Source organism: Carica papaya, chromosome 6 (genome assembly GCF_054855325.1).
Source record: "Carica papaya isolate Zhongbai chromosome 6, ASM5485532v1, whole genome shotgun sequence".
Lineage (NCBI taxonomy): Eukaryota > Viridiplantae > Streptophyta > Magnoliopsida > Brassicales > Caricaceae > Carica > Carica papaya.
The window spans coordinates 31,454,729-31,581,690 of NC_142314.1; the positions used below are offsets into that span (position 1 = coordinate 31,454,729).

At 34.2% G+C, this 126,962-nt stretch overlaps 8 protein-coding genes and 1 pseudogene across 31 annotated transcripts; 4 read left to right on the top strand and 5 right to left on the bottom strand.

The window, feature by feature from the left end:
* The first annotated feature begins 10,634 nt into the window (after positions 1-10,634).
* On the top strand, positions 10,635-17,281 carry LOC148253527 (8-hydroxygeraniol oxidoreductase-like). The gene is made up of 7 exons (XM_088222751.1): positions 10,635-10,729; positions 10,821-10,981; positions 11,109-11,149; positions 15,388-15,790; positions 16,293-16,529; positions 16,707-16,865; positions 16,982-17,281. The coding sequence occupies exons 1-7, from the start codon at positions 10,684-10,686 to the stop codon at positions 17,090-17,092; spliced, it is 1,158 nt and encodes a 385-aa protein (XP_088078877.1). The 5' UTR covers positions 10,635-10,683; the 3' UTR covers positions 17,093-17,281.
* Positions 17,282-19,341: 2,060 nt separating this feature from the next.
* Positions 19,342-25,310, top strand: LOC110816055 (VAMP-like protein YKT61). The gene is made up of 7 exons (XM_088222876.1): positions 19,342-19,662; positions 21,187-21,555; positions 21,849-21,946; positions 23,220-23,324; positions 23,506-23,571; positions 24,405-24,491; positions 25,042-25,310. The coding sequence occupies exons 2-7, from the start codon at positions 21,363-21,365 to the stop codon at positions 25,090-25,092; spliced, it is 600 nt and encodes a 199-aa protein (XP_088079002.1). The 5' UTR covers positions 19,342-19,662; positions 21,187-21,362; the 3' UTR covers positions 25,093-25,310.
* Positions 25,311-26,165: 855 nt separating this feature from the next.
* On the bottom strand, positions 26,166-27,135 carry TIL (temperature-induced lipocalin). Its single transcript, XM_022044019.2, has 2 exons — positions 26,677-27,135; positions 26,166-26,575 (listed from the first exon to the last, which is right to left on the bottom strand). The coding sequence occupies exons 1-2, from the start codon at positions 27,046-27,048 to the stop codon at positions 26,390-26,392; spliced, it is 558 nt and encodes a 185-aa protein (XP_021899711.2). The 5' UTR covers positions 27,049-27,135; the 3' UTR covers positions 26,166-26,389.
* A 1,629-nt stretch (positions 27,136-28,764) lies between these two features.
* LOC110816004 (protein PARALOG OF AIPP2-like) lies at positions 28,765-30,220 on the top strand. Its single transcript, XM_088222065.1, has 3 exons — positions 28,765-29,123; positions 29,200-29,623; positions 29,784-30,220. Exons 2-3 carry the CDS (start codon positions 29,220-29,222, stop codon positions 30,016-30,018), a joined length of 639 nt encoding a protein of 212 aa, XP_088078191.1. The 5' UTR covers positions 28,765-29,123; positions 29,200-29,219; the 3' UTR covers positions 30,019-30,220.
* A 170-nt stretch (positions 30,221-30,390) lies between these two features.
* Positions 30,391-35,167, bottom strand: LOC110816003 (Low-density receptor-like protein). The gene is made up of 5 exons (XM_022044002.2): positions 35,014-35,167; positions 33,884-34,019; positions 31,588-31,681; positions 30,845-30,925; positions 30,391-30,724 (listed from the first exon to the last, which is right to left on the bottom strand). Exons 1-5 carry the CDS (start codon positions 35,045-35,047, stop codon positions 30,584-30,586), a joined length of 486 nt encoding a protein of 161 aa, XP_021899694.1. The 5' UTR covers positions 35,048-35,167; the 3' UTR covers positions 30,391-30,583.
* Positions 35,168-37,310: 2,143 nt separating this feature from the next.
* On the bottom strand, positions 37,311-52,171 carry LOC110815951 (RING/FYVE/PHD zinc finger superfamily protein). 6 transcript variants are annotated; one of them, XR_015821361.1, is made up of 15 exons: positions 51,965-52,170; positions 51,530-51,757; positions 51,031-51,152; positions 46,393-47,346; positions 45,197-45,282; positions 44,982-45,076; positions 44,576-44,884; positions 43,973-44,458; positions 43,086-43,821; positions 42,696-42,926; positions 42,026-42,150; positions 39,498-39,817; positions 38,425-39,041; positions 37,532-37,645; positions 37,311-37,459 (listed from the first exon to the last, which is right to left on the bottom strand). XR_015821361.1 is itself a non-coding variant. In XM_088222029.1 (15 exons), exons 3-14 carry the CDS (start codon positions 51,076-51,078, stop codon positions 37,594-37,596), a joined length of 4,059 nt encoding a protein of 1,352 aa, XP_088078155.1. In that variant the 5' UTR covers positions 51,079-51,152; positions 51,530-51,757; positions 51,965-52,170; the 3' UTR covers positions 37,311-37,459; positions 37,579-37,593. The 6 variants fall into 6 exon arrangements, 5 of the variants coding, with proteins under 5 accessions (XP_088078155.1, XP_088078154.1, XP_088078152.1 ...); XM_088222029.1 differs by having other exon boundaries at positions 37,579-37,645; XM_088222028.1 differs by having other exon boundaries at positions 37,311-37,645.
* A 3,892-nt stretch (positions 52,172-56,063) lies between these two features.
* Positions 56,064-59,846, top strand: LOC110816021 (F-box/kelch-repeat protein At5g60570 pseudogene; annotated as a pseudogene). The gene is made up of 2 exons (XR_015821565.1): positions 56,064-56,502; positions 58,250-59,846. The product of XR_015821565.1 is annotated as an F-box/kelch-repeat protein At5g60570 pseudogene (transcript).
* Positions 59,847-60,869: 1,023 nt separating this feature from the next.
* On the bottom strand, positions 60,870-109,620 carry GTG1 (GPCR-type G protein 1). Of its 18 annotated transcripts, XR_015821557.1 has the most exons (17): positions 109,159-109,620; positions 106,604-106,704; positions 96,127-96,234; positions 94,761-94,881; positions 93,755-93,884; positions 84,923-85,001; positions 81,430-81,518; positions 75,535-75,627; positions 74,689-74,715; positions 74,471-74,557; positions 67,525-67,596; positions 66,741-66,871; positions 66,200-66,364; positions 63,608-63,665; positions 62,772-62,864; positions 62,455-62,499; positions 61,544-61,652 (listed from the first exon to the last, which is right to left on the bottom strand). XR_015821557.1 is itself a non-coding variant. In XM_088222660.1 (14 exons), exons 1-14 carry the CDS (start codon positions 109,371-109,373, stop codon positions 61,382-61,384), a joined length of 1,374 nt encoding a protein of 457 aa, XP_088078786.1. In that variant the 5' UTR covers positions 109,374-109,620; the 3' UTR covers positions 60,870-61,381. The 18 variants fall into 18 exon arrangements, 4 of the variants coding, with proteins under 4 accessions (XP_088078786.1, XP_088078784.1, XP_088078787.1 ...); XR_015821561.1 differs by lacking the exons at positions 61,544-61,652; positions 62,772-62,864 and adding an exon at positions 60,870-61,457 and having other exon boundaries at positions 66,200-66,341; XR_015821554.1 differs by lacking the exons at positions 61,544-61,652; positions 62,772-62,864 and adding an exon at positions 60,870-61,457.
* Positions 109,621-111,949: 2,329 nt separating this feature from the next.
* Positions 111,950-117,005, bottom strand: LOC110816064 (growth-regulating factor 4-like). The gene is made up of 4 exons (XM_022044089.2): positions 116,609-117,005; positions 115,274-115,628; positions 112,291-112,697; positions 111,950-112,217 (listed from the first exon to the last, which is right to left on the bottom strand). Exons 1-4 carry the CDS (start codon positions 116,826-116,828, stop codon positions 112,210-112,212), a joined length of 990 nt encoding a protein of 329 aa, XP_021899781.2. The 5' UTR covers positions 116,829-117,005; the 3' UTR covers positions 111,950-112,209.
* Between the last annotated feature and the right edge of the window lie 9,957 nt (positions 117,006-126,962).

The window sequence follows — 126,962 nt, forward strand, 5'->3', positions numbered from 1 at the left end:
ATTTTCATCCATTTTTCTCAAAATTATTTTTAATTTTGTCATCAAACTATTTTTCTATAATTTCACATTAAATTAAATTTTATTAATTTCAAAATTAGATTTTTTTTCTTTTTTTAATTTTAAAATTAATCTATGGCCAAATTCCGGATCCAAGTATTATAATTTGATAGTAGTACTACTGAAACTTGTTATTTTCTTATTTATTTAAATTTTACTTTACCAAAAATGCTAAAATAATTATTTTCATGAACAAAAAAAGAGTAATTTGTTACAAAATCATGGTACATGGTGCACGTTGCTACAATTATAAATATCAAGTGTAATTTAACATAAATGTAAAAGCTGCAGAGGTTTTTTTATATTATCATTTCATTTTCTCCTTTTTTTTTTTTTATTTACTTTGTCAAGATTCATTACCTAATATATAAAAGACAGTGGAACTGATAAAAGTTCTAGAAATTAATGTACAGTTTGCAATTACAGTTAATACAAGGGACCAAACCAACTGAATCAGATAAGTCCATTTCAAATTCAGTTAAGGAATTAACTGGTGGACTTGGTGTTGATTATAGCTTCCAATGCTTTGGTCACTTAAGCACTCGAGGCTACTAAGCCTGTAGGTGTTTTAAATATTTGTTACATATATATATATATATATCAAATATTCATAAAATATGTATAGTTGTTGAAAATAATAACGAAACTATTTATCGTAAATTTGAAAATGTTTATACATTTATATTTTTTTTATGAAATTGAGATATTTACAACGATTTAATTTGGTATGATTGTGATCAGGGAGTAGACAAGACAATATTAATAGGAACAAGAACAGGAACAGATACAAATATGAATATAAATTCTGGATCCCTTGTCTCTGGTAAAACTTTAAAAGGGTCTCTTTTTGGAGAACTCGTCATCAAATCTGACTTTCATTTTTTATTCGATAAATGCATAAATGAAGTTTGTTTATATAAATGCAAGTTAATTTAAAGCTTTAGCTTCGTTAATTTTTTCTTTCTTTACATTTTGTCAATATACTTCATGACTATATTAAAGAATGATATTTTATAAGAAATATCATTGGATGAACTCTTGAGCCATGAGATTTTGTCGGAAGATATAGCCAAAGGGTTTGAGTTATTGAAGCATCCTACATGTGTTAAGATCATTGTCAAGATTTGATTTTATTTAATTAATGTTAGCCACAAGTTAATGACTCTCCTATAGTATTTACTCTCATTTCTCTAAAATATTATGTCCATTCGAAAATAAAGAAAGGTAATTATATGTTGTTTCTTGTCAAATTTTTCTAGTTAAGACAAATGAAATATAATCTCGTCGAGAAAGAGGTTGGCATAAAAACCCTTTCCTGTGTCTTTTAGTCAACATTTCTCGAACACGTTGTTTTACTCTATATTATTAATTCCCTCTATTTGGTTATTCTTTTATGCACCAATATCATTTATGATAACTAATTGGTATTTTTATTCTCATCTTTATCCATTGTGTTACCTCTTTTTGCCTAAAAACAAAATTATATTTAGGCCTCATTTGAGGTAACTTTTGTCTTTATTTTTACGTTTTAAAAATATTTCTGTAACAAAATAGATAAAATAGGAAGTGTTTCTAGTAAAACTTAAAGACAAAATTTGCTCTTCGTATGCTTAGGATAAAAGTTAAAATTTATAATTTTTAAAAAATAACTTTGGCTTTTAATATAAATTTATATTTGAATTCTCAAAAATTGTTTTCACCAAACATATAATTTTTTATTTTTAAAAAAATAATTGTTCTTGTTACAGTTATTTTTATGAAATACCGAATAATTTTTTTTTTTTTAATTTAATAATATTTTTAAAATTCGTAGCACAAACTACAACCACCCAAGCGTCCGCTTAGATTTTAGGTAGGCTTCCAAGAATTTGAGGGAAAGTAGAATTTTTCCTTTAAAAGCTTTTTGGATTCCCACTAGTGTCACAAAGATTTTATTATCTTTAAAATACATCCGAAAAGTATCTTTCCATATATTCGCTCGTTTATTGAAGATTTTAATCCTATGGGAAGCATGTTTTTCTTTTCCACCGGAGGAACATCCTTTATGGGAGAGAGTTTAATACTTTCTTTAATATCTTGAGTAACCAAAATAATGTGTTTATCATTAGACTGTATTTAATCTTGATATCTTAATGCTTTTCACCCTAAATTTATTCAAACTTGATGAAATTCCTCTCTTATTTTCAAGTTTTTATAAATTAAACTCGAATAAAAAATTAAGTTAGATTCATATAAGTCAAGCCAAAATATTCATGTATCTAACTTCATACATTATATTTTTATCATATTCCATGCTAATCTAGAATTAATTTAAAAATTATGTGATTTTATATGATATGCTTATTTGAATTTCTACTAAATTGTAAAATTTTCATTGTTTGAGACAAAATCATAATTTATGTAAATTTCATTTATAAAATCCACACTTATTATAATTGATATATAATATAATATTATTGTGATAAAAATATAATTCACGTGAAATTCTATGTAGAATGTATAATTTCAATTCTATATATACTCAATTCTCTTATCACCACAATACAATTTACACATTCTCTTGATTAAGTTTAATGCATGAATTTGTAAATAAATTTTACGTTATTTCTAATTTAATTTGAATAATAACAATGTGGTTTTTGGATTTAAATTATTATTTGTTTGAAGCAGAGGTAGGACTCAAATTTGAGTTATCAACTCTTCTGTGAAAATCTCACGTTATTTGAGTTGGATGTATTAAATTAGTTAATTATAAGCAAATCATGTTTTATTTACCTAACTAACTTAATCTAGATACTAGATGTAAATGTATCACTGACAATTATAACTATATATATTTATATATGTGAAGCTTGTAATGTTTGACTCTTTCAGTTAATGAAATCTAGAGTATTTTTTCTCTCCAACTTTTTTCTCTCTCTTTTCTTGGTTATTTCATTTTTGTCATTTTCTTCTTGTTCGATTACTTTTAGCTTAAGCATTTATACTTTTGCAAAGCTCCTTATTCATATTTCTGATCATAAAATCATATTAAATTCTTTTTTTTTTTTGTCATTCCATCATGAACACACAAAAATTTGACAAATCCATCATCGATGATCCTCTAAGTCCCTACTTTTTTATTTGTTACATGGAAAAAACAAGCACAAAGAGATAAAAATACCACACTTAGGTGTTACACAGTCTAGGCCAGAGACCCTGATGATGTCCTTTCTAAAGATGTGTAGAAGTCCCATGGGAGGTTGCGATAGAGAGTGTAGTCCCTTGGCCAGTCAAAAGGTAGGTTAGCCAGATAGTCTGCACCTCTATTTATTTTCGATAACATGTTGTACCTTGACAGTTCAATCTTTCATGAGTCAAATCTTGATTGCCAAAATAAGGTTAAAATTTGCATTAACTGGAACCACTTTGTTTTTTATCACCTTATTCAGAGTCTGAACGGCAGAGGCATTATCCATCTCAAGGTTGACATGGTGCAAGCTCAAGACCATCTAGGGCCCCCCATAACTCAGCCTGGAGAATAGAGCAAACCCCAATCTTTCTAAGCTGTCTACTACTATCCCTACCCAGCACACCAGCATAGGCAATGTTACTGCTCTCACGGTGGGCCCTATTTGTGTTGATCTTGATCTAATTATGGGGGGGGGGCAGAACCCAACTAATAAGTTTCTCCTGCTTCTGAGTATAGCGGCCGAAGAAGGTAGAGTCGAGGCTAGATGCCTGAAGTATGTACTCAATCATTCTGAACACTTCATGTCTTAACTCGTCCACACTACGAGGACTCCCATCGAAGACAAATGCATTATGTTGCTTCCAAAGTAACCAGCGGGTCATACCAAACATAGTCCTCCAATCTTGAAAATAGGAGCACTAACTAGGTTGATTATGTAAATTAGTGCAATCCCAGTCATCGTATGGATAGCCATCTGTAGAATAATCTTCTACCAGAGAGCCTTCGCCTGATCACACTTCCTCAAAACATGATTAATATCCTCAATGCCAAGCCCACAAACAGTACATCCTGGATCATCCGCCATATACTTGCGGATCTTCTCCACGCTGGTAAGTAAACCTCTCCACAGGATCAGCCATAGAAAATGGCGAATACGTTGTGCGTCTAGCCACATCCACACTAAGTTCAACTTATTATATTCAAAAAGAGAAGATATATCAGTAATCATGTTATAAGCAGATTTAACAGAAAACTCACCATTCGACGAAAAACCCCAATATAGACATCTGCTTCCATACCCTCCTGAGGGACACTAACTGCAGCTAACTACATAAGAACCCTAACAGAGAGCATGATCCAATCCCACTGATCATGTAAAGTCACCAGAATCCTAACATGTTGAGGCTCGCTAGTATTATCGATAAGTTAGAAGATAAGGAACTTAAGGAGACCGCATCCCCTCAACCAATTATCCTTCCAAAATCACACCGCAGTGCCATCCCCTATGTGCCAAACCTAACCGCATCTCCTTCAAAAGACCATTCAGCTTCGTCCACAAATGAGAGCAAGAGCCTAAGCCTTTGTTAGCCTTATACTGGAAATTCCACCTGTACTTGTGACATAGAATCTTGACCCAAAGGAGATGCAACTTGGTGATAATATTAAAGTCCACTTTCATGAAAAAAGTTTTGTTGAGATTCTTAATGCTCATAATACCACCTCCTCCATGGGTGGTCAACTGGCATATATCATGCCAACTGACGAGATTCGTCTTTCTTACGTTGCTCAACGAGAACCAAATGAAGTCTTGCAAAAGTCGATCAATCTGATCACAGAGTGAACAAGGGAGAGCGGCAGTCTGCATAGCATAGGCGGGGATAGCCATAAGCACTGACTTGCCTAAAATGAAGCGGCCAGGCATAGACAGACCTGTAGCCTTCCAACCAGTCAATTTCTGCCGCACATTATCCAAAATATACCTATAGGTGTCCTTGGTTACCTTATCGTGAAGAAGGGGAACACCAAAGTACGTGCCCAGGTTCTTGCATACCTAAACCCAAAAACGGAGCTAATATGGGTAGTGTCCCTGCTCGCGACATTGTGAGAAGAGAAAATATGTGTCTTGGACCTGTTCATTTTGTGCCCAGAACTCTCACATAACTCAGCGAGCACTCTTTTAATGAGTTGCCCCTGATTATTGGAAGTCTCACTAAAAAAGGATCAAATCATCCACAGAGTAAAGGTGCGAAAGCTTAGAGCCCCCTAAACTCAGGGTGATCGGATGCTAAACCTCACTGCAGACCAACTAATCAATACACTGGGATAGACGCTCCATGCACAATACAAAGATATATGGAGAGAGAGGATTACCTTACCGAACACCTCTTGAGGAAGCAAACTCTTCCATGGCCTCCCCATTCCATAGGAGCTGCATGAAACCAGAGTTAGTGCAATACATGATAACCCGAGTCATATCTTGTGGGAGGCCAACATCCTGGAGAGTATCCTCAATGAACTCCCAACTGAGTCTATCGTAGGCTTTCTCAAGATCTACTTTAATAGTCATCCAACCCACCTTGCATTTCTTTTGCCTCATCGAGTGGATAACCTCCTGGATCATAATGATATTGTTTGATATGCTTTTGCCTTCAACAAAACTCACTTGAGTCTCACTGATCAGATCAGACATGATATTATTAAGTTTGTTAACAATGACTTTCGTGATAATTTTATACGAGATATTGAGGACTTATAGGATAAAAATCTTTGATAGACGTAGGCCTTGTCACTTTAGGAATTAGAGTAATTAAAGTTCTGTTAAGACCTTTCTCCAACTCCCCTCCTTAAAATATTCTCGTCACCATGGCGCGCATCGAATCCCCAACCACATCCCATTAGTGCTAGTAAAAAGCCACATGCAGACCATCTAAGTCTGGCCTCTTGAGAGGTTTTATGTCAAACAAGCATGAATATCCTCTTTGGTGATCGAACTACTCAAGGTATTAATAGAATCCATACTGAGAACCAAAAATCTACCATGGACAGTGAAAGCGTGACCACTAGATGTGTCATTGCAATATAGTGCTCTAAAGAAATCAATGGCCATATACTTAAATCGACCCTTATCAGAAATCCAATTGCTTGTACTATCCTAAGAAATCTAATATAGTGCTTAACTCCCTACTTCTTGCATCAATTTGATAGCTTTGGTTTAATGTTGGGCGTGCAATAATTAATCGGTGCCAATTATATTTCCTGGAGTCATGAGATGTTGATTACATTATGGATGAAGAATAAATAGGTTATATAAATGATACAATTGTAAAACCTAATAAAGATCATATAATCTTTTCAACGCATGGATTTGAAATATAAACACAGTAATCTCATGGATATTCTGTAACACCCAGACCCGAAAATTAGGCTCGAGATAATTTATTAATAATAATAAAATAAATTAAAATAATTTGATTTTAAATTTTTTTATGAATTTTTGAAGAAAATTTTGTTTTGGATGCATTTGAAAATATTTTCGAAAATCAATAGCAAAACAGAAATAAGGGATGACTTATTTGAAAATAAATCTGAAAAATTTGGGTAAAAGTAAAAATAATGAAACTTTGGCCACGTGGACCGCCATGTCAGCAGTGCGGCCGGTTATCGTGCAACGTGTGGCAAACACATGGGCACGCGTCCACGTGGCGATTTGCGTGCCAGCAGATCCAACAGTCCAGATCCCCTCCCACGCGCACGGACGATCCAGATTTGTTTCATCTTCAAGTACGATCGAACGGTCAGATTCAATCTGTTCGTGTGACCTAGATTTATTCTCTGAATAAGAGAGATATAACATACGGGAGAATGCCACGTATCTTTGCATGGATGGCCCAGATCGATTCGGGGAGAGTATTTAAACTTTGGATTCCAAAAAACTCTAATCCTAGCCACACTATTCCTCGCCGGAGAAGAAAATAAAGGGCGGTTGAAAAGAAACTGATCGTCATCACCGCCGCACTGGAGCCACTGCTAACGCCGGAAAGGTATTTTTTCTCACTTCTCGTTCAGAATTTGATTATAATCCTACCCATATCCATATCAAAGCCAAAAGACTAGAGGGTAAGGCAGAAAATATGAGCAGAGCTCAACCGAGCTGCCATAGTCATGACCCAAAACCCCCCTCAAATGAGCCCTTTCTCATTTTCTGTTTCCTTTGATTCTTTGACCTTTGTGTTCCTCATCTCTTTCTGGTGCAGGTTAGCTGAAGAGAAGCCCCAACCGCGAGAGATGAATGGTGGAGCCGTCGCATTGAAAAACTCCTCTACCAATAAGGCCACAATTTTTCCCTTTTCCAGCCGACAGAGGTTGTCTAACCCTTTTTTTGCAGGTTTTCATGAAAAACTGGCCAAAACTAGCTAAAATCGGCCAAAAATGGTCAGGTCGAGAGGAGACACCATCGTGGATGCTAGAGCCAGCACCAGAGCACGGCAGCAACACCATGCTAGAACCTTAAAGCGGCCAGAAAATTATAAAAATGCTCATTTTGGCCTTTTAGGGTATTTTAGAATACATAACGCTTGTTTTTTATTTCTGCAGAAAAAATTCAAGAAATTCGAGAACCGCAAGGAAGCGTAGTGAAAAAGATAATGTTTCGAACACCGACCCGGGGTAAGAATTTCTCGCTCTTTTCTCCCATTATAGTAAATTAAAGTTTAATAATTAATGATGGTGTTGTTTGTAAAAAAATTAGAGATCCCTAAATTAATTATATGTCACCAATAAAGCCAGAACGGGTCAATCTACAATTGTCCTAACTTATCTGTATTGCTTTTTTATTCCTATGTTGCCTGAATTGCTTATTGCTTACAATCGTATGCTTTAGTTGATTGATTTTAATTGCTTTTGCGTTTATTGGTTCATCTACCTGTTTTGTACCTAATTGCCAATTGGTTTGCAATGAATGCCTTGATCATGTCTCCCTTAGTTGTTAATATATTAATTCATATTATCTATGTGATTATCACTCTATTGTACTGTAAATATGGAATGAGTTGGTTGTGTGTGAACGGTGACTAGCAAATGATGTGAATCTATTTGCTAAAGGGCTTACTGGGTATCATAGGAAAGGGTGTACGGACCCGGTGCATAGGGTAACCCTACTGTAAACATTATCTCAGTCGAACATAGTTGAGAAGTCCTATACTGGAAAAGGTTGGGATGTATTAGTTCACCCTCATACCGGAAAGGGTATTGAGGCGGTGGTACATTTGACGCCCATTACCGGATGGGGTATGGGGACGACAAATTTAATTAATCAAATTGGATATCGGGTCCACAAGTAGGGGGAACCTCTATGGACCTTCAAAGGTACCGGTAGGTAGGTGAAAAGTAATGTTGACGATTATTGTTACTTAAAATGCATGACGAATTGTTATATTGATTGTTATCTTTACAAGTCAAAGTTGAGAACTTTAAAAGTGAGTATGAAACTTATATTTTTAAATTAAATGAATTTACTTAAAAAAAAATGACTCTATTAGTTATTTTATGATTTTTACCAATCTTTGATTTTCCGTATCGGTGTTAAAAGTTGACATTTTTACTAAATTAGTGTAACTCATCCCCATTATTTAACAATTTTATATTAAGAAAATCAAGATTCATATTCTAAATGGCAAGAAAGTTGCGAATAAAAGCTGTATCCCGCATTCCATTAGAGTTGTCCAGCGGATATTAACCCTATAAGTTTTTAGTTATATTTTTATTTATTCCATTATTTGAACTTCCTTAAAGGGACATTCTCATAACTCTATTGGACAACTTGATTTACTATGCAAGGAATATAAACCCTCAACCAATAACTCCTTTTACTATTGTTTTATCAATTCAATAATTTTTTTTTTATTGAGTATTGGGCCTTTACATATCCAATTCGACACCAAAGGATATCTCAACAAGTATTCTTTTTCTGAATTGGCAATTGATATATGAAGTGATCTTAAAGATCATTTCTCATAGAGTAATATTCATCGCATCTACTAATTAAGGCAAAAATTGCTAAATCATGTCCAGAGGCAAAGCACTATAAGTGCATACCTCACAAAATTAAAAGTATTATGGGAATAAATGAATAATTTCAAGCAGTCTATAATTATGGAGACATAATTGTCGGAGAGTAAATGAAATTAATATCTATGCTTAGGTGGAGTAAATCATGTCATTTTTTTATGGGAATATATTTGAGGATAGCTATCACTCCTAGACCATCTACCTTTAATTAACAAGATATTTTTTTTAGTCTTTCAAGAGGAGAGACAAAGAAATATTGCTATTAAACCTGTGAGCTTAGTGTTGGTTTCATATAGAGATATAGAAAAAAATAGATAGGTGAAGGGGGGAAGAGGGGTGGAATAAATACCAAAGAAAAGGTAAGTCGTAATAGTATCTATTGCCATTTCATAAGCGTACAATGGACAAGTTTAGAAACTTCATGTTTTTCCTCCAAGCTATAAACAGAAACAAAAAGTTCAAAACATTGTTTATGTTAATCAAGTTAATTAGTTCGATAATGTTTCTTCGAGTATGCCTAATAAACAAATAAGTCAAAGTAGTCCATTGTGAGTTGTGTGCATCGTAGTATTAGCAATATGACTTCTTCTATGAAGGTTGCTGATGAATCTAAACTTAGATTTCCCACGGAGGTACTTTGTGAAGGTTGATCATATGATTTCTTCGGTTGGGACTTTAGTTATTACTTTCTATGAGTTTTGAAATATTCAATAGTGCCTTATATATGTCCCTAAAAGTTTTAAAACTCTTTTTAATGTCATTTTCACATGAATGCATTGTTTACTGCGTAACCATAATATTACTAGTGTTAATTTTTAAGAGCTAATGTAAATTAACTTTTAAATTTCAAGTGCGTATTTCAATGAAAAAATATATATGCGAGAGCTAATGTAAAATATTTTGATTATCAGGTAAGTTCGTCAAAGTGAATTTCAAAAAAAAAAATTTGTCAATTTTAAATTCTGAATTTATAGCATGTTTTATTTATTGTTAACACAGTCTCACATTATTATGTTTAAATAAATTAATAACAAAAAACTATATAAAAATAAATAATATTATTATTATATCCCTTAAAAAAAACGCATCACATTAGCAGATGGATCAAGATCCTATGCAGTATCACATGGACAAACCAGATGGTTGATGAGTCAACTCATATCCAGTTTATTTATTACGTGAGCTTCATATCACAAAACCTATTTTTTCTGCTAAGTTCTCTTCTTCTATTTTATATATATATATATATATATATATATTTGTCAAGTGAAAAAAAATTTGTAATGATGTAGAGGATATCAATATCATAAACAGGTAGCAAATAGTATAAGGGTCAAAAAATTGAATTAATTTTTATTAATTTTAAGTGTTTATTTAGAAATATTTTAAAAATACAAAAATTTGTATATATAAAAAAATTAAGAGCTTAAATACAAATAGTATAAGGGTCATTTTATTATTTAAGCCTCTATACATATATAGCAATTCCGTTTACTGTTATTACGTAAGTAGTTGGGTTCTGAGGCTATATGGATATATACACGTAGCAAATTCATCATTCTATATCTATACATAACTAGTTGGATCTTGCGAAGCGCCTAGTTAAGATGTTGAAGAGCAGCAGTACGACTTCAGAGGTGATCACATGCAAAGGTAATCTCCATTGTATCTCATCATGGATACGTGTAATATATGTATATGTTTTGTGTGTGTGTGTGTATGATATCTTGTTTGTTTTGGGCAGCGGTGGTATGTTGGGGAAGAAGAGGGGGAGATTTAATAAAGGTAGAAGAAATAAAAGTGGAGCCACCAAAATCCAAGGAAGTTCGAGTTAAGATGCTGTATGCAAGTATCTGTCATACTGATCTTTTATTCATCGAAGGATTTCCAGATGTGAGTACACATGTATATATATGCATATGAGTATATCTATATCTATATATATATATATATATATATTAATTTAACAGTATTGATTGTATATATTTGATTAACTAATTTGTTGTTTATATATATGTAATTAATTAACCAGCCTGATCTGTTTCCTCGAGTTCTCGGGCACGAAGGTGTCGGGTAAGCTCCATTGATCTCTTCTATCTCCAGCTGCTTAATTCATTTTTATGTATCACCTGCAAAAATTAATATTTGTTAATTAAGTTTATTTTTTATAATAATAATATATAAAACTTCTAAATATTTTGTTTAATTTTTAAACAACAATCAAACTATTCGAATTTTTTTAAATCACTAACCCCGTTAAATTCTTTTTCAAAAAAAAAATCAATTTATTCCTTAATACTTTCTCCTTCTTTTCCTTCCATATTCTTGACTTTCTATCTCCTTTCCCTATCTCACTCTCCTATGAAATAGTTTATTATCTAAAAATATTTTTCTCTCTTTTTTTTTAATAAAAAAAAAGCTCGTTAGTCTCATTGTTGTCCTTTAAAGAGTCTCATTGTTATCCTTTAAAGACATTGATTCTTCTCTCACGAGTGATTTCCTTTATTCCCAAAGACCTTGATTATATCTATCACTCATTCGCTTACAGGGTAAGTGAAAGGTCCTTCACAAATATAAAGGCTACGAATGTCCACGAAATTCAAACCATCTTGGTCTCATCTCGTCTTGTTCACCCATGAGTCCTTTCAATTAAGATTTTAACTTTCTAGAGAAAGTATCCCCGTCCATCTAGTTCATTTTATAAATACAACATAGTGCTTTTTTACATTTGGCATGATGGTTCTCTTTTGTTCTATACGTCTCATCTACAAAGAAAAAATGATTAATAGTCTTATGCACTTATTTTTTTAAATGAAACAATTTATTATTTTTCTCTTCTCCAAAATAAAAAGAATCACAAACCCAAAATGATACCCTAAATTCTTTAGGATTAAAGAAACACATAGAGAAATATTTAGTAATAACCAAAACCCTAACTATAGTTCTATTAAATTATAGAACATAAAAGAAACAAACATCAAATTTTTTCTTCTTCATATTATAGAATTTTCTACGAAAAGTCAAAGATGGTTGAGTTCCAACTAATATATATCAACTATCTTAACTACTTGTACTTAAAATTTTCAAAATTTTATTAGAAGTGGTATTATATAATGCATATTTCACAATTCAATTATAAATAAATTAAAATAATGTATTTTTGACAATGAGAACAAATTTTTATAAAAATTAGCATCCAAAAAGCTAGTCTTGAATTCTCTCTTTTAAATTTTATAATAGATAAACATATTCAAAACAAATATTGAAAAGAAGTAAATTAACCATAATTACATTTAGTTCACGACTTATAAATTCGAGAATAATGGTCCTTCTCTTAACACTTCTTTACTCCAATAAGTTCTTAAGCTAGATCATATTTTACTGGGCTAACATCCAAGCATGGAAAAGGCCCTTTCAAGAGATTAACTAGCCAAATTATGGTGCGTGTATTTTTGACATATTAGGAAAACAAGATCATCGTAACTTAAATATCACGAAATACATCTTAACCGAGCAAGGAGGGCAAATAGTCATATGACTACCACACATCATGCGCAAATAAAGCTTCTCAAATGAAAATATATGCTACTTAATTATAGCATTTAGGACTCCAAATGAAAGAAAACTTAGAAACTAATGCATTACAATTGAACATCATCAACCAATAGCCAAATTTAAAATTAGGAGTAGTTTTAGAAAAAAAAAAAATTGAAAACGTCTCAGAGTTATCTTATGCAAAGAATAATGATATTTTCAATCCATGAAACACTCAACACAAAGATATGTAACTACCTTAATCATTTTAATTTACATGAAAAAAATAAAATTAATCATAAAATATAGTTATTTACATCTATATGTATATTTGTATGTATATATATAGTTAGGATGTTTATTTTCTTGTCTTGATTTGAAAACTAAGTTAGACCAGATTTCTTCTTCAAAACCTACCCATGTCACCATCCTCCTCTCTTTTCTATAAGCCCGACGAAGCCATTGCCATTACTGGTTGGCTTCGCCCTCTAGGTGGAAAGAAGCAAGTTGCACCTTTTATTCATTGGAAATGTCTTGGTGGTTGAAGAATTGTTCGACATGGCTAAGCCATTCGGTCGGTTCATCACCTGAAAATGTGGGGAATTCCAACTTCGAGAATTTAGAGAAGAAGGGCTGGCGGCCCCCGTCATTCCTTTTAGTTCTCTCATCGCGGTTGGGTCGTGGTATATCGATTTGACTTAGAGTGTTACTGTTAAACCCCTCACTGTTTGCTAACAGAGTATATGTTATCCGTTTAAGGGTATCCTCCATTTGACGAAGTTTGTCAACAATCCCCAGCTCCATTCGGCTGAAGCTATCCTAGAGTCCTCCTACACTGGCTTCTAAGTTTTCAATTCTTTCTTTGTTGGATATGCCTCTGTTATCAAATGTTACGGTTCCAGTTAGAACCAAAAAGAATTGAGAAGTAAGTTTCTATTTTTTTAGCTAGAATGACCTATTATTTCAATAAATTGATATATCTTTTATTTCTTAACTGCGGAGACTTTAAATAGAAATTTTACAGTAGCTGTTCCTACTATTCAGGAAGCTCAACGACTAATGGCATGAAAATAACTATTCTAAAGATAAAATAATTCAAAATCAAGGATAACATAAAGATAAAATTAGTCCTAGTCTTATGGGAGTGCAACAGACTTTTATTTCTCACCTTTTTCATACTGCCAACTTAGAGATACTTGGGGTTTTTAGTTGAAATTCGGGCTGGTCTTCTTGATGTAACAATAACCACAAAGTCGCACACAACTATACAACTGCATGTTGTCATGTTGCACCAATGCATGCTTCCTTTTTCCATGGCCTACAACAACTCTCTCTTCGTGATGGAGATCAAGACACGAAATATATAAAACATGTGTGCAAAGAGATGAGCATAATATAAACCCAAAACATAGTGTGAACAAAATGCATAGTGTTAACATAAGTCACGATGTGAACACAACTCAAGATGCACATGGGCTACATGGGTCAAATGTCATTATGCAAATTAGACCACTCACTAGATCATGAGTTAAGAGACTCGAACAAGCCTTTCAAGCTGATGTTTAAGAATGGATCAACGAAGAAGAAAGGTTTATGTCAGATTTGGAGAGTCATAAAAGAAGTGAATCGAATTCATTAAGCCACATGGAGAAACAACTCACTAATCTTCTACAAATCATTAAGCCGAATTTCCAAGCTCAAATTCATGAAGAATGAAGTCCAATTAGATAATGATGTAGTCATGTGCCATGCATGTGCTTCATTAATGTGTTGGCACATTTTTATTAGTTAAGAATTAAGTTAGATTTATTTATTATTTTTCTTATGTGTAATTAGAGACCTTATGCCACATAGGATTATTTTTAATTAGGTCTCAACATTTGATTAATTAGGCTGAATGGAATTTAGTGCTATATAGGATTTATTAATCCACATAGATTAATTATTTTTTTTCTATTATGATTGAAGTTTAGCCTTAAGATTAGATTAGATGTAAGAAATTATTATTTTATATTCTTTTAGAGTTTGGAATTAGTGTGACATCCCCTACGTAAGACTCTATTATGTTTACTTTTCTTTGTTATACTATTGACAAATAATTCCAATCAGAGGGTCACTTTATAATTTGTGAGATCATTTAATCTTCTTATTGCATCAAGAATTAGTTTTAATTTATCAAAGTTTTCATGTGGTGTCTTAATCAATTCATTTTTCTTTTCTTCCATCCGATCATTTTATTTTCAATTATAAATTAATTATGAGTTAAATAGAGAAGATTTGTTTAAATTTAAGTTTTAATACTAATTGGATACTTGGGGGTTCTGCGTCACTTCTTCACCTCTCTTTCTCCCTCTATAGCCATAAAAACTTTCTATCTATTCTCACTTCTCTTTCTCTTTTTTCTTTATTTCATAAGCTTTTGCTTCTCACTTTCCCCTCTTTTTCTTCTCTCTCTTTTCGTTATCTGACCTTTCTTTATATATAAGTCTTGCAGTGGTCTAATGGAGGAAAGAGAAAATATAGTTTACCTATATGTATATATATATATATATATATAATATATTATTTGATTAAAACATGTGTAAAAAAGTTTCAGTCTATTTCTGATACGCGTATAATATGGAGAATGCTCCATTCTTCAATCTATATATATATATTTTTTTTTTTTTACTTTTATTTTCAATCAGACATAGCCCGTTTACAAACTAATAAAACCTCATATGTGGTATAACTAATCAATAATTATAATTATGAAAAAAAAAAAACAAAAATTACAGGGTAGTAGAGAGCGTCGGGGAAGATGTGACAGAACTAAAAGAAGGAGACTTAGTGATTCCATCATATATTGGAGAATGCCAAAAGTGTGAGAATTGCAGTTCAAGAAAATCCAACTTTTGCCTACAGTATCCAACACCCTTAACCGGTTTAATGCTCGATGGAACTTCAAGAATGTCGATTGAAGGCCAAAATTTATTCCATTCATTTTCATGCTCCACATGGACTGAGTATATGCTTATAAATGTCAACTATGCCATCAAGATCAGTCCAGATATTCCTCTTTCTCATGCTAGTTTTCTCTCCTGTGGATTTTCAACTGGGTATGGTGCAGCTTGGAAGGATGGTAACATTGAAAGAGGTTCAAGCATAGTTGTAATAGGCCTTGGTGCTGTTGGATTAGGGGTATATATAAGCAATCTTTTTTTTTTTAAATTCTTATAAAGATAATTTGGGTATAGTTATAGCTAGATCTAAAGTATTTCTATTATTATTAAAAAAAATTCTTACACTTCACGTATTATTAAATTGCATCATGCACCTTGTATAAAACTACTCATTGTTTTTTAAAATATTTAGTTTAACTTTCTTGGAAATTTACCATTATAGGAAAATAAGGGAAGAACGAAGTTTTTAAGAGCATTTGTTAAAATATATATATTATAAATTTATTCTATTAGATTCTTTCTATTTTATAAAATATTTCATAATATTTTTTTGATAATAATAATACTATTTGATTTATTCAAATTTCATGTTGCTTAGAATGTTAAAACTATAAATAGAAAAGTCGAAGAGGTTTTTCTATATTATCCTTTGTCTTTTTCTTTTTCGTTGTCAAAGATATGAAAGATATTGAAACTAATACAAGTTCTAGAAATTAATGTTGCAGAGTTTGCAATTGCAGGAAATACAAGGGGCTAAAATGCAAGGTGCAACTACAATAATTGGTGTAGACAAGAATCCTATGAAGAAAGAGAAGGGACAAGTTTTTGGAATGACACACTTCATTAACCCAGATGAATCAGGTAAATCAATTTCAGATTTAGTTAAGGAATTAACTGGTGGAATTGGTGTTGACTGTAGCTTCCAATGCACTGGGGTTGCCTCTTTGGTCACTCAAGCAATAGAGGCTACAAAACCTGTAAGTATTTTAAATGTTCATTATATATATATTTATATCACATATTCATAAATGTACGTATGGTTCTTGAAAATAATAATGGAACCATATATCACGAATTTGAAAATATTTATATACTTATAATTTTATGAAATTGAGATGCTTGTAACATATTTAACTTTGTATGATTGTGATCAGGGAGTAGGAAGAACAATATTAATAGGAACAGGAATTGATACAAATATGAATATAAGCTTCGAATCCTTTGTATCTGGTAAAACTTTAAAAGGGTCTCTTTTTGGAGGACTCGGCATCAAATCTGATCTTCCCATTTTACTTGATAAATGCATAAATAAGGTTTGTTTATATAAATGGAAGTTAATTTAAAGTTTTAATTTTATTAATTTTATATGTCTTTGCATATCGTCAATACATTTCATTACTATTACTTATTAAATAATGATATTTTACAGGAAATACCATTAGATGAACTTTTGAGTCATGAGATCTTACTGGAGGATATAACCAAAGGATTTGAGTTATTGAAGCTTTCCAACTGTGTTAAGGTTCTTATTAAAATTTGATTTTATTTAATTGATATTGTCCACAAGTTAGACGACTCTTTGTATTTACTCTTACTTCTTCAAAACATTATGCTCATTCGAGTATAAAGAAATGCAATTGTATGTTGTTCATTGTCAAATTTGCTCGAGCAAGACAAATGAAATATGATCTCATCTTGAAAGAGATTGGTAGAAAATTCCTTTCCCAAATCTTTTAGCCAGTACCTCTCAAACACGTAGTTATTCTTTGTATCATTGATTCCCTCTACATGGTTGTTTTTTTTTTATGCACCATTATCATTTATGATAATTACTTTGTATTTTTATCTCCATTTTTTGCCTAAGAACAAAATTAAATTTACCCTCCATTTTGTCTTTATTTTTCCATTTGAAAAATATTTTGTAACAAAATAGATAAAATAAAAAGTGTTTTTACTAAAATCTAAAGACAAAATTTTCTTTTGATAGGTTTAAACATAAAGTTATAATTGGCAATTTTTAAGAAATGATTTTGGCTTTTAATACGAATTTGTACTTGAAATCTCAAAAGTTATTTTCACCAAACAAACATCTACTTTTTTTAAAATGATAATACTTTTTACGGCTATTTCTACCAAATACCAACGAATTTTTGACTAAAATCATTTTAACTTAATAAATTTTTTGAAATTCATAGCATAGTCTATAACTACCTCAAATGCCCACTTATTTAGCTGCCTTCCAAGAATTTGAGAAAAGTAAAATTTTTTCTCCTAAAGGTTTTTTGAATTCCCATTAGTTTTATAAAGAAGATATTATTATGTTTGAAATATATCCAAAAACCTTCTTTTTATATATTCACAAACACATGTTTTCGTGGTAGGATATATTTGAAACTCTATTAGAGTGTAATACTTTATCAAATAGCTTGAATAAGCCAAGTAATGTTTTTATCATCAAACTAGATTCTGGTAAGAGATGGAATCTTGATTCCTTAAATGTCTTCCAACCAAGTTCGTTTCAAGCTTATTCAAACTTGACGAAGTCCTCTTTTTGTCAAGTTTTTTTAGCCATCTACATAGTATCTCTTTTAATAAACCAAACTCAAATCGAAAAGTAAGTTACATTCAAGTTTTGAGTCGAAATCAATCCTGACAATGCTCATATAAATTGAGCCAAAATATTCATGTATCTGACTCCGTACAATTCATTGTTACCCTATTTGTCATACTCCATTTTCAACTAGAATTAATTTAAAAATTTTACGATTTGTATTATTTTTAATGCTTATGTGAATTTCTATTGAATTAAAATTTTCATGGTTTGAAACAAATCACAATTTATGTAAACTTCATTTATAAAATTCATACCTTATTATTATTTATGTATAGAATGTATAATATAATTCTGATAAAAGTATAATTCACATGATTCTAAAAAAAATTATTACTTTAATTCTTTTATTATCTTAATACAATTTAGATATTCTCCTAATTACGTAAGGATTTGTATAAATTTTACGTTATTTTAATTTATTTGAATTATAGTAACATAGTTTGTGATTTTTTTTTTTTTTTTTTTGAGACAGAGATAAATATAGAACTCGAATTAGAGTTATTAACTCTCTTATAAAAGTATTATGGTATTTAAGTTGATTGTATTTTATTAGTCAATTATAAACATATCATATATATATATATATATGTAAGGCTTGCAATGTTCAACTCTTTCAATGAAATCTAGTGTCTTTTTCCTCTCCAGCTTTCTTCTCTCTCTTTTCCTCATTCTTTTCTTTATCATTTCCTGTTTGTTTGATTACTTTTGGATCATAAATCATATTTGATTCTTGCTTTTTTCGTAATTCCACCGTCAATAATCCTCTAAGTCTCTACTTCTAGCATTATTCTGATAGTCTTGGTTTGATGTTTGTCTTGTAATGATTAACGGGCAACGATTATTTTTCTTAGAGTTGTGCAATGTTGATTGCATTGTAACACGATTATATTCCGATAGTCTTGATTTGATGTTTGTCTTATAACGATTAACGGGCAACGATTATTTTTCTTAGAGTTGTGCGATGTTGATTGCATTATAACACGATTATAAAATTTAACGAAGATGATATAAATCGTTTGAAAGCATGGATTAGAATAATAACGTAGTAATCTTGTAAATATTTATTTAAATATTTTAAATGTAAAAATATAATCTAGTAATTTACTTGTATATATTTTTGGTTTATATAAACTAATCCTTATTATTATATAAAGTAGTATATATACATCTGCTTATTATTTACTAAGTTGGTGTTTGGTCAAAAAGAGAAATCTAGCCTTTCTTTTACGCTTATAACATCATCCTCCTCCCTTCCTCCGCTTCCGCTTCCGCTTCCCTCCCTCTCTCCGCCGAGGATTTCTGTCTCCTTCATCTCGCATCCACTGCTTCCCGTCTCCACGCTCTGATTCAAACGCTCAGCTTCCGTAGCGCATTTCTTATCTGCAGAGACCTTCATCGCTTCTATTGACACCCCAACCGATTTCAACTAATATAATCTGAAGGTCAATTCTATTTTTCTTCCTTACTTCAAATGTTCTTCATCAACTCTTGTCAAGGTAGAATTATGCTTTCCTCTTCGCTTTCTACTCCCTTCAATTCCGAAGAAGTTTAATTATTGGTGTTGTTGTGGTGGTTATGTTTATCCATTTGAACGAAATCCGTATATATTTAAGGTTTCCATACGTTTAATTGTTGAATATCTGTTTAGCATCTTTGGATTAGTCTCTCTTTTGCTTGATCTGTTTCTATATTAGACCGCTGGTTTTGCTTGATGCCGTTGGGGCCTAATTTGTCGACTTCTCGATTCTGCTGTATTTGGAGATGGTCTAAAAGTAAATAGTTTTCTTTTTGAAAGCGTCTAAGTGATTCCTGTTTGAATGTGTTACTAATTTTGGTTTTTTTTTTTTAAATGTGGATATTTAACTTTATTATTTTCCTTGCTGATTATATTTATTTCTTAGCTAATTAAAAAGATCAATCATGTTTATCATTAGTCTGACTTGGTTTCTTGGCAGTAGTTTGTATTCGTCTTGTATATCTTTAAGGTAGTCCAATTTGCTCTTAGCAAGGGTTTGAAACATTCTTGAGCTCTTTGATAAATATATTCCGATTAGAATTGTGGGGTTCGCTTTCTGTTTGCTGATACTAACTGAATAAGCCTGTGCTGCAAGAAAATCTATAAGCTACCTTTAATGTGGTTTATAATAACTTGGGCTGGTTAGTTTGAATTGGTAAGTTAATTTTCACATAGATTTTGAGGTTTGATATGATTTGTTCTATACTCTGCAACTTACATGTGAGTAATATAATATCTATTCATGACCCTTTTGATAATAGCTTGTTTGCATGTCTATGCGAGTGTTTGACTTGACAGTGAAGTCCTGGTATCTTGATTTTAGTTGTAAAATCTTATTTAAGAGGTTTGCTACTCTAGGTCATTTTGTGATTGACTAAGGAAGAGTCTTTTAACACAGTTTTCCATATACTGGTTGCATATGGATACAAGTTGGTTGGATCCTAGCCATACAAATGGATTTCATGTGAAGTCGTACGTAACACCTGTCGAGAAGATTGGTTCATGGGCATATCTATGGATTTTTTCAATTAAGTTTGAGTCTTTTGTTTTTCTCCTGTTAATTATTTGTTACATATTTGTGAATTGGTTTTCTAACGCATACCTTCGCTCATCTTCAATAATAAAAGTATTGTTATAACTGTATTCAAAGTTGGAGGCATTAGCAGTATTTCTCCATTAGATTTCTCATTCCTTTTTTTTTCATTTGGATGTAGTTAATATTTCCAAAATTATTTGCCTGTAAACATTAATTTTCTTTCTTTTGATAGTACTTTTCTTATTTTCTTCATGGATTTCAACCCAATTAATGATGAGTGTACACAAAACACAAGCAAAGTAGTTACAGTATTTGAATGTCCTATTCAGTTAGCTATCATGTGTTTAATTTCCTTTACCCAAAATTCTAATTGAACTGCTATAAACTGGTATTCTAGAGTCACCGTGAACCAGGTTAGTGGTAACTTTGTGTTTTTGTTAATTGTTTTTTTTTTTTTTCAAATTACAGATAAATACATAGCTATCTCACTGTGGATGCTACAACACCAACAAAGACTGTTGACAGTAAATAGCCAGGAGAGGGATTAGAGAATTCATCAGAGAGAAAAAGAAATCAAAAGAACTTTTTAATTTTTTTTATTGTAATATATAATTTTATAGACAGAGAGAGAGAGGGAGAGAGAAATGAAGATAACAGCATTGCTGGTGTTGAAGTCCAACCAGGATGGATCAGATTCAATAATCCTGGCAAATGCATCAGATGTCTCACATTATGGGTACTTCCAGCGCTCCACTGTCAAGGAATTCATTGTCTTCGTGGGTCGAACTGTTGCCAAGCGGACCCCACCCAGCCAGCGTCAATCTGTCCAGCACGAAGGTTCAACATTTTCTCATATCTGATCTCTTGTTAGTATTTTTTTTTTCCAGATTATATGCTACGCCCATAAGGTAGTTGTTTTTTGATGTCTTGCACAAATTATTATGTCCTGAGTTTGATTGAATGTTTATTTATGTTTTTCTTATTGGGATTTGCATTTTGTTTATAATATATATATATATATATTATTTTCAAGCTATATTCCTTTTCTCTGGGTTTTGTGGTCTTGGTAATGATAATTGTGCTGTTCTATTGAAATAAAGAATTGAGTCTGGTATTTTTGGGTTGTGTAGAGTATAAGGTGCATTCTTATAATAGGAATGGCCTTTGTGCCGTGGGATTTATGGATGATCATTACCCAGTTCGAAGTGCATTTTCTCTTCTTAACCAGGTATTATTGAAACTTTTTTTTTGCCTTATTTCTTTGTGATGAAATGTTGCACAAAGAAACTTTCACATGATATACAGTGTTTTAATTCTTCCATTGATATCAGTATCTTCTTTCACCTGTTGAGAGGACATACATAGTGATTGGTTGCTAATACTTTTGATTTCTCTTTACATATCCTCGAACTTTCTCACTCATTATAGTATGGCATTCTTCATGTGTGAATAAATTGTAGTAGTTTTAGTAAAAAGGTATTTGTTGCAAGCATCATAAAAATGTCTATTTTTATTGGATGTCTGTGATGTGCACTTCTGTTAATAAATCTTTTAATATAACCTCTCTTAATAATTTACTGTAGAAAGAGTACATACCGACTCAAAATGCAGGCACATTGTCAATCTTTCCTATGTCATATAGGACATGCAGTTAAAACAGAAATCACCTTTTTAAGTTGTCATGCAATCTTGATTGTCAAGAGGACATTTTTAACAACTAGTAAATTGTTTCCATGTCAAACAGTAGATATTGTTTCCTTTAAAAAATAATAATAAAATAAATAACAATAGATATAGTTTTACACAAAAGAAATAACAGACCTCACTCCAAGCACTCAGATTTTCTCACCAATAACGTGATAGTCAAGTGATATGCAACCAATATTTCAAGTAGGAGGTTTTGGGTTCGACAATCAAGACATTGACTATGGGCCTTTCTTGAAGTCGGATCCTGCTTGGAGTGTTTCTAGACCACTTGCAATTTGCTGCAATGTTGATGGGCTCAATCTAAAAGAAAACTTTGTGGTACGAACTGAATATTTTGCTGCATAGTTGCATTCATCCATGGGAAGAAACCATGCTAGTAGCTCCTGCCCTTACCTCTATTAATGAAAAGGAGAAGCATTCAGATATGCACATTAAAATGAAGAGCTTAGATGAGAAGTTCAGCTTGTGTTTAGGTGTTTTATTGTTATTATTTTTTTGTCATCCTAGCATCAATATATGTTTTTTTCTCGAAATACTCATATCTGCATGCTGCAATACTACAAGCTGGCCTGTGTGGGGTAATCTTTCATGGTAACTTCCCAATTATTGCAATTATTCTGTTGGTTAATGCACGAAATGTTTGCTTTAGGAGTTTCATGGGCTTTTAGGGGCTTATCATTTTCATGTTTTTATTTCAAAACAAAATTCATTTTTCATGTGGACGTGCTCAAATTATCTCATATCTCTATGTGTATTGCTTTCATGGATAAATTTTGAGGTCTAATGCTTGGCAGGTGCTAGATGAGTATCAGAAGAATTTTGGTGATTCATGGAAAGCTGCTCGAGCAGATAGCACTCAACAATGGCCATATTTGAATGAAGCTCTGGTCAAATTTCAGGTTTATATATTGTCTTCCTGGTTGGGTAGTTTTAATTCTAAACAATAGTTCATACCGTCATGAAAAAATGAGTACAATTGCTTAATCACTTGTTTGGATAAGTCTTTTAGTAATTTCTTTTAGTGTTTGAACTCTCTAACATGGTAAACTTAAAGTTTTTGTTCATTTTTCAAATATTCAGGACCCTGCAGAGGCGGACAAGCTACTGAAAATTCAAAGAGAATTGGATGAAACAAAAATCATTCTTGTACGTGTGTAGCTACAGTGATTTTTTTTTCCTTTATCTTCAAAGCATTTAAATTTTTCTGCATTGATGGTTCACTTTGTTGACTATACTAGTTTTTCCCTTTATGCTATCAAAGAACACTATCCTTTCCCTTTGCTTGTTTATGCATGGACATCCTATGAGTGATTTAACAGAAGACAGAATTTCATGAAAATAAGAACTTGTCTTTTCTGATATTTTAGTATATCAATTTGAATATAAAAGTATTTGGAACTGGAGACAAAGTAAAGAAGGTCTTTGGAAGAATAGAGCAAGATTAATGAAGGTATCTGTTGTTGGCGGACGAATAATAAAGATTCACTGCTGTGAGCTGAATAAAAATGGGTGATGAGTTGGTGATGTCTGGTCCTTAGCTTTCTAGAATTTTTGTAATATTGGATAGAGGTATCCGTCAAGCTCAACTGCAGGACAATTATCTGATATGTACTTACATAGAGTTTACTCCAGATCTTAATGATTATCGTTTACACTTTATAGCAGTAGTATGGTGATTATGTTGTAAAAATTAAGGATGTGAAAAGCTGGTTCTCCCTTTTTAATCATCACAATGGAGATGGCTGAAATGTGCCGAAGTGATTATGGTCTTGTATTGCAACGTGTTCAGTGTTAAGTTTTAGTTAGCTGTAATGTAAAGTGCGCATCTTCTTTTTGCTCTTGTTTTTCTTTCCTTGCCATACTTTGTTATATTGCTCATAGCCTCTGAGGTTAACCTTTTTGATGAGCCACTCAAAGATGAATTGTGGGATGAACTTTTGCATTTGAGTGCTTTATTATATGTGGTTCTTTTGGTGCAGCATAAAACTATTGATAGTGTTCTCGCTCGAGGTGAGAAGCTGGATAGTCTAGTTGAGAAGAGTTCGGATTTGAGTGCAGCATCACAGGTAAATGAACTGTTAACAGGTTCTGTACCATTTTTTCATTATATATGCTCAGATCTGTAAGTAAATCCCATACTTCCAAATCTCAAACAATGCCTGCCTCTCATCACATCTCAAGTATTTTCTCTAGATATTATTCTTGTTCCTGAACTTTTGTTGTTGGTCAATAAATGCTGTATATCATCAATTCATAATTTCCCTTACGCTTCACAATATATGGAAACTGCTGCTGAGGATATCTCATCAATTAATTTGTGGGACTTGTTGGATTCTTATTTGTCACTGATTTTGGTTATTTGTTACTGTAAATGGAATTATATAATTCCCAAGTGATTTTCTGGTGTCTTCACTTAGTTCCTGCTCTGTCTATGTTAATGGCATGCTCTTCTAAGATTTCCACAATGTCCTTTTTATGCTCTTTTTACTGAAAGTGCACAATTTTTGTATTGCATTATGTTTTTAAGAAATTGGTATCAGATAATTGGGTGACCTCTTATAAACTGTGGCATACCTAGTGGAATGAGTAATGATCTATTTTTGGTGGTTGAAGCAGATGTTCTACAAGCAGGCCAAGAAAACCAACCAGTGCTGTGCCATACTGTAAGCTTTGCTTACCTATATTCAATTGTTTGTTCGGAATGAGTTTTCTGATTTAAAAGAGAGAACATTAGATGTTGGGAAAATAATTTATTATCATAATCAATCTACGTAATACTTCTGGCCAGTTTAGTTTCGTGTCTTTAAATATATATGTAAGTATTGTTTGTTTAACATATATTTGTATATACTCTTTTAAATATATTTAAGTTAATTTTGATTTGAGATATGATCGAATTACACGATTTAGTGGATTTGTAATCATTACGATTAGTAACCAAATAGTTTATATATTTGGTGCAAAAAATATTATATAATTTATGTTTCTAAATATTATGGTAATTTTCAAGTAATCAGATCAGAACTAATACATCATGGTGGAAAGCCTGATTTCCCCCACAGAGGATGATACATATTTTGTTTGCACAGAATACCTAGCAGCTAAAGCAAGTTATTTCACTATACTTATATTTATATTTATATTAAAATTTTAAAAATATATTTATTAATATCATATACTAATTCTTTTTAATAATATAAATATAAATATATTTATAAATAAAAAATTAAAATTTTATACATATATAGTGTCTCAGATTCTAACCCACATTTTAACTAGAGAAAAAAGGAAACAGTATCGGATAATGTTCCGAGTATATAATTTTAATGTTTTCGCGAATTTAAAATTTCATACTGCTCTAATTTAGACCTGATTAACCTCGTTAATTAGTATTTAACATCACTTACAATTTTAATTACGAGTCTGTTCAACTATCCAAAAGCTTAGCAAAAATTTAATTGCTTAATGTGTATGACCGACCAATTAGGTTCAATCCTTTAGTTAATAACAATCTTTTTGAAATCGATTTGGAACAGAAACAAATTAATTCAATTCAATCTTCCATCGAAACGCTTAAAAATTTCAAACCCAAATTAATTTTCCTATTTTTTTTTTAAGCGATGAACACCGTCTTTACCTCTACGATTCTAACAGAGCCTTACTATTTTTCAGAAGAAATATTTACAAGTGAGTGAACTACTTAAATTCAAGTATGGAGTTGGAAACCAATAACAACAAAATCGAATTAAACCAGCTTCTGCTTACCCAGAAATATTATTAAAAGAAGAAGAACAAAAAAAAATAAAGAAGACGAGAAGAAATTCCCATTAGAAAGACCCATAAGCCTTTCTGTTGATGATCACAATAATAACACATTCAAATATACCGAAAACATAATACAGTACCAACTATATATATATATATATATATGTATATATATACCAAAAATCATGAGCACTGGTTTTTATTTACCAAAAATCGATTTAATCCACCAAATACCCTTGGTGTCCTTCGGCCCTTCATCTCCCTCCGGTGGCGGATCACTCTGTGGTGTCTTGTGAAGTTTGCTCACATCATATCCCTCATCTGTCGCCCTCTGCACCAGCTGATTATATATCTCCTCATCCATATGCGTCTCCCTGCACAATATCTACACCAAACAATATATATATATATATATATAATACACACACGTTTATAAGCAATCATTGCATCAATTAATCAAATCATCATCTGAAAAGTTCACATTACCCAGAGATACTTTCTCGCGGGCTGGCCAATCAGAGCGTACCGATAATCATCATCAATATACAACACCCAATAATCTCCAGTAACAGGAATGATCGGCAAGAAAGGCGGAATATAAAACCTAACTTTAAGCTTGGCTTCATCGCTGTTAGGATCAGCCTTATACGCAGTCCCTTCTATATACCCTCTCTTGCCGCCACTCCATGTCTCGTTCAAAACATGCACCGTTCCATCGTCGTTCAAGGTGTATGTAGCTCTGGTATTGACTCCATCTTTGGGCTGAAACCTCGACGGAAACGAAGCTATTTCGTACCACCGTCCCATGTATCTTTTGATATCTAACCCCTTCACCACCTTCATTTCCTTCTTCGCCATGTTAATTCCTGACTTAATTTTGATTTGCACAGAGGTTACAGTCACCGAGAGGAAAAGAGATTTGGGGGGGAATTAACTTATGGAGGTTTAGGGTTGTTGATAAATAGATGCATGGAGGAGAGACGTGGAGGGCTGATAGCCAAACACAAATTCAGAACGTGAAATGTCTAAAATCCCCTCAAGAAGATTCTAGGTTTTTCAGTTTGTCAAGTATCAAGCAGACAACCTTGGGGAGGAAGCAAACGGGAAAGTTTGCAAGAAAGCAGCAGTTTCTAGTAATTGAGTTTTGTCTGTATATTTTACTTTTTGAAGTTAGTTTAATTTTTTAAAAAAATATATATTTTCTGATACTTTTTAATTAATTTAAATAATAATTCATATGTTATTCAATTATTAATAATGCTTTTAAACAATTAGTAAAAGAGAAGCATATGAAATCTTCATTAATTAAATGATTATTATTTTCTCTTTACAAGGCATAAAGTTCACTTATATGCCAATATTATCATAATATTAATTATGTTTTCTTCTCATTATGAGATTTGATTATGTTATGATCAAGACGCGAAAACAAAAGCCTATGGGGTCGCTTCTGCAAATGGATAACCAGCACTGAAAACCGTCTTTACATTGGATGGTTTGGTGTTTGATGATCCCTACTTTATTGACCGCAACTTCTGTATTTACTATCGCATTCATTGTTGTTCCTCCAGTAGATATTGATGGTATTCGTGAACCTATTTCTGAATCTCTACTTTATGAAAGCGGCATCCGTTGATGAATAGTTATACAATAACGGTCCTTATGAACTAATTGCTCTACACTTCTTACTTGGTGTAGCTTGTTACATGGGTCGTGGTGAAAATTTAGTTTCTGTTTAGGTATGTGTCCGCAGATTGCTATTGCATATTCAGCTCCTGTTACAACCGTTACCGCTGTATGTATAAATAATTATGAATTTTTAAAAGCATGCAGATTTAGAAAAAGAATAACTTAAAGTATTAGCTTGACTCATTATTTTCTATTCACCCATCAAACAAAGCATGCAATGATAGATAGAAAAATTATGGCATACACTTTCATTTACCAACTAAAATGTTATAGAAAGTAAACCTAATTGATGATATACAACTCACACTTCATGTGTGTGTGTGTGTGTATATATATATATTTGAGATTCGAAAGATGTGTTTTGTAAGAATAGAGGAGAACTTAAATCTTTTTCTCTTAATCCAAACAACCTCCTCTCTTTTAAACAAATGTCATATCTTTTTGTCCCATAGAGAAACAGGACTATGTATGTAGAGAGAGAAATTTGAGGGAAAATAAACTTAAAAGTTAAGTTTAGAATATTAACAAAAATCAAGTTTAAGTATACTAATAGTTATAAATAGTTGTTAGATAATTAATTGTTACGGAAATATGTAATTAATGAAAAATAAACTTCATAAGAAAGAAACACAAATACGAATAATATAATTTAAACTCATAATATCTTGTAAAGAAAGAAAAATATCAACATTCTACCTAAAGAAATTATGAAAATATAAGTATATATCAAATACAACTTTGAAAATGTCAAAACCAGTTGTTAGTACAATGAATCAACAAACACAATTGGAATGATTAATGAAAAAAAAGGGAGTAGCAATTATAAAGTTGTATTAAATCATATTCATATAGCCCTTTGATTGAAGTAATCTATGTGGAAAATTTATCCTTCCATATTATGAAGAATAGTGAGCATTAGCATTGTAGAAGACGACTCAATAGGAAAAAAAAAAAAAAGGATATTCTTTTTCCAATACATGTGGTTTGGTCTTCAAGAAGCTGATAAAACTGTTTTCTTTGCAGTTGGTGCTACCGATGGGTCCGAGAAAAAGTTCAACCAGATTAGCCCTAGCGACGAACCTTCTTTGGCTTCCTCTTGGACTGTTATGAGACCTTCCAGCAATTTTAATGGAAACCCAGATGATGGGTTACCTCGGCTGCAGGAGTCAACAAATCAGGCTGAAAAAACTAGGGATGGGGCTACCACAGTCACTTAAGGCATCCTATTATTTCTGGATCAAAAGGTTTACCTTGTCAAAAATGTAAAGAAGTAGGTCATACTGTAGATAATTGCCCAACTGACAGTGTACATATCTGCAGCAAGAAATTCTAGAGAGGAGATGAACAAAGGTAATAAGGTGAAAGCTGCAATGAAGGTGGTGCGCAATATACCTGGATTTGGAAAGAACGGACTTGATCGGTCAGATGGTTTTTCTGTACCTGGCATGGATGCTCAAGGTCATTTACCAGTTTCAAATAAACTGAAAAATTCGAGTCCTGCTGAAGGAGCACACGAAGTACAGGGGAGTTTTAGTTCTGATTCATACAAACAAGCTACAAATAATGAGAAGCAGCTTGCTGCTCCTTCCAGTGAGACAGGGTTTGCTCCCACATTAGGGGACTCGGATAGTAATGTTCCCTCTGTTGCAAAACAGACTATAAGGGACTGGTCCAGTAATTCTTTGGCAGCCATACTTCTTATTTTAAATATCTCAGCCATACCAGAGCATGAATTCATCTGGCAGTAAGATTCCTTTCATTCTTCTTGTAAATCTGTTTTCTGTTAATGGAGCATATTGCATTTTTTGTTTTCCTGATCCTTTTCTGGTTCTTTTCTGCTTGATAGCTGGCTGTATGCCACATGTTCAAAAGCATTTCACTTAAGCTTCTATTGTTTGCATCAGGGGACTTTTTGAGGTGCATAGAGGTGGCAAACCCCCGGATTTATATGGTGGAATTCAAGCATATCTATCAACTTTAGCATCACCTAGAGTTCCTGAAGCGGTTAACAAATTTCCTGGAAGAGTTCCCTTGAATGAGGTACCTCGCTTGAGCACATGGCCGGCACAGTTTCATGAAAGTGGTGCGAATGAAGATCACATTGCTCTTTACTTTTTTGCCAAGGATCTCAATAGGTAAATAGAAGATGTGCCAGCAAGTAGAATTAGGAACTGCATTTTCATAGAAATAGGACTTCTTCACTATTCTATCCTTAGGACTGCTTTTACTCTGGATCTATTCTTTCCTATTTAATTGTATTTCTTATTTTGATCCTGTTGACTGTTTGGTACCATGATTCTTAACGTAATAAAATTTTATCAATAAAATTTATAGTAGACAATATATAGACTAGCCTATGAATAAAATTTTTAGACGAGAATATGAAAAACGAAAAAAAGAGATTATGGAAGTATGAAACTCCTGAACCTAAACTCCTAATCTCCAAAAAAGAAAAATAAAAACAACAAAGATGAAGCATGAAAAGAAAAAATAAATGAGGTTGAGAAAACAGAGATAAAATAGTCCTGATCTATTGCCAAACATCTACTTATTATCCAATATTCAAAAGCTTCAAACTAGGCTATGTATTATAGTGAAAACTTGGGGGATTAACCAACCAAAAAGCTCCAATAAAAAAAAATGATGAAGTATCCATCCACTTCTGAAAACAGTGCCTATAAAAACGAAGCAACTGAAACAAATCTCACATGGTAGCCTCCACTTCCGGGTCAGTTTCAACAGGTACAGTAGGTGCATTATTGCCTCCACCTCTCAAACGGGAAGATACATTGTCAATGGCTGAGTTGAGTTGGCTGATTTTTGCATTCAGGGTCTGCCTGGTTTTCTGCTTTCTCAGGAAACAGGAGATTTTCCAAATTAACACGCATAATTGAAAAACTAATAATAATTTCTATAAGTTAAAGGAGAGAATGTAGCATGCATTTTTTCCTCAAAATAAAATTACCTCTAACCCTTCATCATAATATATTGGACGCTTGGCCTTCCGAAATCCATATTCATCTTCATTTAACAAGGATCTTCTTATCTAAAATCCATCCACAACAATCAAAGATAAGCCAGGAACTACAATTTCTAACACAAAGTAGAGAGAGTAAAACAAGCAGAGATAGCATCCTCCATAATAGGTAATGTATACAAGTCATGAGTTTTGAAAAAAGCAAACCGGTATAAAATTATCCTAATAAAAAAACAAATGAATTGTTTTTAACAAAATGAAGCAACCATAAAGTCGTATAGTGAAAATTTTTATGTTTAAAAATTCTGCATAAATGGGTAGGATATTATCAAATGCAATAAAATTAAAACATGCTCTTTTGAGAAACTTATACATTTATTCACAGGAAGTTTGGGATAATCCAATGTCAGTAAATGGAATGTGATAGTTACTCCTGCTGCATAGCAAACAGATAATAGTTTATTGGAAAGCATAACAAAGTTGAATCTTCTCCCGGTACAACATAACAAGATAACACCTCAAGCAAAACAATCTATAATGAGCACTATAACAATATATAATTTCAGTAACTTTGCAGACATTCCACAGAACATATAACCTGCTTTCTTCATTAGTAAACCTGCTCTATTGGTTGGTCCTTAACCAGCCTGATTTTGTAAATAGCATCTAACCAGGCTTTCAGGTCTTTCAAGACCTTATGCATCAAAACAGGATATGAGATATAGAATCACCTGTGGAGCAAATATATAAGCCAGTGTCCCAAACACAGCACCACCAAGAAGGAAACCAGCAACAAAATCACTTCCTCCACCTCTATTCCCATCACTGGATTCATCAACAAGTGAAAAACAAAGGAGAGCCTCATCAGAGTATATCGTATGAAACAACAGCAATAGTATTAGCAATCTTGTTTGAAGACGGCTGATGGGAAAACAAAAACAAAAAAAGTAACGCTATTTAAACAAACAATGACAGTAAAAATAATAGCTTAACTTGATGGCATTCAATGCAGTATATAACCCTAAAGCTAATAGAGTTCTTTCTTGTATCAGAAGGGCCAAAGGAAGGAACAGATAGATTACAATGCTCTTATGAGCATTTACAGAAACAATTTGTTGATGTCATCCTGCATATTCAGAATAAACTTACATATGCTGCAATAGTCTTACACAAAAATCTTAAAATATTGCTGATTTCAATTCATAGACTTGTCATATCAAAATTCTCGACTTCTCATATATACTTTTGGGCCATCAAGCCATCTCAAACCATGCAATGTTTAATGCTATTTTAGAACTAAATAAACAATCTCCACGCAAAGATGTAGCTGATGATAACACAAAAATACTTTCAGCAGCTAGCGACATGCAAACATTCACCCCAAAGATAATGCTTCAAAAGAAATTCATCTTCCTAACCCCAATTTCTTGGAAAAAGACCAAGAAAACCAATTCTCCAGTTACATAATTTACAATTAAATCTTAAGCAGATAAGATCAATGTAAGAAAGTTACAATGCAACAACAGAGCTGGAAAAATCAACAGCGGAAAGAATGAAAGAATACTAAAGTAAGACAGTGTTCAACACAAACTTTTTCTACAACAATTATCATTCTTCTACGAACTTGTAATAGTAAATATTAGGATATGTGCAATGCAGGTGATCAATAAATTAAGCAAAAAAAAAAAAAAAGAGATTCCACTTACCAGGAACAGCAACAAAATAGATTTATGAGAATAAATTCAAATTGCTAAATACTTGGTGTTGCAGAAGATATCAATCAGTCAGTGAAGTTGCATAACAAAAATAAATGTAGCACATATGCTTTACGAAAATTTAATATCTTACTTCTATAAATGTTCATCATCAACAAAAAAAAGGATGTAGAACTTAAAATTTTGTCAAAGTCAGTAAATAGAGAAAATAAAGAGGATAATAACAAATGTGCTAAAAAAAAGTATAGAATCATTAACAATTGTTCAGTAAGAATATACATATACACACATATATATAAATTTTGCAATCCAACATGAAAGTAACTGTATGACCTTTTCCTTTTTGAGAAAAAAATAAATATAAGAACTTGCATATAATTTTTTTTGGACTAATGATGTTTTTGAAGAATTGAGGACCAATGGATTGTGGCTGAGCACATATGATGTCTCTTATGAAAACAAAAGACATTATTGTTTACAGAAATTCAATTACCATAAAAACAAAACTCAAGAATTTCAAGGAAAGAAGCTGAGAGTCTCTACTATTGATTAAACAATGTAATAGCTCTTCTAAGTAAAGTGTATAAAAGATTCCAATGGCAACCCCGAATTCTTTGTATGACCTGTATCTATCTCATATATTTATTGTATTTGTTTCTATTTCTTTCTTTCCAGATTTAGGGTAGCATAAACAAAGTTCCATATACACAGATTATTCCCCTCCCCCGCCACTCTCCCTAAAATACAACATAATAAATGAAGAGAAGTGTACAGACTTATACTAATAATGATATCTCACGAGAAATGCCAAAATCATATGCAAATGAGTAAAGTATCAACTAAATATCTACATAGTCACCTCGAGAATTTCTCATTCTTCCTTAATATGGATGAAAACCTTTTCGGTTTAAATTACTCGCAAGCCAAATAAACATTGTGAATCCTTCAAGACCATAAGCAAGTAAGTCTATTATTGAAGTATATAAATCCAAGAATGCAAACAGAAAAGATTTTACATGGCAGCAGGTGTATGGACCAACTTAAGAAAGTTCGCTACATAGTCAACATGCTCAGAATGCCAATAATGATAAATTAATACGAAGTGAAAAGTTATATCACTCAAATTATCCTGTGTTATTTTCTGAGGGCAAGAAAAGCAAAAATATATTGAGAATGGCTGAAAACGAGGAAGACTTAACAACTGATACCAATGTATCAGTTTGAGCATGATACATAGAAATCCTGAATGCAAGTGGACCAGTTACTAGTGACCATCATAATCACCAAAAAAAAGGAGACAGATGTAGTTTACCGGTACTCAGCAGAAACAGAAAATTTGCGGTTGATTGCCACTAGGTTTGATTTCCTTTGAACATTTAGCTGTTGTATCTTGCCAAGTGAAACAGACTTCTTAGAAGCAAGTTCATGTGGCTTTAGATGAGATCCACCTGCACTCAAAGGCTCGTAGGATATAGAATGAGGATACATATCTCGGCATAAGCTATTGAATGAAATAGGAAGACCTCAAGTATAAGAAACTGAAAAAGTAAAATGTAGAAGAGTCCAAACACATATATGATGCCAACCTCCAGTTTTCATTTATTAATAAGACCAGTAACAATTGAGTAAGCTACTAGCTTTCTAAGTGCACACACATAAACTAGATATCATCTTTCAATAAATTGATAGAGCTCACAAGATACGCATAGGAAAAAAAAAATACTTTCGCGATTATAATTATTGTACAAGGGAGGGCAGTAGCACGTGAGATATGGCTTTCTATAACCCCAGTAATTACAGAACCCTATTGTTTTTTTTTTTCTTTTGTAAGCTCATATTATATGTTATTAGATAGTCGCAAATAATCTTTCAAAAAAAAAAAAAAGCTGCCACCGCTGAGAATTTCCAGGAAAAAGAAAAAAGAAACTCGATAGGAAATTGCCGCCCCAGATAATTTGTTATCAATTAAGATATCTTCCACCCACAATCGATCCCATAAAGTCCAAGTCCAACTCAACTTCTGATCTCCGTCCTATATAGATTCTCATCAGAACGTTACATTTTAACATGAGAATATTGCAAAATATTTACATGAATCGTTCTTCAAAGATCCATTTCCAAGTAAAATTGAACATAAACTCATCTACATCCAACTATCCGCAAATAAATAACTCTACAAACTACAAAAAAGGGGGAAAAAGGTACGAATCTCCCATCTCAATAAGATTTTCATTCTTTTTCTTGTTTCCCCCTGGTTACGATGTTCAGGCGTCTACCGATATATCAAACAAGTCTCACAAGCACTTCAGAAATCTTAATTTGTAGAAAAATAGATACAGGTGTGAAACATGTATTCTAAATTTTGCAATATACGTTGAAGATAGTCGAACACAATCATATACGAATATATGCATACATACAACTGCATATGGCGACTCATACCTGAAATGGATGCATTAACATAACAGGAAGCCATAGGAGAGATCCAGAGAGAGAGAGAGAGAGAGAGAGAGAGAGAGAGAGAGTGAAGGGTAGAGCGCGAGAGAGCGAAGCCTGATACAGAGAGACAGAGCGTTAATGAAGTGAGAGGAAAGAAGAAATGGCAGTAAAGGGGCACACAGCTCTTCGTTTTTTTTTAATTCCGTAACTGCCCTCCATTTTTTTTATTTTCTGAATTTATACATACAATTTTTTTATTCTTGAAATTTATATATTTTATTAATTTAAATAAAGAAAACAAGAATAAATTCAATATAACTATTTTATGAATGTGTTATATGTATGAAATTTCATAAATAAATATATGCATAAAAATACTTATAAATTTAATAATTTTTTTAATAAAAAAGGGTAAATGCATAAAAATACACGGAAATAGCAGGACTTGATTGGTACTAAGAAAGTTAAGAGGGTTATAAATGGAAGAAATTATTCGCATCCAATCAAGTTGCGGCGACCCTTTTTAAGCCATTGTGCTTTGATTAATCCGCCTTGCAGTAAATGCCAATTATATACATACACACACACATTTTATGGAGATAGAAAAATATCAACTGACCCAATGGGCAAATGTATTAGTTTATTTTCTTACCCAGTCAAATTCATCACTCTTTGTAGTTAAAGAGAATATATTTTTTATATAACCAATTATATAATATCTTATGCTTAAGAATATATTTATCTATTTTCATCACATTCAAATTTTATGATAATTATGAACCAATTGATTTTTCATCTTTATCTTTATAATTATTCAAAATTTACAACATAAAATTTTCTACTATTTAAAAACCGAAAATATTAGTAAATAGGTTATCATATTTTTTCCTTATCTTTCCGAAGACAACAAGAATTATATATGTGGAAAATAATAATACAAGTAATATGACACTTAGTAGATATACGTTTTATAATTAAGTAGCCAATAGTTAACAATAAAATTAAAATACCTTACAATTAAATAGTCAATAATTCATAACAAAATCAAACAATAATTGACAGAGATAAAACTTATTTTATTATGTATTTTTTTTATAAGAGATATATATAGGTGACTACATATAAGTTATAAGTTTTTAATTCTCACTTACTTTTTCAACTCACCAACTCCGTTTCCTTATTGATTTCAACAACATTATAGTATTCCTCTTAAGATAAAACTTTAATACTATTTGTTCATTTTGCATGTTCAAATATGTAGATTTAATTTATAGAGTAACTATCAACCTCTTATAAAAGTGCATGCAAATAACTTTTAATTAAATATGATGAGAGAATATTTTAGTCATATATATATATATATAATTATACGTCTACTTTAACCTCATTATGATCAAACTAAATACAATAATGAGGTTATAATGAATTGATTTTAGTTATGAATCAAACGTAATGTAATTGCAATTCCATTATAATCTTATTTCATTCCCAACAAATAATTATTACATTATAATTTTATCATTTGACATCTCTTTTAAAAAAATACAATGCATATATTTATAAATTTGTCAAGCAGATAGTAAACTATTATTTTTCAAAAATGATAAATCTATTTGTAATCGTATCTGCGCACTATTTATAAGTGGGTTTTTATTCTATTCATAATTTTTTTTCTATCAATTTGAAAAAAAAAATAGAAGAAGAATTTCTGTCTTGCTCGATTTATATTTCAATGGAGTTTCCAAAAATGTAATATTTGCGACTAAATTTAATAAGAATCCTAAGTTTATTTTAAAACATATAGACCATAGGTAGAAAAGACATGAAATTGTGAACAAAGGACACATAAAGAACTTTCTTTTTGAATTTGTCTGAACTAATTATAAATAAAGTGACCCATAATTTAAATATGCACCTTGGTAGAGTTGCGGCAAGCTCACCCAAAGACGTGTGTGTGTGTGTGTGTGTATATATATATATATATTATATATATATATCATAAATCTCCTCCCTAATTTTGCTCAAGAAAAAGCAGTTCAATAGTGTTCAGAACCATCCACAACCAATGGAACTCTAAGCAATAAGGACAACATACAAATTTCTTTTCCAATATTGCAGTTTAAATCGTATACTTTTAATTTGACATTTTGGTGAATTGTTGTAATATTTTTTTTATCATTTTAAATAAAAATTTCAATTCTTTTCAGAAAAAAGATATCTCTACACGAACATGGTTGGCCAATAGAGTGAGGACCCCAAATCCTATAAATGAATCCCTAGGCAAGAAAGGAGACGGACGCTTACAAGTAAAACGGGAAGGCTAATAATATAAAGGCATTGCAAAAATATAGTCGGTATACAGCCATGTTCCCTCCGAGATTACCTGGTTAAATGGAGTGCTTTGAGCAAGCACCGCCTATTGACACAATCACATATTCACCTCCAGGTCCTGCAACTTACATATACATGAGATGCCATAACTCATTGAACAGAGATACAACACTTTTGACATTCATAATACCTTACAGAAAATAGAGAGATAAAAGCAACTCTAAACGCCTAACTCACATCCATTAAGAAACATCAAGAGATTGCCAGAACTGCCAGATCTGCAACGAGCAGTTCAATTTGAAAACTGCGCCAAGACCAATAAGAAAAATCAGACAGTAAAATAAGCAAAAAAAGATTAAAGGTTGAAGTAAGACAAAACTCTTAATGATCAACACATTTGTCTGCAAATTTCTACTGCTGTGCCGGCTTTTGGTTCTCTTTATATACAAACAGCCGTAACTATGCACCCCAAAAAAAAGGATAAAGACAAAAAAAAAAAAAAAAACTGAGAAGGGTAAAAAGAGAATTATTAGCAAAGTCCTGTATGGGTTATGCACAGATGGAGGGCCACTACTCCTATAAAGCCCATCAGAAGATCATCTAACATGACCTTGTTACACTTACTGACATTGGCATCCAGGAGGCACAATAATATTACATATTGTGACGATTGCATGGATCTATTTGTCTGGTAGGCTGCCAAAGAGGAGCAGCGAAGTATTCACAGAATGCCTTTCAGGCAGAAGCTGCTCTTTCTTTGAAACAGGTTTCATTGTCCGTTCCGTGTCCGGAAACGGGAAAGAAAGGGAAAGGGAAAGGGAAGCAGAGACTTCCTCCTCCTCTTCCTTAATCTTAACCTTATCTGGAGGCTTGCCCTCATTAGTAGGTTGTTCTGCCATTCCAACAAAGAAAGGCAGGATTCCTTTGTTTGGCAATTTTCTCTCAGCCCCTAAAGCAAGTTCGAGACTTGGCACCGCATCATTAATTTGATCCTCATCCTCTGATGAGAGCTCTTTCAACGGCATAGAGGTGTTCCCCAATTGAAAACCTTTTACATGTTGCGAACACACAGGAAAGAAGTACCTTTCAGCACCCCCGAAGTCTGTGGGGATATCTCTCTCATCACAAGCTTTCTTATATCTTTGTCCACTTGAAGAACCCGGTCTTAAATCACGCAAGTCTGATTCAAAACCATCGCTAAAAGAAGTTATATCTCTAGAGCTATTACATCCATATACTTCACTGAAACCTGTTTTCAGCTTCTTACTCACAGATTCTCCATCTATAAATGCATTCCCTATTTCGTTCCAAGAAGTTTCATGACTTGTGCCAGATGAAGTCTGCGGTTCTGTGAGATCCAGATGTGGCCGCTTCCGATCTCTGGTCTGCCAACAGTTTAGATCTCTCACTAGCGAATTTTCTGCATCTATCTGCCGGTCATCCTCCTCAGAGCTGCTTTCCAATTTAACCATGGTTCCATCATTACCCCTTCTCTCTATCGTATGCTCCTCATTGATATTCACATGCACAACAGCTACCTCTTGGTTACCAACAGGGGGAACCTTTTTAGACGTTCTTTCTAAAGCACTAAAATGAAATCGCGCCTTTTCACCTCCATCTGAACCAGAATTCGTTCCATTTGTCTGAGCAGATGGTCCAGACCCTACTTCCAGTCTAAATGTTGAACAATCATGTTCTTCCTGCCAAAGTTAGAATCATCAAATGTGGTAAATGGGAATCAATATAACATGTACAACCACTAAATCAATTAAACTTTGACTACAGGGGACAAAGTGGCAAAGGCCAATGTTCAGAAAGAACAGCATAGTAAAATCCATCTAATAGTTTATGAATAGATAGTATGCAATTCAATTTATACGGGAGTGGCAAGAGGAAAAAAGATTCCAACCAGATGAATTATGGGCAGAGGGGACAGAGGTGAGCTAGCCAATAACATATGAACTAACATGGCAAAATTGGGGAATGAATGTTTAAACTTTAACCTTTAGTGGAAGAAAAAAAGCAATTTAATTTTTAACTAAAGACCAAATACCAGCTTCTGATGGAGAAAGGGGGAAATAATATAACAAGGATTAATCTGACACTTTCAGCCACAGTGCAAGCAGAAAATAGTAGGAAAACAAAAAAGAAAGTACCAGAGAATGGCTGGTAAATTTCACTTCTGGTCGTGCTTCTGAACCAAGATAAGTCTGCTCAAGGGAAGACACTTGATTATTACCACTGCCATTTGCAGTTAGACCTGTTTTCTCAGGAGCTTTGGATGCCATGGCTTTTGTCGATGATTCTTTTACTCCTTGTTTAGAAGAACAGTGATTCTGAGACAAAACATCAGAGGAGATATCTTTTCCCGTTGACCCAACATCCATACCACGGATACATGGATTCTTGAATGAACTCGAAAAACTTTCTCTCCTTCCTCGGAATACTCCCCACAGGAAAAATAACGTATTCCAACCTGTCCATAGAATTCGGTAAGCTTTTAGAAAATATTGCATTTCACAGTTAAATTTTTAGCACTTAGATCTCAACATGAATTTCAGATAGCTGAGTTACTGAGATGTGGGATGTTGGATGCTCTACAGCACTTGCCCAAAATGTAAAAGCACGATTACAAGTCAACTAACTATCAGATCTTTATCATTAGAACCTGTAAAATATTTTATCCTAGAAAGAAGAGTGATCGCAACAACGGTCTATAAGAAAGGCCACATAACAAAAACATTTGTATCCCCATACAAATTATTTTTAAGTATTCCATAGCCATTATATGAAAAAGTATAAGAAAATTGTTGAACTATATTGATAGAAAGTTAGATTCATGAGAACAATAAATATGTGATCATAAATTAAACTTGTATCAAGAAGAATAAATAACTTACATCCTATTAATTCCCATCAAAGAAAGAGAAAACAGAAGCTACATATCATAATTCATATCAAACTTGTATCAATATCCTTATTCAAATAATTTAACTTTTTTCAAAAATTGCAAGAATTCAGCAACCAGTTCCTAATCATAACTATCTAATTGTTTTTATATTTTGTCTCTATCAAGGATTACTCGCTCCAGTATTTTGGTTCTATTGTACAGGGCCACAATCTTGATAATATAGATGACATTGGTTCTATTGTAGATATTTTCATAGATCTCTAAATTTTTTGTTCATGGATGTCATCCCTTTGGTGCTGACTTATCAATACATCTCATACTTTTATCTCAACATAAATAAATAAATATCTAATTGTTTTAAGACAAACTCAAATACTAATTTAATTAATTCTCAATTTTAAAAACACCCAACAGAATATTTAAAAGTATGTTCGGTTTTTTTTTGCTATCAAAGCACGAGCCTCCTGCTGCGAAGATGAAAATTCAAGTTTCAAAAATATAAAAATAGAACATAATATCATGCAAAAATCAAAGCACATCTTAGTGAGAAACAAACCAATTCAAGCTGATAAATTTACGAGAACCATGGCCCAAAACATACAACAATAGTAAGAAAGAATTTGGTAGCCTAATCCTAGTAATTTGGTGAAAACTTTGTAAAGCTGCACTGCTGTGCTTTATATTTCAAGATTATAAGATGAACTTACCGAAATCTGGAAAGATCATTGCAAGGCAACCATACATATTCTACATCTTGAAAAAGAAAAATGGCTATTCTAGCATGAGCATCAAGTTGTAAACCATTTAATCCTCACTTCTTTTTTTTTTTAATTTGACAGGAGAAAATTTCATTTCCTGCAAAACCGACCACATAGGCAACTCATAATATGCTAAATCTGCTGACTTTGTTGGAGCTATTCTATTTTTCTTGACAGCCATATTCTAGAATATGGACTTTGGACCGTTCTGAGATATGCACTTGTAAATCGATTTTTGATCACCTCCCCAAGACCCCACACGTTACCAACTCCCTTTTGCCAAGGTTGTTTGGAAAGCTCAAGTTCCTTCAAATGCAAAGATGTTTATATGGACTGCTATTCTTCAAAGACTTAATACTAATGAGATGAATCAAATCCACAGTTCTAATCATGCTTTTTCACCTGATATTTTTGTCATGTGCCACAAAAGTGGGCAGACACATTCCCATTTATTCATATCTTGTGAGACAGCATGGAAATTGCTCACAAAGTCTGGCTTATGTTGGATTAGTCCTCCTGCAGTGGAATACTCTATGAAAGTATTTATGGGCAGGGGGTTCAGAAAGAGGGAAAGGCCCTAGGGCAAGGGACTCTTTCTGCAAGATTGTGGAAAATGACTTGAACTGAGTAGGAGAATTTTTACAACTTCTTGTTGGATCAGGAGAGATGAGAAAGATTAACTTTTCTGACCAACTTATGGGCCAAAGCTCACAGGAAATTTCCCAATCTTGCTATAACCGAAATTTATCAGAATTGGGAGGGCTATAATCTTGTGATCCACAGGATGTTTGTTTTTGGCATATTCATCTTTTTTTTTTTTTTTTCGCATCCTCTATTTGACAATTTGAGGGGGATGTCTTATTCTACGACAGTGTATACGTTTCATAGTTTCTTAATAAAATCTTCTTTTTCTATCAAAAAGAAAAAAAAAGGCAGAAATCATATCATACGTATTTATTCCAATGTATTCAGCTCTTATAAAGTAATCGTAATAATAAATAATAACAATTCTTACGTTGGCAATTCTCAGGAAGTTGGTTGGATGCAAAGATCAATAGCTCGACATCATCAATATTTCCTTTCAGGGCTAAATCCTTCTTAATCATGCTATCCACCAGACCCTTGTAGCTCTTTTCGTAACTGCATCACAAACAAAAAATTTTTAAGAAAATACCTATTAGAAAATCAAGATGACAAATATACGAATTACAATGATCAGTTTCTTATTTCGAAAAAAAATCAAAACAATCAGTTTCAATTCTTTAGGAAAAAAAAGTAGCACATAATAATATCGATGTAGCACAACATAATAGAAAAGAAAATAGGAAAGAAATAGATAAAGGAAAATGTGCTCAACAACTATAGAATCAAACACAACCAAACCCACAGGGTTGGCAGCTACTCAAATCATTGAGTAGATGTCTATGGTTTTCTTCATAATCTCTTCTAAAAATTTTATTCATAGGCTAGTCTATATAGTCACTTACTATAAATTTTATTGATAAAAAATTATTACGGCAAGAATCATGGTACCAAACAGTCAACAGGATCAAAATAAGAAATACAATTAAATAGAAAAAAATAGATCCAGAGTAAAAGCAGTCCTAAGGATAGAATAGGAAAGAAGTCGTATTTCTATGAAAATGCAGTTCCTAATTCTACTTGCTGGCACATCATCTATTTACCTATTGAGATCCTTGGCAAAAAAGTAAAGAGCAATGTGATCTTCTTTCGCACCACTTCCATGAAACTGTGCTGGCCATGTGCTCAAGCGAGGTACCTCATTCAAGGGAACTCTTCCAGGAAATTTGTTAACCGCTTCAGGAACTCTAGGTGATGCTAAAGTTGATAGATGTGCTTGAATTCCACCATATAAATCTGGGGGTTTACCACCTCTATGCACCTCAAAAAGTCCCCTGATGCAAACAATAGAAGCTTAAGTGAAATGCTTTTGAACATGTGGCATACAGCCAGCTATCAAGCAGAAGAGAATCAGAAAAGGATCAGGAAAACAAAAATGCAATATGCTCCATTAACAGAAAACAGATTCACAAGGAGAATGAAAGGAATCTTACTGCCAGATAAATTCATGCTCTGGTATGGCTGAGATATTTAAAATAAGAGGTATGGCTGCCAAAGAATTACTGGACCAGTCCCTTATAGTCTGTTTTGCAACAGAGGGAACATTACTATCCGAGTCCCCTAATGTGGGAGCAAACCCTGTCTCACTGGAAGGAGCAGCAAGCTGCTTCTCATTATTTGTAGCTTGTTTGTATGAATCAGAACTAAAACTCCCCTGTACTTCGTGTGTTCCTTCAGCAGGACACGAATTTTTCAGTTTATTTGAAACTGGTAAATGACCTTGAGCATCCATGCCAGGTCCAGAAAAACCATCTGACTGATCAAGTCTGTTCTTCCCAAATCCAGGCATATTGCGAACCACCTTCATTGCAGCTTTCACCTTATTACCTTTGTTCATCTCCTCTCTAGGATTTCTTGTTGCAGATATATCAGAGCCAGAACCCCACACATTGTCAGTTGGGCAATTATCTACAGTATGACCTACTTCTTTACATTTTTGACAAGGTAAACCTTTTGATCCAGAAATAATAGGATGCCTTAAGTGACTGATAGACCCATCCCTAGTTTTTTCAGCCTGATTTGTTGACTCCTGCAGCCGAGGTAACCCATCATCTGGGTTTCCATTAAAATTGCCGGGAGGTCTCTCAACAGTCCAAGAAGAAGTCAAAGATGGTTCATCCTTAGGGCTAATCTGGTTGAACGTTTTCTCGGAACCATTGGTAGCACCAACTGCAAAGAAAACAGTTTTATCAACTTCTTAAAGACCAAACCACATGTATTGGAAAAAAAAAAGTGAAAATAAAAAATAAATAAATAAAATGATGAAAAAAGTGCAGTTAGAATTATGATGGTATATCCCAATAAAAACTAGTATCCATACCAGAAGGAAGTGGAACTTCCACACGGTTTCGAGCTAATTTGGTCGAGGTACTTAATTTCCCATCAGAGTGTAAACCCCTTGATTCACGGTTGCTAGGCACAGATGGCAAAGAAACAGCATCACCACCACGAGGTGTTAACTTTTGATCAACTTTAGGTGTTGTCAATGAACACACATGAGAACGATCCAATTTAGCCAAATTTTTCCTTTCAAATGTACTCTTCTCTTTCATTCCCTTGGACCCTTTTAATTCATGAGTATGAGAAAAATTAGATGAAAGCATTTTTACTTTTGAATCACTGCCATTTGGACGGCCTAAAGATTTAAATGACATAGATTTGCCCATCATTCTCGCAGGACCTTCCTTTGCATTAATGGAAGAATATTCCTTAGCCCCCTTCTGTTTTTGTGGAACAACTTCATCTACAAGTTTCACTTTAGGTTTGGTATTTATGGTACTGAACGAATTGGATTTTAACAAGGTACCTGTATAAATAACACAATGCATCCATCAGCAAAACCGTCAGTGCACAACACATCCAAGTACACAAAGATTATAAGAGAGAAAACGAAAGGTTTGGTAAACATTATCTGTATGCTTACCCTTGGGTGTTTGAAGTTGTGGACCAGTTCTAGGAGAGCGTGCAGTTTCCAGAATATCGTTATTAGATAGATTAGCATAAAATAGTTGATTAGCTGGCTTTGTTTTTCCCTTATCCATGCTCTTGAACGAAGATTCCCGAGATAGCATACCAGTTTTGGTGGGGCTGGATGACTTTTGCGACCCAGTGCTAGTTTCAATAACCTGCCTTTTCATAGATGAAGCAATCTCTATATTTTCTGCAAGCTTATTATCAGAGCTTTGCATGCTTGGATTGAGTTTCTTTGATTTTTTCCCCTCGCTATCTGAACCTTTAAAATTAAATTTTACTCGTAAATCAGTAAATATACATATTTGTCTACCAATATTTATTCTCAATTTTGTTTGCAATAGTTAAAATAACTTTACCTATCTTCTGGCTCTCATTTTCCTCCGCAAATTTGCATTCTTCACACAGCCATTCACCGTCAGGAAGTTTTTGAAGCATTTCTCTCATGCAGTATCTATTACCAGTAACAACGTGTTACGCTTTGTGCAGACACAATAATTACCGTCAAATACATAAATAACAAATCGAGAAAAAGAACAAAATTGATAAAAAGGTTTATAAAATATAAACTTACGTATGCTCTGCCCCATCACTGCACCTGCTACAGATAGCAAGCAAATCCTCACGGCCAGCATCCCCACAAATATCACATACTTTAACCTATTTAAGCGAAAGGAAAAGTCAACTTCTCTGTTTTCTAGATAAGTTAAAAAAAAAGAATAACAAATGAAAGACAATAAAATCGATAAAAGTGAAATTCTCCAACAAAAAATAGCAAAAAGTGAAAAAGAAAAAGATTTTTTAGTTACGGAAAAGAGAATCAAAAGTCAGAAACCAGACCATAAGAAAGAAAGAAAGATGGAAGACCCACAAGTAGAGAGAGGAAGAACAAGGAAACTGCAACCTCCAAACAATCAATTGAATATCTGACATCAACTTCTTTTCCCCAGGTTATTTTATAGTGCAAGACACTTTGATTTTTTTTTAAGAGAAGGCAAAGAACTCGAAGTTGTATTCAAATATTATATCATTCTGACAACCTTCTTCTGTTAAACAAGCTTCACATTTTTTGGGGAAACGTGAAGGGTGGGAGACCTGAGCTAGGTTTTTGACAGGTCAAGAGACACTTTTACTTACTATCGGTGCTGAGCAACCTCAATATCTATTCTTGGTTCATTTGATTGCATCAAACAAACCCTTTTGAAAAGAGAAATGGTTTTTGCAAAGGTACTATCTAACAAGAAACTATAGGGTCTGTTTTAATGCACATGCCATTGACAGTCTTGACAAAATGTAATTCACAGCAAACCACCATGGACTCAAAAAAGCAGATAAATAAAGTAATCCTAAGCCAAAGCACACTTATTCAGTCTCATAAACTAATTTGAATTCAGAATGCTACGCATGTCAATAAACAAAAGATAGTCAGCTTTATAAACCTTTAGTACTGACAACAAACTAGACAGGCTTCATCCTAAACTACTTTGGTACTTCGGTAGATTTTAGATATCAGAGGCTTTATACTCGACTACTTTGTTGGCACTCCTTAAAGACAGACCATTTGCTTTCCTACAAAATTGATTAAAGTACAGCTTGATAGTATTTTAAAGAGATACTCTAAAAGTCGTTCCAATATAGACGAAGTGTGAAACTAAAATTATGAACAAATAAACATCAAACACAATTATACAGATAAGCAACATCAGATGATTCTGAATTTCTTATATATATATTTTCTTTCTAAAAACAATTGAGAGCAGCCTTACTCACATCATGTTCCACCATCTCTGAGTCATCACTGTCATCTCCAGAGGAAACTTGAGAAGGGGGCTCCTGTACTTCATTTAACCGAACCATTTCAATGGGCCTCTCATTAGGTTCACCTTGGCCAGAGCGTTTAAAGGCTTTGTCTGATCTATCCCCACTATTCTTGTTATTCTCAGCTTCTGATTTCAAAACTCCAGAATTTCCTCCACTTGAGAAGTTGACACATTGAGGCTGGTACAATGCATTCTTTGGTGAACTGCCACCAGAACTGTCTCTTCTTAAGGGAGGACCCTCGGACAAGTCTAACTTCTGGGAAAGTAGCTCCCTGGCAGATCCATCTGAAATTAAACCAGTAACCGCAGCTGGACTCTGTAATGAATTCTTACTTCCTACATTCTCATTATAACCAACTTCTAGACTTGCATCATTTGCTCTACTAACAATTGATATGTTATCACCATGGCCTTCCACATTTTTTGAACCCTCACACTTATCTGAGAAGGCTCTCTGATCTACAACACTCTTTGGAACCAGAGGAAGTTGATTTTCAGCACCTGTTCCACCAGATGACAACTTGGGAAGCATGTCAACAACACCTTCCAAAGCATCACATGCATCAGAAGACCTGAAAATTGCTTTACTTTCAGCATTTTCAGAGAAAGAATCATGACTTGAATTGACACTGGCTAGGTTACTTGCTTCACTTGTAGCATTCTGTACGCTATCACATGTCGTAACCTTGAAAGAAGGCAAAACCTCATCCCCATTAACAGAAGACTGACTACCAACAGTTACACGACAGGTTTCATCAGAAACCTCATCAGACTTTAGCCCCATCAGACCTGCGTCAAGATGCATACAAGAAGAACAGGGAGCAGAGCAAACGTTACAGGTTCCAGACTCTGCTCTTGTACGACCTTTCCTATTCATGGAACGCTTACCAAATCTTCTCTCAGCCTGTAACATTACTCAATAAAAACAAGCAACATTAATGCTAGAAATCATCTTAATATACAACACAAAACAACCAAACTAAAGTTACAGGTATCTTTAAATTCCCAATATTCCAGAAAACCACCCAAGGAAAGATCACTTTTTTGCCCTCAAAAGCTAGTCACTAATTCAGTTTAAAATTAAACTAAAAGGAAAATGTTATAAAGCAAAATTGTATCGAGAAACAAGTTTAGGCAGTCATACAAAAGTGTCAATTACCCTTGTCTAAAGTCAATGCACATAAGTAAATTTCTAAATCAGTGGCTAGCAAGAAACATCCTCAGACATATCTCCTTCTCAAACAGATGGTGTGTTAACAACATCACTGCTTTGCCCTCACAAACAGTGATCCACCTACTTCTTCTGACATAAGAGTCTCAACAGCCTCTATAAATAGTAAGCAACATAACAAAATAGAGGATAATTTCCATACATATACCATGTATCAATGTCTCAAGCAAGACCTCCACTTGCAATAGCATTAGCATATGGTAAAAGTTGGTCTCCTGGGGAATTCTAGTCAAATTTAAATAATGCAATCAATAGTCCATCTATTTTTGCGGAACCTGGAAGCATCATTCCAATTTCACTTGGAATGCCCTATAAACTAATATTTTTATTGTGTTAAACAGAATTTAACTCTCCAAATTCAATTGTGACATAATTATTGATTGGTGACTTAATTATCTTAGATTAAACTAGATCAAATGAAGCTCTGAACCTAAGTAGAAAGAACGATCGGATCTATGCAGTTTTAGTTTTTATGGGGCGATACAAAGGAGTGTAGACGGTATCACCTCATGGCTTGGGACTCAATTAAACGTCTCAAGAACCTCGGGGAGGCTGGCTTGGTATTCAATCCTTGATGCTGATCAGCAAAGCTCTTCTGGCTAAGTGGCAATAGAGATTCTGATAGGGTCACGGGCTTTGGATCTGTTCAACAGGCCAAGCTGTTTGCTTCCCAGTTTTCCAGCCTTGCCGGCCTATGATGAGGCTCGTCTAAGAGAACCTCCAATCTTTTAGAAAGAAATTATTTGGATTTTATCACTTGAAGATTTTATTTATTATAATAATGTACTTATATTTTTTGAAATAACAAGATAAAAATATATTAAAAGGCACTGAGAAAAAGGTTCGGACCCATACACAAAATTATTTACATTTCGGTTAGACTATCTATTATATACCCAAAATCATCCTCTCCATATAAATCATGCCCAAGATAAATGGAACCAAATAGATAAAACCATCTATCTTTAATCTTTGTCCATTCGCTAACCACCTCATCAAACGCCCTGCAGTTTCTTTCCTTCCAAATAACCCAAAAAACAGTCAAAGGGATCATTTTAAATCTTTTCTTTTTATAAAGACCCTCCCACGCCCAAATCTCATCCCTCACGGAGCCCGACATCACCCAATTAACCCCCAAAAGGCTATAGACCATGGACCAAATAGCATAAGCTGTAGGGATACTAAAAGATGGTTACACGACTCTGCCTCCTGCAAACACATATAACAGCCATTCACCATCACCATGCCTCTCCTCATAAGGTTATCAATCGTTAAAATGCATTCTCTGTAAGCCTCCAAGCAAAAAAGGCAATTTTTGGTGGAACTGAGGTATTTATTGGGAAGCTAATTGAATCAGAACACTATTACAGTTCTAGAAATTATAGCCCTAGTTTTGTTTCAAGTCCTAATCTAAATCTAATTAAAATTATAGGATCATGATCCAAGTTTTATTCCAAATTCTTAATCTAAATCTAAATAGCTCTAACTTTAAATAATTCTAACTTTTATTAGCTCCTTAAAGTAACCAACTTCCTACTAGACTTGAACTCCTTTCTTTTGCTGCTTCTATGGTTCCCACACCCTATTATTTCTGTATTGTAACATTTCTTCCCTCCTCAAATTGAAGCTTGTTCCCAAGCGCCAAAATGGAACATTTCTCATCCCTTGCACCCTCCTCATCTCTTGCCTCATCATTTCAAATCCAACCTGAATAGCTTTTTTATACACATGTCCCAGAACAAATGATTCATCACAGTTGAAGTCCTCCTACCTTCTATCTCGTTCCAACTCGATTTCTTGATAAACAGCAAGTTGGACGCTCATTTCTTGCTATTGTCCTCTGGTTTCCTTTGATCACCACTTCTCTCATAGAGCCTTGCCAAACTCACAGCAGTAGTGGCATCAGGCAGTTTTTGCAGCTCAAGTTCAAACAGCAATATATTCTTGGAGATCACCGATGAAGATCTCAACTTCTTGCTCAAGGGTGAGGACGGATGCATGTGATAAAAGTTGCTCAAAACTTCGCTGGTACAGGGCAACTGTTCCCTCCTACTTTAATTTAACCAGTTCCCCCAATTTGCTCCTCCATACAGGGCGCCAAATCTAAGGTTATAGTGGGATTTTAAATTCTTACCAAGAGAGCTATGATCAGTCTCTCTCCAACTTTAGGAACCATAGGTGGGTATCTTCAAGGTGGAAAGAGGCTCAGCCCACCTTGTCTTCTCCACCTGTCCTTTGATGTTGGAAGAAGTGTCATCACCTGTTAATCCACCGCAATGGATCAGTTGGGACTCAGGATAAAATCCTCACTTTTGATAATTTTCTGAAGCATGGGAAAATCATTATCAATGATTGCCCTTTGTGTCTCAGAGAGAACAAATCCCCTAACCATCTCCTCCTTTACTGCGCCATGTCTAGGCCATTATGGGTTTCTACTCTCCCTCTCAACATCATCAACCTTTTTTTGGATGGTCAGTGATTCAGTGGCAAAGGAATTATGGGCTTGGGATGGCATCTATACTGATAAGGACAAGAAGGAGCTGATTTTTTTTTGAGTGTACAAGGAGCTCATTTCCCTCATCTCTTAGGCTATTCTATGGAAAGGAACTATAAAGTTTTTGAGACACTACCTATTTTTCTGCTAGAATTGGATACCATTGGTTCCATACCCTAACCTTTTTGTTTAGAGGTCAGTCTATATTGTCAAGAGAAAAGTTGGGACCTGTTTTTTTTTTTTTTTTGTTCCTATATATAGTTTTGCTTTCTTTCATATAGGGCCAACACCCATTGGTGCCCTTCTATTTTTGTTATCTCAAAAAGAATCTTAATTATTGATTTCCCAACCAACAAGGACTTAATTAACATATGCATGACATGTAAGAAATCTCTTTTCATTTGGATAGTAACAAAGAATCAGAACTTACGGAAGCAGTCAGCTCCAAAGGTAATTCTCTTAGCAATTAGGATAGTAACATCAATTCAATACATCTCATGTAATAAATCTTCCTTCTCATCTCTTATTTTTCAACATTCATCCTCCTTATACATTATTCGCTCCTCTGCCTTATACATAGTTCACTCCTCTCTCTTCTTCGTTACAGACTAAGCTTTCCTGTTTTAGTCATAAAGATTACCTTGGGGAACATATATTAAGAACTGAAGGAAGAAAAGAATGCATCAAGCTCACAACATATAAACATATAAGTCTAAAGTGACTGACCATTAATCAAGTACACTATGGTTCTTATAACCTAAAAATATAGCTAAAAATTGTTGTGCTAAATATAAATTAGACATGCAAGCATTCAAGACTCAGAGATAAGAAAACACAGAATGTAAATTACCCTGTTATCTTACCATATGCTTCTGATTATTATTATCCATCTCATCTATAGAATCTTGCATCTGGTAAATCCCTCTCAAGAGTGGTGTGATCTAAAAAGCACATCAGCACTACATCAATCGCGATCTCCGTAATCCTAAATATTAAACAAGAGGGAAAGATCATTCACACAAAAATCCAACCAAAAAAATAATGTTAATTTGGGTAACAAAAAGCACCAAACGAAATGTCATCCAACTGAAGCAAATAAACCCAACAGCAGAGCCAGTAACATATAAGCAAATTACTTGAAGAGTTAAAACCCTAACTCCTATAAGCAAAGAACAGATGAAACACCAAATTAAGAGCAACCAACAATAACATAAAATCCATCCATATCAATTAAATAAAAAAAAGAGAGAAAACTTAGAAGGAGAAAACAGTGTCTATTACCAGAAGAAGAAAACAATCCAATCAAGAAAATGTCAGAAAAACAATCGAAAACAAATAACCAAATCAATAAGTATTACATGCCTCTGGTTGCACAATCATCTTCGGCGAATTTTATTACAGCTCTACCACGCTCCTTCCAGTTCGCCTCTTCCAGTTCGCCGCCGCCTCCTTTGTGGATGCAATCGATCGCAATCGAAATCGAACATTAAACTTCCCGACTGCCACTATCGCACAACGCCTTCTTTGTTTCTTTTTCTCTCCCAATTTCTCCTTGCAAACAAAGAGATTCAGCTTCAATTGAAGTTCCTCCTATTCCAGATACAAACAACAAACAGATAAGCACCGACTGTATATCATATAGGATCTGCTACTTAGTACATATATACACACACACATATCGCAATATTCATATGTACGTCTAGGTTTCCGATTGTTAAAATTCTCTCTCTAGGTTTCTCTCTCTATGATCTGGTCGCATGAGAATCCATTTCATACAAAAGGCATAAAGTTCATTACCTCTCTTTCTCTCTCCACTTTCTCTCTCTGAAATAGGGGAAAAACTTCTCTCTCTAGATTTTCCTCTCTCCACAGACACAAGAAATGAGCGTTTCCTCGTCTCTGCCCCAGATTTTGATTCGAAATTTTCCAGAGAAAAATGGAAGCATTTTTTTAGAGTCTGCAAATTGGAATTTTTATCTTTCAGTTTTTGAAATTTAAAGCCCTTTTTTTCCCCTTGCCTTCAATATTTCCCCATATTTTCTTTTTTTTATTTTAATTAATTAATTAATTAAAGCTGCGGAGAATATAGGCCAATGAGAATGAGGAAGAGCAAGAGCAAGAACGGCGTGCTTATCGCACGTGCGGATGGAGGCACACAGTTTGTGTAGCACGTGTAAAGTCATAAGCGTGGCTCGTGGGTGCGTACCTTGTGGGTATCAGTTTAGGAAGTTACACGTGGTACCGGAGTGGGGTTTGCTATCTTGCGCCTGGGTGCTTGATTTTTTAAAAGATTTCTAAAATCTTCAACATTAAAATTTTAAGACTAGGGATTAAGGACTCAATATTTGGTTTTAATTGAAGGATCTATAAAATCCAGTTTTTATGATTTATAATTTTTATGATTACCATATTACAAATCCTTAGTCCAGATTATGATATATATTTTTAATTAAATTCAATTAATATATTAATTTTTTTAATTTACCAAATAAATTGATATTAAAATAAAAAGAATCATTAAATATAATAACATGATCAAAACAAATCAAATATAATTAAATATTTAAATTATTTCTTGTATCCGTTAAAACTATTTAATACGATAACACTACAATTGTATAATATTAAAATTAATAGATTAAAGTTCTTCAAAACTTTAATGCATAATATTTTTAAAACACTTAGTAGGATAATCTTGTAAGGTAATTTTAAATAATAAATTAATATTAAAATATTTAAAAATAATTATTTATTAGTCGAATAATCAAATACATGGATGGGTGTAGCGAGGACCTTCTTTCTCATTCCTTGGTCGACGAGACAAAAATTTGTTCTAATCCTCATTTAATTTGAAGTTTAATAAAATATTGAAGGCATTATTGTTTAAGATTTTTTATTATATTTTTATCAAAATTTTAAGTAAATATATTTATTTTTTTAACTCTCGTGGGATTGACGATGATAGAAATAGGTTTCGTAAAATTCGAATCCAATATGGTCATAAAATGAGATAACCTAAACTTGTCATAAATCAAAAGCAAATTGATAAAACGGTATTTTATTTGTACCATTCAAGTTTGAATTAATAAAAATGACATTGACTACAAAATTATAAATGTTGTTGAAATTTTATTATTATAACATTATTATAATCTTATTTTTTTTAACTTAATATTTGTTTATCTTCACAAACAACGTAAAGAAAATTTGATAACTTATTGTTTAATAATTTATTAAATCATTATAATACCTAGTATGCCCAATGCATATAATATTTATTAGCTTGTTAGACACATTACTACAAATATTAAATATCATTAATTGCATGTGATACATGTTTCATTACTTAAAAATGATAAATCCTATGTAATAGTCAAATACTTTCACAAACTCGAGATTATACCCAATAACTACTTTAATATAATACAAAAGTTTTATATCAATAGTATCGAATCATAGCGAAACAACCAAAACTTGACAACATTCACTTGTATAATTGATTTCATTTATTGTTTGTTTGTTTGGAATAATATGATGTATAATCAATAAAAGAGAAAAAATATATGTACTTATTAGAGAATGAGTTTATTGAATGAACAAAAATAAATTCGGAGCCTATAAGTTCACTTTTTTGTCAAACAGAGGATATTCATTGTGATAATAGTGCAAATGGACTTATAAATGTCTCATTTTTTATCATACCATATAAATTTTTTAAAAAAATTTGATGCATTTTTTTGTAATCTATGTATCATAATCTAAACTTTTCTTCAAGAGTTTTTGATAAGTTGTATCATATAAGAATAAAGTGAAAAAAAAAATCATTAACTAACATATTTAGTAGCTCATGATAAACCAAATTTATTAATAAAAAATATTAGATAAATGGATTAAGACTAGTATATAATAATGACATCATTTTCTCGTGCAATTAGCTTATAAAGAATATATTACTAATATGACAAATAATAAACTTGTGTTACATACCAATTTTGTTTATTGAGAAGTGTAATAGGATATTATTTTCATAATTAAAAGATATCAATCTTATTCGCTGATGGCACTATTTGAAGGTCCAATAAAAGATAAATAGAATAATTTGATGTTGAAAGTTTATTCCTTAATTTTTTTCAATTTATATATGATGTTTTTATTTACTTTTAAAAAAATAAATTTAAGATTCTTTTTAAATTCGTTTTATCTGTCTAATAGGTTGATCCCTAGTCAACATATACGGGCAAACATAATTAGTGAATACTTCATATAAACAAAACTTCACTAGTTTTACAGGCAACTAAGAATATTTGATACTAGAATATAAAAATTTAAGATAAGTAAATACTAGTATAATATTTAGACTTTAAACATCTATCATTGTATGTTATTAAACAAAAGAATTTACCACAATGTAAAGGGATTTAAGTGTTTAACTTGTTTTTGAGTCAATTCTAGAAGACTTTAATTATTTTTCAATGAACATCAACTCCTTTAAATAATGAACTTATAACTCTTTCTTAAATCTTCTCATATTTGTGTAAGAGGTTAAGAGCTTTCTTGAGAATTTTTTTTTTTGACAAAAAAAATCATTTGAATTACGAGTCAAACACTCGTTGGATAAATTTTAAGTGAGAAAATTTGAGGAGAGATAATAGAAATAGATTATTAATTGAACCCCTAGATTTTTCCATATTTCTTCCATTTTCCTTTTGATTTTATTATTCAAATCGGTTTTTTGTTTAAAAATATTAGGGTTTATAAGATTATTAGTGCCTCATATTTTTAATTTCTCGCTTTAAATTATTTATTTTTCTATAATCTAATTCAACTCATTTTTTTTTTATGTTACAGTAACTGTTAGGTTACCATATATGAATATTAAAATTAATTATTCATCATCAAATAGATAATAGATATCATTGCACATAAAATAAAAATTTAAATATAATATAATTTTATTAAGCAACGTACTGAATGAATATTCAGCTTAGAACTATCAGGGTAAGTGAAGAATATCGACTAAAAAAATGAACTAGGATAGATCACAAAGAAAACATATTTTATTTTGAGCCATTGAAATTTATTTCAATAGTTTCTATTTTTTTTTTCTTAGAAATTATATATTTCAACAATTATTATGAATATTTGATTTATATGTTGAAAACATTATCATACAATATTTTTATTTGAAAACATTTATCACATAAAAAAATATTGTGTACAAATATTTTTAATATTATTGTATAGGATTTTATATACTAATAATTTTTTTTTTTTTTAAAGAAACGTTTAAAATGAAAATATTACTTCAACAAGACAAGTAAAAAGATAAAGAGAAGCTGTTGACCGAATTTGAGGAGGGAAAGACTTAAAAAGAGCACAGGGAATGCGTGTCAATAAATATATACATTTTTTATATAATAAATTAATATTTTAATATTAAAGTCATGACTTCTAAAAATTAGTGGCTTTTAATATTTTCACTTAGAAAATTAATGATCATTGTAATGTTTTTTAATTAAAAAATTAATAAAAATAATTTTTTTTAATATAAGGTAGTTTATATTAATTTTATATTTATAAAATTCGAAAGTTAAATTTAGATTTTTATTATAAATTAAAATAAGAATAAAAATAAAAAGTTTAGACGTTAAAAGAATTTGTTTAATTAAATATTTTATTTTAATGAAATTTGTTATTTAATTTTGGAAAAAAGGGAATATTAATTTTTAGAATAATAAAAATTTTAAATTATTTGAAACAAAAAATAACTAATTTACAATGCTGTGAAATATACAAAATAAAATAAATAAATAAGAAAATAAAATATACCGTTTATCTGAAGATGGAACCAACGTTTAAAACAAAAAAACAAAAAAACAAAAAAACAAAAATTCCCAATACATAAAAGGGGAAAGGAGTAAAAGATCACTCTTCTTCTGTTTCTAGAGAAAGTGAAAATGGAGAGAATCATCTTCAGACACGTAGTGATCATGTGGATGAGAATGGGAGTTTTACAGAGAGAGAAAGGCTCGGGAGATAAAAGAGACTGAACTTGCAGATCTCTTTCTCAATCTCATATGGCCTTATACCGGGAGAGGTATCAAGGTTTTCTTATGAAATGACTGAATTCAACTTTACAGCTTCAGCGACGGCTTTGTTTCTGAACATGTATAGTTAAGGAGGTGGAGGGAGATAGATCTACTTTTTCGGTTGCATGTCAGCTGAGTAGGGTTCTGAGTTGGAGAAAACGGACCTGTTTGATTCCTAATTTCTGTCCGCGACTGGCTTGTTGCAGAATTCCGGTGAAGATTTGGGACTTTTGTTGTTTCCTTGAGGTGATGAATTTCTCTTTGTTTGATCACTGCTTTCAGCTTTAATTGTGAATTGTGGTCTGGTTGGCCATAAACCGCTCATCTTGCATGTTAAATTGTTAGTACCTTTCGTGATTTTTGGTTTCTAGGTTTGCAGCTTTTGAGATTAATTTGGATAATGATAAGTAGAGCTGGGTGCTTGAAGAAGATTCTAAGTTTTATTTTCTATTGTATGTTGGCAATTAATACTTGAAAATAATAATAAATTCCGAAGCACACACCCCAAAAATTATATATATATATTTTAAAAATCTTGAACATGACGGATATTTAGCTTACTAGTGATTGCTCCAGAGGAAGAAAAGGACTGATATCGAAAGGAAAGCCTATGTATTATGTAGATTTCTGCATGCATCATCGAAATTGATTGGTATGATAAAATAATAAGGATACCTTGCTTTTATTGCTTATTAACAAAATGCGTACGGACTCTGCTGACTTTATTCGGAAATCAGTCTCTCCTTGATTAGGTGGAAATAGTGGGCATGGAAGAAGGTTTATGGTCATGCAGTTGTGTAAAACATAAAATGTCTTGGGGGGAATGGCGCAAAAATCTGGTTTTGATATTGATTATGGCATCTAATTCAATAAATTATCCATTTATTCATATGGAGTGACATATTTTTGGGGACTTAATCCATCCTCAGTCATTTTTTCTTTTATAATCTTTCACTTCAAAGTTTTCTAGTAATTGCTAAATGTTTCTATTAGAAAGTTGGAATTTGACAAAAAATACTAATGCACATGAAAGCAATCAGTAACTTTCCATGTTTGGATGGGCATTTTGTGGTTGAGAAGAAAAGGTTATAAAAAGTGATGAAGAAGACTAAGCAATTATTCATAATTTTTGTCATTCATTATCATTTTTCTGCCCAAATCTACTTTTGGTTCTTCTTAATCAAATCAGGAACTTATTGAGGGGGGGAAATTGTAGTATTTATTACTTCATTTTTCAATATAATATTAGTAGGGATGCTGAAGCTTTTAAGGTAAGTGTGCTGTGGTTTCTAACTATTTTTTTTCTTATGTATGACAAATCATTCTTCTTACTATCAGGCAATCATTTTTCTCCTTATGTTTCCTTTATATTTCTTTATTAACAGATGATTCTATGAAATAGTAAATATTTACATGTTGCATGATGGCATGCCCATAGACAACATATTTAAGATTAAGGCCTGGGAGGTCACAGGTTCGACTCCCACTCTCAGCATTTGATTTTTTATTTAAAAAAAAAAAATGCCCATAGACAACATATGACCTTAATAACAATTAGTATATCAGCAAACTAAAACCATAATGTTGTATTCTTATTTGATTAACGGTAATGATAAAACCTGTGGCCATTGGCCATACAGTAGTTCCTCCCTTTACATAGGTGTTGGTGAGAGAAAATGAAAAGTCAGAAGAGAAAGTTCAATATTTGGTGAGTCTATACAAAGGCATGATCTAAGGTTGAGGACTTTTATTGTGTTGCATGGTACAATCTTTCATTATTTGGTGCTTGAGGTTTCCATTGCTAATTAGGCACATGCCTATATGTTTGGTCCAACTCTATGCCAATGTGATTTATGCATTCCATACTACTATGACACCATCATTTTTGGCTGGAAGAGGTTTCTGTAACTGGCACTTTTAAGTTTGAAGTTTTCTTATATTATAATAACCTTCTGACAACTTTCTTGGATTTTCCCTTTCTTTTATCGTGTAGCATCCTCAATCACACATTGATTGAAATGGTGTTCAGAGATGCTTTAAATGGACAAAAGAAGAAAGTTGAAGGGTCAGATTGGGAATCACCAGCCATGGCTGACCTGCTGCATCATATAATGTTTCAGCTCGGCTCATCCATCAGTCAAGATTTCATATTTCTTCAAGAAAATTGGCATCTATTGGAATCATTTCTCTTGGCTAGAAATATTAGTTTGAAAGAATTTGGAAAAGGTTTTCTTGAAAAGGAAATCCATATTTCCAATTTATATGCAAAGCTAAATGAGGATACGCATGTCATCATGGCATCATCTGGTGAGAATCATGATAGCCAACCATCAGATGACAGTCTCCTACCAGGCCTTCCTGATGACACAGCATTAGATATTTTCGCTTGGGGGAGCAGGTCAGATTTCCCAAATCTGGCCAGTTTGAATAAAAAATTCAAATCATTGGTTGAAAGTGGATATTTATATAAACTGAGGCGGCGGCTTGGAATCATAGAACATTGGGTTTATTTAGCCTGTATTTTAATGCCTTGGGAAGCTTTTGATCCTGTAACACAGAGATGGATGAGATTACCTAGGATGCCATGTGATGATTGTTTTACGTATGCAGACAAGGAGTCCCTTGCAGTGGGAACTGAGCTACTTGTGTTTGGGCGGGAGTTGTCCGGATTTGCTATTTGGATGTATAGCTTGATTACCCGTGATTGGTCTAGATGCCCTCTAATGAATTTGCCTCGCTGCCTGTTTGGTTCAAGTAGTCTTGGAGAGATTGCTGTTGTTGCTGGTGGAACTGACAAGCATGGCCATGTTCTGAAGTCCGCTGAGCTTTACAATGCTGAACTAGGTACTTGGCAAATATTGCCTGACATGAATTTGTCACGTAAACTTAGTTCAGGCTTCTTTATGGATGGTAAGTTTTATGTCATCGGGGGCATGTCAAGCCATACCAATTGCTTGACTTGTGGGGAAGAATATAACATAGAGACAAAGACATGGAGGCGGATAGAAAACATGTATCCTGATTCCAGTGTGAGTACACAGTCTCCTCCGGCCATGCGTTCTCCTCCATTAGTTGCTGTTGTCAATAATCAGCTTTACTCTGCTGATCAAGCAACAAACGAGGTAAAGAAGTATGACAAGACTAATAACTCCTGGAATGTTGTGAAGAGGTTGCCAGTCAGAGCTGATTCTTCCAATGGCTGGGGACTGGCATTCAAAGCATGTGGCAACAGTTTGCTAGTGATTGGAGGACATAGAGGACCTGAAGGTGAAGTTATTGTGCTCCATTCATGGAATCCAGATGAAGGGAACAACGAAGGATCAGATTGGAATGTGCTTGCTGTTAGGGAACGGGCAGGTGCATTTGTGTACAATTGTGCAATAATGGGCTGTTAATGCTTCACCTTTATGTATAGCATTGCTCCAAACAATTGACTTGTGAAGCTGAGAAGAACTTGCTTTCAGTAAACATTTCAAGTATACAGTGTTTGCTTTGCCATTGATCCTATCTATTAGTCATAAGTAGTCTTGCATTAACAATGGGAGTTCATACAGAATTCTGACTGAAATTTTATTCTTGTTTCCTGTCTATTGCTTCTCTGACGTGAATGCTTTTTTTTTTTTTTTTTTCTTTTTCTCCCGTGTCTTGGTGTTGGTTTTTGTTTAATGTTGGTTCTCCTGATGTTTCTACTTTCTGTCAGGCTCTTTCTCTCATTTGCATGATTGTATGGTGTAGTTCTTTTTCAGGTACCAAAAGGCCTTCCTGTTTCTCTTGCCGAAAAAGATATCAGCATGTTCCCATAAAATAATGCAAAAACCTTTATTTCAAAAGTAAAATATTAAATATAAGAACCGACTCTTTAAATCCTTAATTGTACATCAATCAATCTTGAGAATCAAGTTCTCCAAAATGGCGTTATCATGCTTTGATGGTTAAATAGTGTGAAGGGTTTGTAGCTGTTGATATTTATTGCTCGCAGAACGCAAGTTGTGTTGAAACTGTTGAATGTCAATAAAGTTGCCTTAACACCAATTGGAAACACGTCTTAATCAAACTTCTACTTTCGTAAACGTCATCAACTGATAAATCACATGGTTTGATAAGGAAGCCATTGACAGCTCAGAAAACATACGCATTAAAAGAAGGAAAATTGATTCGTACATAACAAGTTTGTTACAACAGGGGGAAAAAAAAGACCCTCCAACTAGATTTAATCATTGGTAGAGACGTTACGGAAAGGGAGATCATTAGTCACTTCGTAAGCCAGGCACCACCAAAGCTTGTGAGCGGCAAGTTCTAATTAAGTCTTAGATGAGTCGGGGAAATCCAGCAAAATGCTCATGAATAATTACATTTTCTCCCTATTTCAGAGCAATCACCAAATTAAACACAAATTAGTTTGTGTTTTCTCCAGGAAGGCCGATTTAGAGGATGTGAAACCTAGATGTATGAAGTTTCAAGTGATAAATTCACAATATCATCCAACACCACAAGAAAGGAATCAAGTGAATGACATCTTTACTAAATGCTTCAACAGCATTGCTTCAAAAAATATTCAACAATAAGCAGAGAAGATTGATGGAAAATAAAATTTATTCCATGGTTTTGCTAGGTGATGGTGAAAAAAGGTACCACCTTAAAATATGCACAACTTTAGTCCATTGATAACATAATTCAATATTCAAACCAGCTACTACAAATCAGCTATCTGATACAATACTGTCAACACCACTGTTACCCAACTAATGCCTTGCTGCAGTAATCTAAAAGAAGACCTTCCACAGTTTATCATGACCATCGGTTGAAGCTTCTTGCCACCAAAATTGACATCAGCAGCGGTACCCACTGAGAATCCATCACATGACCATGGAACACAAGATGAAGAATTTGCATTGAATGAAACCAAATTCATGGCTGTACAGGGAATACAGGTTTTTGAAGGACTTGACCATTGATTGATCAAATAAAAGAAAAATTACAAATTGTGAACTTAAGATCTCATTGATCAGAAACAATTTTATCTTCCATTAATGTGCACTAGGTACAACAAATAAATCCTATCAAAACTTCAACCTTCTATTCGCCGACATGGTCCTCATGTGTGGAGCTTCTGGGTCATGATCATTCAAGCAGTCATGTAATACTTGCTGCTTGATAGTTTAACACTTTTTTTTTCCCTCTTATCTGAACAAATCTGCCACCTGCAATTAGAGGCAACTATCAAACCCCTTGAAGAATAAAGACAAAAACGTAGAAGGAAACAGCAATGACAAAAGATGGATATTGATTTTACATTTTCAACTTTTGGGCACAAGGGGTCAACTTTTTCGTACATCCAAATCACTTGGATCTCTGATTCTCATTTTATATAGCTTCCTATTCTGGTCATCCCTTTTCTATTGAAAAGGAAAGGCAACATCATGAATCAGTGAAGCATAATCACCTTATCTACACGTAATATAATTTAGTTATGTAATGACCAACAACGGCTAGTGGAACAAGTTTAACTCAGTTTATGTCAGCTTAACCTGTATAAGGAAAAGCAAAACTACACAAGTAAAAGTTCTGATATCTCATGGCCAAGACCTTAAGCATAATTTATATTTAGGCAACTAATACTACCAAGGTCTCAAAAGTCAATGACAGAAGCATTATCCTTGTCTTCCTGATTACAACTTTGGAACCAAAAGAAATCTCACTCCTGAACTCCTTATGACTTAAGCTACTACACAGTGGATGCTTTTTTTAATAGTAATATAGCATGTTGACTTGGTGACTTCGTCGATAGGTACTAGCATTCAGTAAGGATCATGTAGATGGTAGTGGCTGTAATGCAATTTTAAGCAAAGTATTGCTACAACAAGTTGCAATTTGAAATTTCCCAGAATTATTAAATGAGTCATCCATGATAAAGTTTAACTTAAAACTCTTATAGCCCAACCATTCTAAAAACAGCTGCAACAATAAACTACCAACACCACCACTGAGAGAAACGATAAAATTACATATTCATAATAATTTGTTCAACATTTTACAACCAAGCCAAAAATTAATCAATTGATTGACCTAATTAAACAAAAATGAAGAGTATTAAATCTCAACTTTAAAGAATTCTTTTCCGAAGAATTAAAAAGTGAACCTACAAATTCCACATAGAAATAACAAAGACATTATTCAAGTAAACATGTCATAACCTACCTTTTATCCTTTTGAAGTGAAACATACATATTACAACTATGCTTCCTGTAAAAACAAGCAAATGAACAAGATAAGCATCTGATGATGAGGCACTTGATATGATAATTAACATTCTCTAACAATGACAGATCATTATGGAAGGATGAAAAACAATGAGGTCAGTACTATAACCCGTGTGTTTTTCGATAAACATTACCAAGCAGAGAGAATTATAAAAAATATATGGGAATGGAGTGATTGAACAAGATACTATAGCCATTGGGAGAGAATTTACCAAATTCTTTAGTCCGTTATACAATAAGGAGGGCAAGCATCACCTCATTTTTGGAAGACATCAACTGGAGCCCTACTACTGGCCATAGAGCTAATTGGTTGAAGAAACCTTTCAATGAGTAGGTCATGACTCTGATCTGGAAGGAGAGAGAGAAGGAAGAGAAAAAAATCCTTTGAGGTTATAATACTTTTTGTGCTCGATTCATTGAATTCATGCCCATTTATAGGCTACAATGACACATACCCTCTAGGACACATATAACCTCTAGGCACTCGTGGAGGTTTCTACGGTCTTGAAAATTGGGTCAAGTATGTTCACTATTAAACACAAGATTGATAGAACCAAAGAAAGGTACAAGGTAAGATTGGTGGTTAAAGAGTATACTCGGATCTAATGAATTGATTATCAAGAAACATTTGTACTCATTGCTAAGATGAATACGGTAAGTACCCTACTATTTTTAACTACTAATTTTAATTCGCAATTGTAACAATTTGATATCAAAAATGCTTTCCTACGTGGGGAGTTAGAAGAAGAGATTTACATGGAAATTTCTCCTAAATTTGCTAAGAGAATAAGATCGAATAAAGTGTGTATATTAAAAAAAAAAAAACATTGCATGGGCTTAAGCAATTCCCAATATGGTTTGGGAGATTTGTAAAAACAATACTATGTACAGACTACAAATAAAGTCAAGGTGATTACAACCTGTTCACAAAACATCAGAGTTAGGAGGAGTCACGAACCTCTTGGTGTATGTAGATGTACAAGGAATGATGAAGGGGAAAAAAGTAATTCTCGAATAATGCCTAATTAGAGAATCCAAGATCAAAGAATTGATGAAATTAAAATATTTCCTATGACTTGAAGTGAGCTTACTCAAAGTCAAGAATATTTATCTCACTTCTGAAAGAAACTGGCAAGCTGGTGTGTAAAACTGCAAGCACACCAATTAATTCTAATTCCAATCATAAACTGAGGTTGGCAGAGGAAAACCAACAAGTGGACAAGAAAATGTACCAAAACTAATAAAAAACTGATATACTTGTCATATATCAGGCTATAAACAACATATGCAATTAGTTTAGTCAGTTAATTCATGTGCAAGTCCAAAGAAGTGCATCTACAAGTTGCTTACAGGATTCTCCACTATATGAAGTGGACTCCAGAGAAGGGAATTACATTTAAAAGAAATATTGTCCTACTCCTGGAAGCATATTTTGATGCAGATCATGTATGACCATTAGTTGATAGAAGATCCATCTCGGAATACTACAACTTTCTTGGAGACAATCTAATGACTAATAAGTAAAAGACAAAATATGATGGTCAAGTCTAATGCAGAGTCTCAGTTCAGAGTTATGACTCAAGGAGTGTGTGCTCCTATGCTTGAAAATGATTTTAAAAAATTTAAAAATCTAGTTAGATGGACCTATAAGAATCTACTGCGATAATAAGTCAACTATTAATAATGTTAAATAAATGATAAATTAGGTTAAAAGATAGAAGAGTAAATTACACATTTAGTAATTAATTGTAATTTATTGTCTGTTTTATTCTTTCTCCTACAAAATCTGTATACATAAAGCTGTGATATTCAGTAGAATACACATCAAAGGTATTCTTAACACGGTATCGAAGTCTAGGTTAAAGAAGTTCTGGTCTCAATTATAAACCCTATTCTACTTTCATTGCCAAAATAGAAAAGAAAAAACCCTAAAAAGACTAGGTTAGCCTTTAGTTGACCATTACAAAACAACTGCCAACCACCACCACTTCACCATGAACAAATGCAGCCGCACCATCGGACGTGTCAGCGACCAAACATAAACGCAATGCGTTTATTGTCATCTGTCGTGATGCCTCCTCTGGCGACCAGATGCAGATGCTAGAAGCAAGCATGAAGTCGTATGTCACAATCCTACTCCTATCACGAAGCAAGAGATGTACATCGCTCATCCTCTACGCCACCCTCAACTTCAACCTCTGTCTAAACGAACGACACTCGCAAAGACATACACAGTGCACAGGAAACGATGCTTAAAAAAATAAATTTACGTAGATATCCTACTAGACTTTGATAGAGAAGCAAGACCAAATAAGGTAGTAAACTAAAGAAGGCTTCTTATATACTCAAGCAACCGCCAAGAGCACAGTTTGACACAAGGATGATGATAGATTTGTGATTTAAGTAAACTCAAGGAAACTACACTATACTCATTAAACACTCAGAGATAGGGGGAGTTACAGCTCTCCTAATATACGTTGATGACATTATTGTTAACAAAAAATTATGATAAAGAAAAATTAATATTAGAACAATGTTTGATAAAAAAATTTGAAATTAAGGAACTTGGTAAATTAAAAATATTTTATGAGAAGTTGCCCTCTCAAAATTGAGGAATTTATTCTACAGTAAAAATATATTCATGACCTGTTGAAGGATATTGGCAAATTAGCATGCAAACCAACTAACATTTTTGTTGATCCTAATTACAAACTAGGAAAAGTAAAAAAAATACACCAGTAAATAAGAAAATATATTAGAGATTGGTTGGATGATTGATATATCTATCCCACATAAGACTAGACATCACCTATGCAGTGAGCGCTACAAATTAATTTATGCATAATCCAAAAAAAATGCACCTACAAACAGCCTACACAATACAATATTACCCAACAAGGTCACTGGAAAAAGAATTATATTCAAAAATAGTGATAAACTGCTCCTAAACTCTAATATTAATAGAAATTATGCAGAATTAGTTGTAAACAAAAGGTCTGCCACAAGATACTGTACGTTCTTTAAGGGTAATTTAGTCACCTAAAGAAACAAGCAAAATATAATTGCGAGATGAAGTGCAGAGTCATAATTTCAAAAAATCGCACAAGAAGTAGGAGAACTACAATAGACAGAATTTTAGAAGATCTTATAATCGAGCGGAAAAACTCTATGCACCTATATTGTGACAATAAATCGACTATAAGCATCGCTCACAATCAAGTCAACATGAAAAGACCAAACACATTGAAATCGATAGACATTTTATTAAAAAAAAAACTTGACAGCGGCCATAAGCCTCTCAACTTCATAGAAAGGCAACACCTTCCATTTGATAGATTATCCCTAGCCTCCTCTCCTACATTGAACCACAAATAGCCCCTCGTAATTTTCTCAATTCTATTAGTGATGCTAACTATAGTGTAATCAAGGGGTTTTTTGAATGCTTGTCTCTAAACACAGGATAAACAAGAAATCTTGGGTTGATGAGTCCTATACACAAGCAACCCTTACTGTTGCTAAAAAAATGCTTAAATTGGTATGCTTTCTCTTTTTCCTAAACACTTGGTTGATAGATTAGCCACTGAGAATTAATTGTAAATCATGATAACTTTACTTTTCAATACCAGGAAGATAAAAATGATTTATAACAATCCAAGAAATTGTAAAAGACAAAAAATACTTACATATGAATACATTAATCAATTGGATGTTTATCAGCTTGGCGAGATGTATAATGAGCAGAGAGTAAAATCAATGAAAGAAAAGCACTGGCCACAAAGATTGCATCAAACCATCGGTGGTAGAAGTCAAACTGAATATCTCCACCTAATACATCCGTTATGATTATCCTGTCGAGAATAGACTCAGATAACAGCCAACTAACTATTTTATGATATATACAACACAATATTATGCAGCATGCTGTTGAGATACTTAAGCCATATAGAGCTAAATGAGGGCTACAATGTCATAACTCAACCCAAAATATCTTCTTGCTGATGTTGTCAAATTCTCATATTAGCTGTTGAACTTCAAAGTTACCTTCCATTACGGTTTTAATTAATGTAAATTTTAATTCCAGAGAAGGGGCATTGAACATACTGTTTTCCATGTTATATTATATTCCTAACATAAAATAAACAATGAAAATCAATAAAATCAAATGAACGGTTCATCACATAGTATTTGACAAAGTATAAAATTTTACATAAAAAAACTGCTTACTTGTATTCATTCGCCAAACTTTTTCTTATAAGAAGAATCGAAGATACAAAATACATTCCCATAATCTCAGATAGGAAAAGTACAACATTACTTGAAGATCCACTTCCTACTCTTGAAACTGCAAAGAAGAACTGCATCCAACCAGAATCTTGAAGTTAATTAATATACACTACATTTAAGAAACTACATTGGTTATGCTTTTTCCCTCCATTTCTGAAAGGAAATGATGCCACTAGCTGAGGTACATATGAGCACTATATTAGTGATGTTAAAACACTGTTTATTCAGTGTCTACCATGTATCACCATCCCTGAGGTCAGACAAGAAACATATGCTACTCAGCATTTAAAGAGAATAGAATGTGAAGAAACTAACACATAAAAGCTTAAGGTCTAAAGGTAATAGCTCTGCTGGATTCTTTCCTGATACCATACGCATCAATTATTCCAGAATGCCTCGGGAATCAGTTAAAACCTTTTAATGTAATGTCCCATTGGTATAAACATACAACGGTCTTTGTCCACTCGTCCATAAGCTCATTAACTTTTTTTTTTGAAATAAGTCCATAAGCTCATTAACTAGACTACCAGTTTCCACAGATCTCAGTGAGTTTGCATTTATAGATGAAATTACCTAAACAGATTAAGTGGTATGATGAACCTATTTGATAGCTTGTTCACTAAACTGAACTAACACTTGCCCATCTCATTTAATAAATTAGTATAGAAAGAACAATAAAACCACATGCAGAAAACCCAAAAAATTTAAGCAAATCCAGGATTACCTTCATTAGATTTGTTAAGAATCCACGTACTGATATAACAATCAACATCCCTATAAATAATAGGGAAATATACTGCAGACAAACAAGAAAGATAAAAAAGCAGTCAATGCAACCAACAAAATGCTATCATTAAATTAATCATCTTTTATATGCTGTAGTTGGATTTGATGCAATAGTTGCACAATTATATAATGGTCTAACACAAAAAATAGTCACTAATGAATGAGAAGGAATTTCCTTGTATGTCATTAAAGTAATTCTATGGAATCTATTAATCAGTATATTGTTTGACAGGACAAAAATAAATGCTACAAGCTTGTGGGTCCTCGCTGCTCAGACCTAGACTACCAGCTGATTAGGTCATACCACGATAAGCAGCAATTACAACTAACCTCAGATTCTTCTCGTTAATTGTGCAATAGATAGCTCATTATGTCGATCGAGTTCCTAGTGGTTTGCCTATATCTATGGACCTACTTGGCCAGGTCTTGGATCTTTTGGTTGAGAGGAACGTTCATATGTTTTGGAATAATGTAATCCCTTCTGGTGTGTTGATGGCAATTTCAATGTCTGCCTGGTTCCTTCATAAAGTTGGGTGGGAATACGATTACTGGAAATATTGGGGTTTTACTAATTTCATTCAGGACTTTGAGCTCAGTGGCCTCCCTCTCTCCAGTGCCCAATACACTTGATTCGTGAACAGAGATTAGATTGCCTCCACATATTGATCATTTTTGCTTCCCTGATTTTCCAACAGGTGCTCGCCTGCCCAGACTTCAATTGCCCTCATCCTTTTGGAGTCCGGATGTTTGAGTTGGGTCTCACCTTTTTTCGTTTTGAGAATATGTGGTTGGCCCATTCTGATTTTCGGTGAACATCAAGAAATTGCTGGATGCTGTGTAACCTAGTGGTGTGGTTCCATATTGATGAAAAGGTTGCAATTCCTTTAGGGCAAGTTGAAGGTTTGGAATAGGAAGGTCTTCAACACAAGAGGTTGAAAGAATGGTATGCTTGATGAAATTCCAGTCTTGATAAAGTGGCTTTTATATAACCTCAACAGCTTACACCCCTGATGGATCCAATAACCAAATTCTGGTGTTAGGCTGAGAAAAAAGGCAAAAGATTTTGCATTTCAGGAATTCCCTATCCACGGGTTGCGGGTAAAAGATAAATTTCAGCTAATGTTACCTTTAGTGTCTAAAATAAATTCAGAAACTATGGAGTTGGGTCTTGAAGAAAGATTAAACAATCGGAATAACTGTGGCTAGAGGCTGTTTTCCCATCCAGGTGTCTTCCCAAAATCCCTTTTAGATCCATCTCTAACTTGGAGTCAGGTAAGGGGAAGAAACAATGGAAGTGCTAGTAAGATGGCTTTGCAAGGACTGAGGTGGGGTATGGATCTTCTTGATGGGGCATCTCATCCATCCCTGCCACTCCCATGGATACTCCTAATCATTCTCTACTACAAAGAGTTTGGTTCCCAAGTTAAGTGCCAAAGTCCTTTTGCCAATAAACATAAATTTTTAGACTTAAGATTCCCAGTTCCCAATCCTCTCAAATTCTTGGATTGACAAAAGACATCTCAACTAACTAAATGGTCACTGTTTTCCACCCCCACTCCAACCCACAAAAATCTTCTCATGCATCCCTCTAATCTCTCTGCAATTCCCGTAGATATACTTAACAAGGATAAGATATAGAGTGGTAAAGTGGATAAGCATGTATATATTAAAGTAACTCTACCTCCCAAAGAAAAAAGTCTCCATTTCCAACTCTCTAACCTTATAGCTAACTTCTTCTCACCTTCCGAAATGGTTTGCTCCTTGGTTTACCTCGCAAATAGACTCCCAAATATGTCAAGGCCAATCACTCCTAGTGCATCCTATCAATTCCATTATACTCAACACAGTTGCATCATCCATATTTATTCCTGTGAGACTACTCTTCCCAACTTAATCTTCAATCCTGATAAACTATTCAAATACTTGAATAAGAGTATTGCATTCCTTATTAACCTATCATCATCTTGCAAGAATGGGATTGTGTTGTTAGCAAAGTGTAAATGTGATATCTCCACACCTATCCTTCCGAATCACTGACCCTCTCACCTTCTCACCTTGCAATAAGAGTATTTGTTAATCTTGTCAGTATTAGTATCATTTAGTCTAATCCTTACTTTAGGAAGCATTATAAATATCTTTGTAATTTCAGTTTTTGGAAGATACTTTAATTATTTCATAAAATATTTTGGGACTTTTCTCAATTTTCTGGTTGTGTAATGTGATCAAATCCTTCAATGTTACACGTAAGACTTCTTCAATGTAATATCTAAGAAATCTAAAGTATAAGGGCTACGGTTTTATTCTCAAATTTTTAAGAAGACAAAACTAATTTTTCATCAAACATCCCTGACCTTCGTGGATTTTTTTTTTTTGAAATAAAAATAGTAAAGTGAGTATTATAAACAATGAGACACCGAGGGGGTGCTGCCCAAATACAAAAATATTTACAAATCAATCATTAAAATCAATAAAATACCCAAAATCTCCATCCTATTAATATCATGACTCAAACACAAAGAGCGTAAGCAATGTATCCATTTATCCCTTAGTTTTGAGATATGACCCTCAATCCCTTCAAAAATTCTTTGATTTCTCTCCTTCCACACAACCCAAAAAATAGTAAGTGGTATTAAATTTATAATCTTCCTCCCCTTACTTACCGCATCCCAAGTCCCAATCTCACTTTTTACACTACCCGCCGTGACCCAACTAATTCCAAGTAAGCCATACACCAAAGTCCATATGCTATAAGCCACCGGAGACCAAAGAAGAATATGGTTACAGGTCTCATCAACTTCTTTGCACAATAACAGCCATTCACTAGGACATGACCCCTTCTCAGGAGTTTATCAATGGTCAAAATACATTCTTTACCAGCTTCCCAAGCAGAAAAAGCAATGCGAGGAGAGGCATTAACTCTCTAGATCTGTCTCATAGAAAATTTGCTCTCCTCCAGCCCATTTTGATTAACCAGAAAATTATAAAAAGATCCAACCGTGAATACCCTGTTCTTCTTCAATATCCAGATAGGTTCATCCTTGAGATCGTTCAGCGATATGGTTACTACCAGGCTCATAAGTTTCTCAAATTCTGCCACTTCCCAATCATTAAGATTTCTATTAACTTTAATGTTCCAATCCTATCCTTGAGATCGTTCAGCGATATGGTTACTACCAGGCTCATAAGTTTCTCAAATTCTGTCACTTCCCAATCATTAAGATTTCTATTAACTTTAATGTTCCAATCCCAGTTGCTGGCCCCTCCACTGTACACTTCCCCTACCTTGCTGTGTTTGGAACAAGCGATAGCATAAATTTGAGGAAACTGATTACTGAGACAGCCCCCTTCCACCCAATCATCACTCCAAATATAACACCCATTCCATTAACAATTTTCCAGCGGATGTACATCTGAAAGTGCTGTCTTTCCATGATAATCTTCCTCCATACACCCACCCCATGAAGTCTGGTTATATCCCTAAACCTCTCATCCGGCAACCAACATCCCCATTTTGCATCAATCACCTTCTTCCAAAGCCTATCCTCTTCTCTTAAATACCTCCAGAACCATTTCCCTAAAAAGGACCAGATTCAATTTCACCAGAGACGTTAATCCCAGACCACCCAACTTCAAAGGTTTTTTTATCTCCTCCCATCTGACCAAATGATACCTTCTTCTGTCTTCAGAGTCCCCCCACAAGAATCTGCTCTGGATGGCCTGAAGTCTTCTTGCAATCTTCACTGGAATTGTTAAGACAGAAGATAGTACATAGGGAGGTTCTGTAATGTGCTCTTTACCAAGGTTGGTGGATTTATTACTGCCTTCTTCCAAAATTGTTGGGATATCATTAAGGTTGATTTGGTCAAGTTTTTTAGAATTTTTTTCTAACAAGAAAATAGGCATCAGTATCCAATTTACCTTCTATCACTTTGGTTCCTGAAATAAACTGCTCTACTAAGGTATTTTATTTTCATCCTATTAGCCTGATTACAAGTATGTACAAGATTATCGTTAAGGTGCTTTCTTATAGATTAAGGTTCATAATGAGATGATCTCTATTCAACATAACGCCTTTGTTGGAGGTAAATGGATACATGATGCTTATCTTGTTGCCTATGAAATGATCAAAGTGGTTGGAGGACTAGGACTAGAGGTTTGTTAATTACGTTGGATTTCGAGAAAGCCTATGATTGAGTAAATTGAGATTTTAAGATAACGCTTTGGAGATATACTAAGGTCTCGGGCTTGGGGTTTAGTCAAGGAGTGAGATATATTAGAACTAGAATTTGGGGCTCTTTACGAATCTACATAAATATAGGATTACAAACCATCTTTTACTATTCTCTAATTAGTTTATAGCAGAATGAATACAAATAACTACAAAGAGTCAGCAAATTCTTCCTAAAACCTAGGGTTTAATCACCATGATTTTAGGTAGAAATCTAGGCAGAAATAAAAAGTCAGCTGACTTCTTCCTAAAACCTAGGATCTAATCACCATGATCTTTAGCTTTATTGATTAGCCTATTTAATCATCATGGCTTTCAGCTTTCTTAATTAGCCCCACTTATTTATATAACTGAAAATAGGAAATTCCAAAATAAGAAACATCTAAACCGAACCAAAGATAGCAAAAGAGGTCAATGCAATCCTCTTTGTCATTTGCAACTTTCTGCTTTTTGTATCTGGGTCCATCTTCAGTCTATGGGTCTCTCTTCAGCCTTGTAAGACTTTCCACTTTCTTTTATATAATCGACCATAAAAAGATAGATGGAGAGCTTGGATTTTGAGGATGTCTTTTTTCAGTTGCATTTGTTATTTCTGGTTATTGGTAAGTCTAGAGTTGGTTTCAGGTTTGATACAAGGGGATATCCTTGTCCCCTTTTCTTTTCATGATCATTATTGATGTATTGAATTGTATGCTTTCTAGAGGTTCTGATAGAGACATGCTGAGGACCTTAAGTTTGGTCATGATAGGGTAAAAGTTTCTCACTTACCATTAGCGGAAGATGTCAGTTCTTATAACCATGTGACATTTTATGACGAGCTACCATTCTGCATCTATTTGCATTATTTTGGCTTTGAGGATTAACTTCAATAAGATTGGTGTATTATTATTACTATTATTATTTTATAGACAACTTTGAGGATTAACTTCAATAAGATTGGTGTATTATTATTACTATTATTATTTTATAGACGAGCGGTTTGGTTATTAATCTTGAGGACCAAGATATGAAAAGCTTAGTTGACTATATGGGCTGTGATCTTCAAATGACCTTTCATTTATCTTGTGTACCACAGGAATAATCCTAGGGTTGCTTCTTCTTGGAACATCTTTGTCTGTTAAACCTCTAAGCATATAGACAGGTTGAAAGATGCTCTTCTCCCTCTTAGTACCAAGATAATCCTCATTCAATCTTGTTTGTACAGGATTCCATTTTATCGCTTCTCCTTGTTTAAAGTTTCTAGAGGTGTTGCTAAGAAGAATGAAAGAATGATGAGATCTTTCTTTGGTCAGACTTGAGTGAGTCCAAGAGACCCCATTTAGTTGGGAGAGATGCTACTTGCCGAAAGTAGATGGGGCTACTGGCATGTAAATATTTGTCTCTCTTGGCTGAATGGTTATGGTCCATTGGTGCTTTCATTTGAAATCTGACTCATTATGCAAAGAGTTATTAAGAGTAAGTTTGGTTTACATCAATGTGGAGAGCATTCTAAGATCAGTATTTCGAGCAAATATAAGATTCCTAAAGGCTATATCCAGTCTCTGTGTTTCTTTTTTCCCCTTAATCACATTAAACGTGGGTGATGGCTCTTGTTTTCTTTTCTCGGAGGACATTTGAATTGACAATATTCCTCTAGCTTCTCGTTTTCCTCAACTATAAAACTTGTCCCAAATTCATCATTCTCCCATTTATGCTTTTTCTGGATTGATAGATGATTCTTATTCTTGGAATGTCTTTTTTCAGAAATCTTAATGGCCGGGAAGCTATTGACATGATTACTTTGCTTAAGCTTCTCAAGTTTGCTGCTTTCTCAAATTTGGCCTTTGGCATCCTTAGGTATCTTTTCTTGTAAATTTTACCTTCGATTTCTTATTCATAATCTTGCATCTCATAATCATGTCCTTATAAGTATTTGTCGAAGGTTCCTGCTCCTTCTAAGGTAAAGATTTTTTTTCGGATGGCGATTTGTTGTTAAGCTTAATACAAACAATGTGCTTCAAGCTCATAGACCGAATCACATCTTGTCCCCAGGGATTTCTGTTATGTGTTGTAGAGTCACAAAGTCTCATCACCATCTCTTTTTGCATTATGAAGTGGCTCAGAAATTTTGGCAAAGGATCCTGTCAATTTCTGTGATGTGTTTTAGAGTCACAAAGTCTCATCACCATCTCTTTTTGCATTATGAAGTGGCTCAAGAAAATTTGGCAAAGGAGCCTCGTCACTTGGGTATTTCTTGGGTTTCTCCTGGTACAATTGATGTTTTCCTTTCTTCAACTCTCATGACACAGCCTTTTTTGCTGGGTTGTGAGTGATTTGGCTGGAAAGGACAGTCAGAATCTTCAAGAAACTTGTTTCCTTGGGATAAGGTTTCTTTTTGGCATCCTTTTGGGCAAAAGCTCATGAGCACTTTTAAGGATATATCTTCGCGTCCTCTGTAGAGAGATCAGTTTTTTTTTTTTTGATGAATCTGTGAAGAAATCAGTTAGCTATCTTTTAGAAGATCAGTTCTCCATTCTTTTCTTTTCATCTTTCCTTCTCTTTGTGAGGATACATAATTCTCCTCCTTTTTTAATATCTTGTTTGTTAATCATTATGTTCTTTCATTTCCTTAGTGAGAAAAATGATATGCTTTTTCAATACAAAAATAACAATTAACCTGAGATAGCAGTGTTGCATTGATTCCTATATCAAAAAGCTGCAAGAATATGCTTATTGTCATTGTCACAGGATCAACAGAGCCAGCCTGCAATATATTGAAGAAACTTATTGTTACTTGAGCAATAAATGTAAAAGATCGGGTAAAATGGATAAAGATGTCGAAAATCAGGAAAAGAAAAAAGGTATAACAGTTTATCAAAGGAAAGAAAAATTTACCTCCTTGAAAACAACACTTTGTAAAGACTGCAGAAAAATAAGAATCTGTGAGAAACTGTGCCTTCTCCCATTAAAACTGAAGGTGTCTTCTATGATGATTTGGTACTTTTAGAAGCTAAAGTTGATTTTGACAAACTAAACCATTTGATTAATGTGACAAAATTATAATCAGTTACCTCAGGAACCTACTACTACTATGACAGGTGAAAATCAATAAATTAGTCACACTAAACTCTTCTTTGCTGTAGTAAAAGACAAAGGGTTTGCCAAGTTTTATGGGTAAAAGAATACTTTAGAATGATAAGAAGAATACTTTGTTTTTTTTTTTATTAAGGACGACAAAAGTTAAATTACAAAAATGGAGGATAAGACATCCTCTAAGAGCCTTCTAAAAGAAGAAGTCCAACAAAAGAATAATTACAGCCAAAACCCACCAAAAAATCAGTTTAATATACTACCAAGTTCCTATGGAATAAAGAGACAGAAATATCAGAAAATTTTCCAGAGGCCTTCACCTATTGGAGGACCTCCTAATGCAAGGACTCCAAATACTTCGTATAGGACTATTATTAATCAAGGTTGTTATTTCTTATTTTGTTTTATAGACATAATAGAATATATAGAAACTATGCTTTATTAAGAAAACCGCTGATGACTAAAATTATGCAGGTACTCCAATGAATGAGTGCTTGACCATCCCAAAATTCATGTTCTTGTTGTGTTTTTTAACCCCAAGATCTGATTGAATTTTTTCTCTTTCTGTACTTTTTTTATTTTCCATGCCATGGTGCTTACATGAAGGAGTAATCAAGTCCCAGCAATAAAATATAAACAAAATAACCATACCTTAATCATTTTATACACACAGTATATAGAACATGCATAGCCAAGCAAATTCTGCATGTGACCCCTCCATGTTCGAGAAAAAGCAGCAGCTTCCTACAAAATAATAGGAACAAATCAGAGAACTAGTTTCCCAAATTGATATGAGATAATCATCTTTGGTCATCTGAACTAAGGCATTTTCCAGCATATAATTCCTTTTTTAGAATTTGGTTCCTGCATTTTCCCTTATTATTTCTAGCTTTAATTAATCCAAAATTGGTTGTTAATTAGAATGTATTTACCATGTTAGCAAGAGTTTTTTAATCCAAAAATGCCCTTTAATAAATTACTATAGTTAATTAATTAAAATTTTAATTTAACAAGCAATATTCCTTAATAAAGATTAGAAATATTATAAGATGTATATAAATTCAAGAACAACAACAATTATTTTAGGTACTGTTGAGTTATGACGCATATATAGAGAATTTCCTATTCACAAGGACATGGGTGACTATGAGTTATTGTTTTATCTTGATGCAATTGTTACAAGTTCGCTGGAGGCTTAGGCAGCAACCCCGCGGATACAGTACATCATTTAGGGTGGCTTTTTACTATGTGGTGGCATTCTTCTAAAAATTGGATCTTCACCTTCCACCATATGTAGCCAAGGTCATTAAAAATTATCTGTTATTTCCTTTTCAATGCACTACTTTAATCTGTGTCATGTCAGTATCACAGAATCTGACATCAGAGCCAAGATTGCAATCTCAAAACAGAGTTTTCTTATTCTAGTTGCCATTTAGGGCTAGGGTTTCACAACTCATGCAGATTAGGGTAACAGATCTACTGGTGCCGCCGAAGGTCACATAGGGGATTAACAGGATTCAAGCCACACATGGATGAGGATGACCAGAAGGAGAAGGAATAGATCGCTTTTCACACAATTTATATGGTTTGGCATATCCAATTCTATACGATTTGATAGGAGAGAGAACAACAAAGTTGAAGTCTGCTCATAGCAAAGGACGTGACTAACAGACTCTTCCGATAGTGTATACCTTCAAGATCACAGAAAGTGGAGATATGATGGCCAAGTAATCCAGCTCAATCAAAAAGTCAATCACTTGATGCAGTTGGAGGCAAAGATGGAATATGAAGATAAAGCAATATTGGTTCTACCATGCCGCATTCTTTCAATCATTGAGTCACCAGATCTATGCATACGAAAGAAACCTTGTCTTACGAGGAAGTGGCTACAATTCTAAGGTCTAATCAGATGAATAAGAAAAGGAAGTTCCCGATGAGAAGAATTAGTGGCAAATACAGATAGTAGAAGAGCTCGATCTCGGATAAAAATGCAGAAAGAGGAAAGACTAAGGAAAGAACCAAGTTGAGAAGTAAGAAGGGTAATATTTTTGCATGACTATGGGCTTAGTGGTTTGAAAAGTGTCAGAGGAGTTTTACAACTTTCACCAGCCAGGAATTATGGGATTGGATTATTTTTTTGGCTACATTATAAGCGAAGGCCCATAGTAGTTCTCTGATATTGCGCTTTCTGTGCTCCACAGTGCAGTACGCTCATCGTTCTAAGGGCAATAACTGTTTTTTTTTTTTTGTTTTATATTTTGCCATTCGGTTGCTGTGTCTTTTTATTTGTTCCTTCTGGATGAAGGTTATAGCAGGATGTCTTATTCTCCTTGATTGTATTATTATCTTTCTCTTCCTAATAATATTTCTTTTTCTATCAAAAGGAGGAAAAGAGAAGGAAGCTAATGTTTCAACTTTTAAATGCTATTAAAATGATCATTACAATCAGACAAGCTCTGCCAGTATAGGCTCAGACACCTCAAATGAATTCTCGATAATGATTCTACATGCAAGAGGTGGCAGGGACAGATGAAATATCACAGCAGGAAAATCCATATCAAACCATAGTCCTTGAAAATCCATCTCAGAAGCCCTTCCATTGTCCCTCCCACTAATCAGATTCTATGTGGAAGATGGAGCTAAAGGCATATTTTGAGAAGACATGTGGCTGGGTACCAACCATTGGCCGCCCAATTCCCTTGAATATTTAACCTATCATCCAGACTTAATACTCTATTTTCAGACTTCACCTTGACCACAGGGGGGTAAGTCGCATGAATATTCCATTTCATTTGTAACCTACCTGCAAAGGAGGCTTCTGATATGTAAAATCTAATGCGCCTGAAAAAGAGCCAACTGCTGTATTCTAGCGAGGACTCTAGGGACCTTACAGACATTTTGCTTGATTTGTAAATATTTTGTAACAGGTTACATCCCCTTGGTGTCTTATAATTTATATTTTTTACTTCTCAGAGGAAAAAAAAATTTATTGGGCCTCTTGGAACCAATTCATTCATCATCTAAACTTGATAACAGAATTTGGTCTTCGAAAGTCTTCCTTTAATCACTTTGCAGAAAACGTCACTCTAGCCAATTCTGCATTCCCAAAGTGGTTTGAAGAGCTCCAGTCCCACCAATGATAAAGGTGTTTACAAAGACAGTTATGCATCAAAAGCTTAACACTAATAAAATGCTACCAATCGCTCGCCCTAAGAGCGTCTTATCTCCACATAACTGCATCATGCAGTATAGAGGAGAGGTATTTTCCCATTTATTCCTTCATTGTGAGATAGCTTGGAAGATATGGACAAAAGTGGTCAATATGTTCTGTCTCAACAGGTTTACCCCTCTCATTGTAGCAAAATCCTTGTGGCAAGTGACAATTCTATCTTAGTTATAGAGGTTATGGCTGGCACAAAACATTAAGATTTTTTATGACCAGTATACAGCCTCTATCAGTTATAGGAAACAATGGCTTATTTGGCAACCATATAGGCCAAGGCCAACAGGAACTACTCAAACATAGTGGTTTCCAATTTTCACCAGAACTGGGAGATGTTATATTTTAAGGGCTTTTGTTTCTTCTTTTGCCTGTACAAATGTGTTTTCTTTGTCCCTTTGAGAAAGATGTCTTATTATCCGCACTTGTAATTTTTTTTTAAATAACCTCCGCATTTGTAATTTTTTTCACCCTATACTCAATAAAATTTCTTCTTCTATTAAAAAAAATTCTCACCTTTCTTCTTGGGACTTTAACTCACATTACTCTTCCAATTATAGAGCAAATAGAGATTCATTTGATACTTATAAAGAGTGTGACGATGGTAATATTGCGTCTAATGATGGCCATTCTTGTAGAGCCATAGGTATAGGAAGAGTCAAAACTAAATGTTTAATGCAATTATCAGAATCTTGGAAAATGCCTTACACATCCTAGAACTAGAAAAGAATTTGATCTCAGTTGGGCTCTTTAGGAAAGACATTGCATGGGTTTTCCACATATACCAGAAGTTGAACCCATCAAGGTTACTATGGTGTCATGGTTGTAATGAAATAGAAGCAAGTGGCAAATAATTTATACAAGTTCCATTGGAAGTATAGCATCGGTTACACTTTTGTTGTTTCATTAGAACCCGATGTAGATGGCTCTATTCTCTGGGATGTGTGTTTGAGGCTTATTAGCAAGGGAGGATGATGGAATTTTAGAAAAGGAAGCTACTGTGAGGACATTGCAAGATTGATTTTTATGACACTGCATCCTTGGCAAACAGAATAAGGTAAGCTTCAAATCTTTTCCATACAGAAGTAAGGATGCATGTGTATGAAGTCTAGCCAAGATCCCAGCAAAATGTCGAGTCAAATACTTTGTAGTTTCATTGATAATTCTTCCAGAAAGGTTTAGATTCCCTTCCTACATGACAAGTCTGAACTTTTCTCACAGTTAATGGAAATCCAAGGTTAAAAACAGAGAGGAAAACAAGTCAAATATGTAATTTCTGATAATGGAAGCTAGCACAAAAATAAGGGTTCTTACATTTCTGCAAGAGAGAAGGGTTCTTTGGCACTTTATTGCACCTAAAACATCATACTAAAATGGTGTTACAGAAAGAATGAATAGTATATGGTTAAAAGGGCTAGAACTATAAGACTATGGTCTGAATTGCCTAAAACTTTTCAGCAGTAGTTAACACAGCTAGCTTTATTGTTAACAAGCACCTTAGCCAAAATTACAAGAAATGGCAACCGAAAAGGCATGGACAAGTAAAGAGGTAGTTTATTCTACGGTTAGGATATTCGGCAAACCAGCCTATGCACATATTCCCAGTGACAAGTAGTCTAGGTTTGTGACCAAGTCAAAAAAACATATCTTGATCAGTTACCGGAAAGGAATTAAAAGGTTATAGATTGCGAGATCCAAAGGCACCAAAGGTGATAATCAGCAGAGATTAGTCTTCAATTAGAGAATGATACTAAAGAAACATCCATTTCACAAAGATCTTCTCATGTACAAAATCACAAGGTATTGGTGGAGTTTGGTGATTAAGAAAATCATCTTAATCAACAAAACAATCAAATGATAACAATTATGACAATTGCTCTCTCATATTGAACATCTACAAGTGCGGTTCCACAACAGTTCCAGAGACAGATCTCAACACTCTCATAAGGTTCCTATGAGGTCTGGTGTGAGGATCCAACATCTTTTGCTTCATTAACTAGTTGTGAAGAATCTTGTTCTTTCCAAAAGTAGTTTCTAGTCCAAAGAAAAACAAATAGATGGAAGCTACGGCGGAAGAGGCAGAGTCTCCACACAAAAACCAAACATGAGAGTTAATGAACTTCCAAGAAAAAAGGGGGAATATGGTGCAAGTGGATATATAGCGGAAGTCTTTGGAAATAAGCTGGTAGAGAAGGCTTTGGAGCTGCAAAGAAAATCCTAAGCGTGGAAGTTAAGAAAGTGAAGCTTTTGGTTCACAAAAATATACATAGCGGAAGTCTTTGTGAGGTTTGACGTTCTTAGCACAAAAAGTTAGTCTGGTTAGTAATTTCATGGTCAATCCAAGGAAGGAATACTGGCAACATCAAATGGATTCCTTGGTATTTGAAAGGTACATCCAATTATGATATTTGTTTTTGCACCACCAATGCAGTTTCTGTTAATGGTAAATATGGACTATGCTAGTGGTTTCAATGATGAAAATCCATCACAGGACACATGTATGTTAGCAAATGCCCCAATAAATTGGATGTCAACATTGCAAAGTATTACTGCTATGTCAACAACAGAAGCAGATATATGGCAATCATAGAAGCTGCAAAAGATATGTTATGGTTGAAAGTGTTGGTTTCAAATATAGGACTAATACATTAGACTTTTCAACCATATAGCGACACTCAAACTGCAATATTTCATGAATGATTGACAACCTGAGGTGAAATCTCAATCTTGAAGGTGGGTGCGGAGGATAATGCAGCAAATATGTTGACAAAGGTGTTATGTCTAGCAAAGTTCAAATGTTGTTAGGATTTGATTCATGTTGTTTGATATTGAAATAATTCTTGTGATGGAGGCCAAAGGTGGAGATTTGGATTTTTTCTTTATAACTTTCCTCAAAAGGAGGGTGACTATTTGTCAAGATGGAGAACGTTGAGCCGTTGCAGATATTTAGATAATTTACTTTTCATAAACAGGTGCTTGTAACAGTCTGGGGTTTTTTTCTCCGGCCAACTAGGTAGTTCATGGCACCACCACCCCTTGGAATAAAATGATTTGCATGGGCTATGGGCCAAGTGCATAGCTTTTTCAGTATAGCCTTTCTCAACTGATGACAGGAAATGGATGCTGTTTATATTGATCTCTACAAACCTTTTTCCCTTGTTTTCTATTTTTCTATCTTTTGATGGTAGCGAATTCCTTTTTCTATTTTGCTATCTTTTGATGGCAGCGAATTCCTTATCCTCATATTTTCCCTCTCTTAATATATTCTCTTACTCTATTTAAAAATAATAATAAGGTAGAAGGAAACTTTATCAAGGAAAATAAACCTTAGCTTGTCGAAGCTCATAGATTTCCAAGAATAGCTGCTTTGACAGTTCCTCCATAGCTTCCACCTCTGCTTCCATTATTTTTATGTCTTCATGGAGAAAAAACAATGATCAAGATAATAAAATCATAGAAGAAAAAATGAATACTTTAGGCATATAGTTTCAAGACAAAAATAGAAATAAGATGATTTTATTTTCAAACTCACCTCTGCATTGGCCACGATAAACGTGGTCATCAAAAGATTAAATTCCTGAAGTAGAAGCAACAAATACACTTTTAACCAAGAAGGTGGACTGATATTTTTTATATTCTTCCTAATATTCATTGAACCTATCTCTCATTTGGTCTGTGCCACTGAGGTCAAATGTTTTTCCATGAAGAAGCACCTCCCTTACACCCAAAATGACAATATCTGCTTCAGGAAAAAGACAGTCTGGAAGCTTCTAGAGGACTAATATACTATGATCTTCCAAGAACAAGCTAGACCTGATTTTCTATCTCCTAGCATTTTGGAGAACAATATTTTTGTTTTTAGGAAAGGAATGTAAAGAAAAAGAAATGTGTTGATGATTCGGGATTAAAGAACAACGCTACAGATATCAGATAAATCAGATAGAATGGGTTGACTAAAAAATAGAAAAGAATTAGTGAAAAAAAAGAAACTAGGGACATAAGCTTTTCTTTTCACTTCATTGTAGATGGATGGGAAGTTAGAAAGGTGGTTGTTAGAATAAAGATTGAACATTTTTACTTCATTCTAAATGGCCAGGAAGCTTTTTCTTTGACAGCAAAATGAAAAGTAATCATATCAACAAGGTGCCAAAAAGTTGCTACCCAAAAAAAAAAGAAAAGCTTACGAATTCCAAAAAGAATAGAAAATTTCTACAAGTTCCCTGGATCCTCTTGTCAGGAACCATCACTTCTGAAGAAGTAAAAAAAAGAAAAATTGAAGAAAAAGAAGAAGAATAGAAATTGCACAACATGCAGAGAAATTGACAATTTCAGTTTTTGTTTATTTTTCTTTGATGCAAAGCAGTTACAAACACTGGCTTTTATAGCTGATAATAATACCCTAAACAAACTAATTAAAACTAATCTCTAGCTAATTTTCAGTAACCTAAATAACATAACTAATTATTTCTAACAACTCTAACCATTATTAAATGGATTCTTAAACCTCTCTGTAGTTAAAAGGATAATCAATAAACAAAATACTCGAGGTCTAGAACCATCAATCTCCAATGCTAGCGAAAAGAGACATAATGCAATCAAAACTCATTGCTCCTTTCTTTCCAGATAACCAAAATTACAGCTAATAGAACGTGGGAGATAAGTTTTTATCTGGACTTTCACACCCAAATACCATTCCATGCCTATAATTTATTTTTTTTGAAATAAAAGCATAATTTATCCGCAACCAAATAACTTGCTGCCAGAGACAAGTTTAGGAAGGAAAGGGATTCGCCCCCTAGCCTTCTAGCCTCTAAACAAAGAAGGAGATTGTTTGCAGATGAGTTAAGGGGATTCGCTCTCCTGTAAGTGCAGAGAACACCAAATTCTTTATATATGGTCACATAGGGCAGTCATATGCATTATGGTTAAAAAAGCAGAATCTAAGAGAGCATGAGAAATTTTATCTCAAAAAAGAGAGCATGAGAAAACTATGCCATCAATCTTTCAATCATTACGATTCCACAGCAAATGGATGTCCCACAAGAGAGAAGAAACACTGTTACTGACTCTCAGGAATAATTGTGCTATACCTCTTATTGAATAAAAGATAGAAAGCTACAACTAATTACAAACGGAGTATTTTACTTTAATACTCTTTAACCTAATTAGTGCTATTTACACATAAATTTAAAAAAAAAAAAGAAAAAGAAAAAAAGAGCTAGCAAACCAAACCCTAAAAAAATACCAATTTAACTCTGGAACCAAACATAAAAATCACCCTAAACTAGAACAGTGACTCACCCTCAAGCTCTCAAATTTGCACTTCAAAGAAACCAAAAGAACCAGCCAAAGATAGTTCCTTGCTGATTACTCTATCTACTTTATTTTATATATCTCAACGACCAGATCAATAACATCAAGCATCAATTGTAGTTGTTTAGCTTCACCAAAGAGATCTTAAATTCTTCTTGAGTGAATGATGATTATGTATAAAAATACCACAAAGTACAGATACCCACGGGGAAATCAAAGTAGACTAGCAACCTATCACCCAAAACAAAATTTATTGACACATGGGACTCACATACCAGAGAGCAGCAGCATGTGAAACAACTTTTGGCGACCAGATCTTTGGTAGGCAGATTGCACAATGCTAGTGAACCTGAACCTGAGGTTGACATGCCAAAGTAGGCAATAGACAAATGCACACCCCATTTTCTCCCACTTAGGGCTTGCAACAAAATTTCCTTTTCTAGGAAATGAACTTACAGGAGAAAAAGGAAACTGTCTATGATCGTGCCTAAAGAAGAAACCAACAGAACTTGGAAACGGAAAATATTAGGATTTCTTCTTTTATGTTAATAGTCGAGACGGATCGAATGGCTTGGCTAAAGAAACAAAAAAGAACAAAGAGTAAAAAAGCAAAACAAGCTATTTCTTTGTCTTTAAGGAAGAGAATAAGCTTTTTTTGCACTTCATTCTAGATAATTTGCAAAATTGGAAGAGTTGTGGTATAATGTAGGACAAATAGGGTTGATTTGTCCACTTAGGGATTTAGGGATAAAAACCTAAACATCACAACTAAAGTAGACACCATGTCTAAGAAGTCTTAAACATAACATTTGGTTGTATTTTTTTTTTATAATTGAATCTCTCAAGAAGTGGAATTACAAAAGTATTTATAATATTCCCTAAGTAACCTTTACAAAATAGGATTAAATTAAAATATACTAAAACTAACAATATTAGCTCATAAGAATAAAAACCTAAAATTACTAAAATTATTTTTTTTGAAATATAAAATTACTAAAATTATAATAACCGGCTCCTGAATAGTGCAGTAGTTAACATTTAATACAGTTATCTATTTAGGCAATCAAGAGCTAATCATTCTGCATCATGGTGAGCACAAAACATGGAAGTTATCAAGTCCTAGCACCTAATGTTCTAATACCATGATAGAAGAATAAACTTAAATTATGGTATTACTCTTGTTATTAGGATCAGGGAACAATACATGGTATTTATAGCAATAACTACAAATAAGAATGGAAAAACTAGAATAGAACTTAACTGCTATTGACTATATAAGAAGAGACCAATTGAAAATGTATTATTAATCTTTAACAAACTTTTAACAAGACATTTAAATTCCCAACATTGCCCATAATATTAAAACAAAAACATGCAAAGTTACCACAATTCCTCTTTTATAAAAAATAAAAAAGAAAAGAAAACTATTCGGAAAATAACAAACAGAGCAGTTATAAGAAGTAACAAAGGATATGCTAGCATAGAAGCAGGCAATATATCACTCACCTTGCTCCTTTTGGTCATCTTGCACAGAACGCACAACAGTACTAACAATCCGTTTGAAGAAAGATCTAGTCTTCAATTTCTGAAACACACAACCTCAATGAGCTATAACAGAAACTGCTAACCACAAAAACCAAACATTTTTTTAAATAAAAGAAGATGTATTAATATGAGGTGCTAAGGGAGCACCACCCATTTACGAAAAATTTACATGTCAATTAACATATTTACAATATAACCAAAATCTTCAAAACATTATAAATTATGCCCTAAAACAGTAGAACCAAAATAATGAAACCATTTATCTTTAATGCTATTAAAATCTTGTTCAATCCCTTCAAAAGCCCTATTGTTCCTCTCCTTCCAAATAACCCAGCAAATGATAAAAAAAGATTAATCTAAACGCTTTGTCACTATTCAAACCTTCTCATGCCAGAAGTTCGAAACAAACAGAATTTGCCATTATCCAAGAGATCCCCAGAAGCCCGAGTATCATACTGCAAAGTTTGTGAGATGCTTAACATTTCAAGAGTAAATGATTACATGATTCAAGAGATCTCTTACATAAGAAACACCTATTGACAGTAGTATGCCCTCTTTTCATCAAATTGTCTATTGTGAGAATTTTACCTTTTACAGCTTCCCAAACAAAACAAGCAATTCTTGGGGGAGCATCCGATTTCCAAAGGATTTTTGAGGGGAAATGATATTTTTCATTAGAGTTATAACCGGCCAAAAAAGAGTAGAGAGAGCTGACATTGAAGAGGTCATTCCTTTTAATTTTCAGTGCAATTTATCGTTTTGATTTTGCAGCTGTGTGTTTGCCAATAAGTGAAATAAGAATTGATAATTTTCTAGTTCCCAATCTTGAAGGTTCCTCATCACTGGAACACTCCAGGAGGCAGGAATGACTGAACCAGCAATAAGGGGATATTTGTCTTTTAATTTTTCTGAGCCACACCAAAAATCTTTCTAAAAACAGACCTTGAACCTATTACCAATAGTCCATTTTGAGCATTGAAAGATCGCATTATTTAGTGTGATGATGTTTGTCCATAAACTGTAACCATAATTTTTTTTAATATAAGAGAGATTTTTTGGATTGCCGTTATACCATTTTGAGTCTATCACCATAATTCAGAATCTGTCATTTTCATTCTAATATCTCTAAATCCATTTACCAAAACGTGTCTTGTTTAGTTTGACTATTGATCTTATTCCCAAACCCCATTCTTTTAAGGGTTTTTTATCTTCAACCAATTCATTAAATGGTATTTCTTACAATTTTCACCATCACCCCAAAGAAAGTTACATTGGATCTGCTCTAATTTCTTTGCTACCTTATTTGATATGTTAAGCACCGATAAAAATTAAATCGGGAGATTGGAGAGTATGTTTTTAATCAAGGTCAATCTACCTCATTTTGATAGAAATTTTTTCTTCCAGGTAGATAATCTGTTATTGAACTAATCTATCACAGGTTCCTAGCAACTACTGTCATTGTGCTTGGTGCCAAGAGGAAACCCAAGATAAGTGATAAGTAACTGTGTCTGCTTGCAACTCAAAACCACACTGAAGTCTTCATTTCTGAAGCTATTTCCCAACAAAACCATCTCAAATTTTTGAAAACTTATATTCAAACCGAAGACAGCCCTGAAAGTATAGTAGAATACATTTTGGGAAGATGAAGGAGTTGAAATCCGGTTGACAAAAAATCAATGTATCATCAACGAAGAAAAATGGAAAATTTCTGTTTTATAATCTTTGTTACCCACAGTAATCCCTTTAATCAAATTCAGTAATTTTGCTTTCTCAATTAGTTGATTCAGTGTCTCCATCACAATAATGAATAAGAGTGGAGAAAGGGGATCCCCTTGTCGTAGGCCTCTAAAGGCATTGAAAAAAGTAGAGGGCCTGCCGTTGACAATAACAGCAAAACTAGTAAAGGAAACACATGTTTTTATCCAGCTTCTCCATTTGAGTCCAAAACCAAGTCTCAAAAGCATATAATCCAGGAAATTCCAGTTAACATGATCAAACGCCTTTTCCATATCAAGTTTCACACAGAATTCCTTTCTTGTTGTGTCTAAAACCTTCATCAACTGTTTTATTAGCAATTAAAATGGCATCAGCAATCTGTCTCCTAGGAACGAATGCGTGTTGACAGTTTCCAATGATGTCTTTAATACCTTTGACAATCGTTTTGGTAGAACTTTGGATAACAATTTGTAAATACACCCAATGAGACTTATAGGACGAAAATCATTATAATTCTTTGGTTGAACTCTTTTGGGGATCATGACAAGAAAAGTGGAATTAAGTAATTTTACAAAGGTGTTGAGGTTGTGAAAATCATTGAATAGCTCTAATATATCACCTTTATGATATCCCAAAAAGATTGAAGGAACTTGATGTTGAAACCATCCAGACCTGGGGCTTTGTCCCCATCACATTCCTTAGGCAACCCAAGATTTCCTCTTTAGTGAATTTTTCTTCAAGCTCATCTCTTTCACTATCACTTAAATTGTTGAATGGGAGATTGTCAAGATTGGATCTGTAGTTATATTCTTCACAAATAATTTCTGAAAGTGTTCTTTTGCCCATTCTCTCAAAGCTTCATTATCTTTGATGCATCTGTTATTCACAACAAGTTCGTCAACAAAATTTACTCTTCTTCTGTGGTTAGCTAACATGTGAAAATATTTAGAATTCTTGTCCCCGTCTCTAAGTCATTTCTCTCTTAATTTCTGTTTCCAAGAAATTGCTTCTAAATGTAGTTTTTGTGCCAAATCAGTTTTCAAGAAGATCCTTCTATTCAAATCAGTTACAGACAATGAAACATTTTCCTCTTTTTTGTCAAGGAAATCAACATGTCTTCAACTCCCATCTAAAGTTGTTTCCTCATGTGTGTGCTGAAATGTATGTACAAAAGAGGCTAAACTACTATGGTGGTAAGCAATGCGACATGCTACTCCACCAAGGAGACTACTAGTTTAAGAGTTCAAAATTATCTCAATATCATTTTTTAAAAAGAAAAGTGTGAAGTGTATTAATGTCGGCACTAAGGGAGCACTGCGCAACTACAAAAAGATAATTACAAATTAGTAAGGATATCTACAGTGGCACCGAAATCATCATAACAATCAAGGTTGTGCTCTAAAAAGATGGAACCAAAAAGGTATAATCATTTATCCTTGATGTTGACAAAATTTGCTTCAATACTCTTAAATATTCTGTTGTTTCTTTCTTTCCATATAACTCAGAAGATTGTCAGCAGTATTGATCGGTAATATCTATTTTTAGTAACAATGCCCTCCCAAGCAAGGAGTTCAGCTTTTATAGAACCAGCCATTACCCATTGGATACCCATAAGGCTGTAGATATCATTCCAAAAACTATAGGTGATGGGGCACCATAGTAATAGGTGGCTGCAAGTGTCAGGGTTGGTTTTGCACAATGAGCATCTATTGGCCAAGTGAAAACCCCTCTTCAAGAGGTTGTCCAAAGTCAATATGTGTTCTTTTGTTGCTTCCCAAGCAAGGAAGGAAATTCTGGGTGGTGCGTGTGTCTTCCAGATCATCTTATAGGGGAACAAAATGTTATTTTCAGCATAAAAATTCTCCAGGTTCTTAAACATAGAGGTAACAGAAAAGATTCCATTTTTGCTTAACTTCCAGTTGAGTCTATCATCTCTATTGCTCAAATTAATGGTATTTAATTCCATGTATTCCTCTAATTCTCAGTCTTGTAGATTTCGATTAACAACCACGGTCCCAGTGAATGAGGAATTTCCTTCGAAGCCATTTTCAACCAGCATGAATTTGTCTCTTGCAATAGCAAAAAATACAGGGAAAACAGGTTTGAAAGTTGGTATCTTCAAACCACACATCTTGCCAAAAACGGGCTTTATTGCCCCAATTAGAACATTTCCCAACAATGTGACTGAGTTGCATAAAAGTTTTCCATAAACTCCTTCCATAAGGGCTGTTATTAAGCTTTGTCAAATCATGTAGGCCATTGCTGAACCACTTACATTCGATGATGTTTTTCCAGATGCTGTTTTTGTCATTCCAGAATTTCCAGATCTATTTACTGTGAAAAGCTTTATTGAAAGCAAGAAGAGATCTCAGGCCTAGACCACCCAACTTTTTGGGTTGTTTGACTTCCTTCCAATTAACCAGATGGAATTTGTGCCTGCTATCAGTATTACCCAAAGAAAACGCCTTTGGATAGCTTCCAGTTTATTTGCCACATTTACCGGAATTTTAAGCACTGAAAGGTAGTAGATGGGAAGATTAAAAAGAGTACTTTGAATGAGAGTTAGCCTACCACCTTTTGAAAGAAATTTTCATTTCCAATTTGTCAACTTGTTGTGGAAAATATCAATAATTGGTTCCCAACAGCTGCTGTCTTTGTGCTTGCACCCAAGAGGAATGCCCAAGTATTTAATGGGTAACTTACTAGCTCTGCAACCCAACACCGTGGCAAAAGAAGTTTCAGGGCAGTCATGGCCAAACTCAACAAGTTCAGATTTGTCATAGTTGATCCTTAAACCCGAGACAGCTTGGAAACAAAGAAGTATACATCTCAGATTTAAAATTGAGTTGATGTCTGGTTGGCAGAAGAAAAGAGTGTCATTGGCAAAGAAGAGATGAGAAATTTCAATGTTTTTGCTGTTGTTACCCACACTTATTCCTTTCAACAACTACAGATCTCTAACTCTTTCAACCAGTTTATTGAGAGCTTCCATGGCGATAATAAAGAGGAGAGGAGAGAGGGGGTCACCTTGTCTCAAACTCCTAGAGGCATTAAAGAAAGCAAAAGGGCCTTTGTTGATTAAAACAACAAACCTGGTTGAGGATATGCAAGTACGAATCTAACCTCTCCATTTTTGCTCAAAACCCAATCTGTCAAGCATGTAGTTCATGAAATTCCATGACACACAGTCAAATGCTTTTTCCATTAACGCTTACAGAGGATGCCTTGACTTTTCTTCCTGAAAACATCGTCCACAATTTCATTAGCCATTAGAACGGCATTGGTGATCTGTATACCATGAACAAAGGCTTGTTGATTCTCTCCAATAACTGAATTAAGAACTTTTGATAACCGGGTAGCCACCACTTTGGAAAGAATATTGTAGATACTTCCAATGAGGCTGATTGGCCTAGATTCATTAATCTGCTTGGCATTCTTTTTCTTGGGGATTAAGACCAGAAAGGTGGAGTTGAGAGACTTCACGAAAGAGGAGTTTATGTGGAAGTCATTGAAAAAATCTAGAATGTCCTGTTTCACCACGTTCCAGTATTCTTGTAAGAATTTGAGATTGAAGCTGTCGGGACCAGGGGCCTTGTCACCATCGTAGGTGGGGAGGCCATTCAAAATTTCTTCCTCACTGAATTCTGCCTCCAGTTGAGAATTATAGGAGTTATCAATTTTGGAAAATTGCAGTAAATCCAGCCCAGGTCTTAGATGAAAATCCTCAGAGTATAAGTTCTGAAAATAAGATTTAGCTGCTTCTCTCATGGCAGCATTCCCATCAAACCTGCAATCATCCACCAGGATCTCATCCACATAATTGCTTCTTCTACGGTGATTGGCTAAGTAGTGGAAATATTTAGTGTTTTTATCCCCATCTTTGAGCCACTTCTCTCTACATTTTTGTTTCCAGGAAATGGCTTCCATATTTAGTTTCTTGGCCAAAGTGATCTTTAATTGCTTCCTTTTCTCCCTATCTTCAGTTGAGAGCCTAGTGACCCAACCTTGTCAAAGATATCAATGTCTATCATAATACTCGTGATTTTAAGCTCCTCAAACCTGCCAGCAGTAATAGCCCATTTCTTGATTTCCTCTTTGAGACATTTGAGTTTTCTAGCAAGCTTGAAAGTAGCAGTACCCCGGCTCCCAGAACTGGACCAAACTTTTTCAACGAGCTCGAAAACCGTCAGTTTTGAGCCAACGGTTATCAAGTCTGAAAGGGATAGGGCCCCACTGGATGCCTTCAGGATCAAGACAGATAGAAAAATGATCAGATAAGGGCCTAGAGAAAACCTTTCGACAAAGAGTAGGAATGCAGGGGAGAAGCTCTGCTGATATGAGAAAACGATCAATTCTAGAGAAAGAAGGGTTCTCCCTCTGGTTGCTCCACGTCCAAGGACCACCGTTCAGAGGGAGGTCGGCTAGTTCCAGGCTTTCAATGTCCTCTTGGGATTCATTAGCACATGAAGCGGAGAGGTGCTCTCCCGATCTTTCACTACGCCTAAGAACCATATTGAAGTCACCATCAATGACTCCTTTGTTGCCCTATTTGTTTAAGCAAGAAGCAAGTTCATTCCATAGGAGCATGCACCCTATTTCATTACTCCTGCAATAGACACCAGAGAAGAACCAAACTTTCCCGGAAGTAATATTAATAAATAGACAAGAGAGTGTTGTCTCACTGGTAAGATCGTCTCTGAGTTCAACGATGTCCTTTTTCCACATCATCAGGATGCCCCCAGCAGGGCCATTGGAAGGAAGGCAAAGCCACCCCACATTGTCTGCATTCCAAAGGCTTCTAATAACCATGGTAGTGATCGACTCCATTTTTATTTCTTGAAAGCAAATAATGGGTGGCTTCCATCTTTGAAGACAACCCTTCAAGATGCTTCTTTTTTTTTTTAGTCATTTAGACCCTTAATGTTCCAGGAGATGATTTTTGGAATCATAAATCTGTTGAAGATGAGAACCCCTCTCCAATGTTGCTTTTTTTCGGCTTCCGTTCATAATTTACATAACATTCCAAGTGTTTTAATTCTCTGCTTCCCCCATCTGTTTGCTTATGTATCGACCGAGAAGATTTATTAGGGCTAGTCTTCAGGGTTGTCCTTCTATCTTCCAACTCCGCAAACATTGCCATGGTTTGAACTCCGCCGTCGTCATAGGTCAAGCCGAGCATTTTGCTAATGCAACTGATATTTTACAAGACCCGATCAGAGTATTGTTTACCATCTGAGGCAAGAACAAATGGCTGGCACGAGTAAGCAACAGGAACATCCTCCAAGTCGTTCTGAAATAAGACTAGATCACTGCATGTGATTTGATTCGGCACAAGCAGAGCAAAGGCTTCGTCTTTGTTTGTGCTTAGGTCCAGCAAAATGGAGCAAAGCTTCCTTCAAGTAAATCTACATAAAAGTCGAACCCGGTGGAGGGATAGGATCAACAGACCTTGATTCACTGCACACAATAGTTGTGTCTGACAGCATATCTTTGCTAGGGCTTCTTTGGATAATGATAGATGTTTTGACTTTGCCAGGGCCATCGATTGAACTGTTCTTTATATGGTTGGCCGGGTCAGGTAAATCCAGGCGGGTCGGACTCTTCTTTTTTGGCCTCCACATTCAAAGAACTTTGGGGCTTTTGAATTTTGGCATCATTAACTTCTTCGCCTCCTTACTAGTCCCAATGTGTTCCACCCATTTTTCTTTCTCTTCCCAAGTATATTTGGGCCTAGAAGGTTGGGTTGTTTGAGTGGCCCGATCAGGAAAGCTCCTCCTTTTATCTTTAGTACGATTACCTCTTAAATCAGTCAGGCCAACTGGCTTCTGAGAAATGACAAATTGAGCAAGCTTTTGATTTCTGAAATTCAAATTTTTGTTTGTCGGGTCGAGTACCATCATCTCTACCCATTTGGATGGGACACAGCTTGAGGACACCACTTGAGCAAACGATTTACAACCAACATCTTCGGACGTCACTCGGAATCCATGTTTGCAGTTGGGACAACTTAGAATCATTTGGCAATGATTGTCGCCATGTTGTGTGTCACCATTCAATGGGTTTTTGCAATTGGAGGGTGCGGGAATCTTAACAGTAGGGACCATTGCAAGGTCACATTGAGATTCGATTGGGGAAGACAAGAAGTGCTTTGACGACATAGAAGTTTTAAATGAGTTTACAATGGGTACCTCAGCAAACTCGAAAATGGCTTTCATGATTCTCCACCAGCCACCCGCTTCAAAACTGTCGAGGAAAAATATTCTTTTAGTAGACCGGTCTCTTTCTTCCGAAAGCACTAAGTTCCGACCCCTCTTGTTCCAAACCATAGCAATGAAGAGATGGCGATTTTGACCTTCAATATTTCTATCCCAAGCTTCGTCACCCTTATTCCAGTAAAAGTCGCTTAGACAATCGACAATCCATGCGACTTCTTTCTCGTTCAGGGAAATAGACACTCTATTTCCCCTACAGTTCTCATAGATACATAAACCATCCAGTTTCTTTCCATCACAAACAATATCATATGATTTCCTCTCAATGTGGACGAACCGTTTAGCATTAACCGGGAGCATTTAGGGAGGGTTCCTGTTGGCTGTAATGTTTAGAGTTCCTCTAGGACGTGGTGATTTGGTTGAAAGGATAGGGGGATTGAATATCAGAAGACGATGTAGTTGGTTTAGTTGGAAAGTTGAGAGAGTAGAGAGGATTTTAGAGAGAGAGAGGACAGGTTCTCTTATTATCTCAAAATCATTTCAATTTGAACAGGTCTAAGCTTGAGTTTTTTCTTATAAACAAATTTGAGCTTTCCATTTCGGGGCCAGACTATTTTCAACCCTACATCTCTCTCTGTTTCGCACAATTTTGTCAAACTCTTTAGCTGTCTCAATTTTCAGAAGGGTCTGAAATATTAGACAGCATCTGGTTAGCAATAAATCATACTCCTATTAAGTAATAGGCAAGTCTCCAAAAAGACCATGTTCGGATGTTGAAACAAAAACAAAACAAGCAAAGACTTGACTCTTAGAAGAACATCTGAATCACACGGAAATTAATGATAAATATAGAAGAGAAGTAAACCTCTTCTGATCCTTGAATCCGTTCCATCTCCATTTGACAAAGAATAATCTTCTTTTTCTTTACAACACAAGTCTCAATCGATTGCATAAGTTGTCTCTCCAATGCCTTGATCCCTGATTCCTCAATCTCCCTAAAATATTTATGTAGGAAAAACAGAAAACAAAAACAAAACAAAAATCAAGCATGGTCTGAAAACTGATATCATATTAGGTAAAATATGTTCTTACTCCAATTAGCAGATATTTGTTTGGACATTTCAGTTCTTGCTCAAAATTTTAGTGTCTAAATTCTTCCTACAATTAGCATATAATATTCTGATTTTTGGGGGTACGCTTGCGACCAGAATTTGTAACTAAGTGTTTTTTGCAGTTCTTCTTTGTGAAGCCTCTAGGAGGATATTTTATTCTTTGCCATTGTATTTATCTCTTCTAATTCCTAATAATACTTCTTTTTCTATCACCAAAAACAAAAATTATAGATAACATAATCAAAATGAGAATTGAAATTGTATAATTTTTTTGAAATAAAAAATATAAATGACAATTAACTATAAGCACCAAGGGGGTGCAAACGCATGTAAAAAACTATTTACAAATCAAGAGAATTAGAATTTTATCATGAGAAGCAAATGAATCCAATTGTGAGGTACTGATTCCTATTAGCAGATACAGATCAGAATAATGCAATTTAAACAAGTCAAAAGCTTGGAAGGCAGCACATTTAATAAACCAGCTTAGCAGAGCATCATTTCACAGTAACTCAGTCCACCATTCATGGTTTTACTTATGAATACATGCCATCATTTCATAATTGCATTTATCAAAGAAGATTTGAAAGGAAAAGAAAAAGGCATTAATAAATCTGTAATGGAAGAACACAAATAAAACATATGACCAAGAAGAAACCTTTATTTATTGGAGTGCAAGGGACTGTAGAAAACTACAGAGAAAAAGTTTGATTGAGAACCACTGTCAAGAAAGTAATGAAGAAAATATTACTCAATTACCTTATGAACAGTGCTAGATAACTGTATGGAAGATTTACAGCTCCAAAACCAGATAGGACAGCCATGACAGTCACACCAATGACGCCAATTCTGCTGACCAACTGAGGCATGGTAAAGAAACCTGAAAAAGAAAATAGCATTTAGAAGTCAAACAACCCCCCTTCCCCCAACAAGGAGAGAGAGAGAAATGTCAGAGAAATATTATGAAGAACTCATCCGAAGTTACAATGGAAAAAGAAGAAAACAAGGAACATTGGCTGCGTGAATAATACTATTTCTTCTTTTCTACTAAGGTATCTGGTGCAAACATGAACATACTGCAATGAAGATTCAAAAGCAACAGTCAGATAAAGCAATAAGGCATTCTGAATTCAGATTATTCTTAAGAATGGAGCCTGGGAGCTACTAAAAAGTCCTATAGTTTTGATGTCAATCTAAAATCTATATTAGATTTTAATAAAAAATTCTATTCTTCCAATGTAAACTTGGACACGAAATACACGTAATAAATTACTTTCTTCTAGCATAACTTCATAATTACTTTTAAAAATGCAAAATCGAAAATGAGGGAGAACAGTTAAACCAATGGCTATCTTCTTTAGAAGCTTGGATACCCTATCAAGCTCATAATTCTTCTGGTTGATTTGGCTACCATCCATATAATGTCAAAAAAGAAGAGAGTGACACTCCATAGATGTCTAAAAGACTGAGGACCCAAAAGAGAATACCATTCAAGATTTTAGATATTTTTTCTCAAACATAACTATAACCAAACATAAAAACTATTGACAATGATCTCTTTCCACTCTAGTAAAAACATTGACAACAAATGTTTTCCATTTTCTCAAATTTTTAGTTGTCGACAATTATATTCAAGGGGGCAACTTTCTTCCAAATAGACCTCCACCCAAGCTTTGAGTCTGCACCAACGAGCTATTTGTCATGAACGTTTGTACTGATTTTGGCCTTGACAATTTACTTGCATAAACAAATCCCTCTCATTAGTTTGAAATCCTATACCCCTTAGCTGATATACCTTTAATTCACCACTATCCATATTATATACCTTTCCATTTGCCAGCTTCTATGGTTTCATGGTTACCTTGTTTTCTTTCAAATCAAATGATCCAACCATTTTTCATTCTTCACTAATGACTTATTTGCATGAGCATGATCATTAGTGCAATTTCAGCCATGAAAATTAAGCATGATAATGCGAATGAATTTGGAAAGGAAAGACAATCTAAAGGGAAAAATGAGTGAGGAGAAGGTAATAATAGCATCAATCTAAAAAAGGCATTAAACTGGGGAAAGAAAAAAGAGAGAAAAATTGCAGCCACATTCTAAACAAAATGTAAAATATAACCTTTGTCGGGTGAAGGCATAGGGAAGTGAATGCCCATACGCCAAAAAGCATACAGGAAAGCCAACAAGAATAAGATCGCTCCAACAGCAGCCCGTTCCTTCCTTACTCCTGAGATAAATGTTCAAGTTAAATTGAGAAGGAACCAAGATGAATATTCCCATTAAAACACCAAGAGCAAAAACTACTGTATTATTAAATTTTGATCATACACAACTTCTTTTATAAGAAAAGATCTAATCAAGAAGACACTAAAATGGTGTTGCACAAATAACTTATTCATAAATATGACATCATTAGCAATCAATAATTCTCTGAACGTCTTCCTCCCTGCTTTTCTTTTTCATTTCAGATGAAAAACATCATAACCTCTCTTTATTTCAAAAAATAAAAATAAAAAATAAAAAAGATTATAGCATCGGGGTTTATCATTCATATATAGAAAGGTACAAATTACACAAGAAAATGTCAACAAGGTCCTGTAAGTCCTCATTAAAAGATTCAACAAAATACTCAAGGTTTGGAACCATAAATCTAAGATCCTATCAAAAGATGTGATGTCCTTAAAATCCCTATTGGTCATTCCCTCCAAAATCACCCATATGCAAAGGGATTAGAGAAACTATATTCATTCTTTGGTTATCACCAGGAATACCTTGCCAAGCCCAAAACTCATTCACCTACAAGCACATGATCACCCAACTTAGACCTAAAAAATCAATGGTTGTTGACTTTCTTTGTGAGAACAAAAGATACACTCCCATTTGTTTCTCCATGCAAGGTTGCTCGGGAGCCTTGGAGTAAATTATTAATTCTCTTTGGCATTATGTCAGCCACTCCTCCAATAGTCAAAAAACTTTTAGGATGTACCTTAAGGGTGATGGAGTGAGAAAGGAAGCATAACCTTCATGTGGAGGGGCTATCTTTGCTGGTTTATGAACAATATGGCTTGCAGCAAACCGAAAAAAATCTTATGACTGAAGTACACCTTTCCATGAGACATGGGACAGGGAGACTTTCCTGTATCATTATGGGTTAAGGCGCATAGAAGACTCTCGGCCCTACAAATTTCTAAACTCCATTGGGATTGGGAGATTATTATTTTGGTCCTTAATTTACTAGATCCATTATGTATCTTATCTATTAATAATTTTTTGCCTCACTATCCTCTGTAACTTTTGGAGGATATGTTTCCTCCTTTCTTTCTTATCTTAAAAAATCTTCTTCTTTATCAAATTCTGCATCATTCTGCATAAGCAGCGGCTATTGACCAATACCCAGCCTCTCTTTCTAAGATTACCGGTCCTGACAATTCTGCCCCTAGCGACCTCCCAAGAAAAAAGGGGCAATGCTAGGGGGAGCATTTAACTTCCAAATAGCCTTCCATGTGAAATAGTTGTACTGAAGCAGAAGCGAAGAAGAGAAGCATTTGTAGAAAATATTTCACTATGAAAGATCTGATCCACTAGGAGTTAATTTTGAAATGGCACATCATCATATGAGGATGAGACATTGCACTTCAGAAGGTGGTAAAGGAATCTACCAAATTCCTCTACTTCCAAATCACTAAGATTCTTGCTTATTTCCACATCCCTTACAACCTGTCTCAGAAACAAAATGGAAACCCCCTGCCCAAAACACAATGACAACCCCTTTATTTTGGGTGAAAGAGCAACAGTGGGAAAGATGTGTTTAAAAGCACCCTTTTCGTACCAACTTTCATGCCAAAACCAGACTCTCTTCCCCAAGAAAGGCCTTCCATCTAGCATTGACATTCTTCCATATCTATGCCGCCGAAACCTCTAGGAGTCTGGACTCTCCACCACAAGTGCTCAGTTCCAAATTTAGTCCTAATAAAACTCCACCAAAATCTGCCTTCAGATTGCACGAATCTACAAATTCATTTTCACAACAATGGTTGATTGAAGAGAGCCAAAAATCTTATCCCAAGACCACCCCTGTCCAAAGAAAACCCAACTTTTTCCCAAGCAACAAGCTAAAATATTCTCTGATCATTAGATTCACCTAAAAAGAAGTGGCAATAGATATCCTGAATTTTTTTTGGCACAAGAGAGATAATAAACGAGCAAAGAAGAGATTGTGCTTTTAAGGACTGCAAGTCTGCCTTCTTTCAATAAGTAGTCTACCTTCCAGCCTGAGAAGTGTCTTTCAAATCTAGCCACCACAAGATCCCACAAAGAATATTGTAAGTCTTCCTCCACAAATCTCATTTCAAAATCCTCAATTTTGATTAAGAATATTGAAAATATTTCCACTCCAACCTTGTTTATTTATTTCAAGAGTCATCCTCTCCTTGATGGAGAAAGATTATGGGAAGCATATGGTTTTTGACCAATACATTCATGTATATTCCTTTTTGCCTATGGGTGGCAATTCCCTTGGTGGTTTCGAAAGAAGTTCTTTCTTTTAAAGAAAATACTGTAAAATCAATGCTAACTTATGAGTTCAAATGTGACCAAATTTTCAGGGCACCATGTAATTGTTATATGATATAGCAACTTGTAAAATCAATAACACTAACACAAATATTCAAAGGGAAAAGTTCAAGAATGATGGAATTCAAAGGCAACCTGAACTTTTATATATTCTGGAGGAACTTATAGACCTAGAAAAAAATGTAATGGCTACCAAAATATTTAGACAGAGAACAGAGTTGCTGCATTTGCAGTTAGCAGGATGGTCAATATTAGAGATGCAGCATTTGAGGGGAGAGAAGAGCAGATTGTCAATATCAAAGATAGGTGGTTCCATTATTTTGGTTCTATAGTTTTGGGACATAACTTATATAGGATGGATAACTTGGGGTTATTGTAAATATACTTATTGACATGTAAATTTTTTGTAAATAGGCGGCACCTCCTTAGTACCTTTTACTTAATAATTCTCACACTTTTTATTTCAAAAAAAAAGGAGACCTAAAACAGAACGTCATGGCCTTCTAGCCTCCAAACACCATAGAAGATGATGATGATGATTTGGGATTCGTATATACTTGGAAAGACATATAAGACGCAACCACCAGCAATGAGTTTACCTCCTCTTCTCAAGTTATCCACAGTTAAGATTCTTCATCATGCAGCTTCCAGGACAAAAAAAAAAGAAATCTTGGAAGATGCCTCACTTTTCCATATTTGTTTCCAACCTGAAAGCTTCAACATTGTCGTTTCTGCAAATAGTTTTAAAAGTACTTTGGCTGGAACCCCATGTTCAGCAAGGTGTCGTTAGGCCAATCATCCTTGATGGAGTCAACTCGCCTCTTGGAAAGAGAAGCCATTAAATCCACAAACTCCTCAATCTCCAAATTTTCGAGGTTTCTAAAGAACTCAATTTTCAAAACAACCTGACAATCCAGGCATAAATCCATAAGATCATGCATTGATATATTTTATCTCCTTTATTATACTGATCCTTATTTCGTTAGGAGTTGAAAGTGAGGACAAATATAAAGTTAACAGTGTTTACAGGACAATAGTACTTAAAGGAGAAAAAAAGACTACTACCCAAAATTGAAGAATTCTTGTCTTCATATTTGTGATAATGATTCTGCAGGCCAAACTGTTCTAAAAATGCTATTTGAATAATCTTTTTTGGAAACGAATTCTTCATTCTGCCAATATTATTGAAAGAAGAGGGAAGGATGTGGAGAAGGGTTATTCGGCCAGGTGGCAGGATTTTGTGCTGTCGAGTATGGGGAGATTGGATAGAAGAGGGCACGGATTAGACATATGGAAGAACATTAAGATGGGTTGGCCATGTTTTAAGGAGTGTTTGGATTGGAAAGTGGGCAAAGGAAACGCCACTAGATTTTGGCATGATCAATGGTTGGAGGGGGGATGTCTCAAATCTTGTTGCCCAAGAATTTATGCTATTGCACAATTCAAAGATATGCTGGTGGAGGAGGCCTATGTGAGGGAGAATGGCAGATGTACTTGGTCTGTAAATGTATCCAGAAATTTGAATGACTGGGAAGTCGAGGATTACGAAGAGCTGATGTGCAAGATACAGATTTTCAGATTAAAAGTGATCCAGATCAAGTGCCGTAGAGGTGGAGCAAGAATGAAGAGTTCTCTGTGAACTCTTACTGTAGCAAACTGATGGGAATTGCACTGGATACTACCCCCAAATTTCTTACTAACCTGATTTGGAAAACAAAAGCGCCACCTAGGATGGCCTTCTTCGCTTGGGAGGCATGTCGAGAGAGCATTCTGACTTTGGATAAACTTAAGGCTAGCGGATTACCTCTGGTGAATGGATGTTTCATGTGCTTGGGGAAGGAGGAAAACTGCCGTCATCTTCTTCCAGGTGTCCTGCCGCATATGAGCTATGGTGCATGATTTACGGGTTACTAGGCATTTGCTGAGTTGCTGCGGGTTCAATTGTGGATGAGGTTCGGGCTTGTGGTGGTGTTGGTTTGAAAACAGATATAGCAAAAATTATTCCTCTGTCCATTTTTTGGGTTATTTGGAAAGAAAAAAAAAATTGAGAGCTTTTGAGGGGGTTGTGAATGATAAAAGTAAATTAAGAGAAATATGATTTAATTATTTTGGGTCACTTAGGTCATGACATTATAAAGGCTGAGGATTTTGGGGATGTCAGTGATACACTAACAAGCTTGTAAACCTTTTGAAAATGGGTAGTACCCCCATTGGTACCCTATTAATATACATTTATACTTTTTATTTTCAAAATATTATTTTTTCCTCATGATGATCTCAAGGTTTTCAGATTCAATTCTTTAGAAGATATGTTCAAGCTTTCACCTTCTTGCTCCTTTTTTATTTCAAAACTCAAGGTCGAGTTCATGTATTATGGCATATTTTTGTAACTGTGATAATTATGTATTGTTAAGGATATTAAGCTTAACCTTGAGCACAAGGTCGTTATTCAAGGGGAGGGCATCATCGCAAAACCTCTACATGTGTGCAGTAGGAGAATGGTAAAAAAGGGAATAAATGTATAGGGGTAAAACAGGAAAAACACACGAGGGTACAAATGTCTTTTCACCCTTAGAAGAATCTGGAAGGTGCCTGTTCGAGGTATGGTTTCAGTGGATCTGTTCGCTGACTATTGCAACCAACATCGGCTGTTGTAACCAGAAGTTGTTGCATCTGTTGCAACCGATGCAACCATCTCATCTGTAATGGGTTGGAACGTCTAACAGTCTGGCGCGTCCGACCCCTGATCTCGCCTATTAAAAAGCTTTGCTTCAATGAAGAAATCATCCAAGTATTGTAAACCAATTCAGTGTATCTGTCGATCCTTTTCTCTCTCTCTCTCTCTCTGTATGTGTTTCTCTATGCTCTCTCTCTCTCTCTCTCTCTCTCTCTCTCTCTCTCTCTCTCTCTCTAAATCCAGATTGTACCTACCTGGTCGAGTTGGAATCATGAACAAGGATTCTGACAAAAAACTAACTGACCCAAAGGAAGGCTCCATTCAAAGAAAAAAAGCACGATTAACCGTTGAATGAAGCTTGCAATGGTAATCTTTTGTGTTCCTAGAGGAAAGACTCAAGACCTCAAGCATGGATTTGGAAAATTTTACTCAATATCCAATTGACAAAAATGACCGTGCTGGATATAAGAATGATAATGCAAGAAAGAAACAAACAAGAATCTTCAGTCTGAGTAGTACCTTGAGGTAGTCCATTTTTCACATAATCTTATGTTGACATGAATATTTTGTTTTCTAAATATTTGTGATATTTTTCCTATATAGTTCTTATTATTAATTTCTCCTATAATGTTGTAATTATTTAGTATCCCTACTATAAGGGTAATTTTCCTATTAGTACTTGGGAATTTTGTATATATATGAGTTGTCTGTTATACCAAGCATATTGAGGAAATAAAATAAATATTTTTTCCCAAAATTTTTATATGGTAATAGAGCAAAATAAGAGTATTGTAGGGTTTTTAAATTTTAGGGTTTCTTTCAAACCCTAAAATATTTTCAACACCCACCCAAACGGAGTCCCAACCTCACCGGCGACCTGCCGAACACATATTTATAGGCGGTTTTGCCGCCATACAAGACAAAACCAGCAGCCGACTATGATTATTTTATAATAATAAGAAATGCATTAATCTAACGCTCCTCCTTAATGCATTTTTTTATTACTCCAAGCCAAGCATATTTCTTAATATCTCGAACTTTGTTCTTGGTAATGCTTTGGTGAAGATATTTGCGAGCTCTTTCTCTGTTTTGCAATTTTTTGGCTCGATTTATCCTTTAGCAGTTATTTCTCGTAGGAAGTTATATTTCATCATAATGTGTTTTGTTCAGCTGTGCTACACAGGATTTTTTGTCATTGCGATTGCTAACTTGCTGTCACATAGAATTTCTGTAGCTTCCTTTTGTTGCTCGCCCATGTCCTCAAGTACTCTTCTGAGCCATATAGCGGTATTCCAGTGATCATCTTCGACATACTCGATCTATCTGCTCCGATCGCACCAGACTGTTCGCATTGTGTCCTCGCGCACGACTTCTGGTTTCTGCTGCTCCCCGCTTTGGTTCGCACAACGTGACCCGACCCTCTGGTCCCATCGCGCACACCCAACTCCTTTGGTTCAGTCTGCCCCTCTGGTCTCTTTGCACAAGGTGTCTAGTTCCATCGCGCACACCCGGCGTGTTTTTTGGTTCCGGTGCACACACCCAACACCTTTGGTTCCGTCACGCACACCTGGCACGTTTTCATGGCTCAGTCGCGCACACTCGACGCCTCTGGTTCACATTGCTCCTCCGGCTCCTTCGCACACGATGTCTTGTTCCATCGCACACACCTGAAGCAGTTTTGGTTCACACACGACTGCTGCTTCATCCCGGGTTTCTAGCAACGACACCTCTGTTTACTCATAATATTAATTTTTTTGAAAGAAAAGTGTGAAGTTGTATTGATGTAGGGTGCAAAGAGAGCGCCACCCATATATAAAATTTACATCTCAATTAAAATATCTACAATGTCACCAAGATCTTAAAAATAGTCGAGGTTACACCCAAGTAAGTTAGAACCAAAGTGGTGAAACCAGTTATCCATGATTTTGTTGAAATCGGACTCGACTCCATCAAAAGCCATTTTGTTTCTTTCCTTCCAAATGACCCAAAAAATGATGAGGGGAATGAGTCTAATGGATTTATTGTTGCTGCCAAGACCCTCCCAGGCCATTAATTCAGCACAAACGTTGCCAGCCATAATCCAAGAAGTTCCCAACAGTCCAAGAATCATACTGCAAAGTTTATGGGCGATTGGGCAACTCAAAAGAAGATGGTTGCAAGATTCCAAAGCATTTTTACACAGGAAACATCTGTTGGCAGTTGTGTGACCTCTTTTCATCAAGTTGTCCAAGATAAAGATCTTCTCCTTTGCTGCCTCTCATGCAAAGAAAGAAATTCTTGGGGTAGCGCCAGAATTCCAGATGATTTTGGAAGGAAAGGTTCTTGGACTATGCTGATGGTGACCATCTAAAAAACAGAACAGTGAGTTGACAGAAAAGAGACTGTTTTTCTAGGTATTTCAAAATAATTTGTCATCTCTGTTAGTGAGATTGATACTGGCCAAGGTAGAAAGTATAGATTCGTATTGTTCAAGCTACCAATCATTAAGATTCCTTGTCACTGGGACATTCCATGAAATGCTGTCATCAAAACCAGCAACTTCCCTTACAGTAATAGTTTTATTCGTAGCAATGGCATAGATAAGAGGGAATCTGTCCATGAGTTTTTCAGTAGCACACCATGTGTCTTCCCAAAAGCGAATTTTTATCCCGTTACCAATGGACTATTTAGAGCAACCCAACACTACACCATACATGTTTATAATATTCCTCCAGAGACTCAAATCATAATTTCTGTTCTTAATGTATGAAAGATCAAGGGGATTGTCATTATACCACTTGCAATTGACAACCGTCTTCCAAAGGTTGTCACTGTTGTTCCAATATCTCCAGATCCATTTATCAAGCAAAGCCTTATTAAGTTTGTTTAAGGATCTCGGCCCCAACCCATCCATCCTCAAAGGTTTCTTGACATCCGACCATTTAACAAGGTGATATTTTTTCCTATTATCAGTATCGTCTCATAGGAAGTTGTTTTGGATGGCTTCCAATTTTTTGGCTATTTTGGAAGGAATTTTTTCCTGTTTACTCAGAATATTAGTAGTTGTTTCATCTCGAATCAATTGAAAGATACAAAACTAGATTAGTAACTAAGGGATTTACTGAGACCTATGGAGTTGACTATCAGAAAATCTTTTCACCTGTAGCAAAAATAAATACAATTAAAATATTATTATTCTGTGCTGCTAATCTTGATTGAGACTTGCACTAGTTTTATGTGAAAAATATCTTCCTACATGGGAACTTAGAGGAAGAGGTATACATGAATATTTTACCTGAATTTGAAGATGAAGGAACACAGGGAAAGGTTTGCAAATTAAAGAACGTATTATATGAATTAAAGCAGTCTCCAAGAGCATGATTTGAAAGGTTTAGAGGAATTATGATTTCCTTCGGATATCAGCAAAACAATGTTGATCATACCCTATTCATCAAGTATTGTGAGGGTAACATCATTCTTCTCATTATTTATGTTGATGATATTGTGCTGATTGAAGATGGTACAGGAGAGATTACTCGACTAAAAAAACTTCTTATTCGAAAATTTGAATCAAAGATTTAGAAAAATTGCAGTACTTTTTGTGAATTGAGATTGTCAGGTCTAATAAATGAATTTTTATTTTTCAAAAAAAGTATATTCTACATTTACTAGAAGAGACTGGAATGATGGGTTACAAGCCAACAGAATCTCCTATTGAAAGTAATCACAAACTTCAAGATGTTAGTGGTACATCAGTTGACATGGGAATATATCAGAGATTAGTTAGAAAACTTATTTATATCTTACATACCATACCAGATATAGCATATACAGTTAGTCTTGTGAGTCAATACACGCATGACTCTCGTGAGACTCATTTACATGCCGTCTTTCAAACGTTATGATATCTGAAATCTACACCAGGAAAATGTTTACTTTTCTCCAAAAATGGTCATTTAAGATAGAAGCATTCACAGAGATTGATTGAGCTGGATCTCCATATGATAAGAAGTCAACTTCCGATTATTGTACACTCGTTGGAGACAACTTGGTTACATGAAAAAACAAAAAGCAGAGTGTACTTACCTGTTCTAGTGCTGAAGCAGAATATATAACAATGGTTCAAGAGGTATGTGAATTATTATGGTTGAAAAAACTAATGAAGAAATTAATATTATTTAAAGAATGAAACTTATCATTATTTTGTGACAAGAAAGCAGCCATTAGTATTGCTCAAAATCCAGTTCAACATGATCGGACGAAACACATCAAAATTGACCGTCATTTCATAAAAGAGAAAGTGGTTAATGGTTTTTTATATTTATATCATGTGTTTTCTAACAATCAGGTTGCAAATATTTTCGCTAAAGAGTTTTACAACAAAACTCTTCAAAACTTGATATGCAAGTTGGGTATGTGTGATCTCTTTGAACTAACTTGAGGGGGAGTGTTGAGATGAATATTTTGTTTACTAAATATTTGTGATATTTTTCCGATATACTTCTTACCATTAATTTCTCCTATAACGTTATAATTATTTAGTATCCCTACTATAAAAGTAATTTCCCTATTAGTACTTGTAAATTTTGTATATATATGAGTTGTCTATTATATCAAACATATTGAGGAAATAAAGTAAATATTTATCCCAAGAATTTCTACATCTTAAATCTTGTATTATTTTAAATTATCTAATTTTTTCCAGTTATCCAAATTGATTAAAATTTTCATAAAACTCATAGTTTAAAATAAGACCACATAAAGGATAAGTTATAAATAGTAGAATATGATTAGGCTCAATACTCATCGAACTCATCCTTTAAAAGAAATTATTATGTAAAAAAAAAAAATTTAATGAAAAAAAAGTCATGTAGCCTATGCCAAACTCATAAGCTACTGAGCTTTAACTTATCCTAGATAGTTCAATCATAGTTATCAATGCATGAAATCGTGCGACATTCTCATTCAAGCACATTGTCAAGCATTTTTGTCCGCATAGAATCCTATGGGGAGGCCAATTGTTGGAGTGATGAAGGATTCCTTTTGGTCTATAGCCAGTGATTAGTGACCGAGGGATTATTTAGTTAGGTGGGTGGCTTGTTGTCAATCAAGAAAGAACCAAGGCCCCAAGTCTAGGGAATCTAGTGCCTTAAACACTCATTAACACAAGAGATGCCACGATTTGGAGTACCGCGAAATAAATCTTTACTAAGTTACCATTTCATCTAACTACAACCACATACATGAAAGAAATTAAAGCCAACTTCCAGATAGAAATAAATCCTAAACATCGCTATTGGTGAACATAAACAAAAGAAAGTTATTAACAAAAAAATAGAAAGAAATTGCTAGAAGAAAATAAGCATACCATTGTTGCAAAGCGTCAAATAGCAATGATAATAGGGCAACATGAAAACAAGGAGTAATATCAGACAGAACAAATCGACCTTCCAATTTATCATTCTTGCCCTACAATCACAAGAAAACAAAATCATATATTAATTACGAAGTTAAAATGATTTAGTTATAACTATCTGATAGGCTTTTGATAAATTTTGGGAAGAAAGACCTATAACTACATTATTAAGTATGCTACATCTTGCAAAGATAGTTACTCCAAAGTAACTCCAAGTAATTCAACACAAACTCACCACTGACACTCAAATGGTCAAACAAAAATGGCAGTTGCAACTTAAATCACTTCATCACCTTGTCTACAAAATGATTATAGCAAAGAACCCAACAAAATGGCAATTTTTTTACAAATATAAAATTTCAACAATTAAAATAAAAATGTCCATGTTCAAATGCATATCAAAAGCCCAAACTATAAGTTTTTGAATGAAAAAATAATTACTTTTAACAATGCACTAGAAAATTTGTATCCAGCAAACCAAAGTAGCTACCTTTTTGTTTCATTTTTTGTAGACTGAAAAAAAAAATTCTGTTTCAAAAAGGAAGAATGAAGAATGATACAAGGAAAGGAGAACTTCTTGAAGTCCCCATGAGCCTTACCCCAAAGAGAAGCCGAAAAAGAGAACCTATCTCAAAATAAACATATGTGGGTGGGGGAAGCACCACTTGCATCTCTTTTCCCATTATCTTTTTAAATTATCCACTAGACACAATTCTCCAATACAATCATGCTTGTCCTATCATGACAACCATATTTCTTGAAACCTTTACCTTTTTAGAAATCTTAATAACTAAGAAGCTCTTGATTTAGTATCCTTGACCTCTTTATCTAAACCTTCTCGTCCTTTGTCTAATCCTAATTAGAATTTGATCCATCAATTCTTCAAAGGCCTATATTCATAAATCTCTTTGATCACCATAGTATAGCCATATTTTATAATAATCTTATTCCTCAATCCTCTTTTGAAAATGAAAAATGAAAATTCCCTCTAAATTGAGAGTTTTTAGGTGTGCAAGGATCCTGAATAGAATTACTACCAATTACTTGCTTTAAGTTCGCAAACCCCACATTCCTCTTTCTGTTGATGTGTGCTTCCTGTGCTTCTGTAGTTCTAAATATAACAGTCACTTTTTTCTGCACTGTGAGGCAGCTGGGTACGTTTAGACTAGGAGGCTTGGCTGGATCTATGCTCCCAATCTCAGAGATTTTGATTTCTACTTGTTTGAGTCATTTTGGGAGAAAGAACACTCTACATGTTGGAGATGGGCTATCTTTTCTGGTCCTTAAATGCTTTGATGGAAAAGGAACACTTTGGTCCTTAATCAACGTTCTTATCATGTGAACAATATTTTATACAGGATTGTATAGTTAGTGACTCTTTCAGCTAAGCACGTGGTTCTGTAGGGGGTTCCTCGCTCTACACTTATGAAGAATAGATTGCTACGTTATGCATCTTCTGGTTGATACAAAATGCTAGATTTTTAAAGTAGCACTACTTTCCTCCAATTCTTTTAACATTAACTTAACTGTTTTTTGCTTCTTTACGAGCTAAGTCTGTTTTTGAGATGTTCCTTTTTGGAGGTTGTGAAGATGTCTCATCCTAGTCACTTCTGCTTTCTTCATTTCTCTCTTCATTAATAATATTTCTTTTTTCACTTTAAATAAGAAGGATTGAATTGTGATTACTAACACCTTTTTTGTTTGTTTTCTTTGTTATTAATTGTTTTGTGGAGGATAGCTTACCCTCTAAGTTGTATTTGCCATTTCTTCATCTAATATTTACAAACAATTATTATCTTCAAGTTTCTCATATTCTGTCAGCAATAAAAAATGAACAAAATAGGAGTATTCAGATTATCTGTTGTCATCTTTTTCCTTTTGCTTCGTAACTTTCTTTGAGGACAAGCAAAATAGAACCGAATATATTTGAATAGTGAGAATAAATATTCTGAAATAACCATTGGTTTCTTGAAAAAGCTCAGTGATTGCATAAAAACAATCAAGGGCTATATATCCAATCTCCAAGCTCCCCTAGATCTCATTAACCAAACTGGAAGAATTTACTTTGGATATTCATATTTGTGCCAAAACCATCACATATTCTAAAACTCATATAAACCATTTGCATTTTCTCAGAAACTCAACAATATAACCGTAAAGTTGGAAGTTGAAGTATATTTTGGATACAGCCTAAGGACAAGAACAACTAGACTAACCTCAGAAAACAAATTGAAAAAGAAAAATAAATCGAACTTTCTTCGGGCAGCCAAAGAAAGTAAACGGCCATAAACAAACATTTATCAACATGACTCCACGGGCAGAAGATTTAAGTTTAACATTTGTTCCAACGCCAAACCGGTAAACAACATGCTCACTTTCCTCCATTCTCTCACATTTTCTCAGATATCAACCAATTACTAACCGTACACATGCAAATATACACACATAAAGCCTCAAGAAATGTAGTGCAGAGAGCGATTTGAGTGTAGATGAGGAGGGAGGCTTACTCTCTAGATAGAACAGGGATGATCTCGAAGAGAACAAGCTGGAGGAGATTGCAAGAGAAGGCGAAGACAACACTGAAAATGATCTGAACCAATACTCGCTTCTCTTCGTACTCCTTGTACAGCCTTCTGTTCAAGAACCAAAGCCCCGTCCATCCTAACAGACACAGTGATCCAAGCACCACAAATCCTTCGTAGATCGCCCATGCCCACCCCATCCCTCTCTTCTAATCTTTCTTCTCAAATATCCTGTTCAGTCAGACAAAGCAAATTCGCGGATTATGCAACTTTTGAGTTTTTGATTGGGCAAATTACAGATTTAAGATTACTCGGGAAACTTTTCAGGATCAAAATCACTCATCTGTTTCTATTAGTTTTCAGCTCTCAACTACAAATCCACAAAGACCAACGCCAAGTCCCAACACCTCTCTCTCGCTCTCGCGGGATCAAAACCCAAATACTAAAGATAAATAAACTTATTTTATTCTATTAACCTCCGGGGTTATTATGCCGTTTATACTAAAAATTTAAAAATAAAAAATAATTTATATTATGTTAAATTTTAAAAAAATTATTATGTTCTATTAAAATTAAAATTAATTAATTATCTTTTATTGAAAATAATATTTAATTTTTATCTTTCAATTTATTAAAAATAATGAAAATAATATTTTTTGTCATTAAAATGTTCAAAATGAATTTCTTCCCATCTAATTTTTTTAAAAAAAAAATATTTGCTATAATTTAGTTAGATTTGGCTCGATCTAAAATTTTATTTAATTTGTCTACTTTTATATCTATTTTAAATCTTATATTTAAATTCTAATTATTTTAAATGAACATATATTTTATGAACAAAAATTTAAATAGGCATGCAAATTGTATAATCTACACGTAGAATGTGTGATGTTACATAATTAATATTTAATTTACAATATTATAAGATATTATCGATCTGAAATAGATCTGAGTCAGCTTAACTTTTTAATTTATAATTTCATGTACTAATGACATAATATATGAGAATACATTTGAATCGAACATGCTGATTTAGTTTAATTTTTAATATCAAAATAAATAACGAGCAACCTTATATAATATTATTTAATTTTTATAAAAAGATAAATTAAACTAATCAATGATTTTTAACTCGATGATTGTTACTATTTTTCTCTATATTATTAATAGAATAATCAATTTAGACTCTTTCTAATGTGTAAATTTATTGTATATTTATTGAATTGAAGAAAAGATATCAAATATAAAAATAAAACTATGAATAATAAGAGTGTTTAATAAATCATATATACATTATCATAAAAATATTATATATTTTATTTACATTGATTTATTTTTTTATTTATTCAAAAAATTTAAGTAAGAGTAAGCTAATGATGTTAAAATAATTGATATGCATATTAATTATTATATATAAGTATTATTAATATATAAATCTTAAAATTTTAACACTAAATTTGTGTAAAGTTACACGTGCGACAAAGAGTGAAGGAAGAAAGAGGGGCCGTGGGCCGTATACCCTCTGGCTCATATTTATCCGTGGCGGCATTTATAATAATAATAAATAAATAAATAAAAAGAAAACGAAAATAGAAAAAATAATATTTATATGTAAAATGTTTTAATTAAATAATACACAATAGATGCATTAAATATTTAATAACTTATTAATTACATTTTAAATTTCCATATATATGAAAATTTAACAAAAAATTAAGAAATAAATTTATAAATATTTTTAGATAGGAACAAATTTAACAATAATAACACGTGTATTATGATAATATAATCATTTTTATTGTAAGGTTAATGGCTTGAATATGAATTTTGTTTCCTAAGATTAGAAATTTAATGTGGTAGATATTTCAAACAGAGTTTGAGCCTAAAAATTCATTACATATTATTGTCCCCCTTAATTCATATTAATATTGTACATACCATGTAGTTATGAGCATTTATTAATTGCATTCTTCATTAGATAATGTACTAGCATTAAATGGCAACAACAAAAATCTAAGAAAAGGAAAGAAATAAAGCGTCCTTGAATGTCTTCTATTGGATTTCAATATATACATATATATATATATGAGAGAGAGAGAGAGAGAGAGAGAGAGAGAGAGGAGAGAATTTCCATATATATAGAAATATGTATGTTATATGCTGCATATATACATATTTGTATATTTGTCATTCCATTAGAATGTTACTTATTATCTTTTTCTTTATATGCATTATTTTCTACATAAAACTTAAATATTGTATCAAATCGGAATTCATAATTGCTATGAGGTTTTCTTCTCTCTGTGAGTTTTCCATCTCCCTATAGGAGCTATCCATCCTTGTTTCTCCTTGTATAATCCATTATGTGTATGGATGTATGTTATTTCAAGTCATACATACATTATAATGCTGTAGTCACAACTCTTCAAAAGTAATGGAAACAACAAAACTAATTATGGGAAATTATACATGCTAACATGATGATTAAATCTAGTAACAGTGCAAATGGGCGAGTTTTTAACAATTAGGTAGTATTTACATATGAATACTAACACAACCAATAATACTACATACTTTTTTTTTACGAGAACACATGAAATACACAATTCGGACAATAACTCGTAATCTCGTAAAGAATGGTAAAAATACCAACCATTCAATCGAGAAACAATAACAAAAATGGATTAAGATTGATGGAATCATATGAAAAGCCAGAATATTTAAGTACTAAAATGTATTTTATAACACTCATTTACTATGGAGAAGCAATCATCAATGCCACAAGAAAAAATTCTTGCTCTTCCATTCAATATAACCACAATGTACCGGATCCCTCGATACTTACTAGAGTACATTTTATTTCATACCTAAGTCGGACTAACAAATCTGGTGCTACACATACAGGGAAGCAGAAAATAACAGATTCATGCAGTGAAAATAAAAGACAACAAACTCTTCAACCCCAACACCAAAATGCCACAATTCATCTTTCTTCGGATGTTCAGCTCTGACATTATTCGCCTAAGCACTATGCTCTCAATTATCTGCAACAAAATTTCAATTTATTCAGATAAAAATGGAGAGTTTAGAGGGGTACCATCTTATTTCGGAACTCACCATGTGGAGATTGAGAACTTGTAGCAGAGAAATCAGATGAAGCCATTGGAATAGATATTGAAAGCTGGGTTGTGGAAAAGGAAGTCTGATTGGATCTTTCATCTTCAAGACCAGACCAAGAATCCCGGGTTTTAGGCCACTCATCAAAGAAAGGTCTAAGAGACTGACCTTCCTGTTTCACAGGCTCTCCTGAGGCAAATTCACTGTTGAAAAATGAATGCTGAGGATAATCATTCTGCAAAATGGTGGTATCACCCGATTTAGAGGTAGGGAATGAGGAAACTCTGGATTGCATCAGTGGCCACGAGTTATCCAGTGGAGAGTCCATCTGAAGACCACGGTTGCTTCCTGAAGCTTCTGAGAAGAAACTATGCTCACCAACATCCGGTTTAAGTCCTTGAAGATACCTGTGCATTTGGAGGAAGAGAGAAAAACATTATCCCTTCAGTTGAACTTATGAAAAGGCAAAAGGAAATGATTCCAAACCACAAAAGATAAAAAGGAACTGGTTCTCCATAAACAAAGAGAATGGGAAGAGAACAAATGGTGCCATATGAGGTAGTTGCCACTGACTGCTACCCTGTTATGTAATCTGCAAGGTACTTGGTGATCAGAAACAAATCACCAGAAGAAATTCTTCGTCGAAAAAATCACCATATTTCTATACACTTCTAATAATAATCATTAAATATTGACATTAACATGTTTTCTGCATTTACTGAAAGAAAATCCAGCTTGTGTCTTCTTAATGGAACACTTGGTAATAATTTTTTGAGAAGAACTCCCTATGATATTTCAGAACATAGTCTCCAACTTCAGAAGCATTTAGATAGGGATAATGATCGGTGTTAATCCGTACAATTAATTCATTGATCAAGTATATTTTTTTCGAGGTTCAGCTGCTTAAGAAGATTTCATATATATAATTTGCATCTCACTCAACAAAAGAAACAGCAATTAGGAACATGACTTAGTTGTTTCCTTCTCTCCTTTTATGGAAAAATTCTTACCAAGTCAAAAGCTAGACAGGCAATCTCTTTCAAATATATAGAAAGAGCTGATAACAAATAAAGACACTCAGCGGCTGTAGTCCAAAAATTGTCAGAGAGTGAAATCAAGAAAGGAAGACAGTAGATGCCAGAAACTCTAAAAATGCATGAAATTCTCATTTCTTCCAAGATATCATCATACAGACAGGGACACTAATGGGAAAAAGTGCTTTGAAAAGACTACTTGCAGCCTACCATTCCTCTTTCTTTTTGGCACTCTTCACTTTAAAATACGGAAGAAGTCGCTCCTTGACATCCAACTTAAAACAAAATTTTCTACATTCCAAGTCAAAGAGAAATCTTCCAAGCATATAGCATAAAGTAAAAAAGAAAATACATGTCTAATGTCAAGAAAGTAAAATATACAAAGTTTTCCGTCTCACAATCATAAGCAGGAATAGTAACATAAGAAAGTGAAAACAAAAAGCTTGCGCGACTGCAGACAACCAGGTATTGGTAGCTGACCAGTTTGGTAAAATGACAACTAAAATTTTAATAACAGAACATGAAAGACATAAAACATGGCAAGATCAAAGTGTTCCACTGTGCGCAACTATCTTTAATACATAGATTGTCTCCCACGTTTCAATCCTTTCGTTGGAAGTTTAAGGCAATTAATCTTTTTAACGTAGTTTTTCTGTCACAGAAAAGGACACCTAACCTTATCTTTTCCTTTTGACAGAAACTAATATGGTCTATATAATGCTAATAATTCCGAATGTTTGTCAGATTTCTGCGACAGATTTAACAGAAAGAAACAGAAAGGCAAAACAGACTGAGAAAAAGAAGACTGAAGGAAAAGAGAACACACTGTCAAAATAATGGATTTAGACAGCTATCTCATGGACATTAGGGCCCAGAACCCTGAGCCCTGCAGAAAATTAAAAAAGTCATGCAACTTGTCCACTAACTGATGGGAGGAGCCTCCCATATGATTCCTACCGTACATTTTCCATCAATGGGCCCAGAAAAAGAAACTAGATGGGATCTACCAGAAAATTTATGGACTAAATCATTGTATAACTCATTTCCTAAAATAAACAGTTAGAGAGTTGCAAAGAAATTAAAAGCAAAATCACCTAACATGAAAATGAACAATCAGCTGATTCAGCTCTGACCATTAAAACAAAGAGATTTTTTTTCAATCTATAAGAGCAGCCTATAGTTCGCACAACAGAAGTGGGAAAAAAAAAAGATCCCCACCTGTACAACTATATTCACTATTCATAACAAACAAAATTCAAGTAGAGTTGTAAAAACTACAACCGCCATTTCTTCATTAAAATAATGGATAGAAAATTTCACACAACTAGCAGATCCGATATTTTCCATATTTCAACCAATTGAAGAAGATTCATTTCCATCTAAAAGCATCTTCAGAAATTTTTTTCATGATTGCCAGACTCTGACATATTAACAAATTTCATTCCGAAGAAAACATTAACAGAGACAAGAAAAACAGAATAAGATTGTCAGACAAGAACCAGATTGTGTCACAGCATTTAAAGAATAAAAAAACCCCATGCAAAAACAACAGGGCCCAGAAACAAGAGCCTAACAGAAATTAGAGAAGTTTCTACAAGATTTCCATGATCTAGAGGAGCACATAATCTTGCTTCAGTAACTCGCTTCAATTGCCATGGGGCCAACAAACATTAGATCTTGCAACAAGTACAACAGCAAAAATAGCAAAATTTCATGTCCAATATCATATGCTGAACAATCCATCAAAAAAAGAAAAAAGAAACAAACAAAACTTAACAAGATGTGGATAATTCAAACGAAAATGTAATACCTCAAAAGAATTCATTGATATTTTCTCTTTGGAGATACAAAATAGAAATAACTACTATTTCAAGGATCGAAGTTTTTATTCATCCATGCAAGTGCAAAGCAACCAAACGGAACAGAAAGTAATTGTAAAACTTTAATACCTATAATCTTTGCTTGGAATTCCAAAGGGAATGGATTCCACGTTATAAGGGGACTGGTTATTGACAGAACCAGTGACTTGAGTATTGCCAAAGGCATGCAATGGAAGGTTCTGGAAGGTTCCAGTCCCACCGCTGCTTGCCGTGACAGTCAATGATGACACAGTGGAAGATGACTGTGTCATAGTTTGTGATTCCACAGGCTTTCTTGAACGGTTGCGGCCACGGTGCATGTGGCGCTCACAATACTTTGAGTCAGGATATGCATCTTTGGAGCACCGCCATTTCTTACCATCAGTCCTCCTGCATCGTCCAGGCTCTGGATCCACCTTTTTCCCGTAGAAGGAACAATAACCCACTGCAACATTATACTCAATATTATATCAAGAACCATAAGATAATTCATAGAAACATAGAGGAAATTATTCTACTGTTCAAAGAACTATATCATCATCAACAAAGATTATGATCATTGATTAATGCTATCAAATTATTATGGATAAATTATACTAAAAGTTACATCACACTTCATCATAAAGTCATTAACAATATCACATGGGTTTCTAAAAAAGCAGTAAAGAAGAGGATCAGCATCCACCAGCAGAAAACATCTTTATTTTGATATTAGATGACCACCAAACCAAAGGAGGAAGAATACTGACAGGGAGTCCTCGCAGCATTCAAAATGATCCCCATTGAAGCCAAAGTTCCTTATAAAATAATTGAACGGGAAAAATCTTTTGTAATTAATCCAAAAAGAAGGGGTTCACAAAAAGCCAAAAACAAAGGGTCCTATCTTCTGCTCTTGGAATGTAATTTTAAGGATCAAGCAAAGTAAAATCACAGGAGAAAAGAGGGTATGCCTCCAGGAAATCGAACAGTAAAAAAGCCATGAAAAATACTAAATCTACAGAAGAAAAAGTAAATATTGAAAAGACAAAAACCACACCAATAGTGAAACCCACAAGCTAATAACTGTTTGCTGCATATGAAAAATCTCTGTACAATCTGCTCTTATAACCAAATAGATTACAGTAACAGTAAGATTTTAGAAAAATGGAAAAGCGAAATGCGCTGCAAGAAAACCACGATTTCCTATTTGTCCAGAACAAAAGAAAATGAAAAGGGAAAGGTGAATAAGATTCCTCAACTCAAAATCAAACATACCCAGGTTATAAAAGGTAAAAACATATGAACAAAACCAGTAAATCTGAAGGGAAAAAAAAGAGAAGAGATGGAGACAGATTGCTCACAGTACCCTACCTACATACTATATATGATGTATAGAGAGATAAAGAGAAGGGTTTAAGAAGATGAAGAGAGAGAGAGAGAGCTTACTGGTGGGGTGGTGAAAGAACCTATGAGAAATAGACTCAAAGCTCTTCTGGATGGGGAGTACAAGATCAGGTGGCACAGGTAAACCTGCCATCATATACTTAAAGATCAGGGCTTGGTGTTCCAGTTCTTGCCACTGAGACACTGTAAACGGTGACCTCATTGCCATCATCCCTGTCCCGCCTCCACCACTACCACCACCATTTCCGCCGCCGCTATTCATCTCCGGCGAGCACCAGTAAGAGTATTAGACCCCTTTTGGTGTTTGAGAAATAGTACCCACCAGCAGCTGCTACTGTTTGCTACAAGTACTGTTTACAGTGTTTTGGTTTGTAGTCTACAGACAGAAGGTTAAACATGACTTTTTGAGACAGGGAAGACGATGGGACATAGATCAGCCTGTGTCTCAATCTCAAACATATTTGCTGTCTGTGTGTATGTATGTATGTATATAGGAGTATGTCACAGTCTCTATCTCATCTGTGTGTTAAGAAAAGGGGAGCAGGGTCTGCGAGGAGGAATCCTCAAAGGCCAAGTTTGGTCTCATTTTATTGGAGATGGTTTTCCCCTTTCTCTCTTCTTTTTCTTTTTCTTTTCATTTTTTTCCTATTAATTTCTTATCTTTTAATAATTAAATATTTTAAAAAATTATTATTAAAATATTATTTTCACTTAAAAAATTAATAAATTATCAAAACTTAACATTTTATCATATAACCTCAATAATTTATTAAAAATATATAATATATTAAATAAAATTTTAAATTTTATTACCAATTCTATCAATACATTAATTATTTAAATTATTTTTTACATCAAATTAAATATTATAAAATAATCATCATGTATTAATAATATATTTATAAAATAATAAATTTTTTATTAATTTCACGATATTTAATTCAATAATTACTTTTTTTTTATTAATTAAACATTACTCATATCCAAACTTTAGGCTTAAATTTAAAATCTAAGATGTGTGTGTTCTCGTTAATAAGTTATTTATTGATAAAATTATGTTATTATTGATGCATAGTAAGTAATTAATAAATTATATATTTAAAAAAAAAATAAGTGACCTTTTTTTCCCTGTAAATTAGGAAAAAAAAAATAATGGTGGTTTTGTCAAGTTGAAGACTTGAAATGATGTGTGTGGTTTTCTTCAACCAGTCAAATGGAGGCAAGTGTAAATATGTTTTTATTGTAAGATAAATATATTTCTTTTTTTAGTAATAATTTAATTTTCTATTTAATTGGCAGAATGTAGGCTTTAATGAGTTTGGACCCACCAAGCTTTAAGTGGTTGGCAAGACTAAAGCAAATAATTATCCTTTTTTAAAAAGAAAATGATTGAAAATATCCAAATAAATGTACAAGAAAATGAGTCAATAATGGCTTCATTTAGGATGTGTTTTGCATAAATAAAATTTCTGAAAATTATTAATTAATTTGTATATTTAGTGCTCCTTTAAATATCATCAATCATATTTAGCTTTAAATTAAATTTAAAATAAAATAAAAACTAATTTTTTTTAAATTTTAAAATTAATAAAAAGTTTAAAATAAAATAGTAAATTTTATTAGTCTTTAATAATTTAATAACCTCTCATCTTTTTTGTAATACCCGAGTACTGAATTTGGTCTGCAATTAATTTTAAAGTTTAAAAATAAAGTGTGAAAATATAATTTTTAAATTTATAAATTTTTATTTAATATAAAATTATTAAAAAAAATAAATTGAGAGTGAAATTAAAAATAATTTTTAAAAAAATAGATAAAAATTTGAAATCTTAAGATGTTTTCGAAAGAAAAATCAGAAACTGATAATCAAAATGCAATTAAAAAAATTATGTTATGTTTGACCACTCAGTCAGCAGTCCTAACAAATCGGAGCGCACCGCGTGACTCGATGCCACGCGGGAGGCCACGCTAGCAATTCATGAGCCCCCAATCGGACGGTCTGGATGCGTTCCCGCGCGCGTGAACGATCCGGATCCATTCCCTCCTCAGGCGCGATCGGACGGTCGTGATTAAACGAGATGAACAGTTCAGATTCATTCCTTATTTAATGCGATCATACGATCAATATCAAATTACAATGAACGGTTCAGATTCATTTTCTCTTTAAACGCGATCGGATGGTCGAGATCAAATGCGATGAACAGCCCAAATTTAAGGAAGACGGGTATAAATATCTCGCATCACACCGAACCCAAACCCTAATTGCCAGCCTTCTGTCGGAGAAGAAGAACCAGTAGCTAGAGAAGGGAGTCGATTGTCGCCTGTCGTCGTGCCGGAGCCACCTTCGACCGTCAAAAAAGGTAAAAATTCTTCTATTCTCTCGGAATTTGATTTCGAACACCCATGGCAAAATTGACGCAAAAGGAACAACGAATGAGCTTGAAGTCGTCTCTGATGAGCCCCTTCTTATTTTTCATTTCGTGTCATTTTTTTACCACTATGTTCATCATTCTGTTTTCTACATGTTGACCGAAGAAAAATGTCTAGCTGCATAGGTGAGCTGGCAGAGCCGCCGCACCGAAAAATTCCGTCGCTGGTAGGTTTTTTTGTTTTTCGACTTTTTCGGCCAACCAAAGCCCCTTAACCTATTTTATCGCAGGGATGAGTATAAAACCGGCCGAACATGACCAAGCCGAGGTAAAGCACCGCCACGAGCGATGGTGCCTTCGCTGGAGCACGGCTGTGCCACTGTGCTAGAATTTTGAAATTGGTCAGAAAAAGTTTTTAACATCGATTATGGGTTTTTTTTTAGTATTTTTAGGTACGTGAAACGTGTTTTAATATCCGCATAAAAATTCAGGAAACTTGGGGACCGCTAGTAGACGCAATAAAAAGTTCAGTATTTTAGACACCGATTCGGATAAGAATCTCTCACCTTATTCCATATCATGGAATTTAAGCTTAATAATTAGTAATAAGGTATTTTGTATAATTTAGAAAACTTTGAGAATAATTACAGATTACCAATAGAGCCAGAAACCGGTTAGTCATTTATTTGTTGTTCTGTTTAACTGATGGTTGAATTTACAGCTTTAAATATATGATGATATTCTGGAATGGTTAATTGATTCAATTGTACTTCATTGATATATATATATGTATATATATTACTTGTCTTGTGTAATTTATGGTTGATTGTGAAATTGATAATTAATATACAAACAGAAAATTGATTGGTCATGTGAATTAATGAATGGTAGCCTTACTGGATATCCTAGGAGATGGTAGATGAACCGGGTACATAGGGAACTTTACCATGAACATTGCCTCATATCAGACAAAGTATCGAGAATTGGTATTTTTTACACTCATACTGGACAGGGTATGAGGATGACTCGATTTACCCTCATATTGGACGGAGTATTGAGGGATGATATTTTTGGCGCTCATACCAAACAAAGTGTGAGGACGACCGGTTAGTAGACAATGTTAAATATTGGTTCACGCATAGTGGGACATCCCTATGAGCCCATAGGGATATTAGTAAGCAAATAAAAATATAAAGTTATTGTTATAAAAATGAAAAGTTATTGTTCTTACTCACTTGAATATGAGATTTGAATGTTATTTGGGTTATTGTATCTATAGGTCGATTTTAGAAATCTCGCAACGATAAATATATGCAATAAATGGTTTTCTTTATGATAAATGAATTTATTTAAATCAAGAATTCTATTTGTTGTTTTTATGATTTTTACTAATTTTCAGTTTCTATATCAGTGAGCAGTGTGATATTCTTACAGAGTTAGTGTAGCTTACCATTTTATTAATTATTTCAGATCAAGAGGATCAAGACTCAAATCTCGATCAACAAAAGGGTTGTGAATAGTTCACTACCCGGACTCCCTTCAAAAGGTAGTGAATGTCTGTAACAGCCCCGGAAATTTAAAATGAAATGTGTATTAAAAATCTCAAATGCGGAAGCGAAGTCAAAAATTCGATTAACATCCCTTACACTAAAACCAAAAACGTGCTCACAAAATATAAAAGATCAAACTACCTAAAGGAGAAACTTGAAAGTAAAAGCTACGAATATGACTATGGAGTCTTTAGGCGTCCCCTTCGTCGTCCTCCTGCGGAACCGGCTCGGGAACAATGTCTTCCTGATCTGAAATGATTAAATAAGGAATGAGCTACACTAGCCCAGTAAAGACATCACGATATCTCACCGTCACGGAGGTAAAGGTGGGTAGAAAATACAAAAAGACCAATGGAGCATAATTTACAACAAATTCTTTTATCAATAATAAATCCTTCACCATCCACTTACCTCGGTGAAATTCATAAAACAGTATACGAAAGCAATAACATTATCATCATCATGAAATCATATATAAACTGTATAACATAATACTTATCAAGCCTTTTATAATTCAATCATTACACAACATATTTTTCTCATTTACCAGCCCACTAGTATCCATGGGGATCCATAGGGGTCCCGCTACCCGTTAACCCTTAACACTTGAAATCAGATTCCAGGGTCGTCCCCATACCCCATCCGGTATGAGCGCCAAAACTATAAACCTCATTACCCCGTCTGGTATGAGGGTGAAACGGGCCGTCCCCATACCCCGTCCGGTATGAGCGCCAAAACACATAAGATCTCCATACCCCATCCGGTATGGGAGACCACAATCCCGGTAGGGTTCCCTACGGACCCGGTCCGTCCACCATCTCCCGGGATATCTAGTCAGGCTGACCCCATTATACAATTACCCATTTACATAATCTTTCATTCTCTTTTTCCTCAGTCGGCATCATTAATCCACATACAAACAAGTAAAACGGTAATTTATGCCAAAAAGACAACATACAGCATCAATATTCCAGTCATTCAATTCATAATCAATAAAACAGTAAAACATACACACGAAACTATAAAATGAAAACATCAAACCTCATACTGCATTTAAAACTGTAAAGTAGGCCAAATAACAGTTAACCGACAAACACACTAGACTAGGGCTCCATTAGCGACCTTAAGCAATTTCACATATTCGTTCATTCAAGAAATACCGTTTAATCATTATTGAACTTTAATACCGTGATAGGAAATAGGGTGAGGGGTCCTTACTCGTTTCGGGGCCCGAACACGGCTTCACAGTGCGCCTACAGGCTGTCCCTAATTTTTCTTGAATTTTTTCTGGGGAACTGAAACGCACTACTGGTACCTGCACATTTTCCAAAAAATCCCAAATTAGGCCCAGGGCCTCTTTTTGGCCAATTTTCCTTTTTACCTGCTTATTGGAATGCCTAGGGGTTTATAGGGATATTTTTCTACTCATGAACCCAATATCCAGATTTGTCAATTAACTCAATCATTTTCATACCCCGTCCGGTATGAGGGTGAACCAGATTTCTCAAACTCTACCTGTATAAGACTTTTCAGCCCCGTCCGACTGAGGTAATGTCTATAGTAGGGTTCTCTATGTACCGGGTTCGTTCACCATTTTCCAGGGTACCCAGTAAGCATTTCTTATATAAATTCAAAACATAAACTGATTACTAATTACATACCAATACATTATATTTATAAACAAATAGTAGGTCATGTAAATAGTCGATATGTACATCAGAAAACATAAATGAAACATCTATTGTAAAATGAACAACAAATGGGAGGTATGTAGTGTGGTTAACTAAATAATCGATAGAGCAATTAAGTCTATTAATTTAATTCACATAATATAATAGTAAGCATTTTAAGCAGTACAGGTAACATAAACAGTAAATCATAACAACTATGAACTGACCAGTTTCGGCTCTATTAGTGACTTGTAATTATTTTTAGAATTTTTTAATTCTCAAAAATAAAGTATTATTGATTATTAAGCTTCAATTTATGTAATATGGAATAAAATGAGGGATTCTTACCCCGAATCAGTGTTTAAAATACCGTACTATCTACTACGCTTTCTGGCGGTCCACAAGTTTCCTGAATTTTTTCTGTGAAAATTATAACACTTGTCAAGTATTCAAAAATATCCTATAAGGCCATAATAGGTGTTTAAAAACTATTTCAGCAAATTTTTGGGTTCCAGCATTGCAGTTCGCCTCGGCTTGGCCGATTTCAGCCGATTTAGGCAAGTTTTAACTGATTTTACGCGTAATCCTATAGAAAAATAGGTTAGGAAGCCTCAATTGGCTAGAAAAGGTAAAAAAATCGTAACCTACCAGCAGAGGGTCTTCAGGTGCAGTAGCTCCGCTGGTTCTCCTTTGCGATTGAGGTTCTTCTTCAACTAACCTGCACAAAAAAAGAGCGGTGAATACGGTTGTCAAAAATCACATGAAACGGAAAATGGAAATGGGATCATCGGAGATGTTTTGAGTTTTGACTGTGGCAACTCGACTGAGCTTTGCCCGCGATTTCTATCTCACCCATCGATCCTTTGGCTCCAATTTGGTCACAGGGAGGCTCAGGATTGAATTTCAAGTGAGAAGGAAAATATTTTACCTTTCTCGATGGTCGGCGGTGACTCCGGTATTACAACAGCGACGTCTCTCCGACGGTTGGTCTTCCATCTTGTCACCTCCTTCTTCTTCTTTTTCTGTTCGGTGTTGCCTAGGGTTTGAGACCAACTGAAGAGAGGTACCTCTCTTCCCTCTGATCCTCACCATCCATCTGCGTCGACATGGAGCGAGGAGAGCCGTCCAACTGTTGTCTGTTTAGGTTAATTGCATGGGCGAATCTGGATCGTTCATTGCGATTAATCTCGTTCGTTCGATCGCGTCTAAAGAGTGAATGCATCTGGGTCGTTCGTGCGCACGAGATGTGATCTTGACCGTCGAATCGCCCATGTGGCCTCCCGCGTCAGCATCTCCACCACGCTGCATTTTCTGGTTTGTCGTGGCTGCTAACAGGGCCGCCCCACATGGTCCTATTTTTCTTTTTTACGATTTTACCCCTTATTTTCAAATTTTCTTTAAAAAACACCTCCCTTATTCACAATTTCACATTTTTTTTGTAATTATTTTTAATTTCGTTCCTATTTTATTTTTCTCAATAATTTAAATAAAATAAAATTAAAATAAAATTTTTAAATATTTATATATATTTTATAAATAGAAAAATCATTCCAGCCCAAATTTTTGGGCCCGAGTGATATAGCTTAAGTTTTTTTGTTGCCAACACGTGTAATCTAATTACAAATTATGAAAATTTATGAAAAGGAAAAATTACTAAAAAGACTAAAAAAATCACCACAAGTATATCCAGTTATCATATATATGAAGTAAGAGAAAATAATGCATCAATAACGCCTCAAGAATTGCTCTCCTTCGCAGTTTAAAACACCATTTGTAACGGCCCTGAAAATTTAAAAAAAAAAATAATTTGAGTACAAAAACGAAATAAAGGTTAAGGTTAACATCCCTTACACGATAACCCAAAAGTACTAATAAACATCACGGAACAAATTTTTTGAAAGAAATACGAAAAATAGAAAAAATAAAAAAACTATAAAGTATATAGAGTCTACTCGTAGCCTTCTTGTGGATCGGACTCGGGGACCGGATCCTCCTGATATGAAATGGTTAAATAAGGGGTGAGCTACACTAACCCAGTAAGGACATCACAATATATCACCGTCACATAAGTAAAGGTTGGTAGAAAATTAAAAACAACTAATGGAGTACAAATTTTAAACAAATTCATTTATCAATAATAAAATTATTTACCGTCCACTTACCGCAGTGAGATTTATAACAATAATCTATTGAAACAATAACATTACAAATATCATGATTTCATAAATAATCTGCAACATAGCATATATTATACTTTTATATTCAAATCATCAAACAACAATTGCCATTTTTTTATCAGCCTACTAGTATCAATGAGGATCTATAGGGGTATCCCCGCTACACGTGAACCCTTTCCATTAACAATCTTAATTCCAGGGCCGTCTCCATACCTTGTCTGGTATGAGCGCCAAGACATTAAACCTCAATATCTGTCCAGTATGAGGGTGAAGCGGACCATCTCCATACTCCGTTCGGTATGGGCGCCAAATGACCAAGTCTTCATACTCCGTCCGGTATGAGACAACGTTCATGGTAGGTTTTCCTATGAACCTAATCCGTCCACCATCTTCCAGAATATCTAGTGAGGCAGTCATCTTATCTATTTATCAGATCACATTCCTTTCCTGTTTATCTTCAATTTTCATTACCAAATTAAACGTAATCACATAAACAATGAACATGTACCCGGTAATATAATCATATCTTAAATCTTAAAATCACACAATAGTCAAGTAATACAGTAATATGCATTTAAAATTTTAAGACCAGATACCATCATGCCTTTAAACTGTAAAATGAATCAACAGAGAACAATGTCCGGTTTCGGGCTCCATTAGCAATATGTAATTAAATATGCATATTTATCTAACCTGTACAAAAGATCGTATTATTATTTATTCTAACTTCACATCTATGATATAAAATAGGATAAATGGTCCTTACTTGATTCGACGGTGAAAACTAGATAGTTACTGCGTCTATGGGTGGTCCATAGGTTTCTTGAATTTTTCTTCGGGAATTGAAACGCACTTATAGTATATACAAGTATCCCAAATAAACTCAAAAATAAGACCCAGGGCCCACTCGACTAATTTCAGAATTCCGACATGGCGGCTCCGCTGTGCTCCGGTGTCAGTGCCGCCGCCCACAGCAGCGATCCACCTCGGGTTTGCTGTTTTCGGTTGTTTTCGGCCAAATTCAACCGAACTTGCACTAATTCCTGCGATAAAACACACTTAGGGCCCTCGGTGGATCGAAAAAATACAGTAAATCGAAACTCACCGGTGGTGGGGCTCTCTGGTGCGGCGGCTCCTCCGACTCACGTTGCGGTTGAGTGTTTTGCTTCGGTCAACTTGTAGAGAAGGAAACGATGGTCACAACGGTGAAAAAATAACATCAAACGGGAATCGGAAAGGTCCTCATCGGAGGCGTTTTCTGAAACACCCTGCGGCAGCGTTTTCAGGCCAATTGACCGGTTGTTTCACTTTGATTTGGCCAGTGATGCGTTTAAAATTGAATTTCGTGTAAGAGGAGAAATTTTTTCTTCGTTTGGCAGTCGGAAATTGCTCTGGTATGGCGGCGGGTGGCGGCGGTCGGCTCCCCGACGACTGGGCTGTCTTCTCCGGCGAGGGACTCTGGCGGCCAGGGTTAGGGTTTGGGTGCGGATTGGGTTATTTATACCCATTTGCTTTTGATCTAGGTCATCCATCGCGATTCAATATGAACCGTCTGTGCGCGATTCAATCTGGACCATCCGTGCGCGATGCAATCTAGGTCGTTCGTGCATGTTTTTTATCTGGGCTGTCCATGCGTGCGGGATCTCAGCCGTTCCATCACGCGTACGCAGATCGCCCACGTGGCTCCCCCCATGGCCTCCCGCGTCAGCGTCTCTGCCACCCGGCGCATCCTGGTTGGTCGGGGCTGCTGACCGGGCAGCTGACATGGCATAACTTTTCTAAATTGCGTTTTAACTCCCGGTTTCTGATTTTTTTTTTCAAAAATACTCTCAGAACCTAAATTTTCACCCATTTTTTCCAAATTTTTTTTAATTAAATCCCTAACCAATTTTTACCCCTTATTATTATTATTATCATTAAATCAAATTAAAATTAAATAAATCAAATTAAAATCATATAAATAATAATTATATTCATATAAAAATAATAATAATCAATAAAAAGAAAAAAAAAAGAAAGGTTAGGTGTTATTTCTTTTAGAGAACTTATTCCGTGATATTATTTAGTATGTTTAAGTTATTGTGTAAAGGATGTTAACCTTAATTTTTTATTTCGCTTCCGCACTCAGATTATTATATGTATTTCTTTTTGAATTTCCGGGACCATTACACTATGACCCTGCCATGTTGTATCAGAACACAACCCAACCCCAGGTATGAGACATTACTATACACTATATATCCAACTGTCTTACTCAGTAAGGCCAACACAGGTACCGTAGTCAACCACTTTTTAATTTCTGTAAAACTCATTTCACAATTCTCGTTCCATTCAAACTTAACGTTCTTTGTGAGCTGGGTCAAAGGAGCGAGTAGGCTAAAAAATTCTTCTACAAACCTGCTGTAATAGCCTGTCATTCCCAAAAAAGTATGAATCTTCTTAACTGAGGTCAATCTCTCCCAACCAAGAACTGTCTCAACTTTTTCGGGGTTCACTAATACTTCATCTGTTGATGTAATATGTCCTTAAAAGATAGTCTGCTCGAGTCAGAACTCACACTTGCTTAATTTTGTATATAGTTTCTTATATCTGAGAACTTGCAATACTTTAGTCAGGTGATGAGCGTATTT

What these genes read in the sequence shown, in the direction of transcription:
- LOC110816064 (XM_022044089.2), bottom strand. Translation starts at nt 116,828, where the DNA reads ATGAATAGCGGCGGCGGAAATGGTGGTGGTAGTGGTGGAGGCGGGACA. An exon ending in GTTCTTTCACCACCCCACCA is followed by an intron (nt 115,629 to 116,608) that starts GTAAGCTCTCTC and finishes ATAATGTTGCAG; the next exon opens with TGGGTTATTGTTCCTTCTAC. An exon ending in ATTCCAAGCAAAGATTATAG is followed by an intron (nt 112,698 to 115,273) that starts GTATTAAAGTTT and finishes CCAAATGCACAG; the next exon opens with GTATCTTCAAGGACTTAAAC.
- GTG1 (XM_088222658.1), bottom strand. Translation starts at nt 109,373, where the DNA reads ATGGGGTGGGCATGGGCGATCTACGAAGGATTTGTGGTGCTTGGATCA. An exon ending in GGATTCAAGGATCAGAAGAG is followed by an intron (nt 85,002 to 93,754) that starts GTTTACTTCTCT and finishes TGTGTGTTTCAG; the next exon opens with AAATTGAAGACTAGATCTTT. An exon ending in AAAGTGTTGTTTTCAAGGAG is followed by an intron (nt 74,558 to 74,688) that starts GTAAATTTTTCT and finishes AATATATTGCAG; the next exon opens with GCTGGCTCTGTTGATCCTGT.
- LOC148253527 (XM_088222751.1), top strand. Translation starts at nt 10,684, where the DNA reads ATGTTGAAGAGCAGCAGTACGACTTCAGAGGTGATCACATGCAAAG. An exon ending in CTCGGGCACGAAGGTGTCGG is followed by an intron (nt 11,150 to 15,387) that starts GTAAGCTCCATT and finishes CAAAAATTACAG; the next exon opens with GGTAGTAGAGAGCGTCGGGG. An exon ending in CAATAGAGGCTACAAAACCT is followed by an intron (nt 16,530 to 16,706) that starts GTAAGTATTTTA and finishes GATTGTGATCAG; the next exon opens with GGAGTAGGAAGAACAATATT.
- LOC110816003 (XM_022044002.2), bottom strand. Translation starts at nt 35,047, where the DNA reads ATGGCTTCCTGTTATGTTAATGCATCCATTTCAG. An exon ending in TCTGTTTCTGCTGAGTACCG is followed by an intron (nt 31,682 to 33,883) that starts GTAAACTACATC and finishes TGATGAATCCAG; the next exon opens with TGATGGGAATAGAGGTGGAG. An exon ending in ATTATGATGAAGGGTTAGAG is followed by an intron (nt 30,725 to 30,844) that starts GTAATTTTATTT and finishes CTGAGAAAGCAG; the next exon opens with AAAACCAGGCAGACCCTGAA.
- LOC110816055 (XM_088222876.1), top strand. Translation starts at nt 21,363, where the DNA reads ATGAAGATAACAGCATTGCTGGTGTTGAAGTCCAACCAGGATGGATCA. An exon ending in TCAATCTGTCCAGCACGAAG is followed by an intron (nt 21,556 to 21,848) that starts GTTCAACATTTT and finishes TGGGTTGTGTAG; the next exon opens with AGTATAAGGTGCATTCTTAT. An exon ending in AAGCTCTGGTCAAATTTCAG is followed by an intron (nt 23,325 to 23,505) that starts GTTTATATATTG and finishes TCAAATATTCAG; the next exon opens with GACCCTGCAGAGGCGGACAA.
- TIL (XM_022044019.2), bottom strand. Translation starts at nt 27,048, where the DNA reads ATGGCGAAGAAGGAAATGAAGGTGGTGAAGGGGTTAGATATCAAAAGA. An exon ending in CCGCGAGAAAGTATCTCTGG is followed by an intron (nt 26,576 to 26,676) that starts GTAATGTGAACT and finishes TGTTTGGTGTAG; the next exon opens with ATATTGTGCAGGGAGACGCA.
- LOC110815951 (XM_088222026.1), bottom strand. Translation starts at nt 51,078, where the DNA reads ATGCAAGATTCTATAGATGAGATGGATAATAATAATCAGAAGCATATG. An exon ending in AGTGATGGGGCAGAGCATAC is followed by an intron (nt 45,077 to 45,196) that starts GTAAGTTTATAT and finishes TACTGGTAATAG; the next exon opens with ATACTGCATGAGAGAAATGC. An exon ending in ACAACTTCAAACACCCAAGG is followed by an intron (nt 44,459 to 44,575) that starts GTAAGCATACAG and finishes TTATTTATACAG; the next exon opens with GTACCTTGTTAAAATCCAAT.
- LOC110816004 (XM_088222065.1), top strand. Translation starts at nt 29,220, where the DNA reads ATGAACAAAGGTAATAAGGTGAAAGCTGCAATGAAGGTGGTGCGCAAT. An exon ending in GAGCATGAATTCATCTGGCA is followed by an intron (nt 29,624 to 29,783) that starts GTAAGATTCCTT and finishes TGTTTGCATCAG; the next exon opens with GGGACTTTTTGAGGTGCATA.